A 144,179-nucleotide genomic window follows, 5' to 3' on the forward strand; every position below is an offset into this window, starting at 1 on the left:
ATAAGGACCCAAAATTGATGGAGGGGGTGATGGAGGATATTTAGATGAAGAGGATGATTTAGGATTGGATGAAGCTTTTGGATTAGCAAGTTTGTTCTTTGGAATGCATTTCTACTATTAGTTAATTTGAGATCCGTATGGTTTTTGTTTTTGAATTTTTTTCATGGGCCTTTGTATACTTTTGGATTTAGATTTTATATTTTGGATAATATTTTGATTTTCTTTAGATTTTTTTTTGATGGGATGTGTTGATACTTCCATGCATGTGGATTTTTGGCATCCAAATTAGTTTCAAGAGAAGTGATATGGATAAATGAGGATAGATGATATAGGGATTTTAGGATTGACGTAGGTATGATGTTAGAAAGGATTCAAGGATGTGTGCCTTGGTTGATATTGATTTATGAGAGGATGTAAGGAGTTTTAGATAGAGATGGGGTTAGTGGATCAAGGGATATAAGGACCCAAGATGGAGAGAAGGGATGGAGGACATGGTATTGGGACATGGGGACCCAAAATAGATGGAAGGGATAAGGATTGGGATTTGGAATATAAGGGCCCAAGATGGATTTGGAGGATGAGGAATGTGTATATTTGGATTTTGATGGAGGGTTTTGGGACTTGGGATGGATGGAAGATGTACCAAAAAATTGAGCTTGATATGAAAGGCCATGATAATTGGGATTCGGTTGGATTTGGTGGGTTTATAAGATTCCTTGTTTATTAAAGCACAACCCTTTGCCTTCATAGTATATATTTTGACGAATCCTTTTATTGATGGGATACTTATTATTTTGAAAACATGACATGAGTCCATTTTGAGGGGGATATGATTTGGAAGGAAAGATAGGCCAATCGAGTAAAGAGGATTGGATGAAAGAAAAATAAACCATTTGATAAGTGTGGGGTTCATGGATATATTGGATAGGGTGATTGGAAATTTTTAAGGATTAGGATCATGAGGGGGATTACGAGGGATATTGGGATCTTGAGATGGAGATGGAGTAACAATTTTATTTTGACTTAGACAGGGATCATGAGAGGGATTAGAAGGGATGTTGGGATCTTGAGATGGAGATGGAGTAATAATTTTATCTTGACTTAGAAAAGGATCATGAGGGGGAGTGGAAGGGATGCTTTTCTCTTTAATAGGAATGATATCATGATAGGGGTTGTGAGGGATATTAAGATCATAAGATGGATTAGGATCATGACATTGGAGTGAAGGAATAATTTGATCCTGACTTGGAAAGGGACAGTTGGGTGGGAAAGAAAGGATATCTTGATCTTGAGATGGAGGGGAAGGGATGTTTTTATCTTTATAAGGTAAGGGATAATGTGATGGAGGGATTAAGGGAAAATTTTATAATGACTTATAGGGAAATAATTAGATAGCATGGAAAGGATAGGATTATGAGATGGAATAGAAATTAAACTTTTCTCTTGAAATGGAGGGGGTTCATTGGATGAAATAGATGACATGGGATCATGAGGTGAAGGGATACTTTTATCTTGAGATGGAAGGGATTCATGGGATAGGATGGAATGGATGCTTTGATCTTGACATGAAGAGGAGTCAATGTTAGTTCATTTAATGTGGATGATTGGATGGTGGAGAAAAGTTGGATAGTCTTCTCAAATTGGGTAGATGAAGATATGGGAGATTCACGAGGTTTTGGGGATTGGGGTTTGTCTTGGTTTAGAAAGGATATTGCATAAATATTTTTATGTTTATGGACTTAGTCTTCTTCGCAAATAGTCCTTGGAAATATTTTGGAGTAAATAGATTAGTCTTAGATAGAGGATTATGATTAGATGGAAGATTAAGATTATGACTTAGAGGATTAAGATTTGATGGAGGATTAATATTGTGGATTGGGGAATAGAATGATAACTTGGAGGATTGGAGGTGTTGTACAAGGTTGGAGGTGGAGGTATAGATTTTGGATGGGGAGTGTATGTAGGTGAGAGATGGGAGGGCGATATGAATGAGGGATAGAATGAGTTTCCCTTATCAAAGGTAGGATAAGTGTGATCAATAGACATCTGTGGAGGTGTAATAGAATAATTTTTTCTACTCATTTCTTGGACAAAATTTATTTGATTGTGGATGGGTAATTAGAGAAATATTATACAAACAAACTTTACTAAAAATGATGACATCAAGGTCTGCAAGACTCTCATTATCATCATAGGGATCATATTTAGGTTGGTTAAAAAGACTTGCCATCACCGTCAATATAATTAGGATTTCCCTTGATTATAAATTTGGTCTACTTGGGGGAGGGTATAATTTTATGATGCTAGATTGGGAGAGTATGGATGAAATAGGGTTAGAAAAGATTTTATTGGATGGTATGGTTTGAGGAATGAAGTTTGACATAGATGTCTTAACTTCCATAACTATTTTGTTAAACCAATTCATGATGTATGTATGTGGGTTTTGAATTAGTATTAGATGATGCCTTGGATGGGGATTGGGATTGGTTATGAATGATATTTAGAAGATGAAGCATGATGGATTTTTGGGGATCAAATGTCAAGACCTTAAAATAATTTAATTTGATGGATTATCCTCTATTCTTAAGATAGACTAATGTTCTTAAGAAAGAGTTGATTGGATTTGATGTCTAATTAATATAGGAAAAGATCTTGAGTGGGAATTGATGAGATTTGATTTATATAATCAAGATAGACTAGTATTCTTGATAAAGATTGAATTAAGGATGGTATCAACTTAAGATCTTAATTATTGATTGAAAGTTTTGATTTAAAATGGATGATTGTGGATCAGGGCTAATATTCTTGGATGAAGGATCTTGATGATGATGAAAGAGTATGGGGGATGAAGGAGACTTAAATCTTAACCAAATTTTGATGTTAAAAGGATGAATTTTTTATTAAGGATTAGGGATTAAATTCTTGATTGAGATAGAAAAATGGATAATGGGAAATTGACTTTGGATGAAGGGTATATGGATTAGATTAGGATTTGGTTAGAAAGTGATTAGTTTGATAAGAGGATTAGAATAAGATGATGTTGAAGGATGATAATGGATATATGATAATTAGGAAAAAAAAAAGAATGATGAAATTATATTAAGAGAGATAAAATTTGATGTAGAATAATGAGGATGCTAATGGTAGGGATTATGACCTTGATTGAATTAGATAAATTACTTAAGATTGAGGTCATAAATAATGGATTAGGATGGATTGGTAATATATTGGGATAAGAGGAATGATTATAAGGATTATGGATGATTAATATGAGATGAATGATTTAGATTATTAATGGGATAGTGATACAAAGGTGTCTAAAAGTGCAAGGGAAATCTTGCATCAACTAAAAAAATATTTTTTGATTTTAATTTTTCTATCATCTAGTTGTTAAATTTTAAGAATAAATGTTGTAGGATATTAATTTATGTAATAAAGTTCAAATAGTTTATAAATATTTTGGTCACATTCTTTAGTTGTAGCCTTATTGTAATTTGAATGCATTTAGAGGCATTTACAAGGCAAAATATTCAAATATGTCTTCTTAAATGTGGGAATTTAGAGTTATGAATTACCATGAGCACCTACTCCTTGCCAGTGGCCATGAGGCGAAACATGAGGAGCATAACTGAACAAACCATCCACTGATAGCTTGGTTTCTTAAAGAAAAACTATACCAAGAGAATGAGATTCAGTCAGTCTATGAATAGATTTTTGTCTAGGGATGCTATTCATACCCCTCACATTCCAAGAGATAACAATCATTTATGGGTTTGGGAGAAATAAGAATCAATAGTCTTAACAGAACCAGATTCCACCAATGGCTCACCAATCAACCTCACTTTAACTAGATCCGTCTTTCGCCCAGTCTTAAAAATGAGGATTTCTCTATAGAGTTTTTATTAAGGGGTTTTTGATGTAAATTGATGCAGGAGCATCCCCGGTTCTTGGCAATCTTGCATCAACCAAAAATATTTCTTTCTAGTTTGTTTTCTATTTTGTAGTTTCAACATTTCTTTCTCTATTTTCTTGTATTGGCTCACCGGATCTTGCGAAGTTGGATTTTGCTTGAGGACATTATCATCTTCCTATTTCTTAACTTCAGAGGATTTGGATCATTTTCCAACAAGTTATCAATTCCGAATTCCAAGATAGTTTCCTGGTTTTGGACACTGGCACCACCTTGACCTATTTCCTATTGGCGAATCTTTCAGATCCCTTTCGTAGATTGCGGAGCCCCAGTCCATTGATACCAATGTTCCTTGGCATGTGTCCTGCCTTCCCTCTAATCCACACTTCATCCTTTGTATTATCTGGAGGAATCTCTTTGGTGGAGGCCAACTTGTTGGTTTTACACGTTTGATCTTGTTCTTCGACATTTAATCCCTCTTGGGCCGACAAGATCTCCCTGGATCATATAAATCATTGTAATTGAGCATTAGAATTCATTCGAGAGAAGTTAGAAGATAGATCTTAAGATTTAGAGGTCCGAAGTTGACCAATTACATAATTGAGGATGTATGTATCTGGTCAGTGAGCCAAATCTTGTAACCTAAATGTTACCAGTTATCTGTAATTAGTTTTCATGATTTAATTCGTTCAGTTATGCATTTCCTCCATCACATCCTCTTGTTTCCATTGTGTTCACTCTTGGTACCTAGTCTAGATTGATCTCTTTGAGGTCCCTCCTAACCAGTGACTGCACCAAGTGGTATCAGAGCAAGATTTCATTCCGAAGATTGTGTTGTCTTGAGAATTTTTGTTGTAGGGTGGCAGACCGTGGATCCAACCTACAGTTGCAAAGGACTGACATGAAGATGGCATGAAGAGAAAATAGGAATGGTGGAGCATGTGGGAATGCAAACCTTGTTGTGATGGAAATGTTGAAAGGAATTGCAGCCCAGTTGGAAGTCGTTGAGACAACCTAGAGAAGAGGTTGACATATTGAAGATGTGAGTGAAGATGAAGAAGAAACACCAACAAAACAAGTAGCAAATCCATCGACAATTCATCCAGATGAAGAGAGGTTTTTGAGAGTTTTGAGTAGGGTGAACACTAAACCACATTTTACCCCACCGAAGTATGATGGAAAGTTGGATTTAGATGAATTAATGGATTGGATCTCAAAGATGGAAAAGTATTTTGATTTTGAGAATACCACAGAAGAAAGGAAGGTGAAATATGCATGTAACTGGTTGAAAGGTCATGCATCTCTTTGGTGGGAACATTTGCAGGTTGATAGACAGAGAAGAGGTAAAGAGAAGATAAAATCATGGGAGCAGATGGTTACTAAGTTAAAATCAAAGTTTATTCTAGCCAATTATCAAGTAAAACTATTCCGGAAGTTACAAAACTTGAACAGAAAGAATCTAGTGTGAAGGAGTATACCAAATCATTTTACAAATTGAATATCAGATCTAGAGATGTCGATGATGAGGTTGAACAAGTTGTGAGATATTTGAATGGATTATGGATGTCTATACAAGATGAACTCAATTTGATAAAGTTGCAGAGCGTTGAAGAAGCTTGCCAGTATGCCCTGAAAGCAGAAGAGAAGTTGAACAAAAGACATGAACAGAGACTGAGAGGTAGAGGTGGAAGGTTTTTCGGAGGAAGATTTCAAGGAGGCAGAGGATATTCCAGAGGAAGAGGAACCTGTACAATCAGAATAAGGACAAGGAAGTAAGCAAATAAGGTAATTCATACCAGAAGGATGACATAAATTTCCACTGAAGGAGAGAACTTGATGGCTACCAGAATGAGGGTTTTGGATAAGATGACAACAGACAAGATAAAAAGAGTATTTTTAGGTACTTGATTTAAGTGTGGAGGAGAAGGACATCGTGCTTTCGAATGTAAGAAGACAGAGAACACTGGGAGAACAAAATTGGTAGAAGAAATCCCCACCGAATCAACTAACAAACCAGAAGATGGAGAACTATTGATGATGAGGAGAGCTTTGTGTCATACCAGAGAAGATGAAGAGCCCTTGCAGAGGTGAAATTTGTTCAAAACCAGATGTAAGGTATCTGGTAAATGTTGTAAAGTAGTTATTGATAGTGGTAGTTCAGATAATCTTGTTTCGAAAGAGATGGTGAATAAGTTGAAGTTGAAAAGATTGAAACACCCTAAGCCTTATCAGATAGCATGGATTCAGGATGATCATAAGTTGTTAGTAAGTGAGCAATTCTTGGTAAAATTGAAAATTGGGAATTATCATGATGAAGTCTTGTGTGATATTATGCCTATGGATATTTGTAACCTTTTGTTGGGTAGACCTTGGCAGTTTGTTAGATAGGCAATACATGATGGGATAAAGAACATATACACTATTGTAGCGAACGAGATGAAACAAACCTTGTTACCCTTGGAGGAGCCTTTGGAGAGTGAAGTCTGTACGAATGCTAGAATCTGTTTGGTGGATGGAAGGAAATTCCTGGATGGAATGAGACATGAGAATGTGTGTTTTACCTTAGTTCCGAAGAAGACTGAGAACCTAGAGCATGAAGAATAGCTAGAGAAGATAAAGGAGTTGCTGATAGAGTATGAAGACATCATTTCAGATAACGTGTCTGATGGATTACCACCTATGAGAAGTATCAGTCATTGCATGGAATTGATTCCCGGAGCTAGTTTTCCTAACAAAGCCGCACACCGGATGACACCAGCAGAGAATGAAGAGTTGAATAGACAAGTGCAAGAATTATTGAAGAAATGTTTGATCAGATAAAGTTTGAGTCCTTGTGCAGTGCAAGTAGTGTGAGCACCTAAGAAGAATGGAGAATGGAGGATGTGTATTGATTCCAAAGCAATAAACAAGATCATAGTGAAGTACCAGATTCCTTTACTTAGGATGGATGACATAATGGACTGTTTGAGTGGAGCCAAATACTACACAAAGATAGACTTGAAGAGTGAATATCATCAGATCAAAATTAGAGAAGGAGATGAGTGGAATACAACATTCAAAACAAATGAAGGATTGTATGAATGGTTGGTGATGCCTTTTGGGTTGACTAATGCACCAAGAACTTTCATGAGATTGATGAATGAGGTATTGAAGAAATTATTGGGTAAGTTTGTTATTGTATATTTGGATGACATTCTGATTTTTCAGTAAGACAAAAGAAGAGCATTTATTGCATTTAAGACAAGTTTTGCAGAGATTAAGAGAAGAAAAGTTGTTGATAAACCTTAAGAAGTGTACTTTCATGAAGGAAGAGTTAGTCTATTTGGGATCTGTGATATCTGCAGATGGACCCTGAGAAGGTAAGAGCAATTTTTGAATGGCCTACATCGGAAAGCATTGGAGAGGTAAGATCATTTCATGGATTGGCTAGTTTCTACTGGAAGTTTATCAAAAAAATCAGTTCAATTTGTAGTCCTGTGACTGAGACAATGAGGGGAGATAGGAAGGAATTCAAGTGGACAACCATAGCAAATAAAAGTTTTGAATTGTTGAAGCAAAAAGTGTCTGAACAACCTATGTTAGCTTTACCAGATTTCAACAAAGTATTTCAAGTGGACTGTGATGCAAGTGAAAATGCTTTTGGAGCCGTGTTAAGTCAAGAAGGGAGAGCAGTAGCTTATTTTAGTGAGAAGTTGAATGATGCCAAAAGGAGATGTTCGATGTATGATCAGGAATTTTATGTCATAATTAAAGCCTTGAAGAAGTGGAGACATTACCTGTTGCCTAAGGAATTTTTGTTGTATATTGATCATCAAGCCTTGCAGTATTTGAATAGCCAGAGTAAGTTGAATCAGAGACATATGAGATGGATAGAATTTTTGCAGAGTTACACCTTTGTGTTGAAGCATAGGAGTGGAAAGTCAAACAAACTTGTCGATGCATTAAGTAGAAGGAGGAATTTGTTGACAAAGATGAGAGTGACAGTATTAGGATTTGAGGAGTTGAAGACCTTGTATGATGATGACCTGGATTTTGCAAAACCTTGGAAAGCATGTAGAGCACCGGCTATGGTTGATAGAAGAAAATAGTTGGATTACTTCATTCAGGATGGGATATTATTCAGAGGAGTTCAATTGTGTGTACCTAAGAGTTCTATGAGGGATAATTTGATAAAGGAGAAGCATAGTGGAGGATTAGCCAGACACTTTGGTGTTGACAAAACAATAGCATTGGTGAGTGAACATTACTTTTGGCCTCAGATTCATAAGGATTTTAGGAAATTTGTATAGAGCTATAGAGTTTGCCAAGTTGCAAAAGGTAGTAGTTAGAATGTGGGATTGTATACGCCTTATACAGTACCAGAGAGACCTTGGGAAGACATAAGCATGGATTTCATGCTTGGATTGCCTAAGACAGAGAGGAAATGATTCTATATTTGTGGTGGTGGATAGATTCTTGAAGATGGCTCATTTCATACCTTGTAAGAAGATATCAGATGTAGTGCATATAGCTGATTTATTTTTCAAGGAGGTAGTAAGATTACATGGATTACCTAAGAGCATAGTTTCAGACAGAAACACTAAGTTTGTTGGTTATTTTTGGAGAACATTGGGGAAGAAGGTGAAGACAGATTTGGAGTTCAGTTCTACTTTTCACCCACAGATTGATGGACAAAGAGAGGTAGTGAATCAAAGTTTGGGAAATTTGTTGAGATGCTTAGTTGGAGAGAAAACTAGAAATTGGGATTTGATTCTTGCACAAGCAGATTTTGCCTACAATAATTCAGTAAACATGAGTATCGTAAGAACACCTTTTGATATTGTTACTAGAGCACACCCTAGAGGTATATCAAAATTGAGAGATATCAGTAATGAAGACAAGCGGAGCACATAAGCAAAATAATTTGCCGATCACATGAAGGCCTTACATATTCAGGTTAAACAACATTTAGAGGATATGAACAACAAGTATAAGGAGAAAGCATATGAGAAGAGAAGACATAAGGAATTTGAAGTTGGCGATGAAGTGATGGTGTATCTAAGAAAAGAAAGATTTCCAGTTGGAACCTATAACAAGTTGCAGACGAGGAAGTTTGGACCTTGCAAGATCTTGAGGAAATTCAGTTCCGGAAATGCATATGAAGTGGAGTTACTGGATAGTTTGAGTATTTCACCTATATTCAACATTGCAAATCTACATCAGTATCATGAATTAGAATGTAGTAATGACAACATTCTAGACTTGGAGAAATAGTTGTCCCAGAAGGAACTGGAGAAGATTGAAGACATTATGGACAGTAGGATTGGGCGTAGTACCCAGAGCAGTCAGTACAAGGAGTACCTAGTGAAATGGAAGGACATACCAGTTGAAGATTCATCGTGGATTTCTTAGGCAGAGGTAGACCGCCTTGGTTTTCCTCTGACCACAACAAAGTGAGAGACTCACTTTTTCAACAACCCCAGATGTCTGATGCAGGAGCATCCCCGGTTCTTGGCAATCTTGCATCAACCAAAAATATTTCTTTTCAGTTTGTTTTCAGTTTTGCAGTTTCAACATTTCTTTTTGTATTTTCTTGCTTTGGCTCACCGAATCTTGCGGAGCTGGATTTTGCTTGAGAACATGATCATCTTACTTATTCCTAAACTGCAGAGCATTTAGATCATTTTCTGGTAAGTTATCGATTTCAAATTCCGAGATAGTTTCCTGGCTTAGGACACCAGAACAACCTCGACCTATTTCCTATTGGTGAATCTTTTGGATCCCTTCCGTAGCTTGTAGAGCCCCAGTTCATTGATTCCAATGTTCCTTGGCGTGTGGTCGACCTTCCCTTTGATCTGCACTTCATCCTTTGGATTTTCTGGAGGAATCTCTTTGGCAGAGGCCGACCTGTTGGTTTTACACGTTTGATCTTGTTCTTCGATCCCTGGATCATATAAATCATTGTAATTGAGCATTAGAATTCATTAGAGTGAAGTTAGAAGATAGATCTGAAGATTTAGAGGTCTGGAGTTGACCAATTCTATAATTGAGCGTGTATGTAGTAGGCTAGTGAGCCGAATCTTGTAACTCGGATGTTACCAGTTATCTGTAATCAGTTTTCATGATCTAATGCATTCAATTCCGCATTGCCTCCATCATATCATCTTGTTTCCGTTGTGTTTACTCTTGCTGCCCGGTCCAAATTGATCTCTTTGAGGTCCCTCCTAATCGGTGACTGCACCATAAACCCAAGCCCTGTGAAGCATTACCACCTTTTCCCTGGTCCAAAGCCTCCTTTGCTGAATGAGAGCTAGAATCTATCACTGCACTACTAACCATCTGAACATTAGTACCACTTAAGGCAAAGATCGATTGGATTTTGAGCAAGAACATGAGAATCTATCTACCTCCCTTGTTCATCCTCCATAGGCATACTCAGGGTTTCTTGCGCTCCATCATCTGGCATTGGTGCATCCTTTGAACCATCCCCTAGGGAAAGATCAGCTGGGATGCCTTCCTCTTGAATGAAATCCTCTAGAGCCTCAAATTCGTTAAATGTATAATCATTTTATCTATCTCTCCAAGTCCTTTTCTTCCCTCTCCCCGTATTATGAGGCTTCATAGGAATAAATCCTTCCTTATCCGCAATCCCTTCGGCTATAGGTGCCTTCCCCTTATCCTCAACAAACCGAGGACATTTCCTTTGCAAATGTCCATACTCATGGCATATACAACATCTGAAAGGGAGCGTCTCATAATCCAATTGTTGGATCCAAGAGGAGGTTCCCAAACAAATCTCCACATAGTCCAGTAAAGGGTTATTCAAATCCACTTCAACACAAATTCGAGCAAAAGAAATTACCTTTCTTTCTAGAGTCTACGAAGCTGAATCAATTGGTTTACCAATTAGGAGAGCAATCAAATGAAGAATATCACTCTTCCAGAATTCAAGCAGAAGCCCAGGAAGATGAATCCAAACAAGAACTCTAGAAGGAAGCTCCTTTGTTGAATTGAACCTCGCATGCCATGGTTTGATAAATAATCCAATCTTGTTGAAAAAATATGGGCCTCCCTTGAAAGCCTTTTGCCTATTTGATATGCATGCGAAGAGAACTATAAAGTAATTATGAGTCGCTAGCAAGATCTCCATATCTCCTTCAGGGTTCTAGACACACTGTGCCCACCTCTCCAAGACCAGTAGAGAAATCCTAAGACCCATGAATTTATAAATTAAAGCATGATCTGACCAATATGATATATCATCTGAAATAGTCTTGGGTTGTATAACTAAGACAGGTCGATCTTGGCTCCTAGCTAAGCATCCATTCACTTTCTTGATGCAAGAAGAGCCACTAGCATTCACAAACTCCTCCCCCAAACCCTTAGTTGCACACTCGGAAGAAAAAGGTACAAAATCCATGATCGTCGAGTCTGTTGAAAATGGGGAAGCACTTGACGCCGCCATGCCACATGCATAAAGCTTAGTCAAGACCTACCCTAGAAAAAGAAGCATTGCCTCACCACACCACAAAACCCTCGACAAAGAAGAAGAAACGAGCACAAAAATGGAGAAGAGCCAACCCACGACTCCTTGCAAACCAACACACCCCAAAATCGACAACACTACCCCTTGAACTCACGCCTTCCAACAAACTTGCAGCAACAAAACTCCCAATACTGATAAGAATCAGTGGCCAAAGGAGAAAAAGTAGGGCTTCCAGCCCTTGCACAGACACCCCAACACCCTCCAAGCGCTCCTGTCCTAACTTGCATGCATCCACAACAACCAGCTCCACGACTAGGGCACAAAAACCCTAGCTGAGGCCACAATCGCAAATCAAAGACCCATCTCTCCCTAGTCAGATGTCATTATGCACATCATTAATATTATTATATCAGATTGACGAAGTTAACTATTAGTATGAAGGAGAGATATAATTAATTAATAGTTAAACTCAGGGTGAGTGGTCATTGAAAGAAGGAAATAAATAATTTTTTTCTTTTTCTTTTCATGCATTTAAATGTCACAAACATGTGAAATTTAATGATTCTAGTTTTTATTAACACACATTTGTGCATCCATTATGTGAGTGTAATACGTCTTTGGCGTAATAAAATTACAATAATATATACAATTCTAATTCTAATATTATCTTAGAATTATAAGTATTTCAATTTAATTTTAATCATAATTTCCAAAATTGAATCTTAGTTAAATTAATTAAATACGGTATAATTAGTTATGATCTTAATTCTAATTTAATTTAAACATTATATAAACATCTTCCAACTAAAAAAATAAGACTCAAAATATAAAATCCAATCATTATTAAAAAGCATACATCTACACTTTTTGAATAATTAATTTTTTTTAAAAAAATTTATAGTTAGTTATTTTTTTTTAATAACTATTTAAATACTAAAAATGCTTTTTTAATAACTATTTAAATACTAAAAATGCAATTCATTCCAATAGTATTGCCAACCACAAGTACTAAAAATGTTTATAAAGATATTTTGTATATTAATACTCATCCTAATAAGAAACATTTATTGTATTAGTACATATAAACCGACGATATCCTCATTATCTTGATGAGCCCTGCAAATTGAAGTGTGACTGATCGTGCTGTATTTACTTTGACTGCAGATGGAAAGAGCTTTTCTTGCGATTTTATTCCGATCAAAATTAATCATGACTTATGGCTAAATTTAACAGAATAATATTTCGCAGAAGCCAACATAACGAAATAGCAGATACTTTGAACCGAAAATAAATAAATCAGCAGCCTGTCAAATGGCTTTGTATAAATTTCAGGAGTCTGTCAACTAGCAGAATGAGGACCTCGCAAAGTGCTTTTGCTGTCAGCTTTATGTGGGTATTTTATGTTATTTCTCAGATGTTTATATGATTTTGTAGTGGAACATTTTTTAGTTTTTTGTGTAAAATGTTTTCCGAATCCTTTAAGGGTAAAGGTTTTTGCAGTTTTTTTGAAATCTTAAACTTTTAATTTTAAGATATAATTTATATAGTGGAAACGGAAAAGGATCTGTGGACATTTCATGCTTGTCCATAATTATTGAAAATTTGATTTCTGAAAAAGCTTTGAGAAAGCTCTGAATAGGCTTTTTTTTTTCACAATTTTTCCCAGAACTCTATTGTGTATAATTGTTTTAGTTTCATTTGCATTGAATGAATTGCTTTGGATCTCCATTTTATGGAAAAATTAATATGAAGTTAGGACGTATCAGTAAAGCGTCGGTGCAGGCGTAGCAGTTTACAATTTTGTAGTTAGAGGGTTTATGCTAGATTTGGCTGTTTTGTCTATTAAAGCAAGTGATTTTTGGATCAGATACTCTCAGGAATATTTCGAGGACTGAAGTTTAGGGTTTTAGGATTGAGATATCTGGCATGAAGGTTTGTGTTGAAACTTGTGGAAAAACCATTTAAGGTTTCATACAATATAGAACAGAGGATAAAGAAATGTCGTCAACGACGAGGAAGAAAAAGCCTTCTGCTTTTCGAGATTTTCCCTTAGGATGTGGGAGGTTTGCACCGCGGATGACAAGAGAAGAGTTGTCTGCAGTTCGTGATTTTCCCGAAGATTGTGGAAGGAATGCAGCCGCTACGACCAAGAAGGATTTGGAAGAATCAACAGAGGTTGATAAAACACGCCAGGAAGGAGATGCTGATGCAAGAACTGCAGGGGCTGGATTTGATTCGGCGCTGTCTAAGGCAACTTTAAAAGTTGCTGGATTAGATGACACTGTAGAAAAGTTGACTAGTCTGAACGTGGAAGTCAATAATGAGAAAATTGACGCCATGCCATTGGAATCAGAAGCCAAACCAAATGCAGTAAAGGAAAGTATTGATAAATTAGAAGACAATCAACTTTTGCCAGATATAAATGTTGATGATAACACTGAACCGTCAAAACTGGTTGCATCCGAAATAAAAAATGACAGAAACAAAGATAGTGAAGAGGATATTACCCCATCTGAGACGACTTTATCCAAATCAAAAACTGACACGAGTAAAGACTCTAGAAAGGAAAGTATGCAAGTGAAGTCAATGCCCAAACAACCTGCATCAAAGGCGAAGGTTGATAAGAAAAGAGATGATAAGGATATTGTGCCATTGAAGTCTCAAGCTAAACAGCCTGCAACAAAGAAGAAAGTTGACAGCGAGAGTGATAAGGGCGAGAACATCATGGCATCAAAGCAGTCCGCATCCAAAGCAACAATTGAGAAGAAAAGAGATGGCAAAGGGAATGCTAAACCTTTGAAACAAGAAGCTAAGCAAATGGGTCAGAAGAAAAAGAGTGTTAAGAAAGGAGATGCAGTAGGGGATATTAGTCCTTTGGAAAGCAAGGAAGCAAAGGAAAAATCTGGCAGGAAAAATGATGCTGAAGATGATGTTGTTGATGATAGTGCAGAGCCAGATCATGCGGATTCAGAAAGTACTCCCACAAAGCTTAATATCAAGGAGGGGGACAAACCTGAGTCAGCGAATGATAAAAATTCAACTGCGAGTGCTGAAAAAAGCAGTATAAAACGCAAGAAGACTCCTGCAAGCACTGCAAACAGGCGTAAGTCAAGTGGCAAGAAAGCCAAGGTGTTCCGTTCTGGTGATGGAGATGATAATTTGGATGCAGGCTCCAGTAGGAATGAAGTAAGAATGACTCTTATGATGTATGATGCTTTACGTCGACACTATGTGCTAGAAGATGAAGAAAGCAAGCAAGCAGGTAAACGTGCAGGTGGTGGGGTTAAAAGACCAGATGTGGAAGCAGGTAGTAGAATGATGGACAAGGGTCTCTGGCTTAATCGAGATCGAAAGGTTGTGGGAGATCTTCCAGGGGTGCAACCTGGTGATATTTTTTATTTCAGACTTGAAATGTGTGCAATTGGACTACATTCACAGGTACAGGCCGGAATACATTACATTGGTGCAAACAACAGTGAGTGGAAGGATTCAGTAGCTGTTAGTATTATCGCATCTGGGGGGTATGAAGATGATGAAGATGATGGTGGGGAAACATTGGTCTATACTGGGTCGGGGGGAAATAGCAAGACTGATGGGAAACAGAATGACGACCAGAAATTAGAGAGGGGAAATCTTGCTCTTGAGCGAAGTATGCATCATGGGGTTGAAATCAGGGTGATTCGTGGTAAGAAGGACAGTAGGAGTGCTTCTGGAAAGATATACATTTATGATGGCCTGTATAAGGTTGAGGACTATTGGTTGGACAAAGGGAAGTCTGGATTTGGTGTTTTCAAGTACAGGTTGCAGAGGTTACCTGGCCAACCCGAGTTATCATCCGATATACTAAAATCTGCTATTAAATGGAAATCGAATCCATCTTTAAGGCAAGGACTCATTTCTTCAGACATATCTTCAAAAAGAGAGAACACACCTGTTTATCTTGTGAACACTGTTGATGAAGATAAAGGGCCAGAACAGTTTGAGTACATAAGTGAAGTGAAGGTTCCAAAGTCTGTTCTTGATTGTGTACCATCTAACAGTTGTGATTGTAAAGGGAGCTGTGCTCCTGGTGGAAAATGCTCTTGTTTTTCATTGAATGGAGGACAAATGCCTTATACTCATAATGGGTTTCTTGTTAAGTGGAGGCCAATGGTCTATGAATGCAGTGAGCTTTGCAGCTGTCCCCCAACTTGCCGTAACAGATTGACTCAAAAGGGACTCAAGTTCCATTTGGAAGTATTCAAAACTGAAAATCGAGGATGGGGTGTGCGTTCATGGGACCCTATTCCAGCTGGTGCTTTTATCTGTGAATATGTGGGCGAAGTTCTCTCAAGTGAGGATATAGATCAGCAGGTTGAGGAAAATGAATTTCTGCTTTATGCAAAGCGTGCCCTGGAACATTCGACTGACTGGGGTGATGTTTCTAATATCCTTCCTGAGAAGAATCAAGAAGACACTGTTCAAGCCCCCCCTCCATTGACGTTTGCCATAAATGCTAAGAACTTGGGAAATGTTTCTCGCTTTATCAATCATAGTTGCTCTCCAAATGTTCTACTTCAGAGTGTCCTTAATGATCACCATAATACTCAATTTCCACATATCATGCTTTTTGCCATGGAACATATTCCTCCATTGACTGAATTGACATTTGACTATGGAGTGATTGACAGTGGAGAGGATAAGAGTTACGTCAAAGCCTAGGTCTGTTTGTTTCGTCAATGAACTGCAGAGGGGAATATCCCTAAAATTACATGGAATTCATACAACTTAAAAAATGAAGCATGTATTCAGCAACTTCTATTCTGAGGTGAGGCTTGTTTTAATCATATTTTATTGCAAAATTATAAGAGTGAATCAGTTTGTTTTGGATACTATTTTCTATGGTGGAATAAGGCAGCTATTCAAGGGCTTTAACTGTAATGCGAGTGCCAATATTCTTCAATGGATGTTATTGTGGTCTTAGTCATTGCATTGCATTTAGACTTTGTAAATGAATTCAAATTCAATTTTTGGAAATATGCTTGATACACTTTTGGTGTTTTCAGCTCAATCTGAAAATTCATACATTGGTTTTAAACAAATTGAAGTAATATTGCAGCTATAGATGTTCTATGAAGAAAGAGAAATATGTCCTTGTTGAAAGAATGTTGACATTATTGTTTGCTACTTATTTTGCACCCCTTTGTTTTTTAATGAACTGCAAAGCTCAGCTGTTTGTTAGTTTCTGGAGTATATGATCTTTGTTGTGGAGATCTGTTTGTGATCAAAATTTTATCCTAGATTTTTATCGAGGCTAGAGTTTTTCTCAAATTTTGTATTGGTACCCTGAATGTTAATGAGCCTGGAAAACGTGCTAATTACTATTTTGAAGGGACTACTCAATACCTTTTTTAAGTAGCAGAAAAATAATAAAGAGGTGCCTAACAAAATTGGTGGAAGCTGTGTGTGACAACAGACAACAAATACTGCATTTAGAGAGCAGCATCCATGTTCTTTATTGTTACAGATCAGCTTACCGGAGATGCTATACCCTAAACATGGTATATGAAGAAAGTGTGCAATGCATCTTTTCACACTAAGTGGACTGTGATGGTTATGGCAGTACTAGGCACCATTGAAGAGGTGAGGATTATGGCTGTCAACAATTTCTTATAGACAATTAACCCCATGCCTAGCACCACTTGATGTTTACCATCTTCCCAGTTGGGTGTGGGGTTATTCATCTATATCTACATTGATGTATCCATGCTGTGCCCTGCACACAAATTGGCTCCTTTACCAATTATCATCTTCCAGCTTGGAAAAGTTAAATAGTGGTGATATTGGCTTACACATCCAGCTAAGTCTTTTCTTGTTCAAATCCCAATCCAGTGCTTCAAACCGTGAGAATAGGAACGGACCTGTCAAAATGAGAGCCATAGAAGCCAATTAAGTGAAAATGATAAATTGGCTTGCCTTTAGACTTTTGATGGATTAGTTTGCTTACAGGTTTATCTGCGTGGATTTGACAAAGGTAAATAATTTTTGTAAAACAGCAACATTTTACATATTAAGTGTAGATTATACCAATTAGAGATGAAGGCTGTCTCTTGAAAGGAGGACGCCTTGATCCAAAAAAAGATTTCTATCCTCTTTTTCATTATGTTGGGAAGTTTTTATTATTTTATTACACCGTACTACCATAGCATATTTAATAGACTTGGTGATATAAATAATTATTAAGGTGGGGCCATAGTAAATAGGTTTAAATAATATTTTATTTTAAACCTATCCCATTTAAAGTAAATTAAAAAGTGAGTTATTAAACTATTATAGTTTAGTCTGTCAAGTGATTAGTTTTACGCATACATAGAATGGGATTGGTTGAAGAATAAGAAGGGTCAGGTAGGTTGTGCTTCCTATTTTCTTGGATCACAAACTAACCTATGGAATGTAATGCTTATGATCTTTGAATGGTAATGAATCTCAAAACTTGGATGCAATTTCTTTTTATCGTTTTGTACTAGAGCATCTCTGAATCAGCCCTTGTGATGGAAGATTGATTGTTACCAAGGGGAGACCTGTTTTTGTTGCCCAGACTGATGGTAGCATTATTTTTTAATTAGTGTATGTAGCTATAATGAGCAATTAGACTAAATAATTTTTTTAGTTTATTTGTTGATTTGTCTGAGTTATTTGTGTGCTTTGTAAGTGAAGAGCTTGAATGGTGGAGAAACAGGTTTTTTATTTTCATTTTCTTTGTGAGAGAGAAGATATTTTGTGCTTACCTGTTTTTGTTGCCCACACTGATGGTAGCTTTATTTATTTTAATTATTGTATTTAGCTATAGCGAGTATGAAAAATTAATTGCTCAAAATAATTGGATGAATTATTCAGCGATATACAACCGTATATAAAGAGTTTACAAGATGACATTCTAAATTAAGAACTAGTCGTTTAAGTGAAAACTAAAAAACTTAAAATACTAAATAAAGCTTAAAAAGCTAACTATGCGTCTTTAATAAAGAAGCAATAGTTTCACTTAATGCACTAAAAAAGCTAAAAAGCTAAATAAGTCGACTAAAAAGCTAAAAAGCTAAATAAGTCGACAACTAAGATGACCACTAAGAATAGAAGAGATGACCATTATAGAATAGATATTAATATTATTTTAATAGAGTAATTAGATTAAAGAAATTTGTTAGTTTTTTTTTTTAATAGATAAATAACTGCATAGGGGCAGCAACCATTTCTATTATCTAAAAAATTACAACCTGGTTCAACAAAGGAGGTGGTAGGGGGAAAGAACCAGGGGAAGAAAACCCCCTACCATAGCTCCAAAATTCCAGCTAAATACAAAATTGCTGGAGAGAAATAGTATAAACAGAGCCAGGCCAGTGGCCTTCAACATCCAATAGTCCTCAGCCTAACCTAATCTGTTAACATATATTATTTATAACATGATTACAAACACCGGTAGCTTGCAGGCTTAACGCCATTCCTCACTAACAGTCTAAAAAGATCTAATAAGTTTTATAACAGAGTAAAACTTGGGAACTATAGTTCCCTGTTGCCTCATAAACTTGGGAACAATAGTTCCCTGGAGCCGTGAATGAAGCACCTCCAGTAGTCGTTTGTCTGTTACTTCGCCAAGAAACGCCATTTGTCGAGAGGTAGCTTCCAGCAGAATTGGCGTATCCATTGTTTACTAGAGCAGAGTTTTAATGTAGATCAAACCTCAGAGGATGCGATCATAATTACACATGCCCATCGTAATTTTGGTAACTTGTGAGCTGTCATAAGTACTTATTGCCTACCACCGCCTATCTTCATCATCTCACGGCTTTATGCTATATGATCAGAAATCTAAAAACAAACTTTTTGATTATGCCTTTGGCACGAGCCCGACTTCAATTTCCCAGCGTAACAGCAAATTTGGACAGCCTATCTGCCTCTGAATTGCCTTCCCTGTATACGTGGCTTATTCGAAAATCATCTAGCCTTTCTAGCAGGGCTAGTATCGGCTGTAACCATTGGTTAAGGTGCCAGCTGGGGGTTTGTTTATTTCGGATGGCATTGATGACATTCAGAGAGTCACCTTCTAAATGTATATTGCGCCATCCTAAATCTGCGCCCAACTGTAGACTTCGATATGCAGCACAGAATTCGGCTTCATTGTTAGTCGCTACTCCAATATTTTCTGCAATTTCCTTGAGGCATTTCCCTTTAGAATCCCTAACAATGCAACCAATACCACTTGGACCTGGATTACCCGCAGAGGCTCCATCGAAATTGATTTTATACCATCCTTGCTCAGGGCGCTCCCATTTGACGTTTAACCTCGGATTTATCACTACATCTTGGCTTCCTTTGCCAAATAGGGGTGGGATAATTAGATTTGGAAATGAGAGTTTCATCTTCGAATCCCATTCAGTATACAGGTTCTTCTTCAAATTTTTGTGTTTGGCTGTTTCATTCATTTGCTCAATAAGACATTTTTCAATTTTCTCATTCAGAACTGTGAAAGTCATTTCTCTATTTTGAAAGATTCTCCGATTTTGCTCTTTCCATGTTTCCCAAATTAACAGTGATGGGAGAATATTAAATAAGTCCCCAAATAGGGCTTTGCATCTGGGTTTTGGCCATAATTGAAACCATTCATCAATACCTTGTGGGAATGGGCAAGGCAATTTTAATTTTTCTGTAAAGTGCCTCCAGCATTTCCTAGTATAATCGCAATGTAATAGGAGATGGTCTACATTCTCCTCATCTTGGAAACATAGAACACATCGACTAGGCCCCTGAAAGCCAATTTGTCTAATTTTGTCACATGTTAAGATTTTCCTTTGGAAGGCCATCCAAGCAAAGGCACCTGCCTTGGGAATGAGATTTTTATTCCAAAAGAGGTTAATCGGCGAGTCCTTTTTATCAATGGCTGCATCTTTTAACTTATAACCAAGACAGACCTTATACTTCCCATCCGACGAACCGCACCATCTAATAATATCCTCCTTAGGGGACGGGCAAATAGATCGATCCATTAGAATTTTATGGAAGAGTTCTTTTTGATCTTGTTCAAGATTCAGAGGATCCATCGATTTCCAGTTCCATTTATCAACACCATTTTCTTTCGTTATATATCCATAATCACATACCTTGTGGCCCCATATGTTGCTGTTCTCTCTCATGATTGACTGTAGCGCTGGGTTTTGATCTAGAATTTTTTTGCCACCCCATGAGTCATGCCAGAAAGAGGCACTTTTCCCGTTCCTGATTTCCCATGATACATAGTCCCCTATGATCCTTCTGCATTCAAGTATAAAATTCCAGATAACCGATCCCCTTGGGGGATCTGTGACTGTGAGAATTCGTTTTGGTTCTAGTGAGTCTAGATATTTCTTTTTAAGGATTCTCACCCACTTTTGTTTGCCACCTTTGCAGATTTCCCAGACTAACTTTGCTCCCATAGCTAAATTCATGATAGACAATTGTCGAATGCCAGCACCCCCAGCAGATTTAGGCTGTGTGATATTTTTCCAGGCTACCAATGGAATTTTTTCTTTTTCCCCTGTTCCATTCCATAGAAACTTCCGCATGATTCTGATTAGCTCTTCTTCCACTGTCTCTGGTAATTTTAGGCATGCCATTGAGAAGATAGGGAGAGCCGAGAGTACTGACTTAATCATTGTAAACCTACCCGCAGAGGATAACCATTTCCCTTTCCACAATTCTAGTTTGGATTTGCATTTATTGATCAAATGTCTCCAATAATCTGTTTTGTTTGCACCAATAAATAGGGGGGTTCCAAGGAATTTCCCTGGAAAATTTGCAACCCGCAGATTAAGTATTCTAGATAGAATTCCTTGTAATGTTGGATTAGTATTGATGAAGAAGACCTCTGACTTGTTCCAATTTATTTTCTGTCCTGATGCATTACAGTAATAATCCAGACAAGTCTTAATTATTCTCGCCTCCCTTCTACTAGCTTCTCCGAATAATATAGTATCATCTGCAAATTGTAGATGGGTTGTCTGTTCAATTCCATTGGCTACTTTGACACCATTCCAAAGATTTTCTTGATGAAGGGCATTGATTGATCTGCCTAGCGCCTCCGCCATGATAATGAATAAAAAAGGGGACATTGGATCTCCTTGACGGATTCCTTTTTTGGTGGCGAAGAAGCCATGAGAAGATCCATTAACAAGTACTGAGAATTTGACTGAAGTTAAGCAGTTCTTTACTCATGTTATCCATTCTTGCCCAAAGCCAAATTTATGTAGAATCTCTGTTAGAAATTCTCTGTTGACCATGTCATATGCTTTGAGGATATCCAATTTGAGTATCATGCAAGACTCTTTGGTCTTTCTCGCCGTATGTAAGGTTTCATGAGCCGTTATAAAGAAATTTGTTAGTTTATTCTTTGATTTGTCTGAGTTATTTGGGTGCCTTGTAAGGGAAAAGCTTGAATGGTTGAGAAACAGGTCTTTTTTTTTGTGAGAGAAGAAGATATTTTGTGCTGACTTGCTTTTGTTGTCCTCACTGATGGTAGCTTTATGTATTTTAATTATTTTATGTAGCTATAACGAGTAACTAGATTAAAGAAATTTGTTAGTTTATTCTTTGATTTGTCTGAGTTATTTGGGTGCTTTGTAAGTGAAAAACTTGAATGGTGGAGAAACAGGATTGTTTTGTGAGAGAGAAGATATTTTGTGCTTTGAAGTGTGCAGATGTGTAACTGTTATTTTCGTTGTGGCGGTCCTTTAGTACAGTTTGAGACAACATTACTAAAATTGCAATATCTTTTTCATTTTTTTAACTATATTTAGTGATTTTAACTGTTCTGGAAAGCTAACACAGCAGAGAACAAAGCCCAGAGATATTTTAAAGAGATTCTTTGAATTGAATTAGCAGTTCAATGCAGAAAAGAGAGGATAATTACCAATCTTGAGTTTGCTACTATCTTGGAGACTGGTCCATTGCTGTAGTAGCAGGCCAACTAAAAGAATATATGAGATGAACTTAAGTCGCACCTGGGCAGTTGATGTTCAGTAAGTCTTGAAGTGACTTACAAACAGTGGTGTTGTTCTGTGAGGTAATGCCCACATGAGGAACAGCTAGAGGTATGAAGTTGAGTATGCTCCTATTCGTACAAAGTTGAAACTTGATTCTCCCCCAGTCTGTATACCATGTTGTTATTAAGGGGAGAATGTTAGGAAATTTGCATTACACTATAGTAAATATTAAATATTCTTAGTGATCTAAATAGTTATTAAGGTGGGGTGATAGTAAGTATTTTAAGTAATAGTTTATTTAAATCTATCCTAATCAAAGATAATTAAACCATTATAGTTTAGGCTGTTTAGCGATTAGTTTTAAACTTTCACACCTACGTAGAATATGTTTGTTTGATGAATAAGAAGGATCAGGTGGATTGTGCTTTCTGTTTTCTTGGATCAGAAACTAAATTGTGCAATGTATATCCCTATGATGTTTGAATAGCATAAATCTTGATACTTGCATGCAATTTTTCTATCTATAAGCTGTTATCCAAGGAGAGGAGTCTTATGAAGATATTCAAAACTAAGAGCATTCTGATAGCTTACAGAGAAGGATGATTGGCAAGCATTATGAATGGAAATTACTGGAACTTAATTTGATGTAGAAAATGCACATGTTTTTGGTGATATAAATAATTACTAAGGTGGGGTCATGGTAAATATTATTTTTATGTAAACCTATGTAGTCAAAGATAATTAAACTATTATAGCTGAGATTGTTTGATGATTAGTAATACACCTATGTAGAATGGGTTTGTTTGAGGACTAAGAGGGGCTAGGTCGATTGTGCTTCCTATTTTCTTGAATCACAAACTAACCTGTGCAATGTATACATTCCTTTGATGTTTAATAGCATAAACTTGACATTTTCTTGCAATCTTTTTTATCAATAAGTTGCTGTCCAAGGAGCCAAGTCTTAAGACAGAAGGAAGATTCAAAACTAAGAGCATTGTGGTAGATTACAGAGATGGAGGATTGTTAAGCATACTTAGAGATGACTTGTCCCATTCCATTGGATGTAGAGATTGCTTTGCCAACCTTCATTGAACTTATAAGGCAGAAACATAACATAAAAGTTTTCCTTTAATTCATGACACATACTTGTAAATTGAAATATTCTTCTATTTGTTGTTCTCTTCTTCTGTTGGGAGTCAATTTTCGAATCCTCCATGTGTTCACTCCAATGCAAGAAGTATTTTTTGCCACACCACATTTGCTTAACCTTTTGTTACAGCTATACCTACTTTCATATTGGGAAGCCATAAACAAGATAGCCTCCCTTGCATTCTTCAGACTCTTAGCTAGCTATTGCTTCAACAAAAATAGTTCCTTTTCTTTCTTTATGGCAGAGCCGCAGATGTCCTTGCTTTGGAAGTTCTTAACAGTATTGTTTTGATCCAATTTAAAAGAGCATGCATAGCAGATCTTAGAGGTCCCCAAACTTTGTATATGTGGAAGGATTATCAGGCAAGAAAAGCAATGAGTCTGACTCTTGCCATCATAATCATTGAAAATCCCACTTCACTTTGTTAAGGCTGCTAGCTGTTATTAGGGATGTTAATGTCTTACTTTTTCTGTCTATAATAACCTGAAGTTCCTCTCAACCTTTGTCTCCTACTAATCTCCTGGATTCCTGGCACTTCAATCCTTTTAGCATCTCATCGTTTTATTGGAAATTGGTACTTAAAAACTATGTTGCCAGTTCAATGTTTGGTTATGGTGGTTTGTTGATTTTTTCCCCGGGGTTCAACCATACTATATGTACATATAATATTAAAAATATATAAAACTTTTAGATAACCATAAGTTGGGGAAATTTTACAACATTACATATATAATTGAGAGCACAGATTGTAATTCATATTTCAACCTCAATTGTCAAATCATAAATGGTAAAGATAAATCAAAATGGTTTAAATTTTATTTTAGTCAACCTGCATATGGAAAATCATTACAAATTAATTATCATCATATTACTCTTCATTGAGGGCATGAATGTCATCAGTTGGTTGAGGTTCATTAGAACTTCAAACAGTCCTAGTGCCACTTCCACTAACTCTACCATGCAAGTTTTGTGTAGCAGACTCGTGCCTCTCATCCTCAATTAAGACCAAAGAAAGTCAGCAACAGCAACATCGAAGTTTGGATGCTTAGGTGCTACATCCTTATGCCTTGTTGCCCCCTCTTTGCACTTGAATTGCTTTTCAAGTGGGGCACACATTGGAATGCACATACAACAATTTCCCTACTCTTTTTTCAGCCAGCTAGTTGTGTTTAACTGACTAGATAAAAGAGTATGTCCTTGAGTTTCACTTAGTTGAAGAGGAACACACAACTTGTTGATATTTGAGACAGTCATACAACATTTAAAATTATAGTTGCCAAATAAAAGTAAGTTAAAAACTAAAAAATGCATACTCGTGATAGGACTTTGATGGCAAGAGGCCGTAGGTAAACATATCCTTGGCCATGGAGGTAACACCTTGTACGAGTCTCTTTCTCTTGTTTCAAAGATTGGTTAGGCTGTATCCCAAATTCACTCACAATTATGTCCTCAAGATCTCTATATGGTGGCATCCTTGTGTGCAAATAAATTATCTTTGTGCTATAGTACTTAGAGTTTAAAGCAAATACTAGGAGATGCCATGGGGTGGTCATCTTGTTCCATTGTTCAACTCTATTTTTTTTGCACTTGTTTGAAAAATATTTTTGAGGGATCTTTCTCCCTAGCTGCTATTATGCCTCCTTTTTTTGGTAATGGTGTTAATGCCTTTGTATATCTTGCCTAGACATCACTATATGTATTGGTGAACCTACTCATACTCTTGTTGGGCTTAGTGGAACTTAACGAAAACTATAAATGATCCATGGTGTTCTATGCCTCTTGTACCTTCACGACTCATCATAAGATGATTGTGTGTGAGGCAGTGTTCCACGGGCGTTGGGGACGGGGGGACGCGTTTCCGAGACGGGGGGGGTGGCGGGGTGGTGGTGCTGATATAGTTATACATATACATATAGTACTTGAAAAACTAGTTTTGAAAAGATGTATGATAGTATTACAGTGTAAGAATTATATTTCAAATGAGACTATAGGAAATTTGAAATACTAAATCTAAATACCAAGATTTCTAAGTTGTGTTGTTATATGGAGCCTAATCAGACTCGGAGGTTAGATTTTCCCTACTTCTATCGGCGTGGTTTCCCCCTATATTTTTCAACGGGGGTTTGGGGGCAACGCCCCCAAGTTGGGGTCAAGGGGCATCGCCCCTTGCGGGGTCAAGGGGTAGCGCCCCTTGCGTGTTCCCTGTCGCGAAACAGGGTGGGGTCGAGGGGCAGCGCCCCGCGAGGCCAAAAATACTTTTATTATTTTCTAAAGGCGTCGGGTGTTATTTTTCTTTTGGTCCACGTCCAATTAGAGTTACCCCTTAAACCTCAAAAAACTTAAAAAGTCACTTTTTAAAAAATTTTTAATATTAAATATTGCATATACGTGGGGGCGACAGGAGACGTCTGGGCGTCTCCCCGTCCTTGGAGAGACGTTTGCACGTCTCTCGAAGGATGGGGAGACGCCCAAACGTCTCCCAAGGAGTCGTGGAGGTGTCTCCATGTCTCTTTGGGAGTCGCCCAGATGTCTCCCAAGGAGACGTCTCCACGTCTCCCCGTCTCCCTGGGAGACGTGGGGACGTCTCCGCGTCCCGACGGCGCTTGGGTGGCGGTGGCGGGACGGCGGGGGATGTCGCGTCCCCGTCCCCGCGTCCCCGAGACGTTTCTGACGGGGGGACGCGCCCAAAAAGGGGGGGGACGCGTCCCCGTGGAATGCTGGTGTGAGGTGAATTGAGTTTGAACAACCTAAAATGGTGTTTACAAAAAGAACAAAAATTAAAAAAGTAAGTGTTGTAAGAAGCAAAGTAAATTTAAAAAATGTAGATTAAAATTTTAAAACTAAATAAAATAAAATAAAATAAAATATTGAAATTTCATAAACTTACCCTCAACAACTACAACTAGATGAAGAATATGAACATGGCTTGTGACATATGATCATTAGACATAGATATTTGAGTCTTAACAACCTCGGTATGGATTCACATTATCTATATAATTTGTTTGTTGAGCTTCTCATCAACTTGAGTGGATGGATGACACGCAGTATCCAAAATATGCTCATATCTTGCCTCAACCAACAACCTTGTAGTTATGGAATTTTTTGTGTGTTTATTATTAGTTGGACATTGTTTAGAGGCCCCACCATCTCAATGGACTCAATTAGGATGTTGGCAATGAAACTTGCATCCTGTACTTGCCTCTCACAATCAAATGCCTTAAAAACATTGCCTCTTTAGGGCACCATACACCCTATTTTTCAATCTTTCCATCGATCAAACATGATAGACACTCTTTTTTTGACTTATAAATATGTAATTGGCTTCAATTGAGTGTCTACAGACTTTCTTTTCATGGTCAATATGGTAGTGCATACCTCATCATAGATAGGACTTATATAATTAATGGGCATCTCATTAATTTCCCTCTCCATATCCTACTACGATGGTGATTCAATGGGGTTGAAAGGAAGCCTATTAGTGTAATTGCAATGTGCAACATGCAAATTAACATTGTCCCTTGCCTCATTTTGAATGCCCTTTCTAATGTACTTGCAGTCTTGATTCATTTGTGGGAAAGAAAGGTTATTGTCTTCAAATGTTTGGCAGCCACTGTTGTAGTTGTGGAGGGTGGCCCTTTATGTGGCTTGTAGGATCTTTTCTTGGTCAAAAGATGAGATTTTGATTTATCTTTGTCAATCGCATTATATGATTCCTCAGTTGAACTATTTGGTCCTCTTGCTCTTTGATATAAGCAAAAAGTTGCCCCTCTAGCAACTTATTTATGTTTTTCTTGCCACAAGCTTTGATTTCTTCTCCAGTAAGCTGCACACAAATGGGATCTCACTTGACAATAGGAGCTCCTATATTTGTTCTAGTACTGATTACAATGCCAAAAATAACCCTACCTCCAACAAGTTGCTCAATAATTGCCACATGCTGCTAAAACAGTGATAATGGAGCAAAATTTAAAAAGCCCTAGTCTACCCTTGGCCCGCTAAGCTAAAATTACCAGCCATTGTAAATTATACATGTACCTACATGTTCTAAAAGTAAACAAATATGAAGAAAAATAAAAATAATGATAATGCAACCTTGGGTTATCATTACTTGTTAAACAATAAAGAAAAAAAGCAATAATGTAACCTAGGCTACATTTACTTGTTAAAAAAATGAACAAGAGAGTAAAAACCAATAATAGGTTGTCTTTCAAAAGGAGTGGAGCTTGGAAAGAAACCTAAAGAGCTTACAAAATCTAAACTAATTTTTTTAACTCGAATGATGTTCCAAGTATTTTGATCTCAATAACACACTTTTAAAACTCTTTTGAGGCATAGGAATAATGATTTTGTGATACTTGAACACTTGGAAAACTAGAAACCTTGAGCAATGATTAGAAAGTGTGTTTGTGGGTAACAAATGAGAGATAAGAATATATTTATGTTTGTGTTTTATGTTTTGTTAGTGACTTAAAAGTCACACTTTAGGGTTAGCTAGGGTTATTTAGGTTTTTTAAATAAAAAAATATATGTTTTTGTAATATTCTTCTCGAGTTCATCTTGGGAGTGGCCTTAAGCTTGGCCATTCAAATTAGGTGTGTCTTAAATATACTTAGGCCGAAAAGTCAGTGTTGGGATGGAGTAGTTTGGACCCAAGTAGGTCAGGATGGAGCTGCTTGAACCTAAGTATGATTGGAACTCGGCCTAGAACGGTCTGGATATAACAAAGGTTCCTCCAAGAGTTGGTATTAAAGCTTTCAAAAGAATTCACAATATGAAGAATATCTTCTTGCAACCTTTACTAATGCAACTAGTAATTGATCTTTTCTTGATTGCTTCTATGATGATCATTGTATTCCCTTTATAATCTACCTTAGTTAGGGTTTTCTCCTTGTTAGTTTGTAGTCCCCTTTAAATTTTGATGGAGCTATTAATTAACTATTTTATATGTTGTCTCACTAAAATACTACATTGAAAAACACCAATTTGCCATTTATATCTTAGAAATGTTAAGGTAAGCATTTAGGTAGAGCTTGTAGAGAACATATGGATGTGTTTGAAATGTTAATATGGATGGTTATATTTGAGCCATATTGCCATATGTTTGACTCCTACCTCTTAGCATTCCATTTACACATGGTGCCAAAGAGCTTATGGGAACTTGGTACTTGTTGATGGGTGTTTTGTGACCACACCAACATAGAATAAAGTTCCCAATGGTCACTCTATCTTCTCTTGAGCAAAGACCCCTCGTATGCTAAGATTGCAAAGATCATTAGAGGCGACTCCAAGGTTCCTACTGCAAACTTGCGACTTTATGTTGGATATGAGCTCGTTTGGCTTGATGTTTGCTGGTAATCCAAGGGGGACCTTACGTAAAATGGGACAATCCTTTAAGAAGACTTAAAACAAATTGAAACTTCAAGGAGTCATTACGAATGATTTGACAATAGATAGCTCTTTTGGAAATGTTTTCTCAATAAAATGCGGAAAGTAAATAGGAAAGGGTTTTGAAAGGCTCTATTCTAAATCTAAAGAACTCAAGAGACAACAAAGGCTCGGGTGAAATTGACCGCACTTTGTTTTGCCAACATCAGACAACTACAGAAAGGGAGGTGCAATCTTCAAAGTTTGTGCAATTTTTTTTCATATTACCAATGAAACACCATCGAAGAACAATGCTCATTGATAATCGAAGTTAAACATACACATTTAAGAGGCTTAGTCTAACCTTACACTGCAAGTAGAAATCATCTATTTACAAAAGGTATGAGCGAGTTATTTCACCATGAAGCGATGCTATCTATCTCATTCACCTACTTGCTTGAAAACACATCTAATCTATTTAAGGAAGAGAAACCATGCGACTTCAAATTAACTCAAGTAATCACCAAAATCAGTGAATCACCCTTATTGTCGTGACAACTTATAGCAACAATTTCGTACAAATTCTCCCTCCTTTATAGGCCCCAAAATGAAAATGGATGGCTTGGATTACAATGAGATCAATAACTAAGATCTGCCCATGCAAAACCCTAATTAGGGTTTGACCATGAAGGACCAATGTGGCGCCAAGTAGTGTGCATGTTCATAAATAAGGAATCACGCCCATTTTGCATTAAATGATCCATCAATCCTAAATTTGGAGTACACCTTGCATTAAATAACCCACTAATCCATCAAAGAGCCCACTATGCATTAAATGGCCCATCACTCCATCATGCATTTCATAGATTCTCGTCCAAAATAGGACAACCATTATCTCTCTCCCTAATGGCAAATGCGATGAATCTAGCTATGACAGCCTCGAGCTCTCCTACAAAGACACTTGGCGTAGTCTCCCACTTGTATTCCAACATAGTAGTATCCTTTTTACACTTGGAGAAAAACTTCTCCCATCTTGGCACAGTCTCTTGGGCCTTGCGCATTATGCTTGAGAACAAGGAAACATTCTCCAGATGTTCCCTCGAGAAGGATTCCATGAAGAAGAATTCTTGCAGTTTGTCCTTCAAGTTGTCCATTGTCAGCTCCTCATCAATTAGTCTTTTTGCAAACAATGCCTCGACATTGGTGAGGATTTCTTCATGAACCTTCTTGACTGCTGTCCTCAATAGGGCTGATTCCATATTAGATCTTTCGAAGAATTCTTTCCCAGTACTTACTGCATAAAACCACCGAGGGAAGTCATATGCTTCATCTTCCTTGATGACTTCTTCATCTATCAACGCCTGCCTGGAAATCTCCATTAGTGCCTTAAGACGTGGAATAGTTAAGTCTTGATAGATGTGCGCATCCTCCCATGAATTGTCCACGCTTTCCAATCTGCCAAAGATAGCCAGGATCCTCCAGTAGAATTGAGCCAAATATTCAATGAATTTGCAAGCTGTAGTGAAGACGTTCTCTACCCATTCCTTAGAACATTGAGCAATTTCCCATATTTCTTCAAGCCCATCCATTGATTCCTTCGGAAGAGAAGAAGGATGAACAAAAGTTTGATCTTCCTCTCTGAATGGACGCATCAAACGTCGTACATATATTCAATGAATTTGCAAGCTGTAGTGAAGACGTTCTCTACCCATTCCTTAGAACATTGAGCAATTTCCCATATTTCTTCAAGCCCATCCATTGATTCCTTCGGAAGAGAAGAAGGATGAACAAAAGTTTGATCTTCCTCTCTGAATGGACGCATCAAACGTCGTACATACTCACATAAGGCTTTGTTTTCACTCTTCAACTTCCTATTTTTCTCTTCCACTTTTTTCATCCGCTCTTTCAGTTCTAGGGAAGATTCATCAAATTCTTCAATCACTTGTGCCATGGTAGCATGACCTAGGTCAATTGTTGTAACATCATACTCATCTGGAGTGATCTCATTTCTGTCCTTGTCAACCTTGGGCACATCCACATGCAAAGGCTTGGATCCTGATTCATCTCTCATAACCTTAGAGAATTTCTTTGCCACCTTCTTCTCTATTGGCTTGTTTATTTGGTTCAGAAATTCTTTAATCTCAAGTGTAAGATCCTTTTTTTCTTTGGCTCTTTCCTTATTTTTTCTTTCAGCCAATTTGGAGCGGCTGCCTGCTGATCCTGTATCTCAAGCTGTTCTCATTCCTGTGTTACTTCCTCAAAGGGTCCTAAGTCTCCCATTGTTGTTTCTCTGAAACAATCTTGAACATGCTGTTTTGTATCTAGAGGAAGCTCTTGCCCTTCATTTCTTTGCTGAACCGGCCTTTGGAAAGCATTGGCATTGAGTATATCCTGTGCCTACGAAATGTCTTGGACTTCATCTTGGAGTTGACTTCCTGCAACTTCTCCTGTGAAGATATGAACTTCGTGTATGCTTGAGTAGTTATTAGGTGATTGCGTCTCTTCTAACCTTTGTCTCTTCTGTTGCGGTTACTCCCTTGGAACCTCTTGCCTTTTCCTTGTCTGCGAATTCCCATGGACACTTTTCTCCTTTTTGCATTCTGTCCTTTCCTGAGGAATTGCTTCTTCTTTGGCCTGAGCTCCTGATGATCCTTCAGTGGCCTCATCTTTTGGGATTCCAAGCCTCCCATCAAACTGTAAGTCAAGCGGGTGTTCTTTGCCTTCACCTTATTGATATGACGTTCAACCCAGTGCCTTGTGAATTTCATAACTGGCGAGCTTAAGATATCTAGATCATCAATTTCTGGTTCTGACTAGTTAGGTGCTTGGATGGGCTTATCCTTTTCTTTTTCATAATCTGGGTGAACGGTGTTCACATCCTCTTCTACTTGATCTGGCACTTGGACGATTTCACATATTCTTATCAATTTAAGAGGCAATTTGGAAAACATTCTGTTTCCGATCTCATAGTCGTCTTGCCATTAGCCCAATAATCCTCTAGTTGCATCCTATGCTTGTGCCTCATGCTAGTTACCATTCTTATCTTATCATATAGATCGAAATCTGATCTTGTAGTATGAGGTGCGAGGTGGTAGAATAGCATTTCATCTGTTGACTTCATTGCTGCTGCTAATGATGGGCACAAATTATCATAATCTCCCATGACAATCAGAAATTTGAGCCCACCCCTCTTCTTTTTCTGAATCTTGTCATAGGCAGTCAGTTGTCTTGTTACTTCCAACAACACTATTTTATTTGTTGGATGTCTTGGGAGCCTATAGGGTTGGGCAGAGAATCCTTGGACCCAAATGTAAGTAAATCTTGGAAACTGAATGTATTGGGCCCCATACTTCTTTACCAACTTCCTCGCTTCTTGTGACAACCTTGTGTGAACACCTCCTTGTAAAGATCTGGCAATATGCATGGTGAAGTTGTCACTTGCTTTCTTGAAAGTAGTGTTGGACAGGTGCAACTGTGGATAGCATTCGTAGACCTTCAACTGTCTAGGACCACATCCCATGGGTCCTTTGCCGGATAATCCACTGAACTTGCCCATTCTAGCCAACATGTAGACAATATATGAGCTCGTGTAGAAGGATTGAGACTGCTTCAAATTCCTTAGTTGTTCGTCCAAGTTGTTGCTAATTATTCTCCTCCAATCCACCATTTTTGTGGCATCCATTACTTCTTCAATGAAGTAAAACATCCAAGACTCAAATATGTATGCCTGTGGACATCCCATAATCCAGCTCATCATCAGCACAAGATCACCATACTCTTGCTTGAAGTCCATGCTGGTGAGCTGCTTGGGCATCTTTGAATGGTGTGGCTTTGGCTTTTGCATCCACTTTCTATTGACGATTCCAATGCATCTCTCTATGCCGGAATCATAAATCAAAGTCGCTCTTTCCTTGGTTTTGAACATCATGGATTGGAATGCAGGGATTCCAAAAGCCTCACCAATTGTCTTAGCGGTGAGATTTGCGAAGAGTCTACCATCTGGTGCCATAATTGCTCTGCTCTTAGCATCCTAGTGCTTTGCACATTTAATGATCAGTTCTGGGCACTGGATGGTAGGAGGGAATCCGATAGCTGCCACAATTCCGCTTCTAACTATCTTTTTGGCGATGGCTGATGGAGGATGTCTATCTTGACCAAATATTCTCTTTTTGAATTCTTCCAACTTCAATGTTCCTAAGTTGGTGTCATTGACTTCTCTCCACTTTGAAATAATCTTTGACTCGGGGAGGAGTCCTTTCTGTTCATTCTTGATCTACGTCTTCCTGGAAGTGTTTGCCACCTTGCTTGACTTTCCCATTCCTGCAAAACAAAATAATTAACATTAAATTCATGCCAAGGATATCTTAGAAAAAATCCATCAATGGAGGAATTCCACGTTGCCAATTCCAAGCTTGGAATAAATAAAGACCTCCAAAAATAAGAACTTCTGGATAAAAAATCATGCCCTAGCTCTTCTTCACTTTTTTTCTTGCTTCAATTTCTCCCAAAGTGCGATGTGAAGAATGAAATCCCAAGCGGTGTTTAAATAGGAATTCATCCACCAAGCTGCTAAGTTGGTGTCAGGATAAATTTAACAACTGTATTAATCACACTTCATGTTTCCTTAATGAGAGACGACTTGTCATTTTGGCAGACCTTGCTTGTCATACTTGACTTCAAAATAGGAACTTCCATAATGTCTCGAGTTATGCTTCATTAATGCGGAATATTCCATTTTGCATGTTACCAACTTGTCTTTCACAAGATTCTTTCTATCTTGGGCGCATATGGGATATCCAGGAGGATTTCTTTGCCTTAAAAAAAATTTCATGATCTTTTCTCTCTTTCCTGGAGGTGGGTGCTTTTTGACCCTGGGGAAGGAAAATTCCTTTCTTTGTGACAATCTGCCATTTCATGTCCTATGAGTGTTTGGGCACATTTTGTCTTGAAGGAAGAATTCTCTGACACTTAACCATTTTTTCCATTTTCCAAGAATCCTATCCTGCTTGGGGTCCAGAGGAGAAAAATTTCCAACACTTGGCCATTTTTCCACTTTCCAAGAATTTTGTCTTGCTTGGGGTCTTGTTGATGTGTTTTTAACTTACATTCGGACACAGAATAAAATACCCAAAGTATCTTATCCTCTCTTAAACAAAGCTTCTCAAATGCTGAAGATTGGCTTAAGGATCACTTGAGACAACTCCAAGGTTCATAAATGTCAGGTCTTGACGTGTGGATAAGCACAATTGGTTGATGTGATTGTTGGTATCACAAGGGGACTTATGTTGAATTGTTGAATGCTTGAATCGCTGGAACTTGATCATTTGATATTGCAATCTTGTGATGCTTTTTGTCCTAAACTAGCTTGACTTTGAAAAAAAGGGCAAAAGATGAAGGGTTGAGGGAGTCTATTCTAAGACCTAGAATGTGAGAAGATAGGTAAATGATTAGATGGAATCCTACTGGGCGAGGTCTCACCATTAACTTGAACAATTTGACACAAGCTCAGTGCAATCTTCTAAGGATATTTCAAAGATATTCAAATCATTATCATCAAACATTGATCACCATCCAAGTTAATGCATAAGGAATGGACCCATAACAATTTGAGGTTGGGTTCATATCATTCCAGTTGACCACGCAAGGCACACTTACAATCAGTAAGAGGCTAGTGGTATGGACTAAACGGATTCCACACAAATGCATTCAACAAGTTCCTCCATCCAATCTAATCAACATGAAAATAAATTGAGAAGCAAAGACTATGCAAGTTGTTGAAGTAACAAATCAAATTCACCATAACTTCAATGAAATCAATTGCTCTTTCAACAAGGTGTGGCACAATCTTTGCTTTCACCTAGTCTAACTTCTATTCTAATCTAGCGATCATCTTAGCTCTATTTAATATTTGCTAACTATTTCTCCTGCTACTAACTATTAACCTTTACAAATGAAGAGCTTGAGCCTTTTATAATGCTCTCAATACAATTCAATGGCTCAGATCAATTTGAGATCAATGGTCGAGATTTTACAATGAAAACCCTAATTAGGGTTTGTTACAACAAACTCAATTCGGGCCAATGGAAATAATTACAACATTTTGACACGTCATCTCTGGAATATTCGAGCAATGAATAATGGGGGTAGGTGCCTCGAAGTTTGTGCCTTCATATGATGAGTCAGGTACATAGCATCTGGACATTCTGATGTCGAACTCCTTCGATTGGTGGAGGTAGTGACTGCGATGCTGACTAGGAAGCCACTTCAATTCGCTTGTAGACTTGGAAGATTTGATACTCAACATTACAAGCTTGCTCGATGCTTGGTGTGATGATGGGAAGCATCATTCATCCATACTTGTTTGCTTATCCTGCCTTGAGATGATTGTATAATCTCTCCCTTATACTTCAAGATCTTGACCTTTTCATGTCTTTTTAATGCGGTGAGAGTACTTGAGATTCTTCCTTCCTTGATACCCTTGTGCTTGCTGATGAAGTTTTCTTCTTGAGCTTGCATGGTGGCGGAGTCTTGCAATCTTCTCTCTCTCATTCCTTCAAGGTGCTGCTTTGCAATTTGTATCATCCTCCTTTCATATCTGTGAAACAAAACAAGTATGGTATCAAATACTCATTACATATAGCTTTTACACACCTTAATATGATCTCTGATTTTCATGTATTGCAGGTCTGATAGGTGTATCTAGGGGAGATCAATCCTTTTGATGACTGAATTTGCTATCTTTATGATGAAATTCGCTCAATATGCTTCCTTGCTGAGTTAATTCGCCTTCTTCTTGATGAACTTTGTTGCCAAAGTTGATTGAAATCATTGCTTTGCTTGTGAAATTCGCTATTTGCTGATCAGATTCGCTGTAGGAGAGAAATATTTTGAATTGGTGATTGAATGAATGATCTTGATCTTCTTCTTATATGCACTTAAAGGAAAGGTTATGTCTCTCCCTATGTAGGCTGACTTGGCTTAATTAAGTTTATTTTCCCTTGCTGGCCGACTTGCCTTTTTTCTTATTCAAATTTGAATTTTGTTTTGGGTGCTAAAGTAACGTTTGGTGAATCTTTAGAGTGCATTGAAATATCAAGGAAATTCGCTCCCCTCCTTGAGTTCATGAAGTTCGCTCCCCTCCTTGAGTTCATGAAGTTCGCTCTTGGGTGCTTGAACATGAAGTTTGCTTTCAACTCCAAATCGAATGAGTTCAAGGTAAATGCTCTCACATCTTCTTCACTCTCCTACTTCCAAACATGAAGTTCGCTCTCTTGTGCTCAAACATGAAGTTCGCTCTTGGGGGCTTGGAGATGAAGTTAATTTCAAACGAACTTTTCTTCAATCACTTTGTTGCTTTATTGATTCAATCCTTAGGTTCTTAAAGTTATCTCATTCAAACGCTCAAACTTGAACATACACCCAAACAAGGCTCTTAGGGGAAATTCGCTCTCCTACCTCCAAACATGAAGTTCGCTCTTCTAGCTCAATTCCTGAAGTTCGCTCTCCTCCTTCAATTCTTGAAGTTCGCTCCTAGGGGCTTGGAGATGAAGTGGATTGAAATTGAATACTAAGTGTTTGTTTCACTCTCTCCTTGTTTCACTCTCTCCTTTCAAACTTGCAAGATAAGGGTCTTGGAGCAACTTCGCTCTCAGTCAAGGGTATTCGAGGTGAATTTCAGTCCTCATGAGAAGCACTTGAAGCTTTCGCCTTTAACCTCGAGCACTTAGAGTGTCACTAACTAGCAGTTCTTTAGACTCTTTGATTGAGCTTATGACTGACTCACATGAAATCTAGACTTTACAAACTCACTCATTTCATACCTCACACAAAGCTATCCACCTGACTCCTATCTTCCTGACCTTCTATATTTCTTCAATGCAAAGGCTAGTAGCTAAGGACGAACTCTAACACTACCTAGAAAGAAGAAAAAAGTGGGGGTCATCATTTGTGATGGGGCGATGTGTGAATACCTCACAACAGGTCTATTGGTGTGTGTTTTTATGCACACGCAACTCAGAATAAAATACCTTTGAGATTTCCTATTCTCTCTTAGTCTTGATCAAAATCTTCTATGTGCTAAACAAACGGGCCATGTGATCACAAAGACGATTCCAAAGTTCCAGATTCATGTGGATAGTCTTAGTTGGTTCGTTGTGATATGTTGGTAATCTCAAGGGGGACTTACGTAATTGTTCAAGGAGTGAATCAATCAAAGGATTTTGTTGATTGTCGACACTTTTAACTTTCTTCTTTTTTGGAATAATTTTTTCAATGAGCTCTTCCCAATCCTACTTCTACTAAGACTTGGAAAAAAAAGGAAAAAGGATGAGGGTTTAGGAAGATAATGTCAATCTTAATCTAATCCCATGAATTCCGGAGACGGAAACTGCAAAAGTGGAATCCAAAACCAATTCTTGCTTCACCAAATTCAACAACTACACAAGAACGGTGCAACCTTATGAAGAAATCAAAAGATTTTCATATCACTCGTATTCACCAACATCTTGGACAATGAATAAAGCAATAGAAGTTAAATTTCATTTACTGGTTTAGGCTAACTTTGCGCGATAACTGAAAATCATCCAATTATCGAAAGTAAGAATACATTATTCCACATTGAGCAATTCCATCAAATCCTTCATTCAATCTAACAATTTGGAAATTAAAATCTATTCTAAGGAGAGCCAAGAAACCATGCTAACTTGCAAAAGTAGACAAAATTCACCAACAATTGAACAATGAATAATGTCTTAGCACTTAAGAAGTATTATTACAACAATTTCTCAGAAATCTCTCTCATTACAAATGAGAGGAGGGTTTATATAGGCACCCCATTACAAAGCAATGGCTTAGATTGACCTAAGATCAACGACCAATATTAAAAGATAAAACCCTAATTAGGGTTATTTGGAGAAAAAACTTTTTTTGGCCAATGAGGAAATTACAACACTCCGGATAACCAATGAGAAAATAGGAGCCACTTGTTGAGTCTGGTTCATTGCACCTGGACATGTTTGACGTGGAACCCTTGGATTGGCTGATTGATGACTGGGATGCCACCCTCAACTTTACTTGCGGATTTTACTCCCCATAGGCAATATCTCTTGATACTCAACATTGTTCCAATTGCATCATGTGATGAAGCATATTCTGAAATGATTAACTCTTTTGAAATTTCTTGGCTTGGACTTGGAAGGTCGATGTAGAGCCTTTCACCCTTGGATGACTTAATCTTTTTGAATGTCTTGATGAAGCGTGAGTCCTTCTTCTTTGTCCCATTCGTTCTTGGATTCCGGCTTGAAGTGTGAATGTTGTTCTTCCATTATCTTTTCAACTGGTTCCTTGTTACATCGCCACCTTCTTGGAAGTCTGTTCCTTGAGTTGACATCAAGTACTTGAAAATATGAAAATTTTTTAAGTTAAACAAAATAAGCTTGATGTTATCTTGACAAATTTTGAAAGAATAACTCTGATTTTTTGATTAAACATTGAAAATCAAACTCAGAAACAGACTGAGTATGGTCTGAAAAACAAAAATCAGAGCTAAAATAATTAGGAATTTGTGAAATTTTTGCGTAATTTTGAACTTAGAATTGAAAATCAGATCTGGCTTGGACTTGGAAGGTCGATGTAGTGCCTTTCACCCTTGGATGACTTAATCTTTTTGAATGTCTTGATGAAGTGTGAGTCCTTCTTCTTTGTCCCATTCGTCCTTGGATTCCGGTTTGAAGTGTGAATGTTGTTCTTCCATTATCTTTTCAACTGGTTCCTTGTTACATTGCCACCTTCCTGGAAGTCTGTTCCTTGAGTTGACATCAAGTACCTGAAAATATGAAAAATTTCTAAGTTAAACAAAATAAGCTTGATGTTATCTTGACAAATTTTGAAAGAATAACTCTGATTTTCTGATTAAACATTGAAAATCAAACTTAGAAACAGACTGAGTATGGTCTGAGAAACAAAAATCAGAGCTAAAATAATTAGGAATTTGTGAAATTTTTGTGTAATTTTGAACTTAGAATTGAAAATCAGATCTGGAAACTTCAAATCAAACTCAGAAAACCATGAAGATCTTGAAATTTACTCTGATTTGAGCTTTTAGAGGTGAAAATCAGATCAAATGAAGCTCTGTAAATCAAAATCAGACCTTATAAACATTCTGGAATTCCAAAAGCAGACCCAGAAAACTTGAAATTTGGTCTGATCAGAATTTATGAAGGGTTTTAAGATTTAAAATCAGACTTAGAATAACCCTAGAATCATGAAACAAAGGCTGATTTCAAGGGTTTCTGCCTCAGACACAAAAGCAGCCCTTCTCCAAGGATGGAATTTGAAAATTTGATGCTAGAAAACCCTGCATTGGTCTAAATTTCTAATAACCAGAACTTAGAAAGAAAGAAGGGAAATTGGAGGTCAAAATCTCATAATTTTGCCCTTGAATTGCTTCAAACCTGCTAGAAATAGAGAAGAATCTCAGAGAATGCTGAGGATCAATCTTCGAATGCCTTGAATTCTTCTTGCAACCTGCAATTACACCCTTAAATTGCCTACAAAACTCAAAAGAAGCTCAGAGAAGTTTGAACTTCACAAGTACAATAGAAAAGTGTGAATTGTGAAAGGTCAAGACTGTCTTCTTATAGAAAATTCGAATTCCTCATTGTACTGTTTTTTTGTTTTAATGAATTTTTAAATAACAATGCACTTAGTCACAATTTGGCCTTCAATTTGAACTTTCCTTGTTTTATTGTTTTTTTGATTTTAAAACATCCTTCTAGAAGCCTTCTCTCTTTGGAAAATTCCTTCATGAGGTGAGTTTTTATGCTTTAATTCCACCAGCTCATCAATCTTTCCATTTCCCACTTAGGCGATTTTTTTGCTTTTCTTGACTTTTTGCATTTGAATTACCTCCATCTCTTTCCTTAGGTAAATTTTCACATGTATGAGTTTTTCGTTTTTTTTGTTTTTAAATCCAGCTCATGAATCTTCACTTCCATCCTAGGCGAATTTTACATGTGGCTTGCTTTATTATTTTTCTTTTTCATAACTCTTTGCCAATGATCTTTCTCCTTCATCCTAGGCGAATTGCTTTTCCAGCTTTATATTGACTTTGTTCAGTTTCAAAAATTTCTGAATTTCTCCCAAGTTTGGTGAATTGCACATGTGTTTAGGCTTTTCTTATTGCTTTCATTCCAACTCTTCCTCAAGCTAGGCGAATTGTTTGCTTTGTTGCCTTGCTTTATTGACTCTGCCAAATTCCAAAATTTCTTGAATTCCTCCAAGCTGAGTGAATTTCTTAGTTGATCTAGAGCCTTTGTTTTGTTGGCTTTTTGCTCTCAACCTCTTTGTTCTCATGAGTTAGGCGAAGCTTTTGTGTTTTATCCATGCTTTAATCACCTTTATCTTTCTTGCCAAAACTTTACTTTTTCACAGCCAAGGGCGAACTTTGCCTATGGTTGAGGAATTTTCATTAAGTTTTCTAGGGCGGACTTTTAGTGTATGCAAGGAAGATCTCCAATGTAGTAGGGCGGACTTTGCTCTCTTGCAAGGAGGATCTCCAATAAAGTAGGGCGGACCTTGCTCTCTTGCAAGGAGGATTTCTTTCCTTGAGGGTGGACTTGGGGTCTTGCCAAGGAATGTTTTTACCACCTCGAGGGTGGACTATGCTTGAGGGCAAGGAAGTTTGTATCTTCTTGAGGGCGGACTTCACAGAAGGCCAAGGAAGATTTTCCTTGCCTAGGGCGAAGTCTGCACAATGCTAAGGAACTTTTACATCACCAAGGGCAAACTTCAAGGTGTCATTGGAAACTTTGATACTTCCCCATGACGGACTTGTCATATGATTGAGAATTTTTCACGATGCCTTGATCTTCACTTATTAGCTTTTCTCCTTCTAGGTGACCATCATGATTCGAACAAAGAATTTCCAGACTTAGCCCTTTCCTTATGATTTTCAACTTATTTTTTCAGGAACACATCTTCTGAATTCGAAAGATATTTCACAATTGGTTCGTTCTGGATGAATATTTCCAACCTAACACTTCATCTGACCCTGAAAGCATCTATGACCCCAAAAGCAGGTTGAAAAAGTAGGTTCCTGGATTGGCCCCAAAATGCCAAACAAAACTTTCTAAATTTAGAAAAAACAAAAAAGCAAAAATTCCTAAAAATAGCAAGTTGTCAGAATTAACCCCGTGAAATTGCGATTTTATTTCTTCAACCTATTTGAGCCCATTCGTATCATTAGATTATCTGTTTGACCACTCCTTCACTTTTTGACTCCGATGACTCCTCCAAATTTCATAAAACTTGACTCATTTATGATACTAGAGACAAACCCTAAGACACTAAGACCCACCCTAAAAAGCAAAAAACTAGGGGGTCCCCATTTGCAATGGGGCGATGTGTGAAAACGTCACAACAGGGTCCAATGGAGGAAATTTTCAACACTTAACCATTTTTTCATTTTCCAAGACTGTTTGCATGCGTGGGTGCATTCTGCCCTGGAGGAGGAATTTTGCACACGAGGAATAATCCTCCTACACTATGAATTTGCACCCCAGGAGCTTGCCTGGGCGCATTTGAGGGGCCACAGAGGAATTTCTTCCTCTAGGAAAAATCCTCCATGCCTTGGGATTTGTGCCCAAGGTAGGAGTTTGGGTGCATAGGAGGGGTCAAGGAGGAATTTTGGAAATTTTGAAATATCCTCTTCATGAGAAATGTGCCCAAGGAGCCTAGCTGAGCTCTTTGGAGGCTTGGTGAAGGATTTTGGAAATTTGGAAGAAATCCTTCTGTCCTTGGGAAATGTGCCCAAGATGGATTTTTCATGCTTTGTTCATTTGAGGAAGGATCTCCAAACTTAGACAAAATTTGATCCCCTGCCTGCTCTTCAACTTTTCCGAATTTAGAACTGGATATCTCGGAACATTTTGCCGTCAATGCTTCGCCAGTTGCCGAAAATAGACTTACTAAAAATAGTAAGCTCTTCGAAACACCAAATTAGGGCAAATCGGGACACAATGACACTTACTAAAAATGGACTTAATAAAAATAAACATTGCTAAAAATAGTAAGTTTGTTTAAACGCAAAATTAGGCCAATCCGGGTCGCAGTGAAACTGAAAATAGACTTACTAAAAATAGTAAGTCTTTAGAATTCGCTCAAATTTCATTGGTAGCTTCCTTGAAGGGTTCTCTTTTCAATGCTTCATTCAAATTTCACAATGCCCTAGGCTATTGACCTCATTTCTAAGTCTGAAGGATAAAAACCCTAAAATAGACAATACATGCTTCCAGACTTAGCCAAATTTCTCCAAAACGCTTGTAGACACCCAAAATTCACCAAAACTTTGGGACTTGAGGAGATCAAAGAAATTGCTGCCAAACTACCCAAAAGACCACATCCAAAAGACCAAATGGACAAAAATGTAGGGGGTCCCCTTTTGGAATGGGATGCTGTGTGATTAGGCCACAATAGTAGTATCATGGTATGAAAATCTGGGTTCACCACAACTTTCTCCAAATTCTTTGGGTAGATGAGTTAAGTCAAATTTATATGCTAGATATCATAAATTTTGTCAAGAAGATATAAAGATCAAGTTAATGGTTCAATTGGCTGTGAATCTGTGATAATATTTAGCTATTGATGGATTTAATAAATGGGAACACTTATGACCTTGTATCTTTTATATTCACAAAAAACATTTTGAGGAATCTTAGATTGGGGAATTTAAGTTTTAGACTAAAATGAGCTTAACATATGCACTATCAACAATGTGGAAGAAGCTGTGCAAAAGTTTATCGAGCAGAACACAATAGAGAATGAACAGTAGGTTTATTTACAATTAATGATTGAATTGATTTAGAAACCTTATGGTCCATAAACCATCATGCTTAAGACATATGGAATAGGAGAAGAATGATGCAAATAAAAAAAGGAAAAAGGCAATAATACCTCGACGAAGTAATATGTATCAAAATTTGAATTTACTAGTGATCATTTTTATAAAAACAATAACAAGATTGAGACAAATACCAAGTCTATTGTAGGAAAGTAAAGTATTGATTTTTTAAGACTCTCTTAGACAGCCATATGAAGAAGAAATCAGAGAATAATTTTTAATGCCCAAGGAGATTTGAAATATATTGTTATAACCATACTTAGACCCAAAAACTATTGATAATTTTACCACACATCTATCACTTAAACCACATTTTATTTATGTATTAATATGTCAAATGCCAAATTACTATGGAAAAATGTCACAAAAGTCTCTCTTACATGACAGAAGCATACTCTGCAGATGCCCATGCATGGACTTCTCAAAATGCACTGGTGTATCCTTGGGACAAAATAATTAGATACCTTGGATATTTATCTTTTACTGGACATTTGAAATTCCATTAAACAAGAAGAATTGTTGGTGTTGCTAAAGCTTTCATTTACTACAAAGAATATGCATTTTTTAATGCAAGGGTTGGTGGCAAAAGGAAGAATTGTTGTTGTAACTTGTTGCCAAAGGTTTCATTTGTGGCCTCAATTTTTTTCCCACTTGCACTACTGCATGAAACTCTTCATAATTTGTTGGGTAGTTTAGAACTGCCCTCTTAAACAATTTGGAATGATATAGCACATTATTATCCTCCTTACATCCATACTTTAGTGCATCCATTTCCTTCTTATAATTTAGATGTAAGTGTTTGGGCATATGATTTTAATTTTAATTCATCAAAAGCATTTTGCTTATTTTTACTCCAAGCAAAAGACTTGATTTGAGAACATGTAACAAAGATGCAACTATGGAGAAAGAGATGAACTTTCAAAGTGCCTTTACTTTGGCGATATTTAAAGGTTTAGGACACTTGAGAACTGCTTAAATCTTGTCCACATTGTTATCTTTTTAATTTGTCATTTTGGTGCAATACAAAATGGAACAACATTTAAGGAAAAACATTTCTTTGAATTAGAAAAGGGAAGAGCTCTTGTAACTACAAACTACTCTAAATCCTAGAACTTAGGGTAATGGTTTTAACTTTTTTATACCATGCACAATATAATTTTGGGATTTTCAGCATACAATGCAAACAAATTAAAGTAAATTGCCTGCCTTTTTGTACTTGGGTATGGGCATAAGGCTAAACAACTCTTCTACACAAGACAAGGAATTTTGTAATCTAGCTACTTGATGCCAATGATTTAACCAATGACTACTAATACACATTCACACTTTCTGGCTAAAAGAAGGGACCTGGAAAGAATAAGTACAGAAAAGAAATGAATTGGAAATAAACACAAGATGTTACAAGTTAAATATCAGAGATTCATGTACAAAGCTGTAAATAATCAAATTAACAATTGCAATACACAGTTTGCAACAATTATTAACTTCTGTGCAACAATTATTAACTTCTGTTTGACTGCACCTGTACCCAAGCTGAAAACATACCCAGAAGTTGACTTTCTGTCATCAACACAACCTGCCCAATCTGAGTCTGTGAAACCAACCAACCTAGGATCTTTTCTTCTGCTGTACAAAATGCCAAAATCAAGAGTGCCCTTCACATATCTAAGCACACGCTTCGCTGCAACCCAATGCTCAACTTTTGGGGCTGACATGAAGCGAGAAATATAGCTCACAGCATAACTGATGTCAGGTCTAGTGGCGGTGAGATAGATGAGGATGCCCACTAGTTGCCTGAATGAAGACTCATCCACTACAGGTGAATCTGATTTGGCTGATAATTTGAGCCCTATCTCCATAGGTGTAGATGCAAGTTTACAATCTTGCATTTGAAACTTATCCAGTAGGCTCTTGGCATACTTTGATTGAGAAATGAATATGTGGCTATCAGTCTGCCAAACCTCTGCACCGAGACAATAATGGAGAAGTCCTAAATTTGTCATATCAAAATGCTGACACAAATTCTGTTTGACTTGCATGATCAAATGTGCTGCATTGCCAGTAATGATGAGATCATCAACATAGACTACTAGAAATAGAATATCATCACTAGTATGTTTGACATACAAATTGGGATTTGAAGGACTCTTCTGAAAGCCTTGATCAATCAAGTACTCTTCAATTTTGATGTACCATGCACGAAGAGCCTGTTTGAGGCCATAGAGTGCTTTGACTAGTCTACATACTTGGTGTTCCTTACTAGCAACCTTGAAACCTGGAGGCTGCGTCTTGTAGACTTCTTCCTGCAAATCACCATTGAGAAAGGCACTCTTGATGTCCATTTGATGGACTTTCCATCCAAATTGAGCTAAGAGAGCGAGGACAAGCCTAATGGTACTCATCTTGGTTGTGGGAGCGAATGTCTCCTCATAGTCGATGCCGTCCTTCTGTGAAAGCCCTTTTGCCACCAACCGAGCCTTGTACTTATCAAGGCTTCCATCATATGAAGCTCCACATGCTTTGTCCGCTCATGGAAGACTGGATTTTTGGCTAATTTTAGAACCCCTTGATTATCACAAAACAAGGGAGTAGGTTCTGGTTGAGACATTTGCATGTCTGCAAGCATCCTACGTAGCCAAATTGCCTCACATGCTGCCTTAACAGTTCCCCGATACTCTGCTTCGGTCGAGGAAAGAGCTATTGCCTGTTGCTTCTTGCTGGTCCATGTGATTGCTTCTTGCTGGTCCATGTAATTGCACCTGTACCCAAGCTGAAAACATACCCAGAAGTTGACTTTCTGTCATCAACACTACCTGCCCAATCTAAGTCTGTAAAACCAACCAGCCTAGGATCTTTGCTTCTACTATATAGAATGCCAAAATCAGGAGTTCCCTTCACATATCTAAGCACACGCTTCGCTGCAACCCAATGTTCAACTTTTGGAGCTGACATGAAGCGAGAAATATAGCTCACAGCATAACTGATGTCAGGTCTAGTGGCGGTGAGATAGATGAGGCTGCCCACGAGTTGCCTGAATGAAGACTCATCCACTACAGGTGAATCTGATTTGGCTGATAATTTGAGCCCTATCTCCATAGGTGTAGATGCAAGTTTACAATCTTGCATTCGAAACTTATCTAGTAGGCTCTTGGCATACTTTGACTGAGAAATGAATATGTGGCTATTAGTCTGCCAAACCTCTACACCGAGACAATAATGGAGAAGTCCCAAATCTGTCATATCAAAATGTTGACACAAATTCTATTTGACCTGCATGATCAGATGTGCTGCATTGCCAGTAATGATGAGATCATCAACATAGACTACTAGAAATAGAATATCATCACTAGTTTGTTTGACATACAAATTGGGATTTGGAGGACTCCTCTGAAAGCCTTGATCAATCAAGTACTTATCAATTTTGATGTACCATGCACGAGGAGCCTGTTTGAGGCCATAGAATGCTTTGACTAGTCTACATACCTGGTGTTCCTTACCGGCAACCTTGAAACCTGGAGGCTGCATCATGTAGACTTCTTCCTGCAAATCACCATTGAGAAAGGCACTCTTGACGTCCATTTGATGGACTTTCCATCCAAATTGAGCTGAGAGAGCGAGGACAAGCCTAATGGTACTCATCTTGGCTGTGGGAGCAAATGTCTCTTCATAGTCGATGCCCTCCTTCTGTGAAAACCCTTTTGCCACCAATCGAGCCTTGTACTTATCAAGACTTCCATCAGCTTTATACTTGACTTTAAACACCCATTTGCAGCCAATGGGCTTCTTTCCTGGAGGAAGATTAGACAATACCCAAGTGTTGTTTTTCAGAAGACTATGTTGCTCCGCTGCCATAGCCTTTTCCCATTCAGGTACACCTTTAGCCTCTGTATATGTTTGAGGCTCATAAATATTGTGAATGTTGGCCATAAGTGCAAAATTAACTGTGTGTTGTTGGCTCTTACCTCTAATGGATCTACCCTCAATGAGCTCATCATCATGAAGATCACCAATGGTCTTGGCCCACCACTTAGGCCAGAGAGTAGAAGTACCAACATCTGCTGCAGGATGAAGAGTGCTTGGAATATGTGGAGCAAGCTCCTCTGGATGTGGATCGAGAAGATCTTGAGGAAAGTCAGGGGGTGCAATGTCATGCTTGGGAGACCCCACAACTTCAGAGTCAACTAAATCCCTCCCATCAAGTGGAGCTAAGGGAAGACGAACACCCATACTTATAGCCTTTGGAGGGTGATCCTTCGTGCTCAAATCAGGAGAGGAAGGCTGAAAAGGCCCTCTTTCTTCATCAAATACTACATCTCGACTGAATATGAGGTGATTAGTGTCTCTATCAACCAGCCGATATGCCTTGTTGTTGTCACTGTAGCCGATGAACATCAATTTCTGACTCTTTGGATCCAGTTTGGTGCGCGTGGCATCTGGAATCCAAACATAAGCTGTAGAGCCAAAAACTTTCAAATGACTAATTTTGGGCTTCCTGCCAGACCAAGCTTCCTCCGGAGTCATCTTCTTAACGGCCTTTGTGGGAGACCGGTTCAGAAGGTAGATTGCAGTGAAGACCGCTTCCGCCCAAAAGTGTTTTGGAACATTTCTATGCTCCAACACAGACCGAGCCATCTCAGTGACTGTACGGTTCCTGCGCTCAACAACACCGTTCTGTTGTGGGGTCTAAGGTGTGGCAAGCTGATGCTTAATGCCATGTGATGCACAAAAGTTGGTGAACTCTGTAGAACAAAATTCCCCTCCATTGTCCGATCGAAGAGTGACTATCTGACAGCTAGACTCTTTTTCCACTAAGGCCTTAAACGTTTGAAACATGGTGAACACCTCTGATTTCTGCTTAAGAAAATAAACCCACATGCGTCTGCTCAAATCATCAACAAATAATAGAAAATACCTGCATCCAGTGACTGATGGAGTGTTCATGGGACCACAAATGTCTGCATGAACGAGTTGCAAGACCTTGTATGCTATCCAAGTGTCTCCATCTGAAAATGGAGTCCTATGCTGCTTTCCAGCTTGACACGCTCCGCAAACTCCATGATTCTAAGTTTGAATCTCAGGTAATCCTACGACTAGATCCTCTCGAACCAACTGAGAAAGATAGTGGACATTGAGATGCCCATATCGCTGATGCCAAAGAGTGCTGATGGAAGTACTTCTAGCTGCCATGGCGAGCTCCTGAGAACTAGTAGAATCAATAAGTCTATAAAGACCATGATCCTCAATACCAACTGCAATTGTAGTGCGAGTCTCCCTGTCAACAATGCTGCACTTGTGCAACCCGAAGACGACATCTAGCTGTGGTGAATGCTGCATAATCTAACTGACTGACAGTAGATTGAGCTTCATACCAGGTACAAAGTATACATTGAGGAATGTTAAATCCCTCCCACCAGATGAAATCTGAACGTTGCCCTTGCCGACAATAGTATACTCTTCACCTCCACCAAAGATCACTGAATCAGTGAAAGGCATGTACTCTGTAAACCAATCCCGACGATGTGTGAAATGTCGAGAGGCTCCAGAGTCAATGTACCAGGCTGATGATTGAACATCATCAGAGGAGGTTTGGGCCATGAACGCATGGAAGGCAAATTCCTTCTGATCAAGATGTGTGGTAGAATTGGCTTTCTGCTTGGACCCTCCCTGTTTGGATTGCTGGGATGCTATCAATTTCCGACAATCTTTCACCAAATGGCCATATATATGATAGTAGGAACACTGTAAGCTCTTCTTTTTGGAAGACTGTTGAGGTTGACCTTGACCTTGTCCTTTCTGCTGGAAGGACGGAGCTTTACCCTTGTACTTATGCGAAGCTGCGGCTGTGAAAGCCTGTTCAGTGGACGAACTAGCGCCGCTTCCAAACTGCTGCTTCCATCGATCCTGTTGGAGTAGCTTGTTGCAAAGATCAGGAAACTTCAAATCAACACTAGTAGAGTAGATATTGAGCGTATCAATGAAATGCTCGTAGGATCTGGGAAGGCTTTTTAGCGTGATCACTACCATATCCTCTTCCACCATGGTTCGGCCTATAGCTTCTAACTGATCACGGATGTCCTTGATCTTCGTAAGATGTGCCTGGATAGATGACTTGTCATCCATCATGATAGAAAACAACATATTCTTTAGAAAGAAAGCTCGGCTCTTGTCGGACGTTTCATGAACATCCTTCAAAAGATCCTAGATCTCTTTTGCTGTTTTACCTGAAGGCACCTGTGGGAGTTGATCATCTGTGACAGAGAGTTTGATAAGCATGACAGCCTCTCGATTCTTCACATCATGTTTGTCTTGATCATCATCTGCTGTTGTAGGACGAGATCCCTTGCCCAAAACAAGCTGATCAAGGCAACGATACTCAAAGATGGTAAGCATACGCTATTTCCAGGTGTTGTAGTTGCGGCCGTTGAACTTCTGACTGTGTTCCAACATGATGTTGGTTAATGATGCCATCATGGAAATCGAGGTTGATCGAGGTCAACTAAGTGAAAGCAAGAGACAGAAGAATCTGAGTTTAAAAAAAATCAGAATAGAAACAGCTGCTGAAAAAACTGAAACCCTATAGGAGAATTCTGGCACAAATTCCAAGGCACGAATTTCGAGGTTTGGAAGAAACCCAAAAATTAAAATTTTCTGCACACTTAAAATAGCATAAATGGTGACAAAAAAAACAGCAAAAATCCCAACATCCACAGAAATAGTAGAAATTGTGAACTGTTTTTAAATTCCAAGGCAAATTTGTTGGCACAAAAATTGAGGCATGGAAAACAAGGCACCCAGAAAAATCTGAGACCAACCTAGAAAAGCTCTCGAAAAACCCACCAAGAATCTGAAAACAGAATGCAGATCCAACGGCTCAAAAATTGAGGCACGGAAAATGATGCATCCAGAAAAATTTGACAATGACCCAGTTGAGCTCTCGAAAAACCCACCAAGAATTTGCAACCAAAATAAAATTTCGACTTGAACAGAAGGGTCAAAACCCTAGTCGAAAATTGCAGAAACCCTAGGAAAATTGTCAACCTGCAAAAAAAAAACTGCCCAGGAAGAGAAAAAAATCTGCTTTTTAAAAAAAAATCTCTTCAAATAAAAAAACTTTGAAATTTTTTAATTTCCATGCTCTGATACCATGAAAAATAAATTGAATGAATGATTCAATAATCGGATGATTACATTGAACGATATACACACGTATATATAGAGGTTACAAGACAATGTTCTATAATTAGAACATAACGTTAAAGTAAAAGATTAAAGAGCTAAAAGCTAAATTAAGCTTAAAAGCTAATTAATTAAAAAGAAAAAGCTAAATGCTAAATAAAGCTTAAAAGCTAATTAACTAAAAAGCTAAATGACCATTAAACAAGGAACTAAATATAGGTGACTAAAATATAATTAAATATTCTAATAGGTATCTTCCACTTGGTTACATCTATTACTCACATCTTCAAAAAGGAGTTTCTTTATTTGAAGCAAGGTTGACCATTGTAAAAGATTAGGAGTTGATTCCTTCCTAATTATCCCTTCTTGTGCCAGCACCTGTCTAGGTGCCTGCCTTATTGTTTGCAAAACAGGAATGGTGATGTCCTTAGTATGGACGAAGGCATCAACTGTCATCATGAGGTTATGAACCATCTCAAGAACTTGAATGGCTCTTCCAAGTATTTTCATCATATTCCTTACAAACTCATTAGCCGTTGTGAAAGATTTGTTGATCCAAGCCTCTAGAAGTTGTGCTGAATTTCTCATTTTCTCCATGTGATCAACTGACTCGATAGAAAGCAAAGGAGGTGGTGTGGTTGCTGGACTTTGATGTCTCAAAGGCTGTTGAAACTGCTGAATAGAGCTCCTCCATGCACGTACCTCTTTCTCCAATCTTTTGTTCTTTTCTATTTAGGCTTTTAGCTTCTCATTTACTGCTTTTATGGATTCAGTGGCTTCCTCCATGGCTTGCTCGAAAATGAGTGGACCCAAGTCGAATGTCCCCAAATTATATTCCTCTGCCAAGATCTCATCTTCATACTTATCTGTGGCGGGAGTGTCAATCTCTATCCTTGTAGAACCTGTATCATCCCTTATTATCTTAGACATCTTTGGAGCTTTCCTTTTCTCAATGACCTCTTGAGATCCATTTAAAAGACTATCTAAATCAAATGCTTCTTGTTGTTCTTCTTCTATCAATTCTTTGGTAAGCCTTTCCTTAAGCCATTCGGGAATGGAGGATCTTCCTTCTCTTACTTGTACTTCTTCAGGTGGAGGTTCATTTCTAGCAGGAGAGGTTACTTTTATTATCCTCTTGTTCTTCATCATCACAAATCTGAATATGAAAGGCTGGGTGTGATGAATCTTGAGACATTCTTCCTTGTTCTCGCTTGTCATTCCTGTCATTCTGTATTGTTGACTCTATTGATTCATCTACTTCGTGGACTACATCTTCATTTCTTCTTTGATCTTCACCTTGATCTTCTTTCTCATGTCTAGAAGACACGTTGGGAGTTTGATCAAGATTTGTCTTTTGCTTCTTCTTGGAAGTTTCCTTCTTTCCTTGTTCATTCTTTCTCTTTGATCCTTTTGAGTGTGAAGCATTCTCACTCACACTTACCCTTTCCTCTTCTTCCATCCTTGTCTCTAAGTTGAAAGTCATGGTTACATATTGCTCCTTCATCTTTTGATGTTGAATATCTACCCATCTTCATGTGCAAGCTAAAACAGGATCCATCAATTCCCTGAAATCCGTGACTTCCTTTTCATCCCAATTGATCTTTATTCCTTTGTCGGCTTTCTCATAGGTAGATTGGATGTATCGACCACTATCTTGTGCTTGGTCGACCATTCTATATATCTTGCATCTTCTGATTAGGTCAAGAGGCATCCGAGAGTGCATCTTCTTTCTTATCTGAGAATCATCTTGCACATTCATCCAAAAGTCTTCAACTTGAGACACATGCCCGTACTTCCTTCCAGCCATCTCTTTAACATTACCATGAGGATCAAAATTTTCTCTAGAAGCAAATGGTGTAGATAAATAGAGAGATAGTTCTGGCTTGGCTCTTTTAGTTGCTTGAAGTGAATGACAAACTTCTATTGAATTTCCAAGTGTAATGGAATTAGTGATGACAACTCCATGTTTGTACCTTGAGGATTTAGTATATGCTAAAAATTGCCTTGTCACCTCAAGAAATACTATTCTATCCATAGGATATCGTGGCAACATAAGGGGAGGAGAAGGACATCCTTGGATCCTTATATATGTGAACTTGGGAAACTGAATAAACCACGCCCCATATTGCTTGATTAGGTCTTGTGCATCTTGAGACAACTTTTGATGAATTCCTCCTTGTAAGGTTTTGGTGATGCATTGTGAAAGTATCATTGACCAATCTATAATGTTGTTTAGGTGGATGATGCAATATCTCATAAGAATCACAGACCCTTATCTCTCCGGGCCCTCTTCAAACTCGGCCTCTATGTGGTAGCCCTGCATATTCATAGCTCCTTGCTAAAGAATATATGATATACAAGCTCATGTGAAATGACTTAGTTGGAATCAACCTTCTCAACTGCACATCTAGGCAATTACTAATGATCCTTGCCCAATTAATCATTCCCTTTCCTTGAATAATGATTTGAATGAAAAAGAACATCCACTTGTCAAAGCAAAAGGCTTGAGGAGCTCGTACAACTCGACCAAGCAAAGTGATCAAATCTCTGAATTCTTCTTGAAAATCCATGCGATGTGGCCCATTGGGAATCTTGTTAAGGCGAGGTCTACTCTTTTGCAACCAGTCCCTATTAATGATTGATAGGCATGTGTTAGGATCATCTTCATAAATTGACTTGGCTCCTTCTAGACTCCTATAGATCATGTCTCTATGTTCCGGTAGATGGAAGGCTTCACTTATGGCTCTCTCTGATAGGTAGGCAAGAACAGTTCCATCCTCTGCCACGATCGTCCTTGAGTGTGAATCATAATGCTTGGCACACTCGATCATCAATTCACGACATCGAACTGCAGGAGGGAAACCGGCTGCCTTGATGATGCTGCTCTCTATTATCCTCTTGGCTATAGGTGACGGTTTGCCGATGTATGGTGCCTCACAAAACTTCTTCACTTCGAAATTGCCAAGGTTTGTGTCTCCAATGTTGCTCCATCGAGATGTAATCTTGGTCTCCAAATCATTACCCTTTTGGTCTTCTTTGATAAGAGTTTGCCTTGATGATGATCCACTTGGCTTAGGTGCTGCCATGATTTACCTATAAGAGGCGATCAAGTTAGTATTTTGATTAATACACTGAGGCTTATCTTACTTGAATATGAATTGAAACTTGCATCTAAAATATAGAATCAAATGCTGACATGCACCCTATCTTTGAATGAATTCCGAGTTCTTGCTCGACCTTAATTTCGATTTTAAAATGCAGTCCTTACCAGTGATTTGATGAATTTGAACCAAGGACTAACACTAACTAATGAATGCAATCTTGATAGCTAAAGATAAATCTGGATTGATTAAGGATGAATTCGCTATATGACAGTCCTCCTTGCTGGATAAATGATGAACTCCTTCCTTAAATTTGCTAAACTTCGACTTTGTTGCTGTGTCTTCCTTGACAAATTTGCTTTGCTGATGACTTATTTCGCTGTCTTGAATTCGAAGTTTGCTGACTGCTAGAGAAATTCGCTCAATCTGCTGATCAAATTCGCTGATGATAGAAGACAAATGTTTTGATTTGTTTTTGAAATGATCTTGTGAATACCTTTATATATGCGATATGTCTTTGGAGTAATAGGCCGACTTTGTAAAAAATAAAATAATAAATAACAAACAGCTTCTATGATGGCCTACTTTTCATCTTGAACTTTCTTCATTGGAATTCGAAATTTTGAATAGATTTTTGGGCGCCAAACATTTGTTTCATGTGATTTCGCTTGGGATTTTGATCAAGGTTCAATGTGAGGTTTTCGCTCCTAGATCGTCTTAAGGACAGGCCCTATAAGGTATAATTCGTTCTTTGTCCTTCCGAAGGACAAGACCTATGTGAAGTTCGCTGGCCAGCCTCTTGAAAAATGCATTCTTATCAATTCGCTTCATTTACTTGGTGATCAAAATTATGACAAGGGGTTCGCTCTATGTCCTTTCTAAGGACAGGTCCTATAACAAATGAATCCGCTCCATGACCGCCTTAAGGACAGGATAAATAACACATTTCGCTCTGTGTCCTTCCGAAGGACAAGACCTAAAAGACGTATTTCGCTCTATGTCCTTCATGAGGATAGGACCTATAATCAAATTTGCTTGGTGATCGGCCCAAGGATAGGTTCAAAATGTTCAAAATGTAGACTCGGTCTATGTTCTTTTCCAAGTTCGCTCAATAGCCAGCCTAAGGACAAGGTTAAGACTATAAACATTCTCGCCCAATGTCCTTTGGAAGGACAGCCTTCAAAAGATGGTTCGCTCTAAGACCGATTCAAGGACAAGTTTTATATAATCAAGTTCGCTCTAAAAGCAAGACTTGGTATGACAAATTCGCTCCGCAACACCTTCTAGGTTTGATCGACCATCATCAATGAAAATAATTTCGCTCAATGTCCCTTCCAAGGACAGGACCTATATACCATTTTCGCTCAAAGATCAGGATAAGAACATGAATCAAGCTCGCTCATCGTCCTCTTGAAGGACAAGACCTAAATCCTATTTCGCTTTATGTCCTTTGTGAGGACAAGACCAAAAGATGAACTTCTCTCACCGACCTCCCCAAAGACAAGCTCAAATCACTCCATAACCAGCCCAAGGACAATTTTCAAAACATAGTTCGCTCAATGTCCTTGATGAGGACATAATCAAGATAGGCAAAATTCGCTCTCCGACCTCTCTAGGGACAGGACTTAAATGACAAGATTTGACAACTTACCTTATGACCTTTACCAAGACATGACTCGAAACTTACTACTCCATCAACTTGAAAGCAACATCAATTCCGCCTTCTAAGAACACCTCTATAAGAAATTCGCTCCGAGACGCTCGGAAGGATGGGACCTAGAGTAGAATTTTGCTCTATGTCCCCTCAAGGACATGACTTAAATACCATCTCTTCACTCAAAGATCAAATCAAGAACACAAGTCAAATTCGCTCTAAGACAGCTTCAAAGACAAGGCTAGAAAGAGCACTCCAAGACCCTTGGAAGGACTAGGCATGAAATTTGCTCTTGAACCTTTGGAGGGAGAGGACCTAAAAGATAAACTTCTGAGCAATGTTGACTCCTAACTTAGCCTGATCCGATCTTATGCTAACCCCATAAACTCACTCATTTCATCCTGAAAGCAAAGAGAGGCAAGACTAGACAAAAAGAAAAACCAAAAAAGAGGGGTACCCATTTTGATGGGGCGATGTGTGATATGGTCACATCACAACCTAGCTACACAACAAGGGTCATCCTTTGAGGGGGAACAAATTTCATTTCCTTTTGCCTAGGATCGAGTTAGGCAATGGGGTTTCAGATATGGATCTCCTTGAGTCACCTTGGCAGGATATATTGCATGGGATAGATCTCAGTTTACTCAGGATTTTCAGTATTGGTTTTGATGATGATTTGTTGATGGGAAACCAGGAGTTGACAGTGCAATTTGAGGATGAAGGTTTGTCAGTTCCGGAGTCTATTTCTATGGTTTTGCAATTTGATTCTTTGGGAGAGCAGTTTTTTTGAGGAGACGAATGAGTTTACACAGTATGCTTTTGCTCTTCTTGTTGGAGGTTTTCAGGAGGTCATTGATTGGGGCTCCTTGCAAGACAATGCTTTCTGTAGATGGTGTTGCAGATATCTTAGACTGATTTGGGACCTCGAGATTATTCTTAGTTTCAGTGGATCAGTCAGAAGATTGGGGGTTGTATTGGCATTGCTTGAGGACAAGCAATCTTTGGGCAGGGCGGATTGTAATGTCCCCAATTTTTCAGGTTCTCTAGTAAGCTTTAGTAGCTGACATTCTGGGTTCACGTCAGCTTGTTCAAATGAGTAATTTGATGTTTCCGATGAGCTCAATTGGTTTATTGGAGTTATACGCCACTTTCCAAAGTGATTTCTGGTGTCTGGATTGGTCTCCAAGAATCTTGGAGAAGTCGTCTATTTTTAGTAAGTCGCTCGATCGGCCTCGTTTGCTACTATTCGTCATCAATATCACTCCGGTGCGATCAGAACTTGATTCCGATGTGTTCTGACGAGTTTTTGCAAATTTGGTGTATTAACGTGTTATTTTAATTATTTTACTAAGGTTGCTTAAATTTAATTAAAATATTTAATTCCAACCTTAGTGTTATAGCTTGTTGGAACCGGGGCGAAAAGTTTTAAATCTTGGGCACATAAAACAGTGACCTTAAGTGTCAAAATATTATTATATTATTGAAAGGGTCATTTTTAGAGGAAAAAAGGAGGAGTTTAAATTAATAAAGTGACTATTAAATTTAAGTACATTTAGTTATAAAGTCACTTTATTTTTGAAAGAGACATTTTATTCTCTTAAGTGAGAAATGATATTTTAAAAAGAAAGTTATTTATCCCACATTCTTGGTGCATTGGGATTTGAGCTCAAGTGAGGTCATAAATAAGGGCATTTAATGCTGGAAAAGACATCTTGGGAATGGTGTTTCTTGAAAACTGAGTTTCTGGAGAAAATCTGGAAATCATCTGGGCTTTTGGGGACAATCATCCTCATTGGCAACATTTCCCACGTTTGTGGAAGACCAAATCTGGGAAATATGATTTTTTGGTGAAGATTGGATTGGCACATTGGCAGCAACAAATAGTGGAATACACAGCTGGGTGAGTTCAATAGTCTTTGTTGGTAAATGAACACTTTCCAGCGCATTACTCATTGGTGGTATTCAGTTCGAAATTAGCAGATTTCATTAGTTTGAGCACGACATATGAATAGCCAGCCGTGGAAGACAATAAGGTAATTCACAGCATTTACTGTGTATCTTTAAGTTCAGTTCTAACGCAGAACAGCAGTCTGGCAGTGCATGGAGGGAGAAATGAACAGAATTGGGCATAGTTAGCTTTCCAAATGTTCAGCCAGCGTAACACCCAGTTGCAGATTTGTGGGACTAAATTGCTGTGTGCTGACATACCGTTTCATGCCCTTACCTGTGCATATTAACAGCACCTGTTGTGCGACTTTCTAGTCTGAGCATGGCCAGTAGCAGTCACCATACGGGTATTTGGGAAACCCAGAAGTGTAGCGGCTGTCAAGGAAGAATTTGCTGCTGGGTCGTGGAGACCATTCTGTGTATACAACAACTTCCAAAAAACAGGTTCTTCATCACATGCTTGGTCACTGTTAATTCCTGAATGTGTTAGGATAGTGAACAATTTAATGTTAAGTGAGTAAAGACGAGACTGCTAAAGGTTGAAAACATTGTTAATCACCAATCTTTGTTACTAGACTTGAAAGAAGTATGTGTTGTAATGCCTTTCATTTACCATGTATGGTTGATGTGTTAGAATATAGTAAGCTGGTAAATAGTTTTCAGACATGACTGTCCATGAAGAAAGTTTCCGTGTTGTGTCTGTGCAAGTTTGAACAATGGTTTATGGTTTACATTTCATATGTGTTGTTTTATGTTTGAAAAATGCTATAAAAAACCACAAACGCACCAGGGCTCGACTAAACCAGAGTCACATACAAGAAGAGGAAAAAACTCAGAACTAAATGTTATGTTTACCAACTGTTTGATGGAATACCTTCAGAAAGTTTGATAAGGAAACCATAACTACAGGGCAGTACATTACATCCAGCATATCTTTGTATGTGTTGAAGTAATGAGCTGATGGAATGTCTGATTTGTGAAAAAGGAGCACCTTTTTGCGCAAGGATCATGAATCTACTCTTTGGAATTTCAAGTATGACAGAAACCTGCATCATTATAAGGTAATTTGTGAGTTTAATATTAAACTCAGTAAGCATCCTCCTCTTAGCCTGGAAAACTTCCTCATTTCTCTGTTTCCAAAGGAACCATAGGATCTCGGGAGAAAGGACAGCCCAGAATTTATTCAGCTTATGATCAAAGCCATCAAAATAACCAGCCAATATCTCAATCCAAGACAGACCAGGATGTGCATTCCATACCACAGGGGAGCCACAGAAGATGGACCAGACAAACAAGCAAACTGACATTCGAAAAAAACATGTTCAACAGTCTCAGGCACATTACAAATGGAACAAGAAGGGGCAGTAATGCCAACAGAGGATAAAACAGAACCTAATGCAAGTCTATTGAGCAACAGAATCCATCTTTATAAAGCAGGCCTTTTTTGGTTCAAGGGGTTGGTGCCACATCAAATCAAGAACAAAATGCCATTTTGAGTCCGGCCATTGAAGTTTCCAACACTGATTTAATCACTTAAGAATGCAAGAGTCCTCCTTCAACATATTATATATCTGTTTAGTAGAAACATCATACAAATTAGTGCCATCTTGCCATTTAAGCTGTCTGAGAAAGGAATCACTGTATAAGATCTTACCAGGAAAGAAGCTGCCAGTGGCCTTGACAATTAAAGTATATGTTTTCTTGTGGGATGGAGGGATCCCATATTTAGCTTTCAAAGCTTCCCAAGATCCAAGATGGTTATCAATTAGCACATCCTTTATAAGGGAAATCACAAGAGAAGTCCAGTGTTTAGCAGAACAGCTTTGGGTAAGAGCAAGGGGTTTACTATTCATCTGCACACCCCACCATAAAGACCTATCCACCACAGAGTATGTGGGAGGACCACCAACAACACTTTGGAGCACAATAGTCCTCTGACCTGAGTCCATGCTTTCCATAATGAGGCAAATATACTAGAACCAAAAACTTTGATGTCAAAATCCCCCATGAGGATGTCACAAAGGGAAATATCTTTCCACCTTTTACCTTTTTTGATAGAGGATCTCAAAACTTTATTTCTTACCAGTACCTTCCAGGGCTCATTGCCATGCAGGGCTTTGAAGATCCATTTAGATGCAAGAGCAGCCCCACGAGCTTTTAAGTCTCTAAGCCCCAGCCCACCCAACTTTCTGGGCATGCAACACCACTCCCATTTAACACAATGTCTCTTCTTAGACCCCAGTCCATTAGACCAAAGAAAGTCTCTCATAATTCTGTCTAATTTGTTAATCTGATAATTGGCAAAGAGCCACGAAGAAGAATAGTAGATAGAATGAGAGGCTAGAACCTTCTGAACTACCTGTACTCTGCCAGCCAGAGAAAGGAGATGTGTTTGCCATTTCATATGTTTCTTTCAATTTTTGAATAAACCCACATCCACATATCTTTTGTAGAGGGAGAAACAACAAATGGTATCCCAACATAACAGACAATAATTGAGGGCCTAGCCTACACCCATCCTCGGGAAGCCATCCAATTAGGGGCTGAATCAGACCAACCAAGGACAGTAGAATTATGAGGGGCAACCTTTGCTCCAGATGCCAAGCAAAAGAACTTAAGTCTATCCAAAACATCATCAAAATTTTCTTCAGAAATTTTCAAAAAAAGAGCAGTGTCATCAGCAAATTGAGCATTGATTAACTCCTCCTGATTGGGTAGAGTAACACCTTTCACTGGAGGTCCAAGAGAAGGGGCTCTGAGAATATAGAACATAGCATCTGCCGCAATAACAAACAAGGCAGGTGCAATTGGGCATCCTTGCCTAATGGATCGCCTTAATAGAATGGGTTCAGATAAATTACCATTCACATCAATGACTGTAGAAGAGTCTTTAAACAGAATATCAATCCACTTACAAAAGTATGGAGGAAAACCAAATGCCCTGAGCATGCCAAGAACAAATGGCCACTCAATCCTATCGTAGGCCTTCTCGAAGTCCAACAAAATCATAGCAGAGTTCTGACCATCCTCTTTAGCCCAATTTAGAGCTTCCCAACTTGTGATTTAAGTTTTCCAGAATATATTTCCCTTTGATAAATCCTGTTTGAGTAACTGAGATAATACTATTTAATAGGCCTGCAATCCTTCTAGCAAGAGTTTTTGCAATGATCTTATATGATAAATTCAATAATGTAATAGGTCTCGAATTCCTAACAAGGGTCTTAATGACACTATTGATGTTCTCACCTAGGGATCCTTGTTCAAAGGCATCATTGTAAAGGGTTAACAATTCAAGAATGATCCATTCAATATTTTCTTTGTAAAATTCTGCAGGGTGCCCATCAAGTCCAGGAGATTTCTCATTAGCAAGGGATCTAATGGGGTCTTCAATTTCTTCAACAGTGATCATCTGCTCAAGGGCCTTAGCCTCATCTTTTGAGACTTTCTTAGGGATCAATCTCAAACAGCACAATTAACACCCTTTGAAATAGTCCAACCCTTCATAATTCTCGCCCCTTGAAAGAGACACAACCTTATCTACTTCCCATTCTTTTATTCCTCCTTTAATCCTTCTTTGATTCACATGCTTCATTCATTTCTTCCCTCCTCATCCCTTTTCAAATGATCTCTTCTCCCTTTTATATCTCATGTTTGAGAGAGTCATAACTCTTCATTCCATGCCTTCTGACCTTTCATTAACTTAATTACATTTTAATTATGTTATATTGTATTTTTCTTATTATATGTTTTAATTTATTATTAAATCCTATTTTAAAAAAGGGGACATTACATTCAACTCTGTGATAGTCCTGAAACTATGTCCGTATACAGTTTGGATTGAGGTTTTTGTAGCACTCTTGTTTACTAAGTTGTTAAAAGCAAACTCTGCTTGCCCCAAAGTCATTCCATTGTTTAGGCTTCTCTTTAACCAAATATCTGAGCATATTTGAAAAGAATTCTATTCACCAACTCTGTTTGGCAATCTATTTGTGAGTAGTATGTTGAGAATCTGAGATAAAATTTGACTTAGTAATCTCTAAATCTTAATAATTCTTCCATAACATTCTCAAAAAATTATCAAAATTTTGCTCAAGAATTCAGTAATTGTAATATAGTGCTTTGAGGTAGCCCATGTAATATTTACAATTTTGCTCAAAAATTCAGTAATTTCTAAATACTAACTCAGTAATTGTATCCCTATTAGATAGAATGCTTTGAGGTAACCCATGTATTCTCATAATTTTGCTGAAGAATGTTGAAAAATATTTAGCGACGGTCAGATGACTCTAACCGTTCAAATATCTAATTGGCCTAACAGCCTTAGACATCTGTATGATAAATTCTTTTATTCCTACCCTTGTTCGTTATTCTGATCACAGATCACAATATTATATGATGATCGATTTGCTCCATAATCATCTATAAGACAATAGGATCATACATATCATCAATTATATGTATAAACTATTACCGATTATACATAGCAATGATTATATTTGTATATCGATTATCAAGAGCGATGATTAAGTGTTGTTTATCAAGTCATAGTATTGGTCACACTAATTATACCGATTACTAGTTGTTTGATTAAATATTGCGTATGATTATCGATGGTTATCAATGGTCTTTGCTCCACATAGGAGTCACGACTCTATGTGGAACCATGTCGATTCCACATAGAGCCGTGACTCTATGTTGACCATCGAGAGTATATATCATCGACTCTATCCCATTTGATGTATAGTGGAGGTTGTTATTATAAGGAGAGCAGTCGATATCATTGTGCATACGGGAGTGATCTGCAATACACTGAGTTGTGATATTATGCAGAATATCATGTGATCTTCAGTTACATAAATAATATAATCTGAACTGCAAATAGTTTGATATAGTGTAATCATTTGTAAAGGATATTTTGATTCATACATACTACTGTGCTTAATTCTTTATTACATTGTAATTTAAAAATTACTATATACATAAATCTGATACAACTTTAACATGGTATCAGAGCCAGCATAAGAAAAAGATCAGATCAGATTTATATAGGTGAGACAATTCTCTATATATCCTCGAATTCTTCTATTCCCTTCTATACATCAAAATGGTGAATGGTGTTAGATTTGAAGATCGACTTGAAGGAGCATTAAACTTCATATCTTGGAAGTTTACAGTTATGCTTGCTTTGGGGGAAAACAAATTAGACGAATTCGTGAAGGATGCGGTACCGGAACCAAAGGAAGAGGATGAGAAGCTTCAATGGAAGAGAAAGAACAACAAAGCAATAAAAATGTTGGTCAACTCCGTGAAAGATCACATTGTGCCAATCATCTCCAAGATGACGAAGGCATGTGACATGTTCAAAACATTAGAGGAGATGTATGAGATCAACAACACAAGTCGAGCTCTCGCACTAAAGCAACAACTTCACCACATCAAGATGATGAAAGGAGAATCCATCATGTCTTTCTTCGTGAGGATTATCGAATTGAGAGATCAATTCTCTACAATTGGACACACTATCAATGGCAAAGAATTAACCATGTTGGCTCTTAATGGTCTTCCTTCATCATGGGAGTCATTTATTCAAGGGATAAGCGCAAGATCAAAACTCCCTAAGTTTGATTGATTGAAGACAATCTGCATTCAAGAAGAGTGAAGATTGGCCACAAGAGGTATTGGCCAAAGCTCCACAAATGAAGATATTCATGTTCTTGCCGTGCACTCCTCAAAGAAGAAGGGTAAGAAAGGACACTCCAAAAGAAAGAAAGATGAGGAATCAAATGGTGCACCTACACACAAAAGAAGAAAGGACATTCATGAAATCCAATGCTTTAGATGTGACAAATATGGTCACTACGCAATGAAATGTCCAACCAGGACTATGCCTCAAGCTTCTATTGCGGATGTTGGTGAGACTATTCCACAAAAGGATTTAGATGGATTCATATTCTGATTTGAGAGAGATAAGTTTTCTTTTGGTTGAATAATGTTCATGAATTTAATATGTAGTTTTTTGTTAATTCATGCAATTACATTATGTGTGTTATTTGTGAAACAACTTTGTCAGTAAGCGACAAGGTGCATTTGGATATCGTGTTTTAAATTTCTTCAATTTACTATGAGAAATTTGTCCCTTACATTTAGGACATCTTTAGAATCATAGTCTGTTGCTTTTCAGGCTATAGAGTTTTGAAGTTCTATTTGTGATGAAGAGATTGAAATTCAGGAGGAATATGCAGAGGACTTTAGTGGAGATTTTGAGATTTTGCATTTCCATTTTTTATAAAACAAATATCTACCTACAGAGGTGCAATAGTTCACTTGTGAAAGCCATAGAGGCACTTGTGCTGGTAATGATAGCATCTAGGGTTACAAAGCCAAGATTGAGACTAGAAGGCTCTCTCAGTGAGAGGGAGCATACTGAAAGGGGATTTTGTTCTAAATTTCAAGATGATCATATTCCTGTCTAGGGCTTGATCTTATGATAGTAGATCCATGGTGGTTTTAGATCTAGCACTTCCAACCATATGAAAATCGTACCAAATGATGAGAGTCTCCTAAAGCAAGATATCTTCCATGATTGGGACCATGTGAGCAGGGGATGCTTCTGTGACAGAGGGAGTAGTTAAGAGGATGTGCTTCTATTGATATCCGAGGATCTTGGTTATATTGTTCAGAGGGAGTGGACCATGTCAAGTAGTTTCTCTAGTGATCAGTCAAAGGACTATGATTCATGAGATGGAGACCCATTCATGTAAGCTGGAAGGCCTTTAAGCTGACTTCTAGGTCATGATATTCCTGGATAGATGAATACTTGGTGAGCTTGGAATACACCAAGAGTGATGTAGACTCCAACCTTGTATTTCATGAAAGGTCAAAGCATGTGGAGATCAAGTATCACTATGTTAGAGACATGGTGGAAAGGTATGCTATTCACTTAAGATACTATGTGAAAGGCTTTCTAGAGACATGGTAGAAAAGTATGCTATTTACTAATGTATTCTTCTTTTCAAAGATGTTTTAAAGTGTAAACTCTTGTGACTGCATTTCTCTTTGAGAGAGACTTAAGGTGAAAGCCCTTATCTACACCCTCTGATATGGTTCATGGTGGATGTCATGTGTGTGATGCCATGACAAACATCACGTGAGAGAGTCCGTGATGATTTTCTTGTACTTGTGTGTTTACCCTCTGGATAAGCCATGGTGAATATCATTGTGAGGTGACGATCTCACAATGATGAACACTTGTACATCTCACCATTATTGTGAGGTGACGATCTCACAATAATGGTTGATATCACGTGAGGTGATATCTATGAATAAACCATAATGGTGGATGTCACATGAGGTGATATCTATAGATATACCATGATGGTGGATATCATGAGACGTGATATCCGTGGACAAGCCATAATGGTGGATATTACATTAAAAGATTTATGGTGGATATCATGTGATGTGATATCCGTGGATATGCCATAACTCCTGATATCATAGCGAGGTGATATCTTTCTCTCACACAATAGATGAAGCTATTGTGTTCACAATATGGTGATATAACTTATTTGAAGGATAGAAGAATTCCTCCCTAGTTAAGAGGGAGTGTTGAAAAATATGTAGCAACGGTCGGATGACTCTAACCGTTCAAATATCTAATTGGCCTAACAGCCTTAGACATCTATATGATAAATTCTTTTATTCCTACCCTTGTTCGTACTTCTCTGTATATGCATATTATGATCACAGATCACAATATTATATTATGATCGATTTTCTCCATAATCATCTATATGACAATCGGATCATACATATCATCAATTATATGTATAATCGGTAATAGTTTATATTACCGATTATACATAGCATTGATTATATTTGTATATCGATTATCAAGAGCGATGATTAAATGTTGTTTATCAAGTCATAGTATCGGTCACACTAATTATACCGATCACTAGTTGTTTGATTAAACATTGCGTATGATTATCAATGGTTATCAATGGTCTTTGCTCCACATAGGAGTCATGACTCTATGTGGAACCAACCTTTCAGAATCAGATCTGCTCTTCTTATTTAAGTCAGTTCTGCACTTTTGATTCCCCCCAAATTATATCCTCTCAAATGAGGCTCTCTTCTCCCTTTTATACCTCATATTTGGGAGAGTCACAACTTATCATTTCATGTCTTTTGTCCATTCATTAACTTAATTAAATTTTTAATTATATTTAATTATATTCTTTTAAATTTTAATTTTATTATTGATATTTACCATTAAATTCTATTTCAAAGTGGGGACATTACAGAAAGCCTATCAATAACAACAAAGATCAAATCATCTCCCCTTTGTTTTTTTCATAATACAAACACAAATCTATGCTAATGTCACATTCTAACAAATTCTGCAACCTCGTACAACCTTCTGACATCAATTGTTAGCCTTGGCCAAAAGTATCTTTCCTCCAGTTGCATGAGAGTCTTTTCTGCATCAAAATGCCCGATCAAATCCTCCATTGTTCTTTTTATTTCATCACGTTCTTTCTCATTGACCCTTGAGGTATGGACAACTATTTTTCCTTGAACATCAAATCATCTTGCAGAAACTAGTCAAGCCATGGAGTCCTGTCTGTGCATCTCTGAAATCCACATCCTCTTGGTATAATTCCCCTGTGGAATAAAAATCAACTGCATCTACCCTCATTTATTTCAGCACAAAGTATTTTCTCCTTAGGCATCTACAACTCTATTTGCTTCCTGCTCTTATGTTTTAAAACAAAGGAGTAATCATACAGAAATTTCCACATCATGTCTTTTTTTAATTACATTGGTTGTTAATGAACTGTAGTGCTTGATGATCTGCGTACAACACAACTCTTTTGGAAGCAAATTATCTCTCCATTTCTTAAGTGCTTGCACAATTGTATATGACTCTTGATTACAAACTGAATACTTTCTCTTCACCCCGTCTAGTTTTTGGATGAAGCATGTTATGGATCTTCCCTCTTGACTCAAAAGAACTTCTATTTTTGTCCTGCAAGCATCACAATTTAAATGTTTTAAAGTCTTGTAGTGCTAACATTGGCTGCTTTGTCACTTTCTTCATCAACAGCTCAGAGTTTTTTTCCACTTTAGTTGTCCACTTAAATTCGTTTCATCACTCATTGTCTTGGTGATAGGTGCACATATATCGCTGAAATGTTGATAAACATTTGGTAGAAAATAGCTAACCATGGAAACTCCTTGCCTAAAAACAAGTTTTTAAGCTATTGGTCTTGACAAAATTGGCTTCATATTCTCCAGACATTTTCCAAATCCATCCTCAAACTATTCTTTGAAATTACAAATCCCAAGCATAGTAATTCCTCTGTGATGAAACTTCATTTTTTTCAAGTTTGTCAGTAACATCTCTTCTTTCAGCCTTTGCAAGACTTGCTCTAAGGTGCACATGTATATTTCCTTTGTTTCATTGAAAATGAAAATATAATCTAATTAGACAATTACAAACCAACCCAAGTACAACTTTGATACTTCATTCATCAACATCATGAATGTACTTGGTGTGTTCAAGACTTGCTTTAAGGTGCACGTGTTTTTCCTTTGTTCAACCAAAAATCAAAATATCATCTAAATAGACAATTACAAACTAACCTAAGTACAACTTTAACACATCATTCATCAACCTCTTGTAAGTACTTGGTGCATTTGTCAACTCAAATGGTATGACTGACCATTCATACAAACCTTCATTTGTCTTGAATGCAGTCTTTCATTCATTTGCTTTTCTAATTTTCATTTGATAATAGCCACTTATCAAATCTATCTTTGTGATGTATTGCGTTGCACTCCAACAATCCATTAAGTCATACATCAATAGCAATGGATCCATATACTTGATTGTGATCTTGTTTATGGCTTTGGAATATGCAGATATTCTCCACTCCACCTTTTTTGGTGATAAATTTGTTCCAACTATGCATGGGCTCAAACCTTCTCTTATTAAGCTTTGTTGTAATAACTCTTGCACTTTTTCCTTCACCTTCGCATCTTCTGTGGGGGTCATTTTATAAACTGCCTTGTTTGACAAACTTTTTCCTGATATCTTATCTATGTGATGGGTGGAACACCTCATGGATGGTAATCCCTTTAGGATGTCACTAACATAATCTTCGTATACTACTCTAGCAATTGCTGCATTTCCTTTGACATTTCCTTTTTGTGTAATTGTCTCCTTTTGCGCAATACTTGACTTTATGCTATTGTCCTCTTTGGCATAGATGTTGGTTTTTGTATGGATGACTCTCTTTGCACAAACTTTGGGATAAAGGCAAACTGTACTTCATCACCACCTTCAAGAACTCCTTTTATAACACAAGTAATATTCTCAAACTACTAGTCACCACCTTTTCTTTGACATTTGAGGGACTCAAGGTATACTTCTTTCCCTCCTTTTAAAGGGTAGGTGTTTTCTCTTCCATCATGAACAACCTTGCTATCAAATTGCTACGATCTACCAACAACACATTACATACATCCATTGGCATGATTTCACACCATACCTCCTCACTATATCCTCCAATTCAAATTTTGGCTAGACTTTGCTTATTTACGAAGACTGATGTTCTTTCTATAACCGTGATAGCTTTTATGGATTTGGTTGTCTCACTCTTTTCAAATTGAGTTTATCCACATCTCATTCGATCCATATCAATGATAACTTAGCAACATTTGCCCTTGGATTTACAAACAATTTGATAAATATTTTTTCTTTGAATTGGTTCTTTATCATCCTTTGTAGGTTTCTATAGAACTTTCTTCTTCATTAGATCCTCTCCATGTTTTGGCTTCTCTTATGTTTTGTTGATGCCATCCGTTCCTCTTCTACTTGTGCAATTTGAGCATCAGCTTCATTCGTATTTACATCATTTTGAGCTTATGGACACTCATATGCTCTATGCCTAGGTTGCTCATATTTGAAACAAGTTGTAAAAGACCCTTTGCCTCTTCCTCATTCACACCTTACTCTTTCTCTAGAAGGCTATGACGTTCTTCCTTATGTGGCCATGGTAATGAGAAATGCTTGCTTTTTCTTGATGACTATACTATTCTCTTTCAACATTTGGCTGATTTCTTCCTCTTTAAAATCTACCTCTTCCCATGACTTCGTTTTGTTTTCTCATTGATCTTTTTTCCTTGGCTTTCAAAGTAAATAGATAAGCCCCTTCTATGGCGTCCAATCGCACCATGTTCAATTCATCTTGAACAATCATTCTTAGCCTATTAACACACCTTGCCACTTTTTCTTAGTCAACCTCATGGTGACTTGACTATGTTATAATTTTGTAGAGCTCTTTCATGTAATATTTTACACCCAGCTTTCTTTGTCGCAAATTCGGCAACTTCATCATTTTCAACTTACAATCAACAAGTAAAATTTTGCATTTCACCTTGGCAACCATTTGTTCCCAACAAGTAATACTTCATTTACCCTTTCTACAACTTTCAATCTAAACTTCCACCTTAGGGATGCATGACCTTTCAGCTTGGGCTGACCAATTTTACTCTTCTCAGGTCAGTTCCTTCATCAAATTCAAAGTACTAGTCAATTTTTGTGAGCCAATGAATTAGCTCATTGGGATTCAAAGTCCTTTAGAAAATGTGAACTTCCATTTTTGTTTCTCTTTCAATTTTTAAAAAGTTGTTACGAGCTTATCCATCACCCTCATTCAACACTAATTGCTCTTCTAATGGTCCAACTGCAATATTATATTTTGACACTTCTCTATCACTCAAATCATCTTTTATTGAAAAAACTTCTTTGGTCTTTTTCAATAGCATCCACTGTCACTTGCATAACTCTCAGCAGGTCTATCACTTTGTCCAACATCACTACCATATTGGCAATTCCTACCCTACCATTGCCAGATGCTTTCTTGAGAGGCATGTTGACAATATAAATGACAGGCAAGGCATTGCCATAATCCTTGATTACAATTCTACATGGGCAGTTATTCTCTCTTAATTGGACTTCAAACTGATCTTTGATACCACTTGATACAGCTAAGGATAAGAACCAAATCAATGGCAGTCCTGTCCTTGCAGCCAAAACCCAGATTTAATACATATCCCTGATACACTATGAAGAGATAAAATTATTTCAGGTTTAAAACTACAAAGGAACCATGAGCAATAACATAGCTTTGAAAATTTAACAGAATTTCAGAAACTTGTACCATTCATTTGATCTCTCTCTACAAAATCTGAACCGAGTTTTTATCTGCTGCTGTTTATGCTTTCCATTCATTTTACAACTTTAACTGGAAACCCAATGAAGTGATTGGTTTTCCTTGACCCTCCACTTGTCCACCCCATCACGTTTGCTTGTCCTTTATGTGAATGCTTCCAAAAATAAGAACGATTTTTTCTTTTTCTTGTGGATACTAATTACCCTACACCCAAAGATGTGCTCTTATATCGAGAGCCCTTTTGAGGAGCATTTTTAAAGGATACACTGAGGAGTTGAAGGCATATTGATTATATGATAAATCTTAGCAGCCATTGAAATGGATTTATGATTCACAAAGAGACCTTTTGAGGAGCTCTCTCACTCCATACATATTCAACCTCCTTATGGTATTCTTGTTATTTTTTAGAGTATTTGTTGCAGTTATAGAGATACGGCCTACTTCTACTACTTTTTACATTAGGTGGAGTTCATCTTCCACTATTGGCTCACCACACCCATAAGGATGTTTCAGATGTTGGCAATGCCATTGACCCTTGCAAAATTCGGGTCAAAATTTTGCCAACTTCAGATTTGTGGCAGAAGCTATGGATAGTTAGATCCCCAAACTTTTTAGGAGACTCTTGACAAGAATGGATGAGAGAGTGCTTTGCTTTATCAATAAGAATGAGGCTTGGGAATCGTCGACTTTATCTCTAGGAAAGAATCTCGTGAGGTCTAAATTGATCATACAAGATTTCACATTCAATGTGATATTGACAAGCACAAATGCCAATTTATTGCCAAAGGCTTCTCTTAGCAAGAATGTACATTACAAACAAATGTAATGATGTATTGTCAAGATAATAAGGATGGGGGAATGCTATGCTTGGGAATAAGACTTGGAAGTTGGCAACATTTCCTCATGTGAAGACTTTGGTGGGTTGTAAATACTAAATATTGCTACAAGACTTCGCATCCAGTGGTTATATCAAGAAGCCAATAGTTAATTTTGTTGCTAGGGCTTTCCTTTGGGAGGAAAATGCATTACAAACTATTATAGTGGACTGTAAGTGCATGGATGAAGATTGAGTTCACAGATTTCTTCTTTTTCTTCTTCTTCTTCCTGTTTCTTTAAATATTGGGAAAATTGTGCAAATATAGCTCATTCAAGCAATAAAAATGTAATTTTTAACAAATTATAGCTCTAAAAGAGCATAGTTCAAAACAACATTTAAGCAAAATAACACATAGAAGCTTAAGGAAACAGCTAAAGGACTTCTTAGGTTCTAGACATGAAGACCGGATTAGTTCAAGCCTATTAGACCAACAGTTTATAGAATCAACCAATCCCCACAGATTATTAAGCTTGAAAAATAACTCGTTAGAAAAAGACAATAGGTAAACCGTAATATATACATTTAGAAATAGAAAACAATACCTTGCAACAGAATCCATTGAACATCTTGCTAAGGTTGATCCTAGTTTCATAATTCTTCATCGTAAAACAAAATCCCATAGTTCTTTGAATCGAGTAAGTCTTTTTCTGCCTCCAAGGTCTTATCTCTAAGGTGGTCCCAAGAGATTTGTCCCTCCACTCCACAAATATGTTAAAATTTCTTATGCCTTTTGGACAACCAATTCTTAGTTTGAACACCTTCTGATTAAAGCATGAGGCTTTTTATTGCACTTCAAGTTCCACTAAATAGATCTGAAAGCATAAAAAGGGCCCTCTAGTAGTTGAACATGCATCGTGGCCTCTAGTAAATCTTATAGCTAGTTCCTAGGCCTTACAAATTAAACCAAATACAAGGGGAACCAGTAGGATTGATTGTAAAGAACCAAACAAAATGTCCCCAAAATGGAGCCTATTCCACTCAATTCTTCCTTTAGGAGTACATGTCATCACATTATTTCTAAAAAACACCTTCGAAGGCTCCTCACCCACTAAAGCTTAAGAAGCCACTTACCAACTAATGGAACCCCATGTACACATGGATTTTTAAACCTCATATCACCAATCTGTCGTTTCAATCATAGATGAAAAAATCCTCCAAAAATGTTAAAATTGTGATTTATCGGGAGTCTATATTGTAAACGATTAAATCTTCCAAAAAATCACGAAGGATTTTTTTGTAAAAATTGCGATTTTTAAATAGAATAAATCACGATAAAATTGCGTGCAAATGGGACAAAAATCGCGAATAAAAAAGTGATGCCTTTTTTTTTACGCAACCCTAAAAACCGAGTTTGTTTTTATTTTTTAACGAAAACGATTTCGGCAATTTCGTTTTCCCTAAGAACAACGGCCGACGGAATTTGTGGATTGAGTGTGGATTTGAGGGATCATTATCTATCGACGGGAGTTTGTGTATATTCGACGGGATCAATGATTTAATCTTCTACCTGGTAATGAGTTTGTGGATATTTGACGGGATCAATGATTTTAATTCTCTTTTGGCTGTCCCAAAAGAACATGAAAGGATTAGGAGAAATTTAGCCAATATAGGTCTTCGATATATGTGCATCTCTATTGTAAGTGACTGCTGAATAAAAATGCAAAACTTTCATCAGCATGTTCCCTGATGCGTTCTAGTTTACTTCCTTAAGAGATGCATCAATGTTCTAATAACTACTGCGGTTTAACCATCCATTGCACATGTAAAGAGGCATACCTCTTCAACTTGGCCTCAATTCCTTCCTCCCCAAATCCATGACTCTCAATCTCTAAAACAATGGATTTAGGAGAACTATAATTTACCCAAATAGAAGAGAATTTAAGGTTTTCTTGGATGGAATTTGTGTGCATATCTTATTACACCAATCACACATTTCTAAAAGACTAAAATGATTGCTTTATAATCGGCTGATGTACTGCTAACTATGTATTTGAGTCAAACTATGGTTTCTATATGATGGAAACCAGAAATATGTTAATATGTTCTATAAATTTAATGTATGTGTGTGTTTTTTTGCCGATTTTTTCCCGATTCCCGATTTTTTTAAAATTTTGGGCCAAAAGATTTATTGCCAATTAAGAGTTTTTCATTTTTGGTTTCAATGCACACTTCCTAGGCAATTGCATGCCTCTTTTTTGAATCCTTCCCATTTGATTACTAGAAACTTCTGATAATTTTATTCATTTGATCAATGTGAGAAGAGCAGACTAACCGATAGGAGGAATAATAAATTGCATAAGAAGACAAGATCTTTGACAAACTTGAAATTTGCTAGCCAAAGAAAGGAGATGCTCCTGCCTATTGGAGACTACAATGTATTTTTGTTCATTACGGAACCTGGTGGTTCAACAAAGGAAACAAGTCAAAGGGGATTCCAAGACACTTGACGATTCTTGAAAGACCACCACACATTCACCCATTATCAACAATTGACTCAGGAGGGTAATCTCATGAACTCAAGATAGAAAATTTATGAAAATCTATCGTAGAATTAGAAACAAGGCAATATATAGCTAACCTCTTGGCCAAATTATCAAAATTATCCTTCTCTAAAATTGGAAATAATCAGTTGTCTTTTGCGTAAACTGAACTTTCAACAAAGAGTCAACATTAGGAAGCACTAGTCCTTTCACATGAGGTCCCAAAGAACACTCTTGCAAAAAATAATGGATAGATTCAGCTTCAATAACAAAAGAGGTGGGCAAAAGGGCAACCTTGCTTAATAGACTTTGGCAAGGAAACAGAGGAAGAGAGTTCCCAATTGACACACTTCCTCAAAAGCATCGTTGAAAAGAGCTTCAACAAATCTGCAAAAAGGTGTCCCCAAGCACTAAGTGTTGCAAAACCAAACAATATAAATTGCCATTCTATCTTGTAACAATCTTTTTCGAAGTCAATAAGAGCCATACAAAAACATTTTGCTCAAAAAGTTGTAGCTGAATGCATCCCCTCCTAGATAGTAAGAAAGTTGTCTAGGATGCATCTCCCTTCTACAAAACCAATTTGAGAAGAGGAGATAATTGATTGAGAACCTTCTTAATTCTCATAGCCAAGACCTTAGCAAAAATGTTGTACGAAACATTCACAAATGTTATAATTTCTTAATTCTTTAAATGTTTATCATCTTCAACCCAAGGGAGAAGCTTGATCACACTTGTATTAATATTTCTATCTAGTTAGCCAACAACAAGTTCTTTGTAGATCCCCTAGATTAAAGGGCTGACCCAATCCTTATTAGCTCTATAACATTCTATTGGAATCCAAAGCACCCATCATATATTTTCCATGGGTTCTGAGAATTTTGCAATAAGGAAATGGGATTAAAATTATATTAAAGAGAGCTTGAATGTAAAGTCAAAATGTAAAATAAGGTTGTCTATAATTAGTTTATTTTAATTTTAAAACAGTTCCTCTCAAATATCAATCAAGGTTCAGGAAAGAAATTTGAAGAGTTATGTCTTTAGGAGGAAAATTCTATTTAAGAGAGGCCAAGCAAGGATGAGGCACATTGATCAAGCATTCTAATTTTTGATTTCCACTCCTCATTGGAGCTTTAGACTTTGGCTCAATTAAACGGACAATTCTTTGTAGTGATTTCATATAAGAGTCACGATTGGGCTGAACTATTGAAATTTCAGATTCATGTTAATATCACACTTGTGCTGAATGGGCATTGTGACTGCGGGAATAATTCTGCATCCTTTTTTAGGCAGAAATATATATCAAGTTAGTGGCTACAATTTGCACAAACAAGGAGTGTGCTAAGAGCTGGGTACCATCTGCCATCAGAGCATTATGATGGTTTTTTTATGATTGCTGGTTGCTGCTGATACATTACATTATAGGCGCAGGAGTGAAAAAGGTTTCACATATATAAATTACATTATTATTTCTAGTGTACTGCTACAAGTTGGAGCATAACTCAGATACATGGTGGATCCATGTGGTATATGCAGCTCTTGTACTGCTGTCATAACTGCAAGCTTTGTCTGGATTATTGTGTGCAGCCTTTTAAAATCACTGTCATATGAGTTGATCAATGTGGCGACTTCATTATTGGTCTAGGTACTAAGAATTGTAAGATCCAATATTATTGAGGTCTAAGAACTGCTGGGATGAACATAAGTCCATTATTGAAGTAAAAGAATGCATGTTAGTCACTTTCAAAAAACAAGTCATATTTTTTCTTGATGTGCTGAGCATCCAGGGAGGATACTGGAGAAAGGCACAAAAAGTCTTTTGGTTTGGGTCTTTTGATAGGAAAAGAAAGAAGAGTTATGTGCAGATTGAAAGGAGATCCTTGAGTGTTAAAGTGGCTGTCACGGTTTGGAAGGTATGCCATGCTAAGGAAAGACAAAGGCTCAACATCTAAAAACAGGAGAGGCCGAAACTTCATGAGTAATTTGTGTCATCAGTCACTAGGAGCCTGACTGATCCTCACAGTGAGGACAAGTTAAAGATGTAATTTTTTTATTTTGTATTGCCAATGATAATGCAAAACAATCTGATACTTGTATTAATTTTTTCAAAGCAATTGATTCTGCTCTGGTTATAAGAGCCCAGCATTAGTGTATGTGCATGTTATTCTTAAAGCATATAATGTTCCATAAGATAGACTAACATGTTCTCACAAAACTTAGAGAAAGTGCATGAGGATGATGGTGATATAAATGGTTTTTTTTGGCCTTGTTGCCTGTATTAAACTGTAGGATCGAATATTTATTCAAGGCTGCCTAGGTTGGTTGCCTATTAAGTTGGACCACCCTGCATCAGCGAAGCCAGCTGAAACTTGCGTACCACTAACAACCAGTTTAATAGAATCTCAAATCTGAAACTCAAACATTTTACAAGAAAATTTACACAGCTGAGCAGCTCCCAAAAATCTGTTTTTGTGCCCTTTGTTTTTTGGCTCGTCTGGGTTCGGAACTGTATGTACCCTGGGTGTACTCATCCATGAACTGGGTCTCTGAATCTGGATCTGTTTGGGCTAGCAGTTGAAATGTTATTGTTGATGATAACCTTAGGCTCTTACTTATGTATGCTCTTTTTGGAACCTGAAATCATCATTTGCTTGTGATTTCTAATATTTGCATTCACATTTGTTATTTTCTAACTGTTATGCTGTTATTAGTGTTCTTCACTTCTGTAAAGTCTAAATGAATGTTCTCATTGGTGAACATGATGTGAATCGAACACAAACTTCTGATTAGGCAAGAGAAAGGGTTGGTACTTTCTTAACTCAAGGTTCAGAAGCAAAACAAGGATCTGAGAAGCCATCCAAAGGCACCACAGAATTAGTTCAAATATGAGGGATAGCTTAGTACAAGGTTCAATCCTGATCAATTGGGTTAGGCATTTAGTTTGGCTCAGGAGTTAACCATAGTAGCTCATGGTAAATTGCCATTAGAACAACACTCTCCCAGCCTGGAGCAGCCAGGAGTTGACAGACAGGAGTCTGATAATATGTTCTCTTGAGGTGGGGAATATTATGAGCTTTTTAGAGGGTACTTGGTATACTAGTTCTTGAAAGCACCAAGAAACCTAGTTTTAATTAAGCTTCTGAAACATATAGACTTAGTTCAATTATAATCATTTTGAAAAGGTATTCATCAAAGTTCACATCTTTGATGATACTTTAGAATTCTATTTATTTACATTCTGCAGCATGGGAAATGAAATCAGCAGCATGGAAAATGAAATCACCATTTGGTTCCTATCTATTTCTGTTATTTGTAATCCTAGCTGTTTGATCATTGCTGTTACATCTGCTGCTATTTTGTAATTTATCATGATTAATATGAATCTAGATTTCGCTTGCCAAATTAACATTGACCATCATAGCAGAATTGTAAACTGACCAGCTGAGTAAAGGAAATGATTGTATGACTTCCAGATGGAGTTAACTGTCATATCGTTGTCAAATTTTTTATGGATGCACTGCACATATATTAAGCAAGATTTTTTTTGTTTCATTTAAACAGTTTTCTAGATAGCTAATTGCTTTACCAGAAGGGCGCTCAATATGTTGGATCATTATCATGTAATCTATATGAATCAACAGGCATCAACCAGAGTTGCAAGGTTCAGAAAATTCAATTCATTTGAGAGGTCATTTTAATTTTATTTTTTCAATCTGGAATTAAAAAGAGTAATAAAATATATATGGAAATTGAAGAGTCTGGACCAAGTCAGACAATTCCTGTCGGTCCAAAAATTCTGTTGTGGGCCAGATTTCAACCAAATCTATCCAGATTCGATAACTGGGGTAAATTATATAATTTTCATACATACAATACAGACATTGAACAGAAAATAAGTTAGCCACACAAAACAATTTACATTTGATTAACCAACCTTTTTGGTTTCCTCTAATTTTCTCACTAGTGTTGCTTCATCTGGTTTACCTGTGAGTTGAATATGTCCAGACAATAAAAAATGGCTGGCTAATTATTGGAATTCATGTTGTCATTTTGTTTCCTGCATGCTATTGCCTGCTTTTCTGTGCGAATAACTAATTTAATGAGTATGCAATTATTGCTGCTTGATACCGCGTTTATATTCTGACACCGTCTGATTTAATATTGTGAATTACATATGTTTGCAGGTATTCCTGATTTTGATTCCACGTCGTTATCAAGTTCAGATTTGTGCTACAAAAAACTTTTATTGACAGGGCTTGCTCAAACACGGGTTTCTTTGATTTAAAAGGCTGCACTGGGTCATGCTGCTGCTGTACCATAGTTCTTTTGTCAACTAAGACCCTTTTACTACTATCACTACCTACTTTCTGGGATAATCAAATCCTGGTAGCATAGGCTACATGTGCACCACCATGTTTACTTTCATATCTATTTGCAGCAATGTTTTTTATATGTGCCGTTGATGTATACATAAGATGTAGGGCTATCTATAACACATGCTTGTTTGCATCTATGATCATTCTCTTGTAAATTATCGTCTGCCCAAATTTTGAAGAAGCTTTCTTTTTCCAACAGAAGTCCCATCTTAACGAAGCATCTTTAGCATTTTAATTGTATGCTATCTCTTAATTTATCTTAATTAAAATGTAAGATAATTTCTGTGCCGCATCACTCTCTCTGTTGCACTTGCGCATAAGATGAAATTTGAGCATGAGCACATTTTTTAATGTTCCTTTCCATTCAATTTTATCTGTGGTCGTTGAAAGCTTGTCTGATTTTTATCATATTCTTACTAATTAGGTGCTTGCACTTTTTTTTGACATTCATGGGCTATTTTAGTTTAATTTTGATTGGCCAAAATAATGATATGATTTTGTAGCAATGAGAGTTTTTGAAAGGGCCCTAACCCATTTTGAGAAAGCAAGAAAAATACATCAATGTAGCCCAACCAATATCAAGGAGCAACAAGGAGGAATGAGCAGCTTAAAAACTGCAACTCATCAACACCACAACCAAAGGCACTGAGCACAATAAACATAATAGGGCATATAACCCATGGACAAAAATAGACCAGCCTTATCACGGTGGTTTAAAACTAAAACATTCTAGGGAGCATTGAACAATCCTTTCCAATGGATCCTTAAAGCAAATTTCCTTCTTGGTTGGCTTCCTATTTTTATAGCCTTTCTCTATCAGCAAAAAAACAGAGGATAGTGAGAAGGCATCTCCTTCGATTCCTTTGTGTTTTGTGTTTTTTTCTTTAATTGGTTTGAGGGCCTCTGCATAACATTTGAAAGTTTGAGACAACTTGGGTTTTCCCAAAGCCCGCACTTTCCTGAAATTCCCTCTCCTCACAATCCTTCTCCGACATCTCCTTTGAAAGTATTGGCTTGTTTACCTTATGAAATCTAGTTGAAGAGGAGTTACCCTTGTCATCACTACCCATTGCAAGAGGTTGGTAAGCTTCCACATCATCTTTTTTCGTCTAGACAATTTGCAATCTCCTATTGGTCGTGGACCCTGCAATTGCATGACCAGCTTTGAGGCAACTGTGACAAACCACTAGGGAATCATCAAATACGATCTTTTGCAACCAGAAACCTATTTTACAGGATCATAGATGGGAGCACCTTGTCTACCTCCACAATAGCACAAAATTTTGCAAACCTTAAGTCTCTCTTGGATTTGGTGATTGCCTAAAGTTGGATGAAAGAGTTAGCAATGCTTGACAAAACCCCCTCCTTGTATTCAAAGGGGGAGCTTGACTCAAACAAGAACCTTCTTAGACATATATTTTCTTAGTATCAAAGCCCAATGCCCATTTTTGAAGGAATGAACTAGCTTTGTCGAGAAACCGTAGGCTATATGAGAGGGTTGGTATACAATGTTTATGGTTCAAGAAAGGAATAAAAGAGAAACTTTTCATCATAACTGAAATCTCTAGATGGCCCTAAAGAGTCCAATACTATTGAGCCCACTTTCTAAACACATCAAACATGACCTAACTCTTAGAAATTCAAATGGTGAAACTTGGCAGTTGCCAAAGACGGAGCAAGAGGAGAGGTGATTGAGCCTTTGACAATAGTCGCCCAAGATTTCACTAGCGTTCAACAAGCATAACCCTAAGACAAATGTTTCTTTAGACAATAGAGTAGTCCCAAGGCTTGAGTGGTAAGATTGACAAAAATCTTTTGAGAGGCCACCATAGGAAATGAAGCCTAATATTATTCTTGACCATCATAGAGAGGAGTGAAGACAACAACCTTGCTTAAAGAACAATAGGGAACCTAGGAAGAAAGAGCCTTTAAACTGCACAAGTTAGACAACTCAATTGCATGTGATAGACTATTACCTACAACATTTTGGCCCTCAGGAGAGCATGAAACCCTAGTTATGGAAGCCTTGATTGAACCCTTGTTTGGGGTCGGTATCTTTTGTAGTCAATGCCATTAGCACCTGCAATATAATTTGTTGCCAAAGGCACTTTTTCCATGGAAGAATTGCCAAACAAACTTGTTGGGGAATCCTTGGCCCCCGCTAAGTGCACTAGAGATGTGACAAGCCTCAATCTAAGTACCCATGAGTTGTTAACATTATTTCAGAGTTGTCCGTAGGTGGCATTTTGATTGAGTGGCACTCGTTCCTTGTGATTTTCCAGATATGCTTCCTGTGCAAAACGCGCGAGCCAGGTGTCATATCGGCGTTGCCTCTGATCGCTCGCTTTTCTCGTTTGGAATTGAGAGAACGCGAAGTTGCCGTGAGGCTTAGGTTTTTATGGCATTGCATTCCTCTTGGCCCCACCGTCCATCGTGTAAAGGTAAAGACACTTGGTGTCTCCGTGTTGCGCGATCGGATGCTCTCTCTACACTCGTTTTTGGTTCCCCCCCTCAAGCTGCCACGTGTCCTCCATGATAGTTCACGAATCAGGTTGCGATTTGCATCGCGATTTTCTTGTTGGGCAAGTGCAGGGATCGCCACGATATGGTGGAAATAACAACTTCGAGGGTGATTTTGTTGGGTATGATCTCGCGGTGTGCCACGACAGGTTTTCTTGTCAGCAGCAGTTGTTGGAAGGTTGCTGACGCTGCGAGCTGTTAGTTATGAGCCAAGGGCTCTATTTATGCTTATGTTTTCTTTGTTTAGAGGGTTTAGACTTTTAGAGAGTTTTTGTAAAACTTTGGCTCATTAAGAGGCCCTTATGTTAATGAAATTTGGTGAATGATAATCGTATCAGATTGTGCCTACGACCTTTGTGATTATTTTATTTGAAACTTAATATATGAACTTTTGTGATGTTTTCAAGTTCATGAACTTCTATGATATTTACTGTGAGACTCTGCGGATTAAACTATGTCATGAGACTTGTTATTTGTTGGATGAATGGTTAAATGCCATTTTATGTTAAATGAGTTTTTGTTGAATTATTCTCTCAAACGGTTCTGGGCATGTAGATTGTTGAATGAGCTTTAAAACTGCATATCTATGGGTTTTATATGCTATTAATACTGTTATGAAGTGCTCTGGCATATCGCCTAAGTAGTGTAGATCATTTGCTTTGAAGTTTTCTCTTTCCCCCTTTCTCCCCCAATTATATGAAGAGCCGACTTCTCAAACCTGAAGGTCATTCAGTGAGTTTCGCGCAATAGGTCCCCCATCACTGAATTTCTCATAAGATTGTTCACGTTTAAGATAAAATTAAGAGTCAACATGAGCCTCTCTTGGTCCTTGTCCTAGGACCCACTCCATTTGTCCTTGGTCTTGTGCTAAACCATGATGGTCCATGTCTTCATCCTTGTATTCACCCTCACCCTTCAAGTTGTACTAATAGTTTACCAAATTCAAATTGTATTTTATGATCATGAACAATTTTTAAGATGTTACCACATTGAAGAAGAATATGTATGAGCACAAGGATGATATCAGTCAAGGTCATTCATTCAAATGGCAAACACAAAGCATGTTATTTCCCTTATTTAGTTGGGTTCCATATTATTTAATATATATTTAAATACAAAATAAATAAAATAAAAAATTAAATATTTAAAAATTGGCACCTAGTTTTGGCCCAATCAATATCTCAATAGATAAAATAAAATAAAATAAATAAAAATATACTCATTGTAGGTTGGTTTTCTTGGGATCCTAACTAGCAATAGAAAATGGGACAAGAATTTGGGAATTTTTCCTACGTTGTGTTTGTTGGGATGCAAACCCTAATAGGCTTCCAAGTTTAGGATGAACCCCCTAACCTTATTTTGTCCTCTAAATTGCATTTATTGGCCAAATTCCCATTGTAACTGGTGTTATTTTTTGTTTCCTAGACTAGATTCAATCTCGAAGACCAAGCCATTGAGTTTGACACCCCTTCAAGGCGAATTGTGTTGGATTTAGATGGCAAGTTGCACCAATAGTGATTTACCAAGGAAGGAATTCAATTGAGTGTATTTAGAAATGTGCAAATTTGGTGTAGGACAAGTTGTCGACAAGCTATAGGCCTTCTAACCGCAAGGGTGTTGCTTTATCCTGCAATAGGTAGAAAAAGGAAGATTAGACCCTCATCTTGGTATAGAGTCTCTAGATTGCTACATAGGGGGTCTTTTTGGCTGGAAATGTATGCACTAAACTCCCACAATTCTCCCCTAAATGGAGTAATCACAAACCTAAATCTAGACCACAATTCATAAAGAAACATAAATCGTAGGCTGATAAAGAGAGCTCATAGAGACTTGTCCACAATCACTACAGTTGAAGGGAAGATTGGTCATATGGTAATTATCAATTAAAACTTGTTGTATAACAAAGAGTTGTATATTAATTTTATTGCAGTTTGTTTGAACAAATTTTCATTTATTTGTTATTTGTATTTGTATTTGTGTTTGTATTTTAGAAGATTAAATTGTGGCCTAAATATTGTTTGCTTAAATTATTAACTTAATGGAGAAATCTAGGTAAGTTAAATGCCACTATTGTAGTTAAGTTTCATTTTTGTGTAGAAAACTTGCTTGGTAACAAGTTCTAGAATTGGTAGAAAAACTTTAAATCCTAAGGGTCATTTCATTGGTAATAGAGCCCCTGTTTTTGTTAGTTTGTGGGTGTGATGCATATTTATGCAAAAAAGTGACCACAAAATAAGGTATCTATGAAGGGAAAAGAGGAAAGGAGAAGCTATGGCTGAAAATTAACATTCATGAGGTCATTAGGACTAAAAATAGAGAGTTGTCTAGAGAATATGTCTTGCACAAGGGAATCTATGACAAAGATTATGAGGAATTTGAGGGGAATGAACCAACAATGGAGTGCTTGAAGGTCCAATTCCAATGGTGTTGAAGGAAGTCACTTAGCTAATAATGGAGTTTCAGTCAACCCTCCAACCAAGACATTTAAGCTAATTTTCTACAAAAAGAAGACTCACTGGAAGAAGAAGAACAAGTACCACCTAATTCCAATGAGGAGATGGCAAGGTATCATGCTCATTATAGTACCACCCATCAGAGGTGACATGGCACCTATGGAGTATTATGACATGAAGAGAAGGAATGGGCACAGGAGGAAAAGGTATGAAGCACAAGATCATAGAGACATACAACAATGGTTGACTTTTGATTGATTGAGAAATTGTTCAACTTGAGCATGGTTACAAAAATTGGATACAAATTTCTCCTCGAACTCCATGTTTTAAGAAGTCATAAAGTTTGCCACCTTGCATCTTGAGGGTGTAACCCATGAGTGGTATTACCATGGCATGGTGACCCAAGGATATGACTCAATCACTACCTTGAAAAGTTATAGCCAAAGCTTGATGGAGAAATTTAATATGAAGGATCTAGAGATTCATTTTAGAGAGCTTGCACAACTAAGGTAGGAGGGCATAATAGAGTGCTATATGACCGAATTTCAAAGGCTTCTAGTGATGGTTCTAGATGTGATAGAAAGGTGGTTTATAGTTCTTTTTGCAAATGGCCTATCCAAACCACTGAAAGGTTTCATAAGGACATTTGATCCAAATTCCTTATAGGAGGCCATTAGGAGAGCCCTAAATTTGGACGATTCAATGACCAAAAACAAATTCTATTACGAGAATTCATCACCAATTCAACACATGAAGCCTTCTCATAAGAGTTTCTCTCAATCTAAGGGACTATCCCCAAAACCAAATGAGGTTGAGGAGGCCAAGAATGAGATTTGAATGAAATAACTATGCTTCACTTGTAGATAGCCATTGCAATCAGGCAACAAGTGTGGGAAAGGGATGATACATTACATAGAAGTGGCTTCCTATGAGGATTCAAAGGTAGATGAGCCCGAGCTTGAGGTTGTGGACAAGGTTGAACATTAGGACGAAGGATGGGAACATCTAGATGGCACACTTGCAACACCTTCAAAAGCACCTAGATATCACTCTTTTAATGTTAGAGGAGTCCTATAAGAACAAAGGATGACAATTTTGATTGATAGCGAGGCCACCCACAACTTCATTGATGAAGGTTTGGTGGCTAAGATGGAATTGAAGACATAAGATTTTGAAGGGTTTAACGTTATAGTGGCAGATGCGTATACTATTCCATGCAATTGAAGGATTCGGTAGTTGCCATTGACTCTAGGAGGACGCAAGATGAGAGATGATTTCTATGTGATTGACATTGGTAAGACAAAGTTGGTATTGGGAGTTCAATGGTTGCACTTACTTAGCAAGTACACAAAATTCTAAGACCTTGAAGTTGAAGTTCAAATCTATTGCGAAGGAGGTAGTTATTCATGGCCTTTGAAATGGGGTTCTATGATGGTTTTAGCCAAGAGGATGGAGAGAGCTTTTCATAGAGACCAAGTGTCTTGGGAAGTAGAGTCTTTGATTATAAATACAAGTATATCCAAGGTTGTGAGGTCCTACCATATTGATATTCTGTACATCTTGGATAAACATAGTAAGGTGTTTGGTGAAATTCCTTTTGGTTTACCACTAGATAAGGGCTTCCTGCATGTGATTGAGCTAGAGGAAGAGTGAAACCCATCATCACTACTTATCAACACCCTAGGAGTTACAAGAAGGAGATTGGGAAGACAATGAAAGTGTTATTGGACATGGGGCACACATGAACTAGTTCTAGCCCTTTTGCTTCATTTATGGTATTGGTTAAGAAAAAATATGGGACTACGAGGATGTGGATGGATTTTAAAACCCTCGACAAAAAGACAATCAAGAATCACTACCCTTTACTTAGGATCAATTGTTTGATAGACGCGCTTCATGGTGTGTACTTCTCCAAAATTGACTTATGATCAAGGTATCATCATATACAGGTTAAAGATGAGGATGTGCACAAGACAACCTTCAAGTGTCATTATGAGTTTTTAGTTGTGCCATTGGGGTTTACCAATGCACCCACCAACTTTCAGTCACAAATGAATTAGGTATTTATTTACAATCGAGGAAGTTTTTGTTGGTTTTCTTTGATGACATCATGATTTTTAGTAAGACATGAGAGGATCACTTGCAACACGTAGATGTGATGTTTGGCATACTTGACCAACATTCATTCTTTGCCAAGACGTCCAAATGTGAGTTTGGTTTGATTGAGATATTATATTTTGGATTTAAGATTAATGCCCAAGGGGTTAGCGTGGATGAGGAAAAGATCAAGGTGATTCGGGATTGGCCTTGACCTAAAAATTTGTTATATTTGAGGGGATTTGTAGGCTTTACAACTACTAGCAAAGGTTTGTTAAGGGGTTCTCATTACTTGCAACCCCATTAATAGATTTGAGAAAGAAAGAGGACTTCTCTTGGAGCCCTTCAACATAGAGGTTTTGACAAGCTTAAGGAGGTAATGAGTTCATTTCTTTTTTTGGCTATTTTAAAATTTTCACTTCCTTTTGTCTAAGAATGTGATGCTCCAAGAGAAGGGATTGGAGTAGCTTTTATGTAGAATAGACACCCCATAGCATTTGAGAGTAGGAAGATGGAGGAGATAGATAAGAGTTTTTTAAATTAATGACAAGTAGATGTTATCCATCATGCATATACTGGCCAAATTAGGCAATACTCGATTTGTGGGAAGTTTGTAAAGATTTGACTGATAGATAGTAAAATAGGGTAAGTTGAAAGCCTATGATTTTTACATTATGTTTAGGAAAAGAATAATGTTTTGGTTAATGCACTTTCTAGGAAACTTTATTTCTTCTCTATGATTGATTATTTGTTGATTCAAAGGTTTCTATAATTGTTGAATATGTTAAGAGCACATTTCTATTGAAATTTTAAATGGAAATTTACAAGGTGACAAGTATAGAGTGGTTGATGAGCTCATCACATACCAGGATTGGGTGTATCTTGTACCTAAATCTACGGTGAAGGATAATTTTAAGGGTATGCCATGATGCACCACTTGTTGGTCATCTAAGATACTACAAAACATATATACAAGTGAGGGGTCATTTTTCATGAGGGGGCTTAAAGGTGTTGTGTTGATGCAGGTTACCGAATGCTTGATTTGCAAACAAAATAACATAGCATTTATTTCCAATTGGCTTGTTGCAACCTCTATCGAATACAAATGAAAAATGAGAGAGTATGTCTATGGAGTTCATCACTAGATTCCAAGCTACAAGGTAAGTATTGTATCTGTGTGGTTGTTGATATACTCATTAAATGCGCTTTCTTTCATGCTATATCTTTAGAGTACAAGGCTTCACAAGTGGTTGATCTATTATTTGGACAGATTTTTAGACTTCATACTAGATTTATTAACTTGTTTTATCAAGATCCTTTTCGATTAATGCATACAAAATTGACCCCAAGCACAAATTATCATCCTAAAGTCAATGGACAAACAAACATTGTTAAGAAATGGATAGAAGGCTACTTGAGGAACTACGTTATAGGACAAAATACTTCTTGGGTCAAATGGTTACACCTTGGAGATATTGCAATAGTTTGACTCCTTTGAAGGTTCTTTATGGTTATGATACTATTTCATTCATGGATTTTGTTCTTTTCGAAAGTAGAGAACCAAGAGCTAAAGATTTGATTTAGTAAAGCATAGACATTGTGAAGGCACTCAAAGAAAACCTAGAACAATCCCAAAACCGACAAAAGTTGTATGTTGATTTCTACTGATATGAAAGAGTTTTTGAGGTGGTAGACATGATATTCTTGAGATTACAACTATATATTACAACTATATAGAAAATCTTCCCTCAAGGAAAGCGGTGTTGAGAAGTTGAAGCCATGTTTTTATGGCCCTTATAAGGTTATAAGGAGGATTGGTGAGGTAATATATGAGTTGGAACTTCCAGAGAATAACACAATTCATAAACAAATTCAGATGTCATGCCTTAAGAAGACCATGGAATGGTAGATCACTCCTTCCTTGGAGCTTCTCCCACTTGATGATAAAAGGAAGTTCATTTTGGAGCTAGAAGCCATCATTGACATGAGGGGAAAAAAGTTGAGAATAAAGGTTATTCCGGAATATTCGGTGAAATGGAAGAATCTTACACTTAAGGATACTATGTGGAAAGGAGTAGCTATTTTTTAGCATCCAATCTTGAAATTGCTTGAGGGAAAGCAATTTGGTGAAGGGAGGACAATCATATCCCCTCTTTAGTTGGGTCAGCCCAAAAACTCCAAAAAATGTGTTTTTTTATTATACAAGTAGTAAAATGAGGGTGTTGACCCTATACAAACTTAGGTCGAACATGCCACTTATAGTAGGTCATGAACATACCATTGTCAGTAAAGAAAAGACCAAAATAGATCATTTAGAGTACACTAGTAGTACAACTAGGAACCCACTTCCAGGTGGGAAGAAATTTTACCCACAACTCTGAGAATAGTTTGGGAGGAGGAAGAACTACATTTCCATCTATGACTAATAATAGTGTAGGAAATACTATTGTTTAGAAGTTCATTACAAGTGGGATTAAGAGGGGAAATCCCCTTAGAGGGTCTATGACCACCTGGAGTAAATTACTGATCATCGACCACCAATGGCTGGAGCATAATAGGAGTAAAATTCATAGGGCCAAAGGAGGCCACACCAGAAGTAGTAGGAAGAGTAGGATCCACAAGGTTTGAGGAGGCCACACCAATAGTAAGAGGATCAACATCATTTTGGGAGGAGTCATCATTAGCCTGTGAAGAGTCATTAGAAGAAGAATAAAAGCCTCGACAATCAAGTGATCACCATTAGCATCCTTCCACCAAGTAGTAGTGCCTTTATAACATTAGCAAGTACAATCCTTAGCTAAGTGACCAATTGAGAAGCATTATACAACATTGAAAGAAGAGGCCCTCATAATCCAATAACTGAGTCCATGGCCTATCCCCAACGATAAAAACCACAGCCTTAGGGAGAGGTGTAGAGATGTTAATGTCTTAAAATGCGAGCAAAAGTAGAATGCCATGAATGAAGTGGTATCATCAACCTTCAAGAAGCTTCTGATAGAGTTGCCAATGGTCACATAACAAGAATTCTCCCAAAAATGAAGAGGAAGATTGAGAAGATGAACCCATTAATCCCCAAAAAGACACATATTTCTGGAGCAGTTTGGAAACTTCACAGGAGTGGGATAGGCATCCTGTGAAATAACCTTCAGGATTTAAGAAGCCAGATCTTCAAGGTTAAGGAAGGAGAAAAGGGAGAGAAGAATCTTCACTAGGAGACTAAACTAAGAAGGGCGATATGCCATAGAAAAGATTAGAATAAGAGGACGACTTATGTGGTTTAGCCGAAAATATATGATAACATTTGTGTAGTTTTGACCATCATCGACAAAAGATTCATGTCTCTATCAAGGCGACACGATGCACCATAGACCCTTCATTGTTAGTCAAGAGAACAAAATGCGCGAAGCTTATAAGGCATAGGGCATAATATTCAGATCCTAACTATGGGAAGCACCTGCAAGGTTCTAAACAAAGGCATAAACTCCTAAGAATTTCTAGCTCCTTTATGCCTAAAACACAGTATAAAGAAACAACTCCAACTGAAAAGCCCCAAGAATGGGCACTTGCTTCTCTATTAGAATGAATCCTATAAGGGCTTAACAAGAAGGTTTTAACCTCCAAAATGTGATTTCTTGAGGAGCAGGATGCAAAGAGTACAATTCATCTTCTTTTTTAGATGCCTTATGAAGAGAAGAAAGACTTCATGGTCATAAGTACATCTAATTATACTGAAAACAAAAATACCCACATAAGTAAATGATGCATCCATAACTGGTAAACCCTCAAAAGAGAACTGAATGACTTATGCAGCAAGAGTAACAAGACGAAAGCAACAAGAAAACATAGCAAGATTACAAAAATAGATCACATTATTGTCTTAGAACCTCTGTCAACCAACCAGTTATCATCATAGAACATTCGATTGTCAACTGATTACATGCAGGTTACAAGCCAGATACAATCATCGAGGACTCTCAAAATCAACCAGATCCCTAATCATGAATCTCAATCCTTATTCTGATTTCTACTTCCTCCCCCTATAAATGATTACAGAATACCCTATATATACCCTCCGGAACATATCCAGGTCGACCACAAAAGATTAAATTTACCAATGCAGGAAAATGAAACGTGTAACTAGGTCGGCCCTAAGAATGAAATAAATTCTTCCAGAAAATAACAACCAAGAAGCACAGATCAGCAGGAAGGTCAACCACATGCCAAAGAACATCAGACAAGACCCCAAATAGATCCACATGCTAAGAAACCGCTCCAGAAATGAAGGAAGACCAATTGGTAAGCACAAGAACTGTCCCGGAACACAGAAACAGTCAATCGGGAGCAATAACTAGTCGAAAAAGAATCCAAATGGACTGAAAATATGGAATTAAGCACAAGAACCGACCTGGAAACTGAAAATAGGATCTACAATGAAAAGCAAGCAACTACCGGCACCTACCGACAAGAACACAAAAACCTGCACACTGAACTGAACAAGAACTAAACTGAAAGAAAATATTTTTGGTTGATGCAAGATTGCTCATAGACCGGGGATTCTCCTGCATCAGTAAACTGGACTAGATTTAAAAGAAATTAGCACAATTAACAAAAAGAAAAAAGGCCACAAGGGCACAACTTCCATAATTTATTAAGAGAAAAAATGCCAAGGCTAGAGAATAAGTTCGAGAAAATAGATGACATTACATACACCTCTGGTGTTAAAACCATATAGTTCCTTAAAAAATGACTATGAATTTACAATTATTTTTACAGCAAAAGCCCAAAAGTTCTTGACCAACCGTCTTCCTTCACAACAAGAGCCTGCAACCTTTTATAGGGAAACACATGCTTCCCTTTTACGACGTGTCGTGCCTTAGAATCAGGCATTGATTTCTCGATTTTACATTCTATTGACAAGTGCGCCTTTCTTTATGGCGCTTTATAAAAACACGCTAGCTGTGGGTAAAAAAGACGATCACGCAGATCTTGTGAGGCTCTCTATGATCGCATGGGCTAACTGAAAATATGATTTTTTAACAACTGTCGATCCCTCATTTTGACTATGAGAAAGCATGCGAACAAGCATATTCTAGGAATGTGTGTTGGCGGCTTTGATGAGAGTGCAGTCATTGCAAGACACATGTTGCATGGGCAGGCCTTCTTGAGGGAGATTTGTGCGTAATGAGCTCAAAGCTTCGGCGGGCCAACACGTGGCATTCCGTCAGGTTGCACAGTTTGACTCAGACATGCTTTAAGAGAAGTCCGCAAATGTTGATGTGGCCGATCTTTTGATAAAAGAGCTGGCAACGTCACTTTGTATAGATGGAATCTATAGTTTTGGGGATTCTCAGGGGATTTTAGATTGCCGAGAAAGAACTTGTATCTATGGTTTCGTAGACCAATGCCTTATCCATTGGGCACTTAAACTGATCATTCCTTGTCGAGCGACTGGTCCCGTGAATTTCCCAAAAGAGGCATTTGACTGTAGCAATAGGCACATAAATTGGATCCTCTCTGGGGAATTGGCATGTTTTCTGTTAACAAAAACATGAAAGAAAGGCTTAAAAGATAACTACATAAGAAGATCTTTGCTGAACCAAAATTCCGAGGACTTTGACAACTATACATGAGACACAAAACAAACGTCACATGCACCATAATGCTTCTTTGAAAAGGAAAAAGCTAACTATTTACACTAATCATGACCTTAAAAAAAATTACACAGATCCATTTACGGGAAGACAAAAGCAGCTACCCCTGCTACCTAACATTTTACATTTAAACAACTACTCTGTGATATTTTGACTGAAAAGGGATAACGGGGGAGCATTATTTTTTGTACATAGTATGTTAGAGATAAATTCATAACTATTTGATTTTTCCCTATTTGACATCTTGTGAGACAACGCCTCGGTTTCTTCTAAAAGGCTCTTTTCATGTTCTGATGTGAGCATGAATCGCATTGACAAGTAAGCTGCGGGTCTAGAATAATATATGATCGGGCACCCCCGATTCTATTTGAAAACTACTGCTACGGGGGGCGGGGCGTTTTATGAGCTTCAACAACGCGAGCTTCTGACTAGTTTGAAAGTTTGTGCATAGAGGGAGGATCCTCTTGAACCATTGGGATATTTTTTTGAATGATGCACAAAATGACTCGAGCTCATTCCAAAAAAGCATGTCCTCATCTTTTACCTCTTGTTCATCCGAAGCTTTAGAGATGGGATTCCAAACGGGAAATCTCTTTAGCAAGCGGGGAAGCTTCAAAGTGGGAGAGTTAGAACCATCGACCACAGACTACGTCAAAAAAACATCCTCCTCTTGACAAGACTTGCCTTGTTTGGAGGTAAAATACAAAACGTCGTGCTGAAAATGTGATTAGTTTGTCTCGTTGCTTTTACCGGCATGCCAAACCATTGGTCCACCTTTGAGAAATGAGATAGTATCTGGCATCTGAGATGGAAAAGAGAACCCCATGAAGGTATTCTGATCTAATGTACTATCCTTTGGATGAATCTCTTTTGACGAATACGTAGGCATAATCTCATACTCGAGAGACCCTTTTTCCACCAGATATAGCCCTTTGGGAGAATAGTCAAACATAAAAAATGAATTCCAAGAGTCATTGCTCTATCCTTCAAACTTGATCATCTGCATCTCACGCTAGAAATCGAGGAAAATTTCTTGAACACTTGAAGCTAGATACCCCTGACAAGGGTAGGATGAAGCCCAAACATCGTAGCTTAGATCCATGCTCATATAGATCTTGACAAATCTTATTAGAGTACACTTAATGGCTTCATGTGAGCCAAAAAACCAACGCGTGTACTGACCTTGGAAAATATGCTCAAACGGTCCCACTAGGCCTGCCAAAAAATATTGTTGATCCCCAAAAAGACACATCATCTTCTTAGAGTAGTTTGGAAACTTCACAGGAGTGGGATAGGCATCTTGTGAAATAACCTCCATGATTTTAGAAGCTGTCTCTTCGAGGTTAAGGAGGGAGAAAAGGGAGAGAGGAATCTTCACTAGGAGACTAAACTAAGAAGGGTGATATGCCATAACAAAGATTAGAATAAGAGGATGACTTATGTGGTTTAGCCAAAAATATATGATAATGTTTGTAGAGTTTTGATCATCACTAACCAAAGATTCATGCCTCTATCAAGGTGACACGATGCACCACAAAACCTTCATTGTTAGTCAATAGAACAAAATGCGCAAAGCTTATAAGGCATAGAGCATAATATTCAAATCCTGATTGTGGAAAGCACCTGCAAGGGTCTAAACAAAGGCATAAACTCCTAAGGAATGCTAACTCCATTATGGATGTGGAGTGGGAGCGCGAGCGAGAGCTCAAATTTCAAATTCTCAGCAAGGCGGGAACCTTGGTTCCAATGGTGAGAGCGGCTAGATCAATGGCGCTGGTCCTATTGGCGATAAGGACAAGCCCCTAGACTTCCCAGTTGCTATTGCTGACTCACAGTCTGATGGTACTCTGTTTGCCGTGATAGTGGATTCTTTTGGGCATCTGGGGGAAGGGTCCAATGGGGGGCCCATGCCACTAGATGACCCCGTGGATAGCGGGAGGGAGGGAAAAAAATGGTCTTCCCTTTTTGGAACTAGACCAACTGGTAAATCCTCCCTTCCTCCTGTTAAGAACATTTCTGACCCTTCTGGTGGTAAGTTTGCTATCTCCATCCCTGACCAGGTTCTAGACCATAATATCAATAGTATGTCGAGCTCCTTGGTAGGGAAATTTATGGGTTCGCGCCCCAACATTGAAGTTGTTAGGGCCTTTGTCAAATGAAAATGGGCCCTTAAAGGAAACGTTGAGGTCTCGGCATTACCCAAAGGTCTTCTGTCTTTTTCCTTTTCATGTGAAGAAGATAAGGTTAAGATCTTGTGTAGGAGTCCCTGGATGGTGGGAAAGATAGCCCTGGTTCTAAGAAAATGGCATCCGAAACTAAACATGAATGATTCTCTTCTGGCCCAAGTTCCAGTTTGGATAAAGCTTCCAGGATTGCCTCTTGAATATTGGGCAGAAAGTATCTTCTCTAGAATAGCAATTTCTTTTGGCGAGCTGCTCTCTATAGACCCAATCATTGCTTCAAAAAGAAGATTAACCCATGCAAGGTTCTGTGTTGGAGTAGCCTGTGAGGCAGATATGCCGAAACAGATTGACCTAGTTTCAAAACTGGGAACCTGGAAGCAACATATAGAATATGAAACTATTCCTTTTGTGTGCTTCCACTGTAAAAAAGTAGGTCATTGGGCAAAATCCTGCCCAAAAAAGCTAAAGGCGGAGCCTAAGCAGCTCAAACCTCAGATTGAAAGTCAAAATATGCCAGAGAAACGGGTGTGGCAAGTTAAAAACACAGAAAATAAGGAAGAAAATTCCAATTGCTTTTCTCCTTTGGGGGAACAGAAGGAAGCCTCAAACTCTATCTTCAGTCCCACTATATAGGAAGCAGAGAGAAATGAAACAACCAAAGCCAGTCCCATAAGAACAACTCAAAAAAAGGATTTGAATGATCAGAACGATCCTCCAAATGCGATAGCTGAAGTGGTTGATGACACATATGAAAATAAGGCAGTGGAAGCTAGAGACTATCAACCTGAGGAAGGAGAGATCCCAGATCCCCAAGTTGAAAGGACTGACTCTTCTGTAGCCATACCTAGTTTTGAAATTAAAGAAGCTCAAAAGTGTGCAATTTTGGGAATGAGTCTTTTGGATTCGGATCAGAATTCAAGAACAGGAAACAATATTTCAACTGATTCCAGAGCTCCTAAATGGGGTAATGAAGAAGAAATTTCCAAAATCCTCATCAATCTGGAAGCAGCTCCTGTGTCAGAAATAGAATGGAAGCAGCCTAAACACAGGAACAAGAAAGCAGCAACTCCCTCGACATATCTGATAAGGAAATCCAGCAGAATAGCTCAAGTTGATGTGGGATACGTCTCCTCTTCCTCAGGATGACCCTCTAACCACAAAGTTAGAGATATGGAGGCCAACAAGAACATAGCAGATGGAACTCAAAAAACTCTCAAGGAGCTGGGAATTGGTAAGTAGCTATGAAGATAATTTCTTGGAACATAAGGGGACTAAACAATCCCCATAAACATGATATTATTAGGAATATGATAAGAGATAGCAATCATGACATTTTTCTTATTCAAGAAACCAAAATGAGTAGAGAAAAAGTTGAATCTTTGAAGTTCTTCAAAAATGGTAATGTCAGTGGGGGTAGTTCTGAGGGTGCTTCTGGAGGCATTGCAACCATCTGGAATCTTAACACTGTTAAAGGCCAGGTCATTACTCATGAAAGTAATTTTTCTTGTATCAAATTTGAGCATCTTAAAGATGGTTCTTCATGGGTTCTCACAAACATTTATGCTCCTAATACCTTAAAGGTTAGAAACTCTTTTTGGAAAAAGATTAGACAGGCTAGGGAAAGCTTCAAAAATCTTAGTTGGATGGTTATGGGGGATTTCAATACGCCTTTGAAAGAGGAGGAAAAATTTGGAGGCAGTCCTCCTCAACTGGAAAGTAGGATGGCCCTCATGGATTTTATTAATTCCCAAGCTCTTAATGACTTGGAGATACAGGGTTGTAATTTCACTTGGACAAATAGGAGAAATGGTAATGACCTTATTCAAGTGCGTCTTGACCGAACTCTCATTTCTGATGACTGGTATAGTCAGTACTTCTGTTCTTTGTCTACACAGATTCGGGTTGGTTCCAATCACCTTCCAATCACCTTCAGTGCTAATCTGATCAATAGAAGGAGAAACTATCCCTTTAGATTTGAAAAAATGTGGACCCTTCACCCCGACATTAAAAAATATATTAAAAAATGGTGGAGTATCCAAGTTGAGGGAATGACTATGTTCAAAGTTGTTAAGAAGCTCAAAAGTGTGAAGGACAACATTCGAATCTAGAATAAGAACAACTTTGGGAATATATTTGACGCTAAGAGTAAAATACAGGAAAACCTTAAAGAAATACAGGACCAGATCCAGAAGGATGGTTTCAGTACTGTTTCTATTGCTGATGAAAACAAGATCCTTAAGAAATACCATGACATTATTGCTAAAGAGGAAATGTTCTGGAAGTAGAGATCGAGATGCATTTGGCTCAAGGAAGGGGATAGGAATACAAGATTCTTCCATGCGTCAATATCAAGCATAAAGCAGCCAACAGGATGAACACGTTAGTTGTGGACAGTGGGGAGCTGGTCAAGGAGGATGAAATAAGGAATGAAGCTAAGAGGTATTTCTTGGACCTCCTAAAGAGGGATCAAAGTCTAGATGCTGAAGCTCAGTCCTCTTTTCTTTAGAACATCCCTTGTCTCATTGATGCCCAAAATAATGCCTTTCTCTCTTCCATTCCATCTATCTTAGAAATTAAAAATGCTATTTTCTCCTTTGAGGGAAACAAAGCACCTGGACCCGATGGTTTCCCAATGCTCTTTTTTAAAGAGTTTTGGGACATTATTGGGACTGATGTAGCTAATGGGGTTAAGGAATTCTTTGGGGCTAGAAAACTCTTGAAAGAAATCAATGGTACTTTTATTTCTCTCATCCCCAAGATTCAAGGTGCTGACTCTTTGGACAAGTTCAAACCTATTAGCCTCTGCAACTCCTTTTACAAGATCATATCTAAGGTCTTGACTTCTAGACTCTTGTCTATCCTCCCTGCCTTAATTAAACACCAGCAGAATGGGTTTGTTCCTGGAAGACAAATTCTCGATTCCATTATTACAGTTCATGAGAATATTCATTCTCTTGTTAAAGAAAAGAAGTAGGGTCTCATCCTTAAGCTCGACCTCTCCAAAGCATATGATAGGGTTGACTGGTCTCTTCTTCAGAAAGTTCTCACTTCCTTTGGGTTTGCCCCAAGAGTTGTGGATCTTTTCTCCCAACTTACCACTTCTGCGTCCTTTGCTGTTCTTGTCAATGGTTCTCCTTCAACTTTTTTCCAAGCTTCGAGAGGTCTTAGGCAAGGAGATCCTATCTCCCCCATCCTTTTTATTATTATGGCAGAATTCTTTGGTCGGACCATGAAAAATTTGGTGCAGCAAGGATCCTTTAAGGGCCTCCAACCCTCTTCTGCTGACCTTATTTGTTCACACCAGCAGTTTGTTGATGATACAATAATTATGGGGGAATCAAGCATCTCAGAAGCTAAAGTTCTGAAGAGTACCTTGTGCAAATTTGTATCTGCAATGGGGCAGCTTATTAACTGGGCCAAAAGTGATGTCTTTTTCATTAATACCCCAGAGAGAAGACAACAGAGGATCAGCAGAATTCTGGAGTGTAAGATTGCTGACCTTCCTGCTACCTACCTTGGACTCCCCATGGGGATTGCCCCTCTTGACTCCTTTTGGAATTCTCTAGTTGATAAATTTCACAAAAAACTTGCAGGTTGGAAAGGGGCTCTCTTAAGTCAAGCTGATAAGCTCCTTCTCCTTAAGGCTACTCTTCAAAGTATCCCTATTTATGCTCTTAGCCTATTCAGAATTCCAGTCAAGTATGCTGAAGCTATTGAGAAAATTCAAAGAAGATTCCTATGGTCTGGGGTTGAGGAAAAGCAAAGAATGTCCTTGGTGGCATGGGATCAGGTCTGTAAGCTGAAAAGCAAAGGTGGTCTGGGCCTCAGGAGGATTCACACTTTAAATGAAGCTCTCTTATCCAAACAAGCTTGGAGATGGTTTCATTCTGATTCTGAATGGTGCAAAATTTGGAGAAGTAAGTATTCTCTTCTGTCTTCTTCACTCTCTTCTTTTCTTAATTTGGATTTCAGCATAAATGGATCCCATATCTAGAACCATGTTTCTAAATGTAAAGATGTGATTGCTAAAGGAGTGACATGGAAACTTGGAAATGGTAGAAAAGTCAGATTCTGGGAGGATCCCTGGCTTTTTGACAAACCCCTTTTGGATTCCTATGAGTGGGCTTCCCATGCCCCTTCCTGTATTGGCTCTTTTGGTACCTTAGTGGCAGATTACTGGGATGGGAACAATTGGCAGAACATTGATAGTATTCATCCTAGCCTCTCTAAGCTCAAAACCCAATTGTCTGCTACTTGGCTGAATAAGGAAGAGGGTTCCTTGATTTGGAAACATGACCCCAAAGGCATTTTTACTATGTCTTCGATGTATTGTATCCTTCCCCCCCCCCTCCTCCTATAAATCCCTTCTGGTCTAAAGCTTGGTTAAAAGGTCTCACTCCCAAAATCAATTTGTTCTACTGGACTATTCTCCAAAATAAGATCCTTACTGTTGACAACCTAAAATGCAGAGGTTTTGCCCTTCCAAACAGGTGTGTGTTGTGCTTTCAAGAGGAAGAGTTAGTGGACCATCTTGCCCTCCACTGTTCCTTCTCAGCCTCTGTTTGGGAAAGCTTCCTCAAGAGCTTTAGTCTAGCTTGGGTGTTTCCCAGTAACATCAGAGATTTGTTCTCCTCCTGGCAAATTCAATGGACTAACTCTTTTCTGAGATGTATGTGGCAGCTCTCTCTTCCTCACATTTTGTGGGGTCTTTGGAAGGAAAGAAACAACTGAATATTTAGGGATGTGTCCCTAAAACAAGACATTGTTTTTCAGAAAATTCAAAGGGCTATCCAGGAAAATATGGGAACCATGGAGGTTTCTTGTTATTCAAATAACGCCCTGGAGTCAAATATCTTAAGAGCTTGGAATATGAAGACCACTGATGGTCCTAATCTCATCTACAATAAAAGGCTTGAAGCTAAATGGAAAACCCCTCCCCAAGGCTGGCTCAAAATCAATTTCGATGGTGCATCCAAAGGAAACCCAGGTCCTTCAGGCTGTGGAGCTAGTCTTAGAGATTTCAGAGGCATTTGCAAAGGTATGATTGCTATCCCTATTGGTACTCAAACCAATCATAAAGCGGAAGCTATGGCAGCCCTTTAAGGCATTATCCTAGCCAAAAAATGGAACTGTCCCTATCTTTGGATATAAGGGGACTCTAATAATATAATAAAGTGCCTCAATGGGACTTCAAAGCCCTCATGGTCGATTCACAATATAATTTTTCTGCTATTGACATCATTAGAACCTTCAAAAAATGCCATATATCCCATATCTATCGGGAGGCCAACTGTTCTGCTGATTGGGTTGCAAATGTGGCAGTTAAGAATGAGACTATTACCATGTGGATAGGTGAGAGCGGTCTCCCCGAAGATGTCAGACAAATCATAATTGATGAAAGATATCGAAGTACCCCAAAGACTCTTGATTGAAAGGGCAATTATGATAAGTACTGAAGTAAGCACTTCGAGTTACTTCTATAATGAGATAATCACTCATTATAACATCAAAGCCAGCAAAACGTGTTTTATAATCTATCAGATCATTAAGGCCACACATGCTTTCTGGGTATTTGCTTTAGCTCCGAAAAGCTCTCTATTTTACCAGTCCTGTAAATTTCAAAATTTGGCTATGAGAAACGACACCATGGGCGGAAATAGGAGACGATATGAGCCAAGTAATTGCAAGGAGTGGAAACAGAAAGAAGAGGTGTGGGAAATTTTGCAAAAGGGTGGTCTTTTGAGCTTCATAGAGAGACTCCACAGCCGTGATGGAATGGTAACTAGCTTCTTCTGCAATAATTGGAAGAAGGGCATGCTTAAAATGGGTGATCAAATGGTGGAAATTGACGAAGATTTAATAGCTAAAGCTACGGGTCTCAACAGGGAGGGCTGCAACTTCTACAGAGATAGGAAGGTCAACAGGGAAGCCATTGAAAGGTACCCGGTTATAGAGAAAGAGAAGAAAAGACTGGTAAAGTTGAGTAAAACCTATTACCCGCCTAGGGCTTTTGCAGACCCTGGCGGGAAATTCTCTTTGTTTTAATGTGGTATATAACTCTAGATGGTAGGTTTACGAAAGTCTATGGGTATCATTTTGTTCTGTTAAACCATTTTAGGCATAATGATAAGGTGAATTTCCCTTACTTCTTGCTCTGTTCTATGAATGCCTCCCTAAAAGCCTACAAAGAAAATCCTCGGGGCGATACCGCAATGCACCAGGGTCTTATGGTCCTCATTAATGACCATTTAAAGGCTAGTCAAATCAACCGGATGCAACTCTCTGTGGACTCTGAGGAAGATATGTCTGATTCTGATTTTTCAGAGGAGGAGGAATCATACAATGATTCCTTGATTGATAATGAGGATAGCTCTGATGACTCAGAGTATGAGAGTAGTAAGAAGTGGAAATCAAGACCCTCTTCTTCTAAAAGAAAAAAACCTCAAAGAAAACCCTTGATTAGTATCTCTTCGAAAGAAGAGTACTCTGATTTTCCTGAAGAGAGGAAGAACCCTAAGGGGATGCTAAAGAAGAAAAGTAAAAACCAAGCCCAGACCCAGAAGAAGCATAAGAAAACAGAGGAGATCGGTAAGGAACTGGAGGAGACTGGTAAGGAACCGGAAGATGACAAGCAAACTAGGACCCTGGAAGCTGAGCATAGCCTGGATATGGAGACAATGGAGGAGACTCTTAGGGCTGCCGACACTATTTCCGCCCTCCATATCCCTAAAAATGAACAGGTAACCCCTGGAAAAATGACTCCCTCTTCTGGCCCTCCTCCCGAGGCCTTGAATGGTTTTATGAAAACTATTGAATGGCTTATTGAGGGGTATAAGAAAGCTGCGGATGAGTACAAAAAACTTTGCAACAGAGTCCTGATCCTGGAGACCATTAACATTGGAGAGGGGAATACTATGGCCGATTATATCGAGGATCTGAAGAACACTATTGCTAAAGCGGAAGACATCAGAGATGCCTTTAATCCCAGGTTTGAGAAGATTGAAAAGGAGATACAGGACAGAAAAACCCTGGCGGAAACTAGTGAAAAAATGCTCTCGGACATAGTCACCAAAGTGGAAAAGATTGAGGAGTGCCTCAAGAACATCGCGGAGCAGAGCCTTAGCATTCTGAAAATCTTGGCCAATAAAACCCATACCCTCATCAGCAAGCTTGATGACAACAAGGAAATCTAGGAAATTGACCTGGATGCTGAAGGAACAGGGGAAGCCCAAGTTCCCAGAACCCGCACCAGAGGCAAGAGGAAGGATAAGAAAGTGAATAAGGACTTGGAGGAGCTGAAAGCAGTTGGGGCAACCTATGATGAGCTGGTGATAAAGGTAGAGGATCTGCTAAAGAAAATTGCTATGTAGTGTCTCCTTGGTCTCTTTGCCATTTTTTGTTGTTTAGCTATTCTTTCTGTTCACTAGTCTTTTGGCCAGTCACTCTGTATGTGGACTTTTATTCCTTTCACTGTTTTCTTTCTTACTATGATGTAATGGTTTCGGGTCCTTAAAACCTGTTTTTCAATCAATCTAAACAATATCTTGCTAACCTTTACAATGTTGTTAATCAACTTTTTTTTTTCCCATAATATTGTCACAACCCATTGGCTTTGCATGTCCTTAACACCAACCTTCCCCAAGGGGTTGAGAATCTTAAATTTGATCAATATAATGGTGACGGGGATCCTCACATGCACATTGATTCTTTTCTTACATCATGCAATGATTATCATAGCCAAGATCATATTCATCTTAAGCTATTCTCATGATCTCTTAAAGGGACTGCATTAGAATGGTACAATGCTTTTCTTGACTATTCTATTCAAACTTTTGATTTGCTTATGGATTCATTTCTCAAATGGTTCCAAGCTAATATTGGCAACAAGCTCAACATATCTGACCTTGTTCATTGCAAACAAAGGCCAAATGATAAAATCAGTTACTTTATCTTACGGTATCAGTTTATATCAACTAAAGACCTCTTTGTCGTACTAGATAGTGATCTTCAAAGAATGTTTATTGGTAATCTACAAATGACATTGACAGAAAAATTTCCTTGAATAGATATATGAATTTCATCAATATTTGCTATGTGCTCACCGATTATCGACATACTATGAGTCAGTTCAGAGATTCTTCTTCAAACTCTCGTGTTGATGCTTTTGGAGGTTTGTCTTCCTCGGGTGAATCCCAAAACAATAGAGTTGCAGCCAATGTAATTACAATTTCACAGTTTAAGGAGAAAATACACAAGAGCCTTAATGAAATCAGGTATTCACTAAGTTATTGATGGCAATCTACAACTAAAACAACACAAACTATCTCTGCCTACCTTGACGATAAGTTCTTCGTGAGATAATGCAACGAGAACTTCAAACATTAACAAAGCAATGTAACATAATAGTTCTTTATCAAACTTCAGACAAACTCACTCTATCAATGGTGACAATAACTACAATGCTAACAATAACCTTTAGGTGGTGGAATGAAATTGATCGAGCAGAAAGATAGTTTGTTCACACATGCATTTAGATGCAACAAAAACTTTCAAAACTTATCAAAATAATAAAAATAACTATTTTATGATCAATCATTTGACAAAGCAACAAACCAAAAAAATAGAGTGAACATTTTATTTTTGCATTATGTGGGAAAAGACAATGATTATAAGCATTGATTGGATGCAATCTTATCCCAATCACTCAATCCAAAACCACTCCATCCCAACCTTCCTTCCTCTGAAATCGGTGCCACTTCCCATCTCTCAAACACTAGTCCAAAAATTTCCTTTTGCCATGCTGTGTTCTACTAGACCTCTCTTTACCTGATCCCTCAAAGATTGATGCCACTTCTTCCTCGCCGATTCTTCTTCAGCCTTCCATGTTTTTTTCTTATATTCTACAAATCCAAGACTTTTTTCTCTTTGGAATCGTCTCTACCATGGCCCTAACTGTTGCCAACCCCCCAAACTTGCAAGAAGGAACAAATTGGCTCAAAGGAGTCAATATGTTGACTAAGGAAGAGGAAAAATAAGTTGTATCCAAATACTACTACAAGCAAAAAATTAACAATGAACACAAAACTAAACAAAGAAAACAAAAGGAGGGTTGATGCCTCTACATTAGCTATCCAATTCTTACTTGAGTGTATTGCAAAAAATATTAAAGGATAATCTAATGACCCTCCTTGAGATTAGACCACTTCCTCATAACAAACCATACACTCACTAGTATTATGGTTCAAATGTCTTCCATAATCACCATGTGCCTAGACACGACACTGCACATTGTAGGCATTTCTGACATATTGTCCAAGACCATATAGATAACGATACTATTTGGGCCAGGGATAAAAAACAATAATCAACAAGTCTGTGGATAAATTGAGCGGCGAGTTACAAATATATACTGACCTATTTATGCCTCCTTAGTCAAAATTTATTTTTGCATCATTTGCTCCTACAATGAGTGATTATCCTTATGTCAATATGGTCACTATCACTCTAATTTCTCCCTTGAGCTAGAGGACGAGCAATTTGGATATATCATTCACATCTTTGGATTTGTTGTATAGTAGAGAGCCTATTGTCAACATCCTTGCTAATATCAATGGTAACACTGTTACAGGTGTTATGGTTGATCCATCATGCAAAGAGTGTCATTAAGAAGGAGGTCCTCTTTATTAATAGTCTTCATCAGGCAATATATGATGAGTGTCATACTAGGGTGAACCCACAAAAGTGGGTTACACTTTTTTGCCAACTTTGACACTGCAATATTCATTTTCAGAAAAAACTTCAGATTCAAACACCTATTACTTCTAAACCGTAAGGAATTTGTAGATGATGTGAACTAGTGATTTGTGTCATTTTGTATGTAGATTCTAAAAATATTTTTTGATAATTTTTGGAATCAGTTTGCTTCCATTTTTCTATCTCCCTCGAAAACTAGTTTTTTTTCAAAAAACAACATTTTTAAAGAGTGATACTCACTCTGTATAGTATAACTTATTTTGTGTAATAAATATGAATGTGATTCTTTCAAATTTGGTTTTGTAACGTCCATATCTAGTGTTTGCAATTGGTTTTGTAACATCATCTTCAATATTTCATATTTTATTAAGATTTGAAGTCGAGTTAACTGTAATTTTGACATATGTCCATTTGATATTACATAACTTGTTGTATATGTAACGAAAATCAATTTATTTATTTATTTTTGGAAAGAGGACTTCAATACCTAGTGCGTAAATATTTTTCAGAATTTTTTGGGTGACGTTTACTATTTTTCCATAAGCATTGAACAAAGAAGTTCATGTTCGGTGAAAATCCTACATTCATAAGAAATAAAATAAAAATATATTAATGAAATTAAATATATTAAAAAATAATACTATTTGGAAAGCTTATAATAAGGGCTAAATACTTAAAAAAATAAAACTTCTAAATGAATTCATTTGATCCCCCAAAAGCTAATGTAAAATTGGTTTTTTATCAACATTTGATAGATGCAAAGGAGAATCCCTTGAGATAACTCTCTTCAAAAAATTACTTCAAATGGAACCTCTTAAATCTTAAATCATTTATAAGTAGAGAGGTTATATCCAATAAATTTTGATCTAAGATCCTTTGAGATAACTCTCTTCAATTAATTACTTCAAATGGAACCTCTTAAAGCTTAAATCATTATATTTTCTAAAAAATGTATGATTTCAGCAAAAATCAGGATGTACTAAAAAGTGGGAACCAACATTGTGAGTTCACCCGCTACCATACAAATGCATGATGAAATTTATATTCCATCCATGGGGTGCACCACCTTGACAATCCTCGTGGGACCCAAGACAACATCTATCACTTTTGTTGTTATCCCTAAATCCTACCTATGACTTGTGAAACTAGGGATTCCCTATTTGGTTGCTATGGATGCGGTCCCCTCAGTGGTACATATATGTTTTAAGTTTTCTCAAAAAGGTGTCGTGCACATTATCCATGATACTGGGTATCAACCACTGGTGTCCCATGGGTGATTTTCATTGGATCATTTTTGGTCTACTCCAGTTGGACCCATGCTTCCCCGTTGTGATCTATTATATAAGGATTATTACAAATATAAGATTGGGAAAGTGACATCAAGATTAATTCAACCTGTTGTGTCTTTAGCTCCCCTTATATCTATCTCCACCCCTCGATCACTATTTTCTCTTGTATTACGACATGTTGTGTACTCCATTGCCTCTTCGTTAGGGGTTAAGGACAAATTTGTTCCTCAAGGTAGACATCCCTTTCTATCAAGGACTACATAGCTTCCAATAGTGTCTTTTGTTCCTACGTTGGTGCCTAGCATAGACGAGGCAAAGTCACTCGCATTGCTGATGTCTAAGTGCCATCCTCCATTTGAGCTGTCGATCCTTGTAGGTATCCCTAATTCTACCTTGTATGGAAAGAGTAAGCATTTTCTCTATGCTTCTCCTTAACCCTTCGCTCATATACCTCATCCTTTGAGGATACCTCTTGTTCCTCTGATTTCTCTTAGAGAAAAATGAGGAAAGGTGTCCACAGTTGAGCCTTTAGTGCCTTCTACAGTGGCACCTCCTGCTTCATCAGTTGGGCCTCCTTTTCCAACAATGACATCGATGGCCTCTGCTATGGAGAATGATGCTACTATATCTTTTCAAGCTTCTCTTTCTAGTTCCCATCTATGTCAAAACCAGCTTGCGCACAAGCACAAACATCGTCGACAGTTAATGGTTCGAGAATGTGAGGCCACTTTGAAGGGTGAGGGTGAGTCTTTGATGCCTGCTTATGCTTCCGCTGCATCTGTACCTACTTCCACTTCTGTTTCTCCCACCATTATCTTTGCATTTTCTTCCGCTCCATCCTTTGTGTTTCTTCCCACCACTTTGAGGACTATTGATGAGCCATTCCCTATGGAGCTACAGGTTTTCATCACTCCTTCCTTGGAGTCATTTCTCATCACTTCTTTGCTTAATATCCCTTCATTTTCATAACCTATAGACATGTTTCATACACAAGTGGTGTCCAATGCAACATGGTCTAGTCCTCTCACTTCATCTCCATATCTTCATCACAACTTTTCTAAGGTCCTTATACTTACTACGATTGACATGAAGCCCTCCCCTTAGTTGTCTAAGTGTTAGTAGTCTAAGTGCACGTTCGAGCAGTGCCCTATTCTTGATTTTTTCAATAGAAAATCAATTCTTGTGATTTATTTGTCTACTTTTGTGCTTGTTGTGGAGGATGCTCCACCTTTTCAGAAGTTTTTCACAACCCCTCTTTCAAAGGGTCAATAGTGCGGCTCCTATTTCACTGCCTTGAGTTAAGTCACCTACCTTTTCTTCAGAGAGCTTCTTATTTGATTCTCTAGGGGAGATTTTGACGTTGTCAAAAATCTTGACACGATCATTGATATCACCTCTCAAGAGTTGTTGGATGAGAATGTTGAGGCAACCTTATCCTTGGTTTTTTCTACTGGCGAGATGCCTAGTACTACCTTAATGATTGTCCCTCTTTAGGCTTGTCCTCCCTCTACATATGATCAAGATTAAGAGGATGATGATTTGATTGTGAAGGATCATTAGAGTAGTAATCTTCTTATCTTTTAGATTAGAGCATTCCTATCATGTTCTCTCCCATGCTTGTCTTTATATGTTGTGCTCTCCTAAAGGAACCAAGTTACTCTGTAGGTGCTTGGATATATGGGATTATATTTCTCGTGACTTCTCCTATTTGTTTCATCTTTCTTTTCTTTGTCCTAGCTTTCTTTTTGATATTTGAGGATGATGCAAAGCATTGGGGGCATTTAGGCATTCTTCCATGTTGAATAGTATTTTTATTTTATCTTTGTCTTCATGTGTCTTTCTTCAGATCTGAAAAACGTTGGGGCCATGATGAGTAACTCATATGCAACCATATACATTATCCAGTTTCACTTCTATGAGTTCTTCTAATGACGAATAATTAGATCCTCCTAACTCTTTATGTGTTTTCATTGATGTTGTGGGTATCGTGTGCTATTTGTTGCAAGGTTGCATTCCATGGAAACATATCACTATGTTGACATGACACATCTCTTCTCCTTAGAATGAATTGCATTCCTCTCTGCGTAACACATATCATTCTAAGGGGGGTCTATCATATTTGCATTTATTCATATTTGCATTTTAATGTCATATTTATCTCAGACTTTTACCTTATTTGCTACCTTTGTGGGGGACAAAACACTATCTTTTATGTGGTCGTCCCATAATGTAGTTTGTACTAGTCACATGTTGCCCAATTGTATGACTATCTAGCATAACACAACTTTCTACCCATATCGACACCATCTAATGATCATATAATCTTAGTGATCACAATCTTGTAATTTATCTTTTGTCAATAATAATTTTGTATACAAAATTTAATTTTTCATTTGACATGTTTGTCTACAGCTAACATGTTTGTGATGATATAGCCTTACACTACTCTATGAAGGTTTGACTTAAGTTTCTTCCCTGGGGCCAACTCTGTCTGGACAGAAGACTCTGCTTCTCCTTCATGTATAGGTATAATTCTTTCTCCATCTCTACTTTATCTTGCATCTCCTTTCGATATACTTGCTAAAGTGGGGGCAAAATGTAACATTGCAAATTTGACCTTGTGGAATTTAATGTCACATGATGCCTTCTATTTAAGCTGAATCAGAGACGACGATCAATCCTCCACCTCATTTACTTGCCCAGATCACTTTGCCACCTTTTCTAGCTAACTTTCTAAATATTCAGATTACTATGCTCACAAACACTAGTGCACGACACATTCGTCCGATGAATATTTAGACACAAGGGATGTTACACCTAATAATTTTGGCATTATAACGCCTCCTTCTGTGGCCATCAAATTCGGGATGTATTGTAGTCCCCTTTATCTTTCCTTTTTGCATTCATTTTCGCTCTCTCTTGTCTCTAATCAATCTCTAGAACTCTTTCATGCTCTCTAACATTCTCACAGCTAGTTTTTCTTGCATCTCTCTCACCATGCCATTGTCGAAGCTTCATCCACTTGAAGGATTCGTTCTTGTCTTCACTCCAACAAGATCCATCTTCTTGGTGTTGAAGGTTTAGCAAAGGTATTGTATTGGTTGGAAGCTTAATTCATTGGACCTTTGTGAGATTTCCCTTTTCATCTTTTTGATAGTGTATTTCATTTTGTTTATCATCATTATGTATTATCATAGCATCTAGTGTGTAAAACCTTGGTTTCTGGCCATTTTGCACTTTCTATATGGGGTTTTGTAGTTCGTCCATATGAGACTCTTTCCCGCCGTTCTAGCATCCTCAACATGCACGTTCATCTTGGACATAGAGTGTATAAAATTCATCAGATGATCTCTTTGACTGGTACTTTTGGGTTTTATAGTTAATTTTTTATTATCTATTAGCATTAGTTAGTTTTACACTCTCTTTTCATCTTAGTGAGTAAACTTAGAGGTTAAGGAATCCCAAAGGTTTACTCAGATTGGAGAGGAGCTTATTTAAACCTTGAGGGGTTTAGTCACCCTTTGCATTGGTTCGATTTCCCACTCTACAAAAATGAATAAATAAAAAATAAAGAAAGTAAAATAAAATATTATGCCTCCTTGGGATTCTAATGCTCCCCTGAATAATGTCATCAACAAAGACTTCAACAATTAAAATATTATCGTTATCAATCTTGAAGTACAAATTACTATCAACAATACCTTTACAAAATCCCAATTCCATCAAATACCTATCCAATCTAGTATACCAAGCTCTAGGGGCTTGTTTTAGTCCATACAATGCTTTCTTCAATCTACATACCATGTCTTCTTCATTTGTCAATGAAAATCCATCCAGTTTCTCAGTGTAGACTTCCTCTTCGAATTCACCATTCAAAAAGGCTGACTTCACATCCATCTGCTATACCTTGAATTTCTTATGAGTAACATATGCAAGAAATAGTCTAACAACTTCAATTCTAGTTACCGGAGCAAAAGTCTTCTCAAAATCAATACCTTCCATTTATAAATATCCCTTACATACTAGTCTTGCTTTGTTTCTAACATTTTGTCCATCTTCATTTAGCTTATTCTGGAACACCCATTTATTACCAATTATATTCTTGTCCTTAGGTCTCAGAATGAGTTCCCATGTATTGTTCTTCTCAATATGATCTAACTCTTCTTCCATAGATTTTACCCAATTTTCATCTTTACAAGCTTCAACAACATCTTTAGGCTCAATTTTAGAAATCAGACATGTTTCTTCAGCAATAAATCTTCTCCTAGTCATCACACCTTTATTTTTATCACCAATAATCTAATTCTTTGAATGTTTCAATCTTACATACCTAGGGGTCTTTTGATTCCTCTATTTGTTAGTCTCTTGAACTTCTTCACTGGCAACACCATCTAAATCTAGTGTTTCTTTCAAATCACTCTGTTTCATGCTCAAAGTATGCACTTGCTTTAAAGTAACATCCTAATCATCAATTTGCATGCTCTGATTTGATTCTCATGATTCTCATCAACCTTCACATTAACACTTTCCACTATCTTTCTCAATCTTTTGTTGTAACACCGATATGCTTTTCTCTTAGTAGAATATCCTAAAAAGATTCCTTCATCACATCTTGCATCAAATTTTCTAATATCCTCATCTCTTTTGATATAACATTTTCTTCCAAAGATTCTAAAATATGTAACTATAGGAACATGACCAAACCATAACTCATAAGGAGTCTTACCAGAATTACCTTTTATATGCACTTGGTTAAATGTGTATACAACAGTGCTAACAACTTCTCTCCAATAGATATGCAGAACATTTCCTTCAATCATCATAGTTCTAGCAACATCCAAAACAATTTTGTTCTTCCTTTCAACAAATCCATTATGCTAAGAGGTTCTTAAAGCAGATAACTGTCTCCTAATTCTATGCTCTTCACAAAAGGAATTAAACTCACCAAAAGTGAATTCTCCTTCTCTATCAGACCTCAAACACTTCATCTTCAATCCTATCTATGTCTCCACTCTAGCTTTGAATATTTTGAATTTCTCCAATGCTTCATATTTCTCCCTTAGAAAAGTAACCCACATCATCCTAGAATAGTCATCAATCAGCAACATAAAGTATCTGTCACCCTGCAAGCTTCTCACCCTAGAAGGTCCACATAAATCAATATGCACAAGATCTAATAATCCATTAGAATACAATTTTCTCTTGAATGAAATTCTTGTTTGCTTTCCCAATTGACATTCTTTACACACCGGATTAGTAGGCTTTACAATAGGTAGATTTCTAATAGATTGAGTAGAACTTATCTTAATCATGTAGTCAAAGTTAACATGACAAATCCTTTTATGCCTGAACCAACTCTCATCAATCTGAGCAATCAAACAACTTTTCTCACCAGCATTCAGATGAAAGATATTACCTTTAGTTTTAATTCCTGATGCAATTTCTATACCAAAGATATTCAAGATCTTACATTTCCCATTCTTGAATTGCAAATCATATACCTTATCAACCATCTGACCAACACTCAAAATATTATGCTTCAAACCTTCAACATATAAAACATCATCAATATTATGCTTACGATCAAGAGAAATAAAACCTCTACCATGGATTACACAAGCTTTTTTGTCTCCAAATATCACTACATGCCATCATACTTATCCATATTCACAAATTTACCTTTGTCACCTCTCATGTGATGTGAACAACCACTGTCAATCGCCCATTCATCTTTCTCATCAATTTTAGTAGCCAAAGCTTTCTCTTCAACAATACAACTTGTAGAATCAACAGATACCAGATCATCTTCCTTGATAGTAATGAACACAAATTCATCTTCTAAATTCCTTTTCTTAGACTCATCATCTATTACACCTTCTTCACTAGCAGAATAACACTTCTTCTAATATCTATACTTGCGGTTAGGCTTGTAAGGCTTATCATACTTTGACACTCTTTCTTCTCTTTCAGGACACCTAGAAGAAAAATGACCAATCTTATTACATGAAAAACATTTCAAAGGTAACTTCCCTTCATACTTACCAGCTCACTTAGGCAATCTTCTGGCAATAAGTGCTTCAAGCTCTTCCAATTCTCTTTCCTGTTCTTCCATCTCTCTCATTTCCCTTTCATATCTGGAAACCCTAGTTGAACTTTCTCGCGAATCATACTTCTGCTTCTTGGATACAATAGCTTTAAATGCAGTATTAGTTTTTCAATTTGATTCACCAAGTTCACTCAATTCAAAAGCATCAATCTTACCAACCAACATATCTCTTGTCACAATTGTCACAGTCTGGATCTCATCAATAGTAGTAACTTTAGGTTTATAAGTAGGAGGCAAAGATCTCAACACCTTCTAAGCCACAATCACATCTTCTTCAAGGAATCCACTAACACATCTGATGTTCAGCACAAGATCATTCAATTTAGCCATAAATGATGAAATATTCTCATCTTCTCCCATTCTCAGCAACTCATACTTTCCTTTCAAGCTCTGCAATTTAGCAACTTTCACATGTTTATCTCCTTCATATAGGTTTTCTAACTTCTCCCAAATCTCATGTGCAGTCTGCAATCCCATCATGTTAGTCATCTCTGCATCAGTCAAGGCACTCAAAGATTCTTGTTTAGCTCTTATGTTATGTTCAACATCTTTGATCTCAGCTGCAATAACTGGACCATTCAGAGGAACGATGTATGCATTCTTTGTGATCTTCCAATAATCTTCTCCAAGGCAATTCAAGTGAGTTTCCATCCGGTTCTTCTATATAGAGTAATTATTCCCATCAAATCTCAGACTCTCCTCCTTGAAAACAACAACTGCCATATCGGATCTCCTCAAGCGGTCAAGCTCCTTCCAGAAGATCTAGCTCTGATACCAATTGTTGGTAGCAACAATGTAGGAAAACTGAGAGAGGGGGTGAATCAGTTTTCACCAAACTCAAACAAATTAATCTCAACTTTAGATTTGATCAACAACAACAATATAAAAGATAAACACCACATCAACAACACACATAACACATGGATTTTTGACGTTGAAAACTCGGTCAAGGGAAAAACCACAGTGGGAACCTACCCACAATATGATGATACTCTATAGTAGTATGTGTAAATATTACAATGGGGAATGGACGCACATTTAGGCACACTACCTAGAGATCGCTGCTCAAAACAACAAAGGGAAACAAACTTGGGAAGGCTCATTGCCTTACAAATATCAGACAACAATACAAATTACATGAATTGAAAGAATAGAATCTCCAAATGCCTGATTACAGTTCCGGTTGAGCACACTATCTGCACAACAACACTTCTCTGCTCTTCTCCACTACCGAAGGATAAATTATCTTGTTCACACATACATTACTCTCATAGATCGTAGATACAACCACAGAAACACATCTTACATGATTAAAACACTTATTTATACAAATCATCAACCTTAACCTTAAGGTCGGCTCAACACTTAAGACCTAATTACAAAATTACATCACACAATACATAAATCCATAACTGGACCAATACAATGTCGGCAAGGACATAGCATGGACCCAAATCAAATCCTCAAACATGCAACACTACCGAATAATTCACCAAGATCATCCGCACCACACTGAACCATCAAATATGTCACATAACACACAAAATACCACTAGACCAATAAAATTTTAATAATGTGCACCATGATCAACGCGAACCACCAAAACGCATAGAACACATTCAGAGAACATCAACAAGCAACATGAATTCCACCACAATAACTGCAACAACTAGGATAGTAAGAATCATCATTATTTCATCATAGGAGCTCAAGAACACCAACTTGCGAAGTCCCAACTCATGAACCACCCGATCTGAGGACACACATGAATGTCCCAAACACTCTCCAAAATTTGTACAACATAATGAATCAATTTCAGAGTAATATAATCTAGACATCACAAATCTGCAATACAGAACCAACAAAAGAACCGACCATCACACCGAATCACATAACTCGACCAAATCACCTTCCAGAACACTGAAACTCATACTGAATCAACTAGAGATAAGTATCTCGAAACCCATTAATCTGCATCAGCACATTCACAACCAAACCAAATCAGATCTCTGGAACAAACCAATTCTTTGCAACACAGGAATATGGCGACATCAATGATAACAAAATATTCCAACAAGTCTAATATCTAACATAAATTGCATTTATTGGTCAAATTTCCTATTGTGACTGGTATAGATTGTTATTTGTTGGTCAAGTTTGATCTAGAAGACTAGGATGTTGATTTTGACATCCCTTCAAGGTGAGTTGTGTTGGATTTAGATGACAAGGTGCACTAGGTGTGACTTACCTAGGAAGGAATTTAGTTGCGTTTGCAGGATGTAGTGTCCTAAAATTGCACCCCTTGCAATTTCTGACCGCATTTGGGTCTTCGCCTTAGTGTTTGCACCCCTTGGTCTGATCGAAGACCTGATTATGCTCACACATGTCAAAAAATTCATTCAACTCAATGAGCCACCCAACTACCACCTTGATCATGCCCCAAATTAGGGTAGGACTAGGGTGTGGCACCCTAGTCCACCTTAATGGGGACCTATCCTTGGGCCCCCCTTGACCTATCTCAAATTTGAAGCGAGAAAACCCCTGTATGTTGGCTCATGTTGAAAAATTAATTAATTCATCCTACTGGCAAGTATATAAGAGGGATTTCCCCTCTCATTTGAGAATAATGGAAATTCAATCAAGCATTTGAGCATTCTAGAGATCAAGCATTCAAGAGAGATTGAGAATTTTCAGTCTTCCTTCAAGCTTTGGAGAAGAAATAGAGTCAAGATTTGAAGCATTGAAGAGGAGATCAACATTCTAATTCATGAAATCATAATGCCATGTGGAGGCAAGAAAAGCCTCACAAAGAGATATAAGCATTTCATTTTCAGTCAATTCAACATCCCCTCAAAGAGGAGGATTTCTACTTTCAATCATTTCAATTTCATTTTTTCAACCACTCGGTAATTCCAAAACCGGGGTTTGACCTAAAGGCAAATCCCTATTCCTGACACATTTTCCTTTCCTTCTGTGTGCATAAAGAAGGTGCATAGTTGTATCTCTGGAATTAAGCTTTATTTGCAGAGATGGAAAAACCCTTTTTGACATGCAAAAAGTTCGGAGGACCAAGAGAGTGGGCGACCTGGTCTGGACACACGGTCCCTGCTACTTTTGGCAGATTTCATAGAGCAGCTCCGAATCATCTCAAACTTCTCAGATCCATGTGCATGATGAAATCCCAAATCTGTAGCTCTCTGTTTTCTCATATTTGTCTTCATTTCCATCACTTAGTCTTAATTCAACTAGTCAACTTATAAAAGAGGGTCAAACATATTCCATTTCAATCAATCTACTTAGTATTTAGTCCTAATCTGGTTAGTGACTCAATCTAGTGGATTTACCCCCTCTTTTGAATGTAAAGATGTCTCCCCTCAAAGAGAAAATAGGTGATTTGGTAATTTCTTCTTCATTGTTGCAAATTGCCAAGTCACCTAATTTTCCCCTTTATCTTTTGGTGAACCCGACTCCTTATACCCTTAATTCTTATTTTGTTTTCAGATTTGAGTGTATGCAATTTAAAATTCAAAATTTTAATTACAAGCTTAATTTCCTTGCAATTTAAAAAAATTTAGAGGTTAAATTCACAAAAACCCTAATTTTTAGATTCAAAATTGAGCTTATGATTTGCCTAAATTGGATTGATTGTTTTAGATCTAAGAAGTTTTCAATTTTTACAATTAAAGTTTTCATTTACATATTCAATTTTTAATTTTTTTAAAATTAAGTGGTTAAATAAAAAACCCCTAGTTTTTAATTTTAAAATTAAACTTGTGGATTGTATAGATCTTGAATTAATTTTCAGATTTGAGTCCTTGTTTCAATTTCAAAAATTCATTTTCGCACCTTACAACATTCAAATTTTGCAAATTTAAATTTTTAAAATTAAGCGGTTATAAACCGCTTAATTTTAAAGTTTAAATGAATCTTGTGCACTTTTCAAATTACCTTTAAGCATTTAATCAATTTAATTAGATCTAAAGCTCATAAAAGTTGGCCCTTAACCTTAAGAGTGCTCTTTTTTGTTTCTTTCTTTCAATTAATCAATTTATTAAACATCTTAAGTGTGTCCTATTTCGACTTTCAAGGCTTGTTTTCCCATATCCAGACATCTCCAATTCCCATATGCTTCTGGAATTCGCATTAAAATCACAGTATCTTGCTTCCCTAATTTTTTTTTTAAAAGTTGACTGGACTAGGTAGTATACAACCTAGTCCCGACCTTTCCTCCTCAAATTTTGGGAGCCTGTTTGACTATATTTTACTGCTCAATTCCAGATATTTATGAAATTTAATTGATTTTAGGTCGCCCTAAGGTAAAAAAAATAGGAATTTCAACATTTCAATTTTTAATTTAAATTTTTAAATTAAGTGGTTAATTACATACACCCTAATTTTTAAAATTAAATTGGGTTATTCAATATTTCAACATTCCAAAATTTTAAATTTTAAAATTAAGAGGTTAGATTTGCACAACCCTAATTTTAAATTTAATCTTCCCTCCTTTCCATTTTCAATTTTTGAAAATTAAGAGGTCATTTTTAACCCTAAATTTAAATTTAAATTTCTATCTTCTAAGGGATAATTTTAAATTAAGAGGTTATTTTTTTTTGAATAAAAGGGGTAAAAAATTTATTGAGAATCAGAAACAAGAATTACAAAAAGACCCAGAGCCCCAAGGCCCCAAGAAAGAACCACCAAACCAGCCCCAGATCAACCAACTTCATAACCATCAATGTCTTCAGTAAAAATCTTTTCCTCAGTAAAAATCTTTTCAAGTCCTGACAGTAATCCCACAGAGATGCTCCCATCCTTCAACTTTCCAGTCACTACCATGCTTCGAGGCCCACTTGGCCAAATGATCAACTGCTCTATTCCATTCATGAGGGATGTGGATGAAAGATACCTGCTCCATTAAAGAACTAATTTGGAGAATCTGCTGAACAATCCATGCCAACTACCATTGAACCCCACTCACCTTCTGCTTAGTCAACAAGTTAACAACAATTTGTGAGTCTGATTCACAAATCACCTTCCTTCGTCCTAGCTCCAAAGAACCCTCTAGGGCATAGAGAATCACAAATCTCTCCATAAAATTATTAGATTGCCACCCTTTATGCACCGAAAAGAGGAAAAAAACCTCCCCCATGCTATTCTTGCCAACACCACCAACTCTAGCAGGGCCTGGGCTACCCTTAGATTACCCCTGACACAAGCTGAGGCCGAAGACAACTCCTGGAAACCAAGCCTACTCAAAATATCTGCCTCCTTTCTACCCAAAGGAAAATTCACCTCACATTTCGCTTCCACTGTCTCCCGGATCATTGCAATGATCCTATTCCAAACTTGTTGTACAAACAATCTGACCTCACGAAAGATCCTCCTGTTCCTCTCGAGCGAGATCTGCCACATAATGAAGATGGGCCCAATATACCAGATAGTCTGTAGGAAGGAGGACAGGATAGGAGGTCTGCCCAAACTGCTCTAGAACTCCACCAAAGAATTCACGTGGATACAAGGATACTTCCACACCCCCCACCAATAATGCCAAATAAGCATAGAGAAGGGGCATCTGAAGAATAGGTGTGAGGTCTCTTTTTCCCCATTACCACACAAAACACACATAGAGGGCCCCAAAAATCCCCGCTTGCGGATATTGTCCCAGGTTAGACATCTATTCAAAGCCAAAGTCCAAGAAAAGCAATTACACTTTGGCCAAGACACATTATTCCACACCTGTTTCCACTAGTTCACCTCTCTTCCCTCAAGTCTTCAGTTCAACAATTCTCGGTATCCACTGGCCATCATAAACACACCCTTAGGATTTGGAGACCAAGCAAGCCCATCCCTACCCTTGAGGGAGCTACAATGTCTACTCACCAAAATGCCCTGCAGCTCAGCACACTCTTCCTCCATCCCAGCAACCAACCACTCATTAGGAGTCTTCCACCTCTCCAAATCCAGCCATCCACAGCTATAGACAGCCTTGAAGTCACTCACCCATGACCATTCAACCTCCAAAAACCTCTGGCACAGATTCCCAAGGTTAGGAAACTGATCAAGAATGGGAGGAAAGCCATCCCAAGAGTCATTCTAGAAAAGGACCTCTTCCCCCCTCCTGCAAATCCAAAAGAGTCCTACCTTAATGAGAGAAGCCCCCCTCTTGAGAGTATATCAAATCGAAGAGCCCTTTCCCTCAAGCAGATATCTAGGGATTTCCTGCATTGGGACCCTCTGCATATATTTTTTGGCCAAAATCCTGGCCCAGCCTTGATCCTGCTCAACACACCACCTCTAGTACACATTAGCTGCCAGAGCCTCCCCAAAAATAACAGACTGCCTTAAACCAAGCCCCCCGACTGCTTTGGGCTACACACCAAGTCCCAATTGACAAGACTCCTTTTTGAAGAGGAAAGATTGCCTACCCATAAGAATTGCCTAGCCAGAGAATCTAGACCCTTCAAGAACCACTTAGGAGCCACATGAAGCATACAACGATAGATCGGAAGAGCCTGAACCACTGAGTGAATTAGTTGAACCCTCCCAGCAAAAGATAGCCATCTATGAGTCCAGTGATCAACCTTCGTGCGAAATTTATCAAAGATACCCTACCAAGACTCCCTAGGAGGGTTACTAGGACAGATAGGAATACCCAAATAAATCAAGGGCAAGGAGCCAACTTGGAATCTCAAGATAAGAGCAATTCTCCTTTGAATAGTTTCAGGAGTGTTGAAAAAGAGGATAGAAGATTTATCCTCGTTGATCAGCTGGCCCGAGGCAGCAAGATAAACATCCAAAACCATACGCAGATTATTAGCTTCTCTGATCCGAGCAAGCCCCATGAGAGCCATGTCATCCACAAACTACAAATGAGACTGCGGCTGTAAGTCATTACCCCATCTCCAACCCTGAATAATACCCAGACCCACATTATGCTTAATCAGCCTCCCCAAACCCTCAGCCAGAAGAATGACTAAATAAGGGGAGAGGGGGTCACCCCTGACGGAGACCCCTAGACACGCCAAACAACTTAGTATGATCTCCATTGATAATCATAGAGAAAGAAGTAGTCGTAACACAACTCATAACCCAATGGATCCACTCATCAGCAAAACCAAAAGCCTTGAGGATCTTCTGAAGGAAGGACCACCGAACTCTGTCGTACGCCTTAGCCATATCCAACTTGATAAACATAGCTTTTTACTTGGAGGTTGCCATAGAATGAATGGTCTCTGTAGCAATGACCACCCCATCCAAAATTTGACACCCTTCCACAAACCCACTCTGCTCCTCAGAGATAACTTCCCCCAGACACTTCTTCAATCTATCCGCTATCAGCTTAGAGATGTTCTTATAAATCACATTGCAGAGAGATGGGGCGGAACTGGCCTAACCAGTCAACCCCCTCACACTTGGGGATAAGAGTAATGAAAGTCACATTCAATGCTTGAAGCATCTTCTTATTCCTCTGGGACTCCTGCACAACCTCCAGTAAATCCAGCTTGATAATATCCCAAAATTCTTGAAAGAATTCAACCGGGAACCCATCCGGTCCAGGAGCTTTTCCTTTCCTCATGTGAAAGACAATCCTCTCAAGCTCTTCCAACAAAATAGGACACAAAAGCTACTCATTCATCTCCCCCGTGACAAGAGAAGGAATGCAAGTGAGAACCTGGTTCTCCTCCCCCGTTTCCCCCTGAGAGTCCTCCCTGAAGAGGGACCGGAAAAACTGAGACGCATCCCTAGATATCTCCTACAAGGATAGGCACTGCTGACCTCTATCATTAACCAGAACAGGGATGAAATTTCCATGCCTTCTAGCTTTCATTGAGTTGAAGAAGAAAGCAGTTTTCTTGTCCCCCTCCTTCAGTCAATCAATACGAGCTCTCTGCTTCCAGTAAATTTCTTCCCTAAGCTCCCATTCCTCTACCACCTTGACAACCCTGTCTTCCTCCTTGAGCAAGTCCTTAGACAAACCATGCTCTCTGATTTCTCTGGTGATCCCATTCAACACAATTTGAGCAGCTTTGTTCGCATGAAAAATGTTCCTGAAGCCCTATCAGTTCCACTATTTGAGCTGAAACTTAACAAATTGCAGCTGCTTGGCAAAAGAGTACATGGCAGTGCCAAAGGCCAACCTCCCTTTCCTCCACCACTCTACTACAAGAGCCTGCAAAGTAGGATCCCGAAGCTACATAAGTTGGAATTTGAATGAGGGTGAGCGAGCAACCCGAGCCGAAGAAGAAACTAGCTTGATGGGCCAGCGATCTAACCCTCTCCAGTCAAGAATCTCAGAACTGGTGGACCACCCCCCACCAATCCAAAAACTAGAAACCAGGAAATGATCCAACCTCTCAGCAATCCAATACTCTCCCACCCTCCTATTGTTCCAAGTGAACAAACCATTACCAGGTTTAATGTCAACAAGTTGCAACAAGGAAATATTATCTTGAAAAAGGAAAGAAGAAGGTTCCAATCGCATAACCCCCCCATTCTTTTCACTCAGCTCAAGGATGGTGTTGAAGTCTCCTACCATAATCCATGGATGAAAAGGGGCCAGCCTTCGCATACAGGAAATATGAGACCATAAGTTTTGCTTACCCTAAAAATCGGTAGGGGCATAGATGTTAGAAAACAAAATGAATTCCTCAGTCTCAAGACTAGAGATAACCCCAGTTAACAAAGATCGAGAGGCAACCCACCAGACAGGGTGAAACTTTAAGGGGTTCCAAAGACAGGCCACCCCTCCAGAGGAACCAGCTGCCCCAACACACCGACACTCACCATGACCCCACAACTTCGGCACCAGACCCATCATCCTCTCCACTATAAGTTTGATTTCTTGCAAAAATAAGACATTAGGTGAATGATTCCTAATCAAATCCTGAACAACTTTTTGTCTAGGGTCACTGTTCAAACCCGTCACATTCCATGAAAGCACAATCATTTTGGAGGATTGGAAAAGTGAGAATCCAAAGTCTTTATTGACCTTGACTCAACCAAATTCTCCCCCATCAATTTGATCTTGTCCAAATCCTTCTTTCTGCCAACCTTTGAGCTCTTCTCTAATGCACTTTTCTTAATATCTTTTTGATGCAAACCCAGGTGAGCGGAGGACTTATTGCTTTTGACCCCAGCCAGTTCCAGTTTCAAAGCAATCAGAGAACCCTCCCCCTCAACCAAATTCACTTCAATCCCAGTAGTGAGGCCCAACTAAACCCCTACTAGCTGATCCATCTCCATCTGCTGGCTTCCAACCACTAGCAGGGCCTGGATAGGGTCCTCAATTACTCTTTTCGAAGCCCCCCCCTGACGCACCTTGATCCAAAGGGGTTAACCCCGAATTAACTTCCTAATGGGAAAGGTCATCCAAGGCCTCAAATCTGTTAAAGGTATCCTCCTCCTGCCTCTCCTGTAAAGGCCTCTTTTGTCCTCGATTCCTGTTATTTGTCTTAACTAGGACAAAACCATCAGTATCGCTAGCCTTGACAGACATAGAAGCTTTCCCTTTTTCAGCCCTATCTTGGCTCGAATCCGACTGTTGAGGTTGGCGCACCACCGGTTTATATCTAGGGCACTTACGCTGTAAATGACCATACTCATGACATAGACGGTAGAAAAGATGGTAAAGTATCATAATCTAACTGCTAAACCCAAGAATAAGAGCCTGCACACATATCTATAGCATCTAGCAAAGGTTTACTAAGATCAATTTCAACACAGATACACACAAAGGTCATTACCTTTCTCCCCAGGGTTTGCGTAGAAGATTCCACTAGCTTCCCAAGTAGAGCGACAAGCATACAAAGCACATCTTCCTGACAAAATTCCCCAAGAAAACGTGGTAAACAAACCCACACAGGAACCCTATTCGGGAGCTCCTCCGAGGGGTTAAACCCCACATGCCAAGGTTTGATGAACAATGCCACCTGGTTGTAAAAATACAGACCACCTTCGAAGACCCTATAGCGATCCTCCATGCAGTTGAAAGTAACCATGAAGTAGTTGTTTGCCAACAACATAATCTCCATTTCCCCCTCTGGAGCCCAAGTCCTCTGCGCCCAGTTTTCCAAAAACTGCAAAGAAACCCTCATTCCCAAAAACTTTCAATATAGCAAGTGTTTCGTAAAGTATTTGACGTCTTCTGCTATCATTTCAGGAGGAATAACCAGCTTTGGCCTCTCACTGCATCTCTCCAAGCAACCATTAATCTTTAAAATGCGAGAGCTACCAACACTACTAGACCCCGAGTCTGAGGAGAAATGGTTATTGTTAAATGTCTTCATGCTCTATGATGGGGATTTTGAGCCCACAATAGCATGAAAATCCATGACTAGTGGAGCCTTCAAGGCCTCATCGCCAATACTAAAAAAAAAACTCAAGGTGATCGAAACCCTACACCCCAAAGGGGCCCGAAAGATTTAGAAGCCCCCAAAACTCCACCCCTTCCCAACACACCCAGGATGGAGATACAACCGAGGCCCCCAGCCTTGCTGGAACGCTTGGCCTTCTTGGAATGGTGTCTGAGCCGCGTAGCCTGCACCCTCCCGCAGCCCACCGTGCGTCTCCCCTTCTCCCTCTGCTGCTCCCCTCATTGCTCAGACCCTCCCGCATTGCACAGGCCCCCCCACACACCCCCGATACCCTCCAAACACTACCGATCAAAAGATAGGGCATCGCTGCCCTATCTTGGCTCTTTGCAACTCCCGCCTGCGCGACATCGTTTGTCCCAAATTATGAGGTTATTTCAAATTCCTAGGAGATTACATTTTTTTTCTTTATTATTTCAATCATTTTCCCAGAATTTTGCATTCTGAGATTTCAAAATCTAAATTTCCAATTTCCCTCCCTTAGTGCATGAGCTTTACTATTATTAGTCCTACCTATAGTATCTTCATAAGAAGTTGTAGAATTAAGGCTGCCCAAGTTTTAATTATTGAGGAGATGGAGCCTAATTTGGCTAGCTTTTTCAATGAGGATATTGGTGTTTCTTCCAATCCTAAAAATATTCCCGTTTATCCTTTTGATAATTCTCATAATGAGGAGTCATTAACTAGGGTATCCATTGACCAATTAGCGAATATGGACAATCAATTTGACAATCTTAAAAAATGGATGAGTCAAGAATACCCAGAAAGTCAAGCTCTCCTATTGATTGAAGGATTAAATCGAATGATTCAAACTGATAAACATGGTGTTGATATCTTGTGTGGTATTTCTCATATTGTTGATTCTAATACCATGCCTATGAAGAGTTGTGTTGAAAACCTAGGTTATACACAACCTCCTAGTCATGTTAATCATTCCATTCCTTTAACAACTCCCATGGCTAGTGTGCCTACCTTCACATCAAACATCATGGCTACCTCTACACAAAATGTCATACCTACAAATGTTAGTCATGGGGGAAATACCTCTTCTTTCATTCCTCTTACCTGCATGAGTGTTCCCCTTGTTACCCAATCACACTCATCACCTATAAATGTTAGTCAAGAGGGCAACTCCTTCAATCACAATTCCTTCATTCCTCCTATGAGTCTTCCATGTGTTACCCAACCTTCTCCACTACCTACTTATGATAGTGTCTCACCTCCTTATTCTCAATCTCTTCCTTCATTCAACAATGTTACTCCTCCCTCTCAATCCAACATGTTTAATTTCAATCCTTCTACTGAAGCTATAATCAATAGTCTAGCCCAAACAGTGTCTTCCTTACAACAATAAATAACTTCTATGAATCAATATAAGCATAATGTGCCCATATTTGATGTAGCGAGTCCATTATCCAATGACATTGTTAGAGTTGTCCCTCCTAAACATGTAAAAGTCCCTCAATTGGAACTTTATAATGGAAAAAGGTGATCCCTTAACTCATGTTAAAACATTCCAAAGTTTATGTATTACTTTTCTCATGATCAAAGATTGTTAGCGAAATTGTTTACTAGAACTTTAAGGGATAGAGATTTGCTATGGTATTGTTCTTTGCCTCCTTATTCTATTACTTATTTTCAACAATTGGCTAATTATTTTATTCAACAATTTCACAATAACATTGGTCCTAAAGTTACTTTGACTGATTTGATGCATTGTAAACAAGGTGTTAAAGAAAAAGTGATCGATTTTATTGGTAGATATAAGCATTTGTATTCTCAAATTTCTTATCCTGTGCCTAATCAAGATATTCAAAAGATTTTTATTGCTAATTTACAAAAAGATATTAGGGATAAACTTATTTTAACTGAGTTTACTTCCTTTCCGCAGTTGTGCGCAAAACTTCACAATTATAAGCCGATTGTGAGTCAATTGGAACAATCATCTCCTTCCATGGCTCCGAGTGATAAGGGTGATAGTGCTCAACAACCATTTGCAAAGTTCAAACCAAACAAAGGATTCATAAAATTCAATGACAACCACAACAACAATCAACTGGTAGCCACTGTAGGTGTGCCTCCTTTGTCTAAATACTTTAAAAGAGAAAAATAATTTACTCCTTTGAATGAATATTTTAATAGAATTATGTCTCAGTGAATATGAAGGATTGTGTTAAAACTTCCCCAAATTAAACCAATTGATCCATATAAGACAACTTAACCTTACTTTGATGCTAAATCCTTTTGTCAATACCATCACCAGCCTAGTCATGACACTGAAAAATGTTTTTCATTGAGAAGTGGATTCAAGAATTGATTGATAACAATACCATATCTATGGCAGGGGTGAATGATAAAGGAAACAAATATGTAGCCCATCCCATTCAACTAATGTGATTGAGAATGATCATCTTGCTTTCTCTCCCAATGACATTGGCCTTAAATCTAATAATGTGATGAACCTTGTAGATCAACAAGAACCTCCTAAGGTTTTGTGTATCACATTTTATCCTAGTGAGACCATTAAAGCACTTGGTGGCCCATTATACATAAGTACGAAAATCAAAGGTATACTTTCTAGAGGAGTGCTTATTGATCCTGCTTGCATGGTTAATGTGATAACTGAAGAGTTTATTTATACTTTTCAATTGCATCAAGTGATATATGATGATACTGATGTGGTAGTTAGAGTCTTTGATGGATTTTATTGTCCTACTATTGGTTCTATCACACTTCCTATTGATGTCAACACTAAATGCTTATATGTTCAATTTGCTATCATTCCTACATCCGATCAATTTCGTGTGAAGTTGGGACATTCTTGGCTCTCTTCCATGAAAGCGACCACTTCCACAGTTCATAAGTGTTTGAAATTTCCTTATAATGGTGAAATCATAACTATCAATCATAGCATGTATCAACTTGTAGTGAGGAATGAAGATGTTTTTCTTGATTACTTTTGGTCCGAACAATTCCAACCTCTTCAACCTAGAAGTGATGCTCTCTTTAGATCACATCAAAACTAGAAAAATGAAATGATTTTATCCTTGAGTAAACCTAGAAATCCAACACTTAGCATTCCTCTTGATGATCATATACCCCTTCTTGAGGATAAAATTATTCTTCCTCCTAAGGAAATAAATAATCTTCTTCCCAAAGAGGCGCCTATTTCTTCTCTTAAAGAGAAGAGTATCCTTCCTCCTAAGGAAAGTGACATTCTTTTTCCTAAGGAAGAATCTATTCTTTCTCCTATGGATAAGTTTACTCTTCCTCCCAAAGGTAGAAAAACTCTTCCTCTTAAGCATCAATCTATTCCTCCTAAGGGTAGACCTATCCCTTCTCCTCATGATGGACTCAGTCTCCTTCCTACATCTCCCATCCCTCCTTTATATGGTATGGTTCCTCCTCCTTCATCTTATAGAGAGAAACGACCGGCCTCTCTTATTGGCCAACCTAAAAGACCTCAGCCCATTCATCATTCCCTAAAAGAAGAGATGAAGCCTATACCAGATGAATCTAAACCTTCAACCAAAACTAGATGAAACTGTCATGTGGGAGAATAATGACAAAGACATTATGCTAGAGCTCGTGAAGCTGCTTCCCAAACTATTTCTTCTATAAGACACCAATTGTTGATATGATTCTATTTTCTCCTAAACAAGACGTTCAACCTAATTCTCCAAGATGCAAAATGCTTAAAACAAATGATGATTCAAGTTCTATTCCTATTAGAGCTCCTATTCTTATTAATCTTGATGGAGAAATAGGTGAAAAAATGTTAGTGATGAAAATGTTGATCTTAATATTTTTGATGATGAATATGAATATGTTGATGTTGACAATGATATATCTACAAAATTTTCAAAAGCATTAATCCTAGCTCATAGGAACGAACAAAGTGACTCATCATTAGAGCATGGTCCTTTTTTGGAACTTGTGATAGCTCCATCTATTGTTCTTGATGTGGCTCCTCTTGCATGTTCTCCACCTTCCCAAAATAATGATCAGCAAGATCAGAGGGAGGATGACGTGCTTGATTATCTTCATTAGTACCATAGATTCTCTCTCTCTCTCTCTCTCCTCCCTTTCTCATTTGTGACATTCTTCTATTTGTTCCCCTATTATTCTATTGGTTTCCCTATTCTTCTATTTGTTGTCCCTAGTGTTGTCTACTTGAGGATGATGCAAAGTGTTGAGATCTCTTTTGGTATCTTCCATGTTGACTCAAAAGACACACGTTCCCTTCTTCCATGGTGGTTTCCTTTCTTTGGGGGATGAGGAAAATTATATGCACATATATATACATGATATACATGAGATATCATGAAAAACATACTGACTCCAAAGTTAGGTGAAACCACCTCATGTTTTGTGCTTTGTATTCATTATCCTTTGATTTATCCTCTCTTGGGGGCTAAATTATTGTGATAACGTGTTTGTCTTTTTGGGTGTATCCTACCTTAAATCAACTGCTCCCGACAAGGTGTGTGTAATTTCTTTAACATGGGGGCATACAATCCACTCACGATTCTCTCTCTTGATACTTATACTTAGCGAACTTTGTCTTTGCTTTGTAATTTTTGGTGATTTTTCTTTTCACGACTCATAGTAAGAGAACCTTACTAGTTTTAGTCATGGTTCTCTCTATCTCTCTCATGATATTCCCTTTTACCTTATCATTGAAGTTGTAAGATCCTAAAGTCCACTAGGGGCTTGGTGTATCTTGTCTATTTGATGTGTTAAAAGTATTTCAATCTGAATTCCTTGTACTTTACTGTGATTATTTGCATAAGCTCATACTCTTGCTAAAGTGGGGGCTAAATGTAGCATCCTAAAATCGCACCCCTTGCAATTTACGACCACATTTGGGTCCTCGTGCGACCCTTGGCATGATTAGAGACCTGATTATGCTCAGACATGTCAAGAACTTCATTCAACTCAATGATGCACCCAACTGCCACCTTGATCATGCCCCAAATTAGGGCAGGACCAAGGCATGGCACCTTGGTCCCCACTAGGACCAAAGCGTGGAGCCATGGTCCCCCTTAATGGGGACGTATCTTTGGGCTAGTCCTGCTAACCTATCTCAAATTTGAAGTGAGAAACCCCTCTATTTTGGCTCATGTCAGAAAATTAATTAATTCATCGTACTAGTAAGTATATAAGAGGGATTTCCCCTCTCATTTGAGAATAATAGAAATTCAATCAAGAATCTGAGCATTCTAGAGATCAATCATTCAAGCATTCAAGAGAAACCGAGCATTTACTATCTTCCTTCAAGCTTTGGAGCAGCAATAGAGTCAAGATTTCAAGCATTGAAGAGGAGATCATCATTCTAATTCATGAAATCATAATTCCATGTGGAGGCAAGCAAAACTTCACAAGGAGGTATAAGAATTTCATTTTTAGTCAATTCAACATCCCCTCAAAGAGGAGGATTTCTACTTTCATTCATTTCAATTACATTATTTCAACCACTCAGTTAATTCTAAAGCTGGGGTTTGACCTAAAGGCAAACCCCTATTCCCAACACATTTCCTTTTCCTTCTGTGTACAGAAAGAAGGTGTTGGAATCCAAGAACACTGAGAGGGGGGTGAATCAGTGTTTTACCGGTGAGATTAATTTTAACCTTATTAACAAAGTATTTTAGTAACCGGTAACCACAAAAGAATATAACAGTAAGTAGAAATGAAGCAACCACAAGAGCATACTCCATAACACAAAGATTTATGCATGGAAAACCTCAAAAAGGAAAAACTACGGTGGGATTGGTGACCCACCATATCTATCCACTGGCCAAATGAATAAATATTACAATAGGGGCCTGCACATGCAGGAAGGCCAACAACTTAGAGTGGATTGCTCATCACAAAAGGATCCTCATTGACTACAAACACCAAATATGGAGTTACAAACAAAATTCCGAACTCAGAGATTGCATCTACTATTCTAGATGAGTTCCAGTTCAAGCACTGTCTGTACCGATTTTCACGGTGTCCTCCCTTACTGGTAACTTGCTTCACATCCGAAACCTCTAAACCAATAACCAAGACCGACTACAAAATATTATATTCGCATTCAGTCGATCGAAATTGCTCGCACAATATCACATCACTATATATTTATTTTCTCTGTATGTTTTAAAATAACCTAACTAGACCGAATTAAATACCCTTCCCAATCATAAACAAAAATGCCTTATGTTGGCTTACAATGATATTAAAAGTTATTTACATGTCAGCCTAGACAAAAATAAATACATTAAAATTCGTGACTGATGCCGCTGATTGCTGCCGGATCAATCTCCTATGTCGGCCTTATATACCGGTTCCTAGTTTGTCGGTTTCCTTGAATGTCGGTTACCGAATCATGAATACCGACAAGTACCGGTTAAGTGTCCAACCCAAAATGATGTATGTTGCCATCAATGATGACACAACTAAACCAGATGAGTGTTAATTGCGAACAATCTCCCCCTTTGGCATTGATGGAAACACTCATGTGAAAAATGGATCGCTGAAGTGATGTTCCGGTTCCTCCCAAAACTGACCCTGCTCCCCCTGAGCTATACATTACTTCTTATGTCCCTTAACATTTTTTACATCAACCTCTCCCCCTTTGACATCAATGAGAAAGGCCAGGGCAAATAAATGAAAGAATGAAATCAAAATGTGTTTACCGGATCTAGATGTACTTGAATATATCCGGGTAAGCACCCTTCAAAAATCTTAAGTATCTCAACCAGTTTTCAATGTTCCCAAAATAGATACAAAACCATTAAGAATGTATGCATGTAGTTCTTCTTCTGTTAGATCTGTCGGTGTGGGTTTATTCATTAATTTTATACTTTCCCGCTTATGAAGTAGTTCAAAGTGTTCAATCGGGGACTAACTAATCCTCTCAATTCCCTTGCTCGCCGGATTAATCTGTCCATATCTTTGTCCAAGGCTAATATCTCTGATTTTGTAACCAAAATTTGACCATCAATAGCGTTGGTCAATGACTGAGTACCATCAAAATTGTTAGCTATATTTTCCAACCGGGCCTTTGTCGCTTTTATTTTTTACCTTCAAGTCAGCTGTAAGTTTACCGATGTTTGTACAAGACCTATGTTGGTGTAAATAATTATTCATCTTAGATATTATTACACTTACTTAAGTTTACTTAGGAAATGCATTTCATTTTAGTTTGGGTATGAGACACTTGGGTGTTTGTGCCACATTGGGATAGTGTGTGTTGGAGAAATTCCACCTTTTATGGTGTTGATCTTGTTGTTACACTCCACATTCAGTGGGTGATCCACCTCATGTGGACTATTATATTATTTCTTCTACCTACCCACACCTATTTCCTACCTACCCTTGTTTCTTATTGAGCCACATGTCATGTTTGTGTGCTCACATATCCCTAGCCTTGCCTATATAAGCAAGCTCATCTACATTGTATGTAATTGAATTAATTGATTATTGATCATTTTCTATTGATGAGAATACAGTTTATTCTTGTCCTATATCGTGTCTCTATTTTGTACATTTCATTGAGCTCTTGATCTTGGCAAAATCTCACATGGTATGAGAGCCATTGGGGCTTCATTGATTCGTCTTGAAGAGGCATTATTGCGACGTCAAGAGGTAGATCTGAGGAGAAGCATCTTTTGGAGGCGTCCTAGACCAGATTTGACCCCGCCATCGCGTCCAGAAGGCCGTTTCCATGAATTTTGGTTATAAAGTCGGCCTATTTTGGTGAGAAAATTTTTTTCGCCAATTTTGCTATTATTGTACGGATTTTCAAATTTTTTATTATTTTTTCGAAAATAAATAAATAAAATTTTATTCTCTGATTTTTTTTCGAAAAAAAAAAAAAAAAAAAAATCATCAAAAAAAAAAAACAACATTTTTTTGGGGGGTCCGCAGACCCCCTGTGACCCCCGTACCACGTCTGCAGGTCTGCAGCACCTGACAGCGCCCCCTGCAGCTTTGTTCCCGCCATCGTACCTGCGGTACCCGCCGTCTGTCTCCTGTCGCTGGCACCTAGGTTTCCCGCCATCACCTCGGCTCCACTAGCTCCCGCCTCCGGCGACGCCGACCGCCGCCGGTAGAGACCTCCGGTGACCGCCAAAACACCTCCAGTCGCCACGCAGACGCCACGTGGCTCACATAGTCAGCAATCCGTACACAGTGACATGTCACCTCCGTACACATAGTCACCTGCACCACGCAGACATCCGTACGTTTGCCACGTCATCTGCCACGCAGAGCTCCCAGTCAGCAAATCCGTACGGTACGACTTGCATAGTCAGCAGTCCGTACAGTACGGACGTCCAGTCAGTAGATAGGCGAAGTTTTTACGACGGTCATACGATCGTCAAATTTAACACAGTGACTTGCTGACGTCAGCGCCACATCAATATTTTTCAAAAATTTTGCAGGCCCCTCTCATTGAGCTTTTTGATTTTGCAGTTCAACTTCAAATGGCCATAACTTGCTCATTTTTGCTTCTTTTTGTTGCAAGTTTTTTTGAAATGGGCTATAATTTCGTGCTCTCCGCAGTGGTGAAGAATTTTTTTGATTTTGATGCATTGAGTTTTCAGAAAATGCAGTTTTTGGTGACTGTACCTGAGTAATCCCAATTTTTGCAACTTCAGAGGCTTTGTTTAGGGTCATACGACCTCCTTTTCAGGTGCCGTTTTTTTTGAAAGTGCGTATTTTTTCATCTACTTTCACATGATTCTATCAGATTGATGCCATTGTAAGTAGAAATTGTACTTTTAGATTTTGGCCATTTTTGGCTCTCTTGGTACTTGTATATTTGCTTGAATCTCCATTAGATTCATTGCACTATTGATTGAAGTCTCTTGTATCTCATTTGAGAAGTTGTAAAATTTGCATCATAAGTCCACTTTGCCTTGTTTTGCAAGTGGCCTATTGTACACACACTACATATAAAGTGCCAAAATCACCATTTTGGGGGGTACTTTGATTGAGTGAATTTGGGGGGGGTGTCTCTTGTGCTTTTTTGCTCTTGTATTCCTTCCTTTTTGCTGCTATGGGTTCTTCTAAGTTTCCTCTCTTAACTCCTCATAATTATGCTACTTGGAAATTTGATGCATGGAGTAAACTTATGGAAAAAGGACTCACTCATTACATTGATGGAACTATTGTTGCTTTCGCTGATCGTAAGGTTGATCCAGTTGGTCACTTGGATTGGCTCACTAAAAATATCATGGAAATTGGTACCTTAAGAAAGTATGTATCAAAGGATCTCATTTTTCATATTGAGAAATGTACTCTAATCAAGGATGCTTGGCAAAAGTTTCAAGACTTGTATGGTCAAGTTGATGAGATTAGGGGATATCAAATTGATAGTGATCTCACCATGTTAGATCCCAAGAACTTTGATACTATACAAGATTATGTCACTAAGGCAAATGAGTTGAGGGCACAACTCAAAGATTGTGGCATTGATAAGAAGGATACTCAATTGATATTCAACTTGATAGGCAAGCTTCCACAAGAATATGCAGCATTTGTTTCTAGTTTCCAAACCCATAGGATGACAATGGGTTCAAGCTACAAAATGCCTACATTTGATGCTTTCAATGAAATGTTGATGATGGAACAAACTAAGTTGATAAGCATGGGCATTCTTAAGGCTTCTAAGTCTCAAGCATTAGTGGCAAATCAAGGGAACAAAGGAAATCAAGGAAAGGACAACTCAAACAAGAAGAAATGGCAATCAAAGCCTAAAGAAAAAGCACCATCTTCTCCACAACAAGGAGATTCATCCTCTTCCAAGAGAGATAATTCACCAAAGAGGGAGAGACATACTTGTGCTTATTGTAAAAAGATTGGTCATGAGGAGCATCGTTGCCATTCTAAGAAGATTGATGAGCTTACACATATCATCAAAAAGCATAACATTAATTTGCCTAAAGTCTACAAGAAGGATGATTCATCAACTTCCACTTCCTCACATTCAAAAGGAAAAGGGCAAGCATTCTTGGCTTCTACAAGTGGAAAGACTCACTCTTTTGGAACAAGAAAAGGAAAAGCTCTATGTGCTACTATCAGTCATGATTTAGAGAGATGGCTTCTAGATTCAGGGGCTTCTCATCATATGGCATCTTTGCAGTCTATGTTCTCTACGTTTGAGCCTTGCACCATGCCACAGATTTTGATGGGCAATCATACATACATGGATGTGATTGGGAAAGGATCTATTGACATTGGGGAAAACTCCTTCAATGATGTGTTGTGTGTACCCCACTTGACAAACAATCTCCTTTCTATCTATCAAATCACACATGGCACAACTAAGAAAGTTGTGGAGTTCACACCTGACTCAGTGTTCATTAGAGACTTGGAGACTAGAGCTATCATTGCAACTGGGGTGGTTGATCATGCATCTCAGTTATACTCCTTTTTAGATTTTGTTGATGATGATGATTTCACATTTGATGATTCTACACATGATGATCACACTTCTTGTGATGGTTCAGATTTTGAGGAGAACTTTGGACACTTGAACATGGGGATTCTCACGTGTGACCCCATTCTTGAGCCTTGTATTTCATCTGCTCATATTGATATCACATCACCTATTGCACCTGATGATGCGGATAGTGCGACAGTTTTGCCTTCATGTGATTCAGTGCAGCAGGATATTCATTGTCTTCCAGCTTCAGATTCATGGGATGATTACTTGACAGATATTGCAGGTTTGCTTGTGGAATCCTACATTGCAGATTTGGGAGACATCATTGATGACATTCATCTTCTCTTTGATGAAGGTGATCCTTCTTCGATTGTTGTGAGGGCACACTCTGACCCTCTTGTTCATTCTCTAAATGATCATTCTTTCGAGGTTGACATGATTGTGGATACTTATGTACAACAGTTGGAGGAGGTCTCTTTATTTTTTAAGGAGACATGTGAGTCTTTGGGACATGTTCTACATCCATCTCCACTAGATCTTGGAGTGCCTTTTTCAGCAGTGTGGCACAGTTTACCACCTTTGGAGGGGGTATCTTTCAGCATCGACATGGGGACACTTGAGCAGTTTTTAGAGATTCCTTTCATCATGAGTTTTCTTCATACATCTTCCCTTCATGATTGGGGAGACTTCATGGATACACCTTTGGTTTTGTTTCTTCCTAAGGGGATGAATGTTGTTCAACGTTCGTGGAGCAGTTTCTTCATACATCGAGCTTCTATCATTGGTGCAAATTCCACATTGAGGGGGGGCTTTCTAGCTTCTCTTCTTCTCTCATATGGGGGAGACTTTTTCCTCACATGGGGTTTTGTTCTTCACATTCTTCTATGAGAGTTCTCTTGTATAGCTTTCATCTCTCTTTTGGGGGAGGGTTTTTTCCCATTGGGTTTTTCTCTCTTTCCCCACTTTGTGAGAGTTTTCATTGCATTGGTTTGCATGCATTTGCATTTGTACATGGGTACCTAACATGGCCTAGTAGCCGGGACCCATCTTGCATTTCTTAGTTGCATTGTTGACTTAAGTGCATTCCCCTAAGTTGCACTTAAGGGGGGGTGTTGGTGTAAATAATTATTCATCTTGGATATTATTACACTTACTTAAGTTTACTTAGGAAATGCATTTCATTGTAGTTTGGGTATGAGACACTTGGGTGTTTGTGCCACATTGGGATAGTGTGTGTAGGAGAAATTCCACCTTTTATGGTGTTGATCTTGTTGTTACACTCCATATTCAGTGGGTGATCCACCTCATATGGACTATTATATTATTTCTCCTACCTACCCACACCTATTTCCTGCCTACCCTTGTTTCTTATTGAGCCACATGTCATGTTTGTGTGCTCACATATCCCTAGCCTTGCCTATATAAGCAAGCTCATCTACATTGTATGTAATTGAATTAATTGATTATTGATCATTTTCTATCGATGAGAATACAGTTTATTCTTGTCCTATATTGTGTCTCTATTTTGTACATTTCATTGAGTTCTTGATCTTGGCAAAATCTCACAACCTATATATACAACTCCACTTTTTAAGAGCCTCATCAATCTTTGTTAGTTGCTTTGTCATCTTGACCTTGTCTGATGTGATCATATTGTAACAGGTGACCTCCCTAGCTGCATTGTATCTCTCTATTAACTGTCGGGTTGATATCTATTGAAGAGTTTGAAACTCTTTTGCAATGTGTTCAGTCAAACTCTTAAGCTTACCAGAGGGGATAGCTATTAGACAAGTGTATCCTGGAACTAGCTGCTGTAGAACCAGAATGGCCTACTCAATGAATTTCTTGTCTTGTGATCCTTCCTTCCTTAACTTTTGAGCTACAACAAACATCAATTCAAAACTGCTCAGTTGCTCAATATTCCTTTGTCCAAAATCAACTTGACCGGATGAGCCAAGTGCCAACAATGAATGACTAGACTCTCCAACCTGTCAAATGGCACCAACGGCTTCGCCACTTGGTGCAGTAACCTGCTCAACCTTAGCCTCTTCTATATGCACATTTGTTGCCGAAGGTTCAATATCCTCAACCTATTTATTGTCTCTATTCACATCAATAACCTCTACATTAGGAATGTCCTGTTCCGGTGTATCCTACTTATCATGTACAGTTTCAATGTTATCTACCGGTTTCTCTATATGTAGAGGTGATACTGTCGGAGGAATATCCTTTGTTAGTTTCTGTTCCAAAACCGGTGAATCCAAACCTAATATACCTTTCCCCTTACCATCAACCGATATGTCTTGAATACCAAACTTGAGAGGGAATATTGGTGGAGTAAAGAAATCAGGTTTATCTACAAAGAATTTTACCCATGGCTCGTGGGTCTCCTTAACTATTTCATTTAATCTACCTACCATGAGACTCACATGCCGGTGTCTACTCCAAAAAAATTGTTTTATTTGCATATTCCATACACTACTGCATCTCGTCATCAGTTATAGCACCACAAACAATCAATAACTCCTGTATCTTTATATATTTATCCTCTTCAACTGCAGACAATCTCCTAGCATCTAGCTTATTGTACAAATATCCCGGTATTTGTTTTTCAATCTCAAGTAATGCTTTCTTATATATATCTAAGTATAACAAAATCACTTCCTCAATCTCCATTTGTTCCTTATCATCCATATGTACATAGTAATGGTGGATATTGCTCAAAATTCTATCTTTAGTTATTTGATCAATCAATTAAGAAACTGAGAGAGGAGGAATGAATTCAATACTCTTATCGAATTTGAGAGCTATATCTATATCTTATTTCTTCTTCTTGCTGGGAGCAGAAGTAGACTCCTTAACTGGTTTCCTCTTCTCTGTATGTTTCCTCTCCTTCAAAATATTCTTTGGGGCTGCCGGAGGGGTGACCTTTACTTTCTGTTTCTTTCCTTCCTTAGGCTTCTTCCTCTGTGTCCTGATGTAAGTTTGGGAAATATTTGGGGCACAACATCAGTATCAGAACCAGATTCAACAAGGGCAATATAAGTTTCCAGTTTCTTCCTCTTCAATACACCCTCACTGGTTGTTGTTGCCGGTGGAGTTTGAACTGTTGCCAGAGATGTCCCTTTTGCTATTCCAATGATCTGTTTGATTTCAGAGGACTTTTTCTCCACAACTTCCCCAACCTTCTTTCTTTTTCCTTCCCTTCTCTTCTTGCTAAAACCTATCTGAACTTTGGATTCCTTTTGCTTTGCTGTCGCAAAAGTCTTCTCATCTTCATCAACTGGGGCATCAATAAGAGTCTTGGCATATAAGTCCAAGATCTCAACATCAACCTCATAGCCCATCTCAGTGATCTAGACCTTTCATGGTTTCACTTCCTCCATAAATTTTTCATCCTTCTTCACCATAAAGTAGATTTATGTAGAGTATTTATCAACAATATGTTTAGGCACTCTTTCTATCTTCTTCATTATCTTCTAAAATGATTTGAAATAACCCCATAAAATAGAGTCTCTCTCCTTGTCCTGTCCCAAACCACTTATATCATTTTTTATTTATTTCCCTACCAGCATATCAGATGCCCATTGTGTTTTACTGAATCCCGGTAACTCATTCAAAAAGAAAAGCATCAAGCAAACAACTAGGTTGCCATACCGGAAAACACCTTTCTTCTTACCCTTAATCTTCCCTAGGTTTAAAATTAGCTCTTCACACATCCATTGACAGATATCATACCTATCATTTTCTTTGACCATCTTATGAGCATAATAAATGCATGAACTGAAACAATGTTCAATCGATTTGATTGGGTTACCTTATAACCAATGACCATACTTGTAAATTGAACAACTTTGTCTCTGATAGTGCTTATCCTCATTGACCAATTGTCAAAAGTTGCACAAGCTAACTTCTCCACCTCATTGTTAGATTTTTTCTTCTTTTCAGGAGTCTGACTAGTCTAGGGCAAACCGGTGATTGCACAAATAGCCTCCTTGGTGATTTGTAAGGTTGGTCTAGCCACATGAATTCCCCATGGACACGACTCAGAACATACCAGATCATTTCATCTTGAAATTCTGACATCTCCAAAATGTCTGTGAAACCCTGTTCCTTCATAATTTAGAATTCTGGTTTCATCAATCCCTTCTTGTCCAACAGATTTGTTATGTACATTTATTTGATTTCAGAAGAACCTAAATCCTCCAGAGTGTAGTGGGTATACACACGAACATCTTCAATATACAGAACTCTGTTTGGAACCCTAGAAAACATGCCAACTGAATCATTGACCTTCACAATTTGAGGGCATTTCTTGAAAACCAGGTGTGGACAATCCTTGATATCAACAACAATAGGGGTAGCCACACCAATGAGAATGGGAGTTGATCCAGAAGTCATTGCAAACAAAAGATATCACAAAAACTGATAAAATACCTCACAACCTTCGCCGGTGAAAGCTCTTGAAAATTTGCACTAAATGCACTAGAATTCACTTGAAAATGCTCTTGATTGTCTTGAATCACCTTAAAATCGCTCTGCTTTGCTCTTAATTTTATGTGATCAGAAATGAACCAACATTTCCCTTTTATTCTACGAAAACCCTAATTTCACATTGACATAAATGCATGTCGCTCTATCATTCTGGATTCAAAATTCATAATCTCAGTACCAGAAAACCTTCAAACTAACTTCTCCAAGATCTGAAATAAGATTTTAGACCACTACCAAGGGTAATGCAAGATCTATCATTAATTTGCCTCCCCCTAAGGCTAATGCCTTAGTTACCAGATGAGTTTTCCTGTTGGTGCAGGAACATTTTGCTCTGCTAGTTGAGTAACCGGGCTGTTTGTCTCTATTGGTTGATCTTCAAATTTCCTAACCCATTTCTTTTCACGCTTCTTCCGGATATCATCAACCTTCTATTTTCCTTTCTCATCATTTCCTACTGGATTGTTCTTGCTTCTACAAAATTTAGCAATATGTCCTATTTTGTTGCATGCATAGCAAGTGACATTATTTTTCTTAATTGATTTACTGTATCCTTGATCATTCCTTGACCTGCATTGATTAGCCATATATCTAAAATTTTCACATGCATGACAATTCACATTCATTCTACAATCTTCTGTCCTATGACCATACTTCTTGCAATTTGAACACTGATCGAGAACTGCATTATTATCTTGATTTTCTCTATTTCTTCAATGTCTTGCCATATGACCAAATTTATTGCAAACAAAACATCTACCATTGAATTTATGTGCATTGGGTTGCCTTACTAGTGATTTGAGGTTCCAGTTGATAGGTGGATTTTCCTTCTAATCAATTGCTTCAACTTCATTTGTAGTACCAGAGCTTTCTCCATGCTCAAATCCAAGACCTCTAGTGTCTCCCTTGTGCCTTTGATCCTTCAATAGATTATCAAGCTTTGCATAAATTTCCTTAAACTTGTCTTTGTATTCATTTGCAGTATCCAGATCTCCCCTTAGGACTGTTATCAATCTTTCCAACTCTTGCTCATAATTCTAGGATTGCACCAACTCAGTTCTCAACATATCATTCTCATCTGCCAACCTAATGCATTCCTCAAATTTATCTTTTAGAGATTTGCCAAGATTTTCTGCTGTCTTCTTCCGGTCTTCAATCTCCTTGGACATCCTCATAGTTAGGGCTTGCATTTTATTCTTCATGACACTATTCTCCTGAATCAACTTCTGACATTGTTCTTTAAGGGCATTCTTTTCTTCATCATCCTGATTTTGTTAAAGTTCCTTCCTTCTAGCTTGAGCAGATGACAACCTCTCATGTAGGATAAGAATAAATTCTTTTGTAGAGTTCAACTGATCTTGCAACTTCAAGTTCTTCATCCTTTCAGCACCATAGTCTTCAAGTGCTGCTTCAAGTTGTTTCTCCATACTCATCTCCATGGATTCCGGATTCAGGATCTTCCTTAAGCTGTTAGACTTACTCCAAGGTACCAGGCTTTGATACCAATTGTTGGAATCCAAGAACATTGAGAGGGGGGGGGGGTTGAATTAGTGTTCTACTGGTGAGATCAATTTTAGCCTTATTAACAAATTACTTCAGTAACCGGTAACCATAAAAAAATATAACAGTAAGTAGAAATGAAGCAACCACAAGAGCATACACCATAACATATAGATTTATACATGGAAAACCTCAAAGAGGAAAAACCACGGTGGAATTAGTGACCCACAATATCTATCCACTGGCCAAATGAATAAACATTACAATAGGGGCTTGCACATGTAGGAATGCCAACAACCTAGAGCGCACTTCTCATCACAAAAGGAACCTCACTGACTAGGAACACCAAATATGGAGTTACAAGAAAAATTCTGAACTCAGAGATTGCATCTACTATGCTGGATGAGTTCTGGTTCAAACACTGTCTGTAACGGTTTTCATGGTGTCCTCCCTTACTGGTAACTTACTTTGCATCCCAAACCTCTAAAATAATAACCAAGACTGACTACCGAATATTATATTCGCATTCAGTCGATTAACATTGCTCGCACAATATCACATCACAATATATTCCTTCTCTTTATATGTTTTAAAAAAACCTAATCGGATCAGCTTAAATACCCTTCCCAATCATAAACATAAATTCCTTATGTCAGCTTACAATGATATTACAAGTTATTTACATGTTGGCCTAGACAAAAATAAATACATTAAACTTCATGACCGATGTCGTTGATTGCTACCGAGTAAACCTGCTGGATCAATCTCCTATGTCGACCTCATATACTGGTTCCCAGTTTTCTAGTTTCTCTGAATGCCAGTTGCTGAATTATGAATAGTAGTGAGTACCAATTAAGTGTCCAACCCAAAATGATGTATGTTGCCATCAATGACAACACAACTAAACTGGATTAGTGTCAATTGCCAACAGAAGGTGCGCAACTGTACCTCTCGAATTAAACTATATTTGTAGAGACGAAAAACACCTTTTTGACGCGCATAAAGTTCAAAGGACTAAGAGGGTGGGTGACCTAGTCAGGACACACAATCCCTGCTACTTTTGGCAGATATCATAGAGCAGCTCTGAATCATCTCAAACTTCTCATATCTAGGTGCACGATGAAATCCTGAATCTGTAGCTCACTGTTTTCTCATATTTGTCTTCATTTCCAGCACTTAGTCTTAATTCAACTAGTCAACTTACAAAAGAGGGTCAAACACATTCCATTTCAATCAATCTACTTAGTGTTCAATCCTAATATGATTAGTGATTGAATCTCGTGGATTTACCCCCTCTTTTGAATGTAAAGGCATCTCCCCTCAAAGAGAAAAATATGTGATTTGGTAATTTCTTCTTCATTGTTGCAAATTGTGAAGTCACCTAATTTTCCCCTTTATAATGGATTATTCAAAAGGCATGTAGATTTTGTCTAGGACATACCACCAATAGGTTGTAGGCCATCTAATTTGACCACAAGGGTGCTTCTTTATCTAGCTATAGGCAAAAAAATGAAGATCAAAACCTCATCTTAGCACAATGTCTCTCAATTGGTACACAAGGGGTTATATTGTTAGAAAATTTATGCACAAAAGTCCCAAAATATTCGTTGTATGTTCATTGTCAGTTAAAAAGTGTTGTGTAACAAAGATTTATCTTTCAATTTAAGTTTGTTGTAGTTTGTTTGAATAAATTTTCATATTTATTATCTATATTTTTATTTTAAAATATTAAATTGTCGCCTAAACATTGTGTGACTATTTAGTTCATTAACTTATGAAGAAATATGGGTAAGCTAGATGCTACTATTGCAGTTAAATGTCAATTTTGTGTAGAAGGAAGTATGCTTGATAATAAGTTCTAGATTTGGTAGACAATCTTAAACCCTAAGGGTCATTTCAAAGTAACCTTGATAGATCAAACTTTGTGGTTGTTTGTGGCCCTAACTACTGAATGCCAATATTCATATGAGTGGGAACTTAGATAATTATCTCAATCATAGAAGGGAATGCAGGGAAAAGTTTAACCATTTGAATTATACATTTGCAACTTGTTCAAGTTGAAAAAAGACAAAATACAACAAAACATGTTGTGCCCATGACTGATCAAGGTAATTCGATAGGACATGAATTCAAGCAGATGAATAATAAAGGATTAGGCTGAACAAGAGTCCAAGTAGTGAAAAAGTTAACTAAATCATTAAATAATGTAAATATAATAGGGAATCAACCCAAAATATGGAAACCCTAATTATATGATAAAGTTTCACCATATTGCTTTCACTCTTCATTCTTAAATTTAAGCAACCAATAATAAAGGACTAGGGTAAAAGAAATCCCAAGTGAAAAAAATAAAGTAGATGATAAAAGAATATAAATATATAACAACAATGTTCTCTAAGTGATGAATTCCACCTTTATAACCCTAATTCCAAAACAAAAATACCTCAAACTTTTGTAGGCTTCAGACCTATAATACTCTGCAACACAGTCTATAATTTCTTTTTACCAAAGTCATTTCCACAAGACTAGCTCTCCTTCTCCCATTAATAATTTCTAAAGAGCAAGGTGGGTTTGTTCCGAGAAAAGATACTTCAGATGACACCATCTTAGCTCATGAAGTCATTTATACAATTAAGGAAGAATAACTATGCTAAAATCATATGACAGAGTAAGTTCATAATTGATAATGGAAGTACTAAAAGGACTCATATTTGATCGATTGTGGTGTAAATAGATCTTCTGTCACCTATCTAGGGTCAAGTTTTTAATATTACTAAATAGCTCTGCCTATGATATCTTCTCCTTGACAATATGCATAAGACATGGAAATCCACTATCTCCCCTTATTCATATGGATGGATGAAGCTTTGAGTAGAGTTATAACAACTGCAATGTTCAAAGGTTCTTGGAAAGATATTAATATTAATCACTATCATGGCTTTATCACACTCACTATTTGTAGATGATACCCTTGTTTTTGGACAAGCATCCATGGGATAATCAAGGGAAATGAAATCCATCATTTCCATATACTAATATCTCAATGAAAGAAGTAAATAACATAAAGTCTAAATTCTTCTTCATCAATGTCCCTCCTAGAGTAAAGAATAGACTTGCTACATTTCGAGGCTATTTGGTAGACAAGATTCCATGCAAATACCTTGGAATTCAACTCCTCTCAAGAAACAATAAGATAAAGCTATGGGAGAACATAATAAAATCAATTTCAAACAAAATTAGTTCTTGGAAGGTATAATGACTAACTCTGGCTAGGGAAATCCTTTTAATCAAACTAGTAGTCAATGCAATCCTCATATATATAATGTTTGTTTTAAAATCTCCCAAGAAGATAGTCAACAAAATTCAATCCAAAATGGGATATTTTATTTTGTCAAACAATCTATCCAACAAAAATAAATGTCCTCTATTGGCATGGTAGAGAATTTGTACTCCCAAGCAATAGGGAGGTACTGGAATTAGAAATATGGAAGCACAAAATAGAGATCTAGGGGCTAAATTAGTATAGAGAATTTATTCTAAACTAGATTAAAAATGGTATAAAATTATGAGACAAAAGTACCTAGATACTTGTCATAACCCACAATGAATTAGTCTCGTTCTTAGAAATTAGATTAAAATATTAATAAGTCGCATAGAAAAAAAAATCCAAATCAATGCCTAGATATACATTGATCTAGTACAACAATGAGTTAAGGCATTTATATTAAATTTGTGCTAAAGAAGTATCGATTGTTTTTTATCAATGAGGGAGCCATTAATTAGTTAGAAAATTTATTAAAGTTAAACATAATGGACCACAATGAAAGAATGACAATAATTGAACAACCAATGATCATTAGGAAGAGGCATCAGGGTCAAAAGAATTTTTCTCGATCTTCCGATAGTGGATCTTATGCATCTCGAATCTAAAAAACATCTCGCTTGTCTATTCAAAAGTTGTAGGAATAGGTTGCCCTATCACCCTGGTCCCAACAATTTGGCCTAGATTTTCAGCTACAGGTTCTGATTCATTTTTCCTCCTCAGATCTCTGCCTATGGCTTTGTTTAAAATCTGAAATACCCTGTTATTACTATTTTGCTTCAATTCTCCATTATTTTAACCTAGAAATTTACAATTCAAATCTAATTTCAAATATACAAAAGGGGAAACAACAAACAAGTAAATTTAATTAGTATCTCAACCCTTTTCCCTAAGTTAATTGTGGCTAGATCTATTGGATTTACACCCCATTTTAAATGTTTGGTTGATCTGGTGAGATTAGTGGTTTTACTATCCTAATTCATGAAATCGTAATTTCCCCAACCTCACATTTTGGTGAACCTGACGTGCCTCATGCTTATTTTTGAGTTTCATTCTCATATCTAATTTGTATGCACTTAAACATTCATATTTGCACTCATAGATCATATATACAACTAAATTACAAAAAATAGAGGTTAAACTCATAAATACCCTAATTTATTCTTCTAAAATTGACTTGTGGGTTGCCTAATTTTTCAATTGCATTCTCAGATCTAATTGTTATGATAGGTTATGTCACTAGTACATTCGGGTCAAAATTTTGACGGCCAATCGTCGGCATTCCGATGCAATTTCGTTGCACTACCGACAAAAAAAGCCGTCGAAAACTTTTTGTCAGAAGTTCTCACTATCCTTGTGGTCGTCGCAATTCTGACATCAGCTCCAACCTTTCCGACGGCCACCATGGATGCTCATACCCAGAAAGAATACCGTCACGATCTCGGCCTACCATCGGAATTCCGACATCAAAGGGTAAAAATTCCGACAGAGGAGTGTCGTCGGATGCACAACATCCTCATCAGAACTCTCCTGGAGGCCGTCGTAATTTTAACCCTTTAGTGTCAAAATTATGATGGCCTCCAGGAGAATTCCGATGAGGATGCTGTGCATCCGACGACACTCCTCTGTCGGAATTTTTACCCTTTGATGTTGGAATTCCGACGGTAGGCCGATTTTTTGGAAATTTTTTTTTTATAGAAAAAGATTGACATTGGTATCTCTCTTCTATCTCTCTTCTCTATCCCTCTCTACTATCTCTCTTCTCTCTCCCCTCTCTAGGTCTCTTTCTCCATCCCTCTCTTCTCCTCTCCCTCTCTACTTCTCTTTCTCTACCCTCTCCAGGTCATTATCTCTTCCTCTCACCCTCTCTCTCTCTCTCACCTCTAGAGGTCTCACCTTCCAATCCTCCATCATTACCCATGTTGTCAAGTTGCAAGATATTTCCTAAAGTACTTGGTTGCTAGGGTTGATTTGCTTAAGTGTTGGAGTCGGAGTTAGATGAGACTTGCATGATTAAGCTGTATTAAGTGATCAAGTCACCAAGATCTCAATTGTAAACATGACTAGGTTGTAGGGTTTTATGGTAGCATAGGTTAAGATTGAGGTATGGTGGTCAAGAATTACCTTCCAATGTACAAAAGACATCAAAATGATGAAGAATGAAGGCGATGAACTCATAGATGGCTATTCGCTCAAATTATTGAAATTATTCATCTTGTAAGTGAAATCCAGTGTTTTCTTTTGGATAGTTCTGTAATGACGTTAGTAAATTATTTGATTGCTTTGAAGGGTTCCTTTGGAGATGAGGAGTTCTGTTGGTTTGTTTGCCAAATTTGCCTATTCATAACAATGTGCAAAATTTATGTCTGTGCTTAACACTGATACTGTTCTAATATTATATAACCTCCTGCTGGTCACTCCCTTCTTTTGCATTCCTTTGATCACAAGGAGTGAGCGTTCTTCTATCTCTAGTCCCCTAATGCCAAAGTGGAGGGCTAAAGCTTAATAATGCGAAGGGCTTTACATTCACTATCCATAATGAGTCCTCCACTTCCTGCAATACCTGGGTTGTCCTTTGGAGCAATGTCAAAATTGAATTTGAATCTGCCTTTTTGTTGTGGAACACATTTTCTATAGGCTTCTTTGTTAGAGTTCTTTTTCATATTCTAAGCTTCAGGCTCATTCCAAGTTTTATTAAGGTTTTTAATGCCTTAATTTATTCAAAGGTGTCACATTTGTTTTATGGTAATACTGCCAAAATCTTTAAAGTGGGGAGCTAAACTTTCATCAAAAGAGAAATAAAAACTTGCATGGCCTTATAATTCATGAGTTGAAGTTTGAGGTTAACATTTTGGAGGTAATTTTCTTAGACTATTCAATGCCCATTCTAACTAAGGTCAATCAAAATTCAAGATAAACCTGTGGTAAAGATGAGGATCTCGAGTTCATTGGTAGAGGACTCCACTTTTGATGGGAGAAAACCCTAGTATTCAGTTTGGTAAGCTCTAGTCGAAGGTGCAGTATGACAACCACATAGAAGGAGAACCATGACATGTTGCAAAATTAGAAGGGAAATTCTAACAAAGAGTAGCTAGGTGTCTGGAACATTCAAAGCATTTCATGTGTGGGCTAGCTATCTTCTTTACTCTAGTCTAGGATTTCACATTTTTGAGAAAGCATGATTTGTATGGATGGTTTGTTTGTTTCAAATGAAGTATAGTCTAGCCTCCACCAAAATAACAATGACAGTAAGGACTAGTAGAGTAGTCTGTTAGAAGGTTTAGACATTGATAATAGTGTCTAGGTTTTCCCCAATTCTTGAATAGCATTAATAGATAATCATAAGTATAGCAAGGAATAGATTACTTAGAGCTTGTAATGAAGAAGGGTTTTGAATTAAAAAGACAATGATAAGAGTTTTTTTACGATTCAAAACACAAAGACAATCACAACAGAAAATTACAAGTTATAGGGTTACATTGAAATAGAAAGGTGGATTTTAGAATTTTTGTAGTAACATTCACTGTTATAGCCATGTGAACAGCTCATAGGACTTGTAATAATCAACATGGATAAGAAATGGAAATCCTCTTCTTAGAGTATGGGATCATTGTCAACTTTAGAAGAAGCTCCTTCTTTATTTGAGTAGGTTTGATTGATTATTGAAGAATTTGTTGTGTTTCTCTATCAATAAATAAGAGGTCTCAAGAAGCTAAAGACAATGAAAAGTAATTGATGGGCAACCTTTTGACTGTCAAGAAGTGATTGCCTCAGATGAAAGTAGTGATAAATGTCACTATCAACAAAAGAACAACCAATAAATGATAAATTTGCAGTGAGATTATAGTGCCTAAATCAGTCTAAAAGCTTATAAGGATCAGAACCAATCCATATAAGCTTCAAGAACAATTTGAGAGCATCAAAGTCATCTACCAAACATTAGAAATTATCAAATCAATGACACATAGCAGCCTCATTATAGTCTTATGTTGTATTAAATAGCAAAAGCCAAGTCTAAGATAGTGTTAGAAGGTGTGTGAGAGTCTTCAACATGGATAACATATAGGTATAATACTAAGAGCAGCAATATATGAGATTTGATGAATGATAGTGGCCATGATATGGAGATGATAGTGTCAAGTATCACTATCAAAGCATGAATAGAGGTCCTAATCTGAGTCTTTTCAAGAGAGAACAATAAATATGAAGCACCAAGGTCTATAGTCAGATCAGAGACAACCATCTAGCAGCCCCAAAAAGAATCAAAAGGCTGTGAAAGGTCAAAATCACAGTATTTCCATAGCCCATGAAGTTCTAGAAGATGTGCAAGGGCAGTTCATAGTGCAAGGTCATAGGTATTTAGTGTCATAATTATTTTCTTCACCCCCAGATCTTGATGAAAGATAAAAGGATGCCATGACACAAAGTGAAAAGTCTATAGCACTGATAAATAGGTTAGCATTATGTCATATGCATACAAGACATCATGAAGCAGATTTGACAGTAATAAAGTTGCAGCAGTCATCAACTCAAGCATAATGAAGGCATGGACACTGAGCATGCAAAAATATAATTAATAACAGTGGTGAAATGATTAATGTTGTATCACAATTTGATATCAAACTATCTATGAAGATGGTTGTTGAAAGGTTTAGTGTTGGTTTTAAAGGTGAAAACATTGCATGAGGTCTGCCACCATAAAGGAAATACAAAGCTACAAATAAGACAGTGACCATTCAAAGATAAAGCTACAAAGAACTATCAAAGAAACCATAGTCCAATGAAGAATCAAGAGACAATAGGCCTAAGTGTAGTCTCAGATATTTGAAAATGTCATTATGGATAGTTAAGAAAAATAAATGCATTCATGATATTTGCACTCAACAAAAGAGAAGGGTTTGTATTCATCAAAGATTAGTTGAAACACTTGTGAGAGAGAGATCAATATCCATCAAGCCATACATAAGCTAATCACCATTACAAAGCACGATGAGTCAAAAAGGAAATCAAGAATTATCAGTTCAAAGGATCAATAGGTGAATCTTCTCTTGTTGATAATCTCTAGTGATGGTGTATAGGATCCCTGCTCCAATCTCAATGTGCCAAAGCTTGATGAGAAGTCATGGATTAGAAGTTACAAATGCCTTAAATAGTTTTATATTGAGAGAAGCCATATAGTCAAATCAAGACTCAAATCCACAATGGTAAGATACAAACAACGATGATAGTCAAGGAGTCATTCATTGTAGGGTTTTCATAAAATTTTAGAATATGGTATGAGCAGTCCAAAGAACTATGACACTTCACTGAAAGGAGTAGCATATCAGTCCTTATTGGCATCAAATTATACAAATGACAACTAGGGATGAAGCTACA

The 144,179-nt window shown here is 37.8% G+C and overlaps 1 protein-coding gene across 2 annotated transcripts; it reads left to right on the forward strand.

The window, feature by feature from the left end:
- The first annotated feature begins 12,459 nt into the window (after positions 1-12,459).
- LOC131057747 (histone-lysine N-methyltransferase family member SUVH9) lies at positions 12,460-76,925 on the forward strand. Of its 2 annotated transcripts, XR_009109031.2 has the most exons (3): positions 12,460-12,764; positions 13,243-16,182; positions 76,442-76,925. XR_009109031.2 is itself a non-coding variant. In XM_057991910.2 (2 exons), exon 2 carries the CDS (start codon positions 13,374-13,376, stop codon positions 16,074-16,076), a length of 2,703 nt encoding a protein of 900 aa, XP_057847893.1. In that variant the 5' UTR covers positions 12,460-12,764; positions 13,243-13,373; the 3' UTR covers positions 16,077-16,404. The 2 variants fall into 2 exon arrangements, 1 of the variants encoding a protein (XP_057847893.1); XM_057991910.2 differs by lacking the exon at positions 76,442-76,925 and having other exon boundaries at positions 13,243-16,404.
- The last annotated feature ends 67,254 nt before the right edge of the window (positions 76,926-144,179 follow it).

The sequence above is a fragment of the Cryptomeria japonica genome, chromosome 9 (assembly GCF_030272615.1).
Source record: "Cryptomeria japonica chromosome 9, Sugi_1.0, whole genome shotgun sequence".
Classification (NCBI taxonomy): Eukaryota; Viridiplantae; Streptophyta; class Pinopsida; order Cupressales; family Cupressaceae; genus Cryptomeria; species Cryptomeria japonica.

Excerpts from the sequence above, each read along its gene's own strand:
- LOC131057747 (XM_057991910.2), top strand. The coding sequence starts at position 13,374 with ATGTCGTCAACGACGAGGAAGAAAAAGCCTTCTGCTTTTCGAGATTTT.